Source organism: Callionymus lyra, chromosome 18 (genome assembly GCF_982586985.1).
Source record: "Callionymus lyra chromosome 18, fCalLyr1.hap1.1, whole genome shotgun sequence".
Lineage (NCBI taxonomy): Eukaryota > Metazoa > Chordata > Actinopteri > Syngnathiformes > Callionymidae > Callionymus > Callionymus lyra.
The window spans coordinates 19,436,028-19,553,487 of NC_141835.1; the positions used below are offsets into that span (position 1 = coordinate 19,436,028).

A 117,460-nucleotide genomic window follows, 5' to 3' on the forward strand; every position below is an offset into this window, starting at 1 on the left:
TTTTTTAACGTTTATTTACCACAAAAACAAGCTAAACTTTCATTGAAATCTAGCGTTGTTATTGTTAGTTGGTGTGGAAGATGCCATCCTTCACCTCCTGCATCGGACCTACTCCCACTTGGATAAAGGAAGCGGTTCAGTGAGAATCCTGTTCCTGGACTTTTCTAGTGCCTTCAACACTATCCAACCCACTCTGCTGCAGGACAAACTGACTAAGATGCATGTGGACCCTGGTCTGGTCTCCTGGATTACGGACTATCTTACTGATCGACCACAGTATGTCAGGCTGAAGGATATCAAGTCTGACACTGTGGTGTGCAGTACAGGAGCACCTCAGGGGACAGTACTGGCCCCTCTCCTCCATCTACACTTCAGACTTCTGCTACAACTCAGAGCTGAGTCTCGTCCAGAAGTATGCTGACGACACTGCCATTGTTGGATGCATCAGGGACAACAGCGAAGACGAGTATAGGAGTCTGATAAGTGACTTTGTGGACTGGAGTGAGAGGAACCACTTGCAGCTGAACACCTCAAAGACCAAGGAGCTGGTCTTGGACTTCTGGAGGTCCAGGACAAAGCCACGTCCAGTGTCCATCAGAGGCGACGAGGTGGAGATAGTGGACAACTATAAGTACCTCGGTGTGTGGATGGACAGTAAACTGGACTGGTCCTGCAATACAGACCATGTATATAAGAAGGTTCAGAGTAGACTGTACTTTCTGAGGAGGCTTCGATCATTTAACATCTGCAAGAAGCTCCTCTGCATGTTCTACCAGTCTGTGGTGGCCAGTGTCATGTTCTATGCTGTGGTGTGTTGGGGTGGAAATGTGTCCAAGAGGAGTGTCAACAGGTTGGACAGGTTGATCAGGAGGGCTGGCTCTGTGGTTGGAATGAAGCTGGACTCACTGGTGACAGTTGCTGAGAGGAGATCATTGAACAAACTACTGTCCATCATGGATGATGACAGTCATCCTCTGAACTCTGTCATCAGTGAGCAGAGAAGCAGAACGAGTGCACGAATGCTCCTACCCAGGTGCAAAACAAATAGACTCAGGGACTCATTCATCCCTTGGGCTATTAAATTGTACAATTCTGAGTTCGGGGGCAGGAGTGGAGTGAGAGTATCTGGATGTTCTGTTCTATGTTAGTCTTTGTATCTTTGTCTTTGTTGTTTTTCTTTGACCTATGTTCTTTATCTTTATCTTTATACTTAGATTGTGTCATCTTGTTCTTCCTCTTATGTTCTTTTCTTATTTTATTTTTTATGTATGATTTTTTATTGTTTATGAAAAATTGCTGGCTACTGGAAAAAACAATTTCCCAAAGGAGACCTCCTGAGGGATCAATAAAGTTTTACCTTACCTTACCTTAATTTATCACAAAAACAACCCACACTTTCATTCAAGAATAGAGGGTAAATAATATGTTTTTGTATGTACAGTAGCCTAGCGTTTTTCATGTTTATTTACCACAAAAACAAGCTAAACTTTCATTGAAAAACCATCGTTTTTAAGCCTAGCGTTATTTTCAATTTATCACAAAAAAAAACATTTTCATTCAAGAATAGAGGGTAAATAATCAGTTTTTGTATGTCAGGAGGGGGTGAAGGGAGGAGTCCCAACAGTGTCTACAGGAGCCCGATGTGTGCACCAATGCAAGTCTATGTAGGACCAAACGACCAATCGCGTGGTTGAACAAGCTTACTTTGGATCTTTCTTCGGGATATGGACCGATCGCAGTTGCTCAAACGAGACTTACTTACCAAGATGGTGGCGCTTTATACACATCCGTCTACAGTCGATGCGGCGTCTATGTATACATGTCTATGGAAACAGTGAGTGGTCGACTCATCGTACATTAACGGAATCAAATTGCTGTCAACCTACCAGTGGTTCTCCTGTCATGAGCCGCACTCTATTTGGAAAGTTTATCTAAAGTGTGCAATAAATTCCCCAAACGTCGTTAAGGAGGAAATAAACGTCCGGCTTTCGAATTATGACCATCAGTTGTATTTCCATTATCCCTGATTCTCTGAAATGAAATGTTTTAAATGTACGTTTGTTAATCTTATCATTTATTAGTTCATTTATCTTTGCAATATCTATTGATTGTTAAACGACTTAAGATTGTCACCCAATAAATGGGTTTTAAATTATTTTTTAAAAAAAAGCAGGTTTCAATATTTAAATATAATAACGAAATAATACAATTAAATAGAATTTGATTAACTCAGTGTCTCCCTAAGAATTACTCAAATATTGTGAGGCTATTGCACCAGGAAACATTGCTATACATATGTGAGGAAAAATCCAAGTGGTTTTCACGACGACCAATCTTGAGAAAATAAGCAATTAGAACTTTTTATTAAAAATAAATCAATTGAAAACCAGTATGACCTTCAGAACATACTTTAGAAAAATAAAGTAAAAAAACATTTAAAAAAATATATAGAACAAAATGGAAGAAAATCCCTTGTACATGGACGGCTTAATCATTTTAGTGCAGTTGTTTAAGGCATCAAGAGCTCTAAAAAACAATATGGGTCTGCAGACTCCATTTGAATCAGTGGTCAAGCTTCTTTGGGTCGGACGGTGAAACGGACGAATCTGTGAAGACAAAGAATTCGAGAATATTAATTGAAACCAAACTATTTCAGGGTGAATACCATTGATTGAAGGGAAAGCCAATATAAATACATACACATTTAGACAAATATTTTTGCCTGAATCAAAATCAAAATGCAACATTGTAACCAAGTTGGTATACAGTTGTCAGTCTGACCTACACAGTGATGCTTATGGTTTTTAAGTCCTGTCAAGCAGACTGGAAACACTCCCATTCTAATGAACTATTGGGTTTTTCCCCATCAACCTCAATTAGTTCTTCTCTAAACATGTGGGGAAATCCTGTCAACTAAATAAAACCTGACAATAAACCCAGAAGTGATCTTGTTCATATCTGTCGATGACTCGAGTGTTTGCTGGAGTGAGTCTGCACACTCACACTCACCTGGACCGTCCAGGTATAGGGGCGACAAGCAGCTCAGGTACAGCCATGTCCTATTCTCCTGCAACCAGCGCTGCCGATAACCAATCATATCAGGGGAACAGGCTGACTGTATCCTCCTGTCCTCTTTTGCTGGCGGGACTAAATGAGTCTCTTTTACAGACGATGGAAAAGAACTTTCTGCAGAATTGGTCAGAAGCACCAAAGCATTGCTGATTGAGGTAAAACTGTATTATTGACACAGCTGATAAGATCAGATACACAGTATTTCAACTTTTTAAATCATAAAAACCTTTTGGTTTGTAATTATCAACCAATTTTAAGTTGATTTGTAAGACAAAAGACTATGTTTTCTGATCTCGGAGCAGGACCTTGAAACCAATGCACCCTCTAAAACCAGTGCAGATTTACAAGTCATCCACGTGGCAAGTATAAGTTAACACCGTGTCAGCTTTAAAGCACATGCACACCCTCTGTGCTCACCTCCTCTGGATCCTCCCGACAAACGCCGTTGCACTCTCTCCAAGTGACGAATATAATCAGTCAAGGACTTTTCTGGATCCTGGGATGTCTCCGACTGCCCAAGGGCCACGGAGGATGTAGCGAATGACCTGCATAAACACATTCTTGATGAATGAATGCTCAATAAAAGAATATTAAAGTTGTAAACAATCTAATCATTGTATATAAAATCCTACTCTAGAGCTGAAAACAAACCTATTGTTCAGCCTGAAGGGAGATTTGCTTGGTGGAACTAGAGCTGAAACTGCATTTTTGGTGGGAGGCGACTCGGAATTGGATCTCGACTTCCGTTGCCTTAAAACATCAGCTTTAGATCCTGTAAAAGACAGAGACGAGTCAAGTCCAGTACTATGTGATATAGTGATTATTAAAGCAGGGATACGACACTAGTTATTGTTTGCTACTCCCGTCAGTGACACTGCAATAACATGTTTTTTTTCTACTGGTAAGTGTACAACACTCTCTGTCTCTCACTACTTTACAGCAGTGGGTGAGAGTTGAGTAAAATAATAGCTAGAAAGTTTGACTACATGAATCATGAATGTTCAAAATTAAACTCATAAATATAAATAAATAGTCAATATGTTTCTAGCAAGTAGGTTTTTACTCAAGTAAATTAAGATCCATCATCTCACCTGAACTATGTCCATTGACGGTAAGAGAAGAAGAGATCTTGTGAATTGTACTATGCCACTTCCTGTTCAGAAACTTCATTCTAAAAAAGAGAAAAATCATCAGAATATTTGAAAAGAAATCCGTTACTGAGCTTTTATCCATTTCACACTCGAGACACCAACCTAGAAATGGCGATGACAACTTGAACGGTTGCTCTAAATCTAGCGAGTGGTCGGTGTCTGGAGGGCAGTGGGGTGGAAGGCCGAGCTCCCATCTTTGCGATGATGCACAGGGTGGCCTGTTCACATTGCTGGAATCCTCCCAACAAGAGCAACAGATATCGTTTCTGGTAGACCAAAGCCTTCCGGAAACTCTCAGCGTGCAGGTAGCGCCCGTACAACCGCTGCAGCTGGACGAAAACAACACCGATGTTTTATTACGAATCGATTATTCCAGAAAAATACACACATCTGCAGCATCTCTAGTATACAGGACTCGTTAAGATCAGTTACAACTTCAAATGGTAGCATATATTCACAGGACCATGTCTGTATGATGCTTGTAAGGCATTGAATTTCCTGAACCACCACAGAGGCAAGTCAGTGTGACCAACCTTGATATAGTTGGCTCCGTCATTGACTGGTATGTTTTCCGTTTCCATGGAGACCTTGGAGAGCTCGATCTCGGTTCGGTGCAGCTGACGCTCCGTGAGGTAGAGTTTGTGTTTGAACGCAGACTTCTCCCGACTCAGGGATCTCACGTTCTCCGTCAGCTCAGAGTTCTCCTTCATCAGGGTGTCCAGCAGGGAGCGGGAAGATGCTGGCGACATCTGCATTATAAGAAGTAGCTTTTTAGAAAAGGTTTTGTTTCTAAAAGCTTGGCCTAAGAGGCAGGAGGTACCTTGCTGTGTTGCAGTGAACCTCCACCCTGGAGGTCATTGAAAGGTCGCGAGTTAGAAGATTTCTGTTGAGACATCCTCTGAGCAGCCATTGCTTTTTCTTCCTTCTCAAGCTCTTCCAGTGTTTGCTGCAGTTCCTGCATGCGCTGCTGGTCCTGCTGCCTCAACATCTCCAACTGTAACTAGCGGTGCGAGATATTCAAGTCATACAGATGGTCTGAACATTAAATAGAACTTTCAAGTCTTACCAGTTTGTTGTTCATCCGCTCCTGTCTTTTCTCCCCATCAATCTCCTCCTGCCTGCATCTCCTTCTCTCCTTCTCCCAGTTATCATCCCACTCCTTTTCCTTCCCTTTCATCAGTCGAATTTTCTTCTCAAGTTCTTTTACCTCCACTTTTAAGAGCCCTGATCTTTCCCTCTCCGACTCAAAGGCCTGATTGCATTTTTGCAGGTCCGCTCTCACCCGTTCATTCTCTGCGGCCAGATCCTCTGCCTGCCGACGCTCCTGCTCCATTTGGGTCTGTATCTCAACCAGACGCTTCTCTAGCAAAACGCTGCGGGACTGTTCTATCTGGAGCTCACGTCTCAGGTTGCTGCAGGCTACATTCCCCTGCTCCACCTGACCCTTCAGTGTCATGACCTCTGACCTTTGTTGCTCACAAGATTCATGTTTGGCCTGCATGGGGAAGATGGTTACAGATTAAAAAAAGGAAAAGAAGGTGAAACCTGCGAAGGGTAAGTTGAATAAACATGCGATACGAACCTCTCGCAGATGTTCCACCTCCCGCTCTCTGCGATGGTTCAAGACCCTTTCCTGCTCCAGTAGTTGCTCCAGGTGTTCAACTCTGGTTTGGGCACTCTTCAAAGCTTCCTGCTCTTCTTCTATAGTCGACCTACGACAGAAATCAAAACTTGAAATTACAATACAAAATACCCCTTTGAAAAGGACAGAAAATAAGAAAACTGCACCTCAGTGACTGTATTTTACACCTTTGCTCTTGTTGCATTTCATGGGAACATTGCAACTGTTTCTGGCTCTCGTCCAGCTCCGTCCTCACTTGAAACTGGGCACCAGCTTGCAGCAGCCCCTTGTTCCAGTCAACGTCCACTCTGGAGTCATTCTAGAGAGGTAATTTTTTTTTTTACAATTAATAAATTAATTTAAAAATACATTTTCTAAATAATAAATTTAATCCATAGCCTTTTAAATCAGTATAAAAAAAATGTCGTCATTATACCAACATATTTGATTAAGAAAATGTTTTCTTTCTACACAGTAATAGATATTCTAATTCCAATTATTCAAAAAACCAACATAATTTCTGGGGAATTTTTGAATTGGATAATCCAATAATAAATTCGGCCTTTCGTTATAGAAATAGTGAAATCCAATTATACAAAATAATAATTCAATGCTTAATTTGATTTCAATCAAAAATGTCAACATTTTAAACGTTGAATTCAACCATCAAATACTAGGATGGCACTCATATACTTCTGTATACAAGTCATACAACTATAAAAACCACAAACAAAAGTGTGTGAAGGAAAACTACTAACGTCTGTGCGTCTCTGCGCCATTCGGCAGAGCAACTCTCTCAGAGCGATCACGGTCTCTTGCAGAGCCCTCTTCTCCTGCTGCCAGGTCATCGGTGCGACATTGCTTGAATCACCGCGATGATCCAGAAAACTAGAACACGCCTCGGCATGATTCAGTGACAGCGACCCCAGATCTGACACGAAAGCTTGAGAGGAGGATGTAGCGGGACGTTGGGAGAGAGTAAGAATTCGGCAGCTCTCCCGATACACGCTTTTCAACAAAGCCTGGGGAAAAACAAATCATCAGATGGTGATAACTTGGACCTTGGAAAATGGATCCATGTGATTGATACATACCTGAAGTTCAGGTGACAAGAGGTCATCACTGTAGCTCATGCTGCCAGCAGCACTGTCTGTGTTCGTGGCAGGGTTCATGCCACGACAGCGGAGGTAGTTCACGAACTGAGCGTCGAGCCGCTCCGTCTGCTCCAGCTCTTCTCGCAACCTTGCTCCCAATTCAGAGCTCACGTCTGAAAATGAACGATGAAAATAATAAAATAAATCATTTAATCAAATTATTTGCTCAGCCTCAAAGACATTTGTAATTTTATTAAATAAGGTTGGCTCAGAATCAATGTCCATGTTAAGATAAAATAAGGAACAGAGATTATGGATGTCAACAATCATGCAAAGACTTCAAATAAGATTGATGGCATTTGATGGGACGAACTGGGATATAATCAAAATAGACTGAGCAACTAAGAATAATAATAATAATATAATAAGATAATGTTATAATATACATTTAGTTCGGCCCTAAGACTTTAACTGTTAAAAGATCTTGGGAGGTTCACTCCTCTGCTCCAACACTACTCACTGCTGCCATATCCGTCACTGGCCCATTCTGTTGCTGATAGAGAAGACGTCGAGCCAATTGGAGATGAAGGTGTCGTCAGATCTCCTATGTCAGTCACCTTTTTTTAATGGAAGAAAAAAAGGTTTCAGTTTTGTGTACAAGGAAATACTTCCATCACACTACTGCATCAAAGACTGATGACTATATTTAAGAGATTTTGAAACATTTACTTTGTCAGCATCCAGCGAGTCGAGCACAGAATAGTTGGAGATGGACACGGATCTTGGAGAGTGACTGCTCTGAGTCGTTGGGTCTGGAGTGATGGTTCTAGAATGCGGGGATGCCAACACCATTTTGGGAGAGTTGTGTACCAAGCCAGGGCACAGACTTGCACTGTTGAGCCCGGACAATCGAGAGTCGACAACTAAAGAGTGGGAATGCCCAAAAACTCCATCAGCAGAGAGGTCCATTTTCCTCAACACCTCAGGAGAGTTCAGAGACGCTTCATCACAAGACACGGCATGTCTAAAGGAGCGGTGAGAAGAATCTACGAAAACAAAAAGGCAGGAAACATTAAATCTTTAGATCTGCTGTGAACATTAAAGTAAGATTTTCCTTTGATTTTACCGTAATTGATGTAGTAATTACATTGAAACTAATTCTTAAGAGGAAATAGATAAAATAATAGTATTGATTGATGGTTTTGTGTGTTGTGGACATTATTCTTATTATATTTTATACTTTATTTGTAAAGTATGACAATATAACTCTACCAATTTCTGACGTTAAAAAACTATTTGGATTGGCAGACACAAATACATTTATTTAGAAGCAATACCTTTTTAAGCGTCATTTTTACTTATTAAATATGCATGTAATACCCCTTAAATAAAGCTTGGTTCTTTGCGCACTTTTTCTCAGTTGCTGTATGGAATTGCTATTAAAATAAAGACTGATAAAACAGCATATATGTCACTCAATTTTTTTGACTAAGAATACAATATGTTAGTACGAACCTTTTTGTGGAGATTCTGGATGCTGAGGAGATGTAAATTGTCCTTTCAACTGCTCTATTTGTTCATTCTGTTGGGCCAGCTGTCCTTGAAGACTTCCCAGCTTGAGTTTCAAATGTTGGTTCTTAGTTTGCAGATTAGCCAGTTCACAGTCTTTTCTCTAGAATAGAGATATTCATCCAGAGATAAGCAAAAAAGCATGAAAACAAGTAAATATAGGATCATATCATGCTATATCATAGCAACCATAAACTTAGATCAATCTTTTTACAGAAAAAAATATGTCAATGGGGGCGGTCAGGTCTTCAGCGGTTAGTTTCACAATTCTTTGAGGTTACAAAAATCCTTTTATAGTCTTAATGTTAGGTCTAGAAAGGCGCTATATAAATAGAGATTATTATTATTATTATTATTATTATTATTTCCTGTGTATGTACGCCCTGCAGATGCTCAATTTCCTGATGGTGGGTCCCAATGAACTGAATCTCTTAAGAATTGGTGTCAATTTAAGATCTTTTATTTTAAATTGCAGTTTGAAAACTCTCCAGAGCTGAAATTTTGGCAGAACAAAACAGGTCATAAAAGCTGTCAATAGATATAACATTAAATGAAGATTAGATCAATTGAAACAGTGGAGTTATTTCAATAAATACTCACGTGTAATTCATCTTGAAGTTTGTCAGCAAGTTCAGCTGCAGTGGCAAACTGATCTTTCACCACAGTCAGCTCTGCCTTCAGAGTCTGATGATCCGACTCGAGTCTGTTCAGTTCCTTCTCCCTCCTTCTTAAATGTTCAGCTGCTTTATCTCTGCTCTGTTCTGCATGAGCCTGAAAGAAGAACAATTATGAAAATTATGTCATAATGGTCATTTTAAACTTAGATCTTACTCCCCTGCAGAACGAGGAGCACAGTTTTGAAAACAAAAGCAACAAAAACCAGAAGCAAGTCACTTCCTCTGTGTAAGCAAGAAGTGTGATGACGTGTAACAGGAACTAACTAGAAACAGATGTGGTCCTTCACTTGCAAAAGTGAAAAAAGAAAAAGAAAAAAGTCTGAGGTTTGTGCAAGCGCTCAGTTCTTAAGGACATCTGGATTTCTTTTTTAAATTCTTCAACACATTTAGACCTCTTCATGTTACCGGAGAATGATGGAACAGCTGTGACATTTCTATTGTTGCATCAAATAAATTACAACGAGTCAACTACTACTCTGTTCAGAGGCACTATTGTAGAAAAAGTGTTTATAATGCAGTAAAATATAGAATTAATTAAGAAAGTATGCAATTGAAGAAAATACAACGCTAAACTTAATATTAAAACATATAAAAGGTATTCAAAATCTCATTGGGAAATTTGGAATACTACATTTGTATGAAGTCCAATTTAAATAAAGAAAATCAAAACGAGCTCATTACTTCACAATTGAATATGTTTTACCTGTTGAGACCAATTCTTTTGTATAGTGTGCCTTACCTTCTCATCAAATACTCCATGGTAAACATCAAAATGCAAATAGTAAGATTACTTTATTGTCGTTTATATCTGAGGCAAAAGGTTAATGCTAATGAAACTAGCAAATCAATTGTCAATACACAGACTGTAACTATTCATCACATTTCACCATTTAGAAAATCTGTCAATTTCGAAAGAGCTCAAACAAATGTATCATGGTGCCGAACAGCAAAAATGCCTTGTCCTATGAGGACACAGGATCAGCAGAATACAATTCAAATGGTATTATTATTACCAAATGCATATAAGAATAACATAAGAATAATACTGCCCTCTTACTTGTCAAACAAGGAAAGAGTTGGCGGAGGAAAAAAGATTGAAAAATATTTTATATAATAATATTTTTTGCTTTAAACCAGAAGGAAAACATTCCTACACTAGAGAAACTACTTAGTACACTTTAAATTAAAACATTAAACGGGTTGCACCAACTGGTATATTAATAAACATAAGGATGATAATTTCTTCTTGGCTAGAAGTAAGAATTTGACACTTCTTCAGTGTGCAGGGACTGAGCAATGAAAATCCACATTAAACATAATTTTCTTTAGAATATCAGATTTTAAAACAAACTGAAGTACTATATAGGAATGGACTATACCATCTTTACCGGACAAAAAATGTGCCCTTTTATTAAATGCTTTGAGTCATGAAGCTTAGCAAATAATGCTTACCAAGATGTTCTTAGGGTTTCCTTGACATGTTTCCTTTTCATTCAGCTTAACGGTCAGAGAGCTGATCTGGGCCTTAAGTGAAATAACTTCCTGTCTGAGCCTTTCAATTTTCTCGTGGAGTTGTCCTTCTCTCCTCTTCAGTACCTCTCGCTCAGCTGACAGCTCTGCCTTCAGCACCACTTGAGCTTTCATCCTCTCCTGATCTACCAGTTCCTCCATGTCAACCAGCTCTGCTCTGAGCTTCTGGACCTGACCCTCAAGAGTGAGGCAGCTTTCTTGACACGCTTTCGTTTCACGTGATTGGGTTTTAAGAGCTTCGATCTCTTGCAGTCTGACATGTTCATTTTGTTGGAGTTCTAAAAGCAGAGAGTTGAGATTGTTGTTTTCTTCTTGCAGGACAAGGGCCTTCTGTGCTTGAGCCCTGGTAATGTTTAGCTCTTCTTCAGATTTGTTTCTTCTCTGCTTCTCTACTTCTAACTGACTGGCAACATTCCCCAGCTCGGCTTCTTTAAGGGCGAGAATGTTTTGCAAGTCAACCACTTTCCCCTTCTCAGCTGTGAGGGTTTTCCCAAATTCTTCCCCCTGTGCTCTGTACTCCTCTTCTTGCGTGAGCAGCAGACGCTCCAGACCCTCTTTCTCTGCCCCTGCAGTCTCCAGCTGAGCCTGGAGAGTTTTGACGCGGGATCGAAGAGAGCGAGATGGGACAGAATTAGTCAGGCTTAGCTCGTGTTTTAGATTATAAGGCCCTGATCTGCCCGCTTGCTCTTGAGTGATGTAAAAGTGCGGCTCTGGGCTCGGAGAAGGCGAGGGATTGATGCTGTCGCCATCCTGAGAGTCGCTGACTTCATGCAGATTTGGGCCGAGCGTGGCGAGTTCGGCCTGTAATTTGCTGATGACTTCATGGAGGCGCTCCTCTTCCTCCTGCTTGTCTTGACGCACCCTTGAGATTTCAGATGTCAGGTGTTCCAGCCGAGAGCTGAGCTCTGCAAGCTCAGATTCCAAAGCCTTGACAGGAATCAAAAACATTTTTTGGTCAATATATACCAATACATTTAATTTGAAATGTTTTTAACTCCATCACCTTATTGTCTCTTGTGGTTTCCAGCTCCAGCTCCAGTCTCTGGACCTCAAGAGTGAGGTGATCGATTTCCTGGTTCTTCTCCTCCAGGAGTGCACAAGGGAATGTGTCCTCATCTGGATCTTCTAACCGTCTTTCTTCGTCTCTTTCCTCGGTGAGTATAGTGAGCGCAGAAACATTTTCCTACAACATTCATTGTGAGTCACTGGTGTGTGATGTACAGAATAAAGATCAATTAAACGAGTGGCTGTCATTCCACTTAATTATATTTGAGCCACTTGCAGGAAAAGTTAAAAATAACTTCAATGAATATACGGTTTATCTCTTATTGCAAGAAAATTTGCATTAAAAATTGTCTTGTCATGAGAGTTTGACCAATTATTCCCACATTTCCTCAACGACTTAATAATTTATAGGCAAAGCTGAAACCATTACTCCCACATAAGAGTGTACATTGTCATCATAAAAATTGGTTAGTCTGGCTAATACCCGCCATTAAGGAATGATGATGGACACAAAGAGATGAAAAGACGATCACTCACCTTGAGGACTGAGATTTCTTCCTCTAATTCATTAACACGAGCAGCGTTTCGATCGTTTAGCAACTCCAGCTGGAGTGTAAGGTGTTTTACTTCCACTACTTTGATGCTGAACTCACTTTGAAGGTTTTCCATTTGGCTTGTCAGTATTTCAACCTAAGCATGTGTAGAGAAAGATCATTATTTTCATGCAACTTTCAACAATTCACTCAATGTTTTTGTTTGTGTTAATAGTAGTTACTTTTTAAACATCCTACAGCTTAATCCTTGTTATTGTGTTAAAAAAGTGGAAAAAAGTACAGACTTTAAGTAACTCTTGCTCTGGACAACACAGACCTTCATAATCAGTCTAGAACAAGATCAGTTATAAATCTGACAGAATAAAGCTACATTTTCATCCATTCCCAATTCACTTAAAAATACTTCATAACTTTGACTCTACAAACCTGTTGCTCCTTGTTTTGTAAACTTTGCTGAGCAGAATCCAGGGCATCCCTGAGCTCTATGGTGGGGTCAAGTGTACCGTCATTGTAACAGTGTCTCGTTTCATCCAGTTTGGACTGTAACGCAGAAATCTGAAGCCTGTTGGCCAGCTGCTGCTGCTCGAGGGCTTGTTTATCCTAAGAAGAAACACAAGAGACATTTGATTCACAATCTACTGGAAAAGCACCGTTGGCTGAAACCTGAGCTCTTACTTGAATGAGCTCCTGTTCCCTCATCTTTGCTTTGTTAAGCTTCTGTTCGAGTTGACCGGCAGCTCTGCTGCTCTCTGCACTGTAAAGTAAAGCCTGCTCAAGCTCTCGGATTCGATTGGCCAGCTTGATGATCTCCTCATTTCGTTCAGTGATGTCCAACTGAGCTTGTTCGTTTGCAGTCATCAAGGCTGCATGGTCCTCCGTCTTATCTTTAATGGTAGCCTGTAGATTCTCCACCTGGCAGTAGTATTGATTAAGAGTTCATTTTTGCTTATGAAAAACTACAGGAAATCTATTGTTAGATATGTTAGATGGAAGGTCTGCAGTCAGTGGTTATTGATGTTTAAATTCAACACAGATGAGGCAAGTTTCAGAGGAAAACATGCAAATGCGAGTTAAATGGTTAATGAGAAAACTAATGTAGAATTACAGACATGACAAGAATGAAATCTACAATGATTAGGTTTGATGCACACCATGCACAAGATTAAGAGGTTACCGCTATAGTTTGAACGCATACCTGCAGAACCAAGTCTTCAAACTACAGCAATCCATTCAGCACAAGGACAAAAACATGGCAGGAGTCAGACCAAATTCAAATCAGTTTGTTTCTCAAAAATGGAACAATCATGCATGGTCATAAACGCTTAAAATGCACACATCAAACTTGCTTTAATATTATTTTGAATTTTAAAAAATGCTCGGTCAGTAAATGATCTTAATGTCTTGTGACCAAGAGCATTCTAACAATACACATTGCATATTCAACAATCCATCTCGCTGACACTCACCCTATGAACTTTGTCCACAGTGGTGGTCTGCCTGAGGTTTGCCTCCAACCTTCGGATCTCGTGTTGGAACTCGTCTCTCTCATGCTCACGTTCGACTGCCTGCTCCTGGAATCAAACAAGGCATTTTTAGAAAACAAAAGTATTTATTAAAAGTGCACAATTTTATGCGCGTAAAATTTACTTCAATGAACTGTCGGTTGTGCTTCAGTTGCTTTTCAAGCGAGTGCACACGCTGATGAAGATCCTCTGTGCGGGTCTTGTGATGCTGGTCTGCCTCCAGGCCTTTTGTCTCTTGCTCCTCCAGCTCCCTCTCCAGGGCACTAAGGCGCTGAGACAGAGAATGGTGATCCTTCTCTGCCTGTCGTTGCAGGTCCAGTCGATCCAGAGACATGCGTTCCGTCTCGGCGAGTAGAGCTTATAAACAATGAGAAACGTTAGAAATCCTCATGAACAAAACCAAGCATCACACTCCGACATAAGATTGAACCTTGATTAGAACACACATCTAGTACATTGTCACAGATTATTTTAGAATCGGTTGAAAATATCTTGAGGGAGAAGAGGGAGGAAAAAATGGTTTTGCATGTTTCAGTTTTTGTCAAAGACTTTAGAATTAGTTAACAACTAAATATGAGAACATTGGCAAATAATACGACAGAAGAAAACATTCGAGAAAGTAAATTAAAACAACAGTCTGACATTGAGATGCATTATCATTTTTTCATCTCAGACTAAAACATGGAAAATGAAGGATAATAAACCGGGTGCAAATATAACACAGTTTAATGCCATTGGGCAGTTAATAATAAATTTAAAATTATTTAGGAAGGATTTGAAACACTGGAAACAGTCTATATACGAAATAAAAAAAAGAATTTAATAAATAAAAAAGTAAGCAAAAGCAGCTATTTTATCACATAAATGAGTCACAGTCCTGCATTATCACACACGCACAAACAAAAAAAGTTAGACACACTTTGTCTGAGGAAAAAACATCATCAACCTTAACAACATCTTGTTGACACAGCACTCAAAGCCCATTCGTAGCAAGTTACTGAAAATGGCAGTGTTACAAACAGCACTGCAAACTCGTTGAACATTCGATCTCAACACACAAACCTCCATCAGGGTCTAATCTGAGCCGAGGGCCTAAGAAGAGAAGACATGTCTGACTCATGGACACAATAATCTAATATAAACAACACAGAATGAGGTCAATAAGGTCTACCTCACCTTTCTCTCGCTCCCCGAGGTCAGCTGAGAGATGCTCCTTTGTTCTTAACAGAACTGTGTGCTCCTCACTGAGCTCTTGGTGTTTCACTCGGAGGTCTTCCAACTCAGCAGAGAGGCCTTGCATCTGCCAAACCTTGACCCTCAGTTCCTCCAACTCCTCCACCAGTCTCTCCTCTTGTGCTTCCTTTTGAGACAAAGTCTCTTCCAGGATGGCTTTTACTGCCACGTAGCCGTCTAGCAAACCTTCAAGCATCAGGAAAGCGACAAAATTGTTGGTTAACGTTCAGTTAAAAGAAAATATATCACACTTAAAGGATGGCAGTAATTCTCACCCTCTGTTTTGTGAAGTTTGAGGTGAAGTCCGCTTTTCTCCTTTGCTTCTTGATCCATTTGCTCCAGCAGAATCTTGTGCTGTTCCTCCAGCTGGGCTGTATCGTCTCTTCCCCGAGAGAACTTTTCCTCCAGTGAAAGATGAAAGTCATGAGTCCGCTCGAGCTTAAGAAACCAAAGAAAAAACGTAAATCAACATGCGTCAACAAATCAACAAAGGATATAGCACTATAAAGAGTACAAGTTTGGCTGAATTACAAAGACAACTTGATAGTAGCATATAGCAAATGCTAATAAGGATAAGCCTAGTATGCATAAATAATACATTCGGATAATGAAAATATAAATGAATAAGACAAAAACAACCCTTTTGCTTTTACAATAAATTTGTGATGTAAAGTTGCCAATTGTGTTACTTTCTAAGGATGTAGTCATACAGGAATCTCACGATACAACGCGATACGATATATTCAGCTCACTGATTCAATACATACATTTAGGCTAAATTTATAGAACTGAAAGCCAAAATATGTCCAAACATCCGCCTTAAAGCAGCTGGAGCCGGCTGTATCCTCTTGGCCCCAGTCATCAATTTCATACTCTCACTGTTCTTTAGCTGCATCTTTTTAATAGCAACACAAAAATGAACAAATGCCATGAATATTGGCATGTTACATTTTTTGTTTTAAATCAAATAATTTCAATTCATACACATAAATAAACTAAAAATATCTATAAATAAATCAAACCGATTGAAAGCCAAAAATATATTATTTTTGAAAATAATAAATAAAATCAATGCTGTTGAATATCGATATAGCATTGTGAAAAACATTGATGTTATTTTGTGTGCATTTTATTTCAACAGATTAAATTCAGATGAATAGACTTTAAATACTGTACTTGTTCCATAAGTGTGTCGACTGTAAGGTGAAGTCTTCTGCAGGCGTTCATTGCCATTTCTTTTTCACTTCCAGGGAAGATGTGTGTATCCGAGACAAACGTGCTCTCCGGAAGCACATTACTGAGCTCAAAATCTTCTGTCGTCATTTCAGCTACAGATATTCCTGATGTGTAAAAGAAGTGAAAAGTGAAAAATTATGATAAACAAAATTGTTGGTCCGTCACAAATGTACCTGATTCATGAGGGTCCTCGTTTCCTGTTAAGCTTCTGTGATTAGTAGGGAGGTCAGGCGCGTTGCTTCTTTTAGTTAATTTCTTTCCGATCAGTTCTTCTACTGCAACAATGCTGCGAACCATCTCATGCACGACTACAGTCAAGTTATTGTTCGCCTGGTGGAGTTTCTTTCTGAAATGAAGAGAGACATGGAAGAGTTGAGGCAGTTCCAGTAGACATTTGAGTAATTCCATAGTCAGTAATTTCAGAATGCATTATCTGTTGTTCATTTTTTACCATTCTTAAAAATACTACAATCATCTTAGACACAGAACAAGTACAACAAGACTTATCATCTAATGTTTTATTCTTTTTTTTCTGCATCTTTCTTTCAATGCAATCAGCTAATGTTCCTAGGCAAAAAATATTTTTAAATATAATGAGAAGTTCCCATTTTATGTCAGAAGACCACTCTCTAGATTAGATACAGGAAACAAATCAGATGAGCAGCGTCACAAATTTAAAAGAATGTCTACAAGGGAGGGGGGGCTTTAAACCCAAACCATGATTGTAATACATTTCTCGGCTGTGAAGGCTCCCAATAAAGACAATATATTTTAATACAATCAATATCCCCTTAATAAAAATAAATCACATCCTGTTGCAGGATAAAATTACTTAGAAGAACATAAATATCATCTTCTTTTAGTAGAGAAAACACAATCAACAAAAACAGTTTTTTTATAATTACCTATGAGGGGTGAGATTCAATAATAAAATGAACCAAATTCGGAAATTAAAAAGTTGAATTCCGTTCACACAAATTTCATTGATGACTTGAATTCTAGGTACAATACTAATTAGTCGTTAATAATAAGATATTGCGAAAAATGTGTGATGCATTTAAACATGTGATTGTACTTGTATACACTAATATAATATAATAAATATATATATATATATATATATATATGGAACAAAGAAAACATTGCTGTGATTTTGTATAAGGGGCAATAGGTTCATCAAACTACTGGAACGATCATTATCTAGGTTTATTTCCCCCTCATTTTCCTCAGTAAACCTTCCCTTTGTGGAGCCATCACGGACATCAACATGCAACAATGCATTTACCTTTCATCTTTAGCAGCCTGCAAGTCATCGGTGAGTAGCTTCAGATGGTTTCCCCCCTCCTGACTCTCGCGCTCTCTTCTTTGGAGGACTGTGTCGAGGGTCTCCATCTCTGCACGCTTCCCTTCCAACTCTCCTTGCAGACAACCAACTTCTGCACGTAGCTGAATGGGAACCAAATACAGAATTATCTAAACCACCAGGATTTAAATGATAAGATATCATCATGCTAGTGGTAAGACGGTGTCATTCATTGAAACCAAAACTATTCAGTTAGGCTAGATAAAGCAGTAGGTTAGGAAAAATCATGACAAAATGTAATTAAATTCTGGTTTAGGCAACCTTCCCTATATTAAGACATTAGAAAGTAAGGTAAGGTAAGGTAAAACTTTATTGAAATAGTTTTTTTTTCCAATAGCCAGCAATTTTTCATAAACAATAAAAAAATAATAAATACAAATAAGATAAGAACAAGAACATAAAGAGAAAGAACAAGATGACACAATCCAAGTCTAAAGATAAAGACAAAGAACATAGATCAAAGAAAAACAACAAAGACAAAGATACAAAGACTAACATAGAACAGAACATCCAGATACTCTCACTCCACTCCTGCCCCCGAACTCAGAATTGTACAATTTAATAGCCAGAGGAATGAATGAGTCCCTGAGTCTATTTGTTTTGCACCTGGGTAGGAGCATTCGTGCACTCATTCTGCTTCTCTGCTCACTGATGACAGTGTTCAGAGGATTACTGTCACCATCCATGATGGACAGTAGTTTGTTCAATGATCTCCTCTCAGCAACTGTCACCAGTGAGTCCAGCTTCATTCCAACCACAGAGCCAGCCCTCCTGATCAACCTGTCCAACCTGTTGACACTCCTCTTGGACACATTTCCACCCCAACACACCACAGCATAGAACAGGACACTGGCCACCACAGACTGGTAGAACATGCAGAGGAGCTTCTTGCAGATGTTAAATGATCGAAGCCTCCTCAGAAAGTACAGTCTACTCTGAACCTTCTTATATACATGGTCTGTATTGCAGGACCAGTCCAGTTTACTGTCCATCCACACACCGAGGTACTTATAGTTGTCAACTATCTCCACCTCGTCGCCTCTGATGGACACTGGACGTGGCTTTGTCCTGGACCTCCCGAAGTCCAAGACCAGCTCCTTGGTCTTTGAGGTGTTCAGCTGCAAGTGGTTCCTCCTTTTAAGTCCTTTTTAGTCTCCATTTAGAGTCATCAGTTAATCATTAATGCAAACAGACATACATGATTATGTGATAAACCAGTCTTTAGTTATTAAATATCACTGTCAGGAGTCAGGACCATCGTGTCTATGCAACCTATGATAAAACATATTTTCCTCCGCGCTGCAGACATCATCTTAGCCTAAACCACTCACAGCTTATCTAGACTAATACTCCAATAATGATTTCAAATTTAAATTGGTATCGAGGTTTGTTGTGTAAATCTGTGGAAACCTATTGCATGGTTACAGCTTAAGTTAATTAATCTTTTGGTAAAATGTTGATAAAGAATGTTTAAAACCTCACACTGCAAACAAAAACATTTTTTGGCAGATAATAAAACTCACTTTAAAAATGTCTGAGCCAAAATCCTTCATCCACAGCAGAGCTGGTCTATACCCACTGAAAACAACCTCATAAAGCCTCCCTAAAATTCTATTCCTTCCCGCCCTATCGCCCGCTTATTTTTATCAAAACGTCTCATTCAGCCACCTGCCTCAACAAAACAAAGCTGTTTCCTTGACAACAATTCCCTCCCAGCCTCTCAAGATTGTGTTTGCTTGGCTCAATAGGAGTCCACTATGACGAACAGGTGCACCAGAGAACAGATCCTTCAGAAATATAACTTTTGCTTCCAGCATTACAAGGTTGTTCAAAACAATGTGAAGAGACCATGTTAGCATCAAGGATGTGACAAAAAAAGAGTTATTTTTAATGTGATTGTTATTTAGAACACAGGATAAGTCCAAAGTGATTCATTCATTCATGGTTTTAAAATTGATTTGTTACTTTTTTGCATATAAAAATCTCATCCCGGTCTCGAAAAGCGCTATATAAATAAATATTACTTACTTACTTACTTACTTAATTAATATGAATAAGTGATTTACATACAATCATACACGTATAATCCAAGAATTTCAAGGTGAAAAGCTTTAAACAGGATTATGAGTGTGCCGTGTGTACGGGAGCCGTTAATACCTGGGCGACCACAGCATCCAGCTGTTGCAGTTGTGCAGTGAGCTGGCTCATTTTGCCTGTGTAGTGGCGCTCCTTCTCCTCTTGCTCAGCCGTGAAGCTCCGCCTCAGGTCCTCAAGCTCCGCCTCCTTCTTCTCCTCAAAAGTAGTCTTTACAAAAAAGGAAAAATCACCGGCGCATGACTTAAATGTTTGTGGTCAACGGCCATCGGTCGCTTCACTACAGTGATTGCAATACGCTTCACGCGGCGACTGCTCCCGCCACCGTTGAAGTAGGCAAATGCCTGAGAAAAACAACCTTCAGCCTTAAAACCTTCTGCATCAGAGGATAAAAAGCTTAGATCCATCCCATTTAGCCACTGTTCAGATGGCGGCAAAACAAACCCACGCTCAAAACCAACGGCGCACAGATGTAGAGGAGACAGACGGACAAGGACACTTCTACACGTATGATGCAGGGATTATATGAAAACTGTTCATATAAAGCTTCAATGGGCTAAAGTCCAAGAGGAAGAACTGTCCTTAGCAATGAACCCGTACAGCTGGGGCTTAAAGGAGAAAATGTCACAACACACACACACAACCGACCTCAATAATCCTGTGACGTTACATAATATTGTATTAAAACGGGCGCAGACATTTCAGTTCACAACTGTGTATAAATTGAACCATTATAGTTACTTGTAGAGATTTTACTATCGTATATTTTTGCACAATTTTATAATATAGTCTGTAAAGAAATAATCTTCAATGTTTTTAGGGAAATTAAAACAAAAAATATGAAACACTTACCTTCAAATGATTAATCCTGTCATGCAATCGCTCTTCTGATTGGGCTTTAAGAAGCTCCACCTCTTCTAGCAAGTGCTGCCGTTGCCTTGACGACTCTTCTTCTAGCTCCCTGCGCCATGCCTCCAATTCTCGGGCAGAGACACTCCTTAGCTCCTGCAGACCGGAGACACAGGCTTGTATTAAACCCAGTTGGTCCCATTTACAGGAGAACCGATGATAGTTATATGTGCACTACATACTTGTATGTGAAGTAGAGAAAAAATAAATTTAATAAAAACTGTAGAACCAACCTGAATCCGGAGTTGATGCTCATCCATTACCTGCTGCTTCTCAGCAGTCAATGACAGTGAAAGCTCTTGCAAAGAAGCGCTGTGTTGTTGCTCAAGCTCCAAAACCTATGAAGTGAAAAAATAGATAAGTGGTCTACAAATCCTTAGATGTTATTGAAACAGACATATATACATTGGAAAACAATAAAGCATGGTTGTATGATTCATTTTAGGTGCCATCTTATTTGATTACTATTTTAAATCGACTCTTCTCTGAGACATCAAGTCATAATTACCTGCTTCTTAAGGATACCAAGAGCATTGCAGTGTTCAATATCCAATGACTCCTTTTGAGCCAATAGGTCACTCTGCAAAGACGATTAATAAATAATTTAATAGATTTTAGGACAAAAAATGATGAAGTACAATATTTAAATGAAAATCATTCCAACCTTGTGAACCTGGCTCAACTCTGCTGCCATGGCCTTAAACTTCTCCATGTGCAGCTGAGCCAGCTCCTTCCGCAACTCTTCCCTGACGGACTTCTGTTCGTCCAGGTTACGCTCGGTTAGCTTTTGATGCTCCGTTTGTTGCAACTCAAGCTCTTTACAGCGTTGCTGTTCAAGATTAATTATTTCATCACGCAGAGTCTAAGACAAGAAATTCATTAAATAAAATGTAATGGCAAGTAACACTTTAACATGGAATGGAATATAAAATCTTTGTTTGTTCAATGTTTCCCATTTTCTTCAATAATTAAATGAAGATGGTGTAAAAAGGGCAACTTTGACAAAAACATCAGAATATTCAAATTCACTTCCACATGTGATCTTACTTGAACTTCCTTTAGATACGTGGCCTCGAGTGTGTCCATATTAGCAAGCATTCTCTTCTCCAGCTCATCCTTCTCTTCCTGGTGTTTGCAACTCAGCACGGACTCAAGAACCTCCAGCTGAGCACGAGTGGTTTCTTGAAATGCAGCCTCCAGACTTTCAAGGTCCTTCTTGCGTTTAGAATTGAGTGTTGCTTCCAGGGAAACCAGCTGACTGTTGTGTTTGCATTCAAGCTCAGCAACTGTAGTCGAGAGCTGCTGCCTGTGACTGGCACCCAGTGAATCAAAGTTGGCTTTGTGTCGGTCCTCCAGCATGACTTTCTCTTCAGAGTATTTGTCAAGCAGTGCTGCCCTCAATTGTTCCACCTCAGCTTGGTGTTTGCTTCCCAGCTCAGCCAAAGAAATGTCATATTTCTGAGACAGACACTGCTCTAGCATGACTTTCTCCCGTTCAAACCTGCAGGTCAAACGACAGCAAAAACTTTATAAAGCAGCAGGAAGTTTAATAGATATGAAATATTGTGCATTTTAATTTTTTTAAGCACAGAGAAGAATGAATGCTAAATCTTTCTAGATGCGTGGTGAATGCTTCGATGGTAACAACGCATTTCTAACAACATAATATGATCGACCCGCCACAACTCTCACCTCTTTTGGCTTTGGTTCAAGCGTTCCTCTGCTTGCTCCTGTAGAAGAACTGTGAGCGCTTTAATTTCAGTTACCATGCAACGGTTTTGATGATGCAGCTCTGTTTTATACTCGGCTTGCAGTTGCGGGTTTGGTTTTTCCACTTGTGGACCTATAGAGCAAAAATCTGTGTCATGAAATACTACTTCCGAGTACTTCTACCAATGCAGTTCCAATACCATGATTATTAGTGATGCTTACCCTTTGTTTGGTCCAGATTGGCTTTTAGGTTCTTCAACCTTTCCCGCTCTTCTTGAAGTGCTTGATCCAAACATTTCTTCTGGTCATCCATCTGCTTCGTAAGGCTCCTCCTCAATTCATCCAGCTCAGCTTCATGCTTGCAAGTTAACTCTTCTCTTAACTTCCCCCTTTCTTCCTCCTTGAAGTGTTCCTGAATGGTGTAATTTATATTGATGTTCATAAGCAATAATAATAAAGTACAACCCTTTATACAAATAAGCATATTTATATTAATCAGATGTTTTACCTTTTCCATAAGCATCTGTTCTTTCTCCTGCCGTTTTCCCAGAGCGGAAAGACCATGCAGTGCGTGACTGAATTCTATTTTTGTATGTAGCTCTTCACTGAAGCTCCACATTCTTTGCTCGACCTCCACCTGGTTGATAAAACCATTATTTTCTAACCAACAATTTTAATTGTTAGGGGTATACTGGTCACCACATTGTTTCTCACCTCGACAAGCCTGGCTGCTTCCAAACGCACTTGATTAATCTCTGAAACACAAAAAAAAATTGTAATAAATGTTTAATTTACTTAAACCAGTGATACTTGGTATCATATAATTTTTATATTTAATTAAAATAATATTGCTATATGTTAATTGATTAAAAGGTTTATTTTAAAAATATCAACTTTTTGGGATTTTTTATTTACCATTAATTATTTCATTATCTTGATTCTCAGAGAATATCTAGGGTACGAGTGAAAGCAAATTAATAATTTTAGAACGCTTTTTTATTTTAGCAGTGAACAACAACACACCTAGGCATCCATTTATTTAAAATACCTTTTAAGTGATGCTCTGAAAGTTTTGCCCTGAGCTGCTCCAGTTCCAAGGCGTGCCGAGATTTAATGTCTTGCAGGTCTCCATAGTAATGATCCGTTAGGTCTGAGCGCATCTAAAGAGAAAAGTAAAGAATTGAAGAAGGAAGTGACATGTAGCAAAAGAGGAAATAAAAGGTATAATAAGTGTCAAACCTTATCAAACTCATCATTAAAGGAAAGAGTCATGGAGGTTTGCACTTTTTCTAGATCCATTTTGTGACTTGTCTCGAGCTGGAGACGCAGATCATCAAGCACTTCCTGGCAGAGAAACGGAAAAAAAAGGATTTAGAAATTTAACTCAAACTTGCTTTTAGAAGTTTTATATTTACCTGTTGATTCTCTGGTTTTAAGGCATTTTCAGAAAACAAATCACCCCTTTCATCTTCCACATGCACTTCAGATAAGGAACTGAAACACACAGGTATTATGATTTTGTAACCAGTGCAGCCTGGAATAAACATTTGCAAAAGTGATAAACCTTCCCAACGCAATCGTACCTGTGGTCTGAGGTTCTGAGTACCGACTCCTCCAATGCTCCTTCGACCAGCTTCAGCTGGAGAAGTGCAATTTCCTCTCTGTGATTTTCCTCTGCTGCTTGTAGACGCAGCTCAAAGTACCTGAAAAAGAGTTGCGTCACGATATCGATCATGTGAAGCGACAAATTACAGGCTGTGCTTTCACTATACACATGTTTTACACTCACCTCCTGAGGCCTTCTAACTCTGCCTCATTCTGCTCCTTTATTTCCTGTTTTTTTTCAGTGAAATCTTTTTTAAGGCGTTCAATATCCTCAACACGCGATGAGCGAGCCAACAGCTGCTCCTTCAGTTCTGCAGCAATTAGGAGAAACTCATGAATAAATCCAACATATAAAGATTTAATTAACACACCACATCAGCTGTATCCATTTTTGTCACTTTCAGTTTTTTTTTTTTTTTTTTAATTTCCCTTCAAAGTACTCCCATGTCACGCTCATTCATCGTCTCACCTCCCAACTCTTGACGGCTCGCTCGCATGCTCTCCAGCTGGGTCCACAATTGACCTACTTCCTGCTCTGAACTCTTTTTTAGGGAGACTCCCTCAGCTTGTAGGCGACATACCTAGTTAAAAAAAGATATACATTTACAATCGTTTTACTTTATTTTTTTTTAAATAGTTTTTTTTACATTATAAAGTGCATTATTATATCATATCTCATTGACGGGAAATTATTAATTTTACTTAAAAGTGCCACAACGATTAAATTAAAACTCACGCATTAACTAACTTTACCTCTTTCTGCAGATGTTCCTCCTTTTCTTTTAGGTGACAAACTTGCTGTTCTCTTGCCTGCAGCACAGCCAAATGACCCGAGACCAACTCTTCCAGAGTGCCTGAGTTATAACAAAATCAAATATCATATTTAAAATAAAACATTGAAGAAGCTTAAGACTAAGGTGCTTTAAATTGGAGAAAATAAGTGAAGAGGTGACTCACATGTAGCCGCATCTCTGTCGGCCCAAGCTTGTTTCAAATCTTGAATATTCTCCCCGTCCTTTTGAATTTTTTCAAGTTCTGCCAGCAGCTTCGACTGAGTCCGAGACAGAATTTCCTGAGCATCATTCAAATCTTTCGTTGTTTGACAAAGAGAAGTCTTGGAGGCTTCAAGTTCTTCTTGGGTTTTGGCTCGATGGTTCTTTTGTTCCACACTTTCTTTGGTCAGAATTTCAAGATCCAACATCTTTTGATCCTGTAGAGAATACAGACATAAAGCCGCCTCAATTTAAACAGCAATTGACCGAAATGTTCATTAAATAAAATGTAATGGCAAGTAACACTTTAACATGGAATGGAATATAAAATCTTTGTTTGTTCAATGTTTCCCATTTTCTTCAATAATTAAATGAAGATGGTGTAAAAAGGGCAACTTTGACAAAAACATCAGAATAAGATGAGAAACAAGGATGGAAATCCATCACAGGAAAAACATCCGGCTGGTCAATACAAAATGAGCAGCGTAATGAATGTATGTTTTTTGGCAAAATCTACTGGGCTTTGTTTTCAGCTTGTTTAAGGGAACTACCTTTGATATGATACATCTAAGAACAACAACAATGTTCAAGGACCTATTGTGCTTATTTACATCATTTTACAAATGATTCAGCCATTTTATGTACGCTTTCGTCACTTCCAGTGTAACAACTTAATTTATTAATAAAAAACTGTCTGCATAAATCATGTTATTTAGAGATTTTCAAAGCCAAAAACTATTAAGAAGAGGGTTAATTTCTAAGGCTATATAGTTGTAGCACTTGTTAAAAAATGTATGTTTGGAATTACGACAATTTATATATGTTTTTTTTTTTTAAAGCTACTAAACATAGAATTATTCATATACAACAATGCTAATGCATAATGACCAGATGTAACAAAGGTTTAATTAAGAACCTGTACAGCTTGTTCAAAACAAATTAAAGAATTCGTTTTCTGCCTCTGGTGACCGGAATAAATGTGTTTGAGGTAAAACGACCTCCACCACTGCCTATGTATTAATGGAAGCCAGGGAGGTCGTTTACCTTGACCCAGAGACAACACAAGGGATACATTTACAATGTTTACATTACCTGGTACATTTACGAATTGAGAAATACACAGCCGTGTCATCAGACATTTTGAAAATCGGAAAGGATCAGATAATGGCTCATTAGTATGACTTGACTGATTTTTTTCTAGTCTCTAAATTACAAATCAATTCTGGCCCCGCAAGTTGTTTTTTTTAATAAAGCCTGTCAAAAGGTCGTCTCAAAATCAAAGTGGATTCATATTTTGATATTGTGTCCTACAAAAATGCAAGAGTTTAAGATAAACTAATGAACAGATTATACTTCCAACTGACAAAGTAAAGGGTTAAAGGTATTTAATGAGTGTTTGGTGAAGAAGAACAAACACAGAAGTAATAAGGATGGATTAAACATTCAAGAATGAACAGACAATATTACATAAACATAAAAAACTTCCTCATACTAGACAGTCTGGTAAATATACATTTGGATTGGCCTGTGACCTCGAATGCAAAAAACATTGGTCCCTTGTGTGATTGAGTTTGACATCTCAGCTCAAATTTATATATTGTATAAAGCCTTCAGGGTTGGTATTTTTTGTAAATGTAAAGGAAATTAAAAAAAATGAATTTTTTATCTTCATCTATGCAAACTGGAAGTTATATATTACGATTGTGTTACACCTGGTCAAGCCTACCTGTGCCTGTTGCAGCTCAGTCTGGTGGGCGACTTCCATACTCTCCAACACGAGTGAGTGCTCAGACCTCAGTCGAATCATCTCCTCATCTTGTTTGATAACCAGCTCTGACATCGTCCTCTCATGCACGCGCTCGGTAACCTGTAAATATAGAGCAAAGAAAACAATAACCACCCGTCTTACGTGTAAGGGCTGTGCCTCTTCTAATACCTGTTTGACGAGACTCATTTGCTTCTTCTGCTCCGCCTCTAGTGTGGCTTGTTGTTGCTGCAGCTTTAACTCCAACGACTTGTTTAATTCCGACATCTAGGCATTGACATTAAAACGGATTCAGAACAGTTGTGACAATATTGACAATATCTCTCACCTCATGTCTCACCTCATGTTGCTGTTGCTCCACCAGGCATTCAACCTCCAGCTGATGCGACTTTCTCAGCTCGGCTGTAGCCTGTTCGACAGTCTGAGCTTGTTTGTCCAGCAAAGACGTGACCTCCTTCTCCATCTCCTTCTTCTGCTGGTCAAGAATTTGTTGCAAATCTGAGAGCTCTTTGTTCTTCTCCTGTTTTTCGTACTCCCATTTTTCTTTTTCTTCGGCAAACTAAAGAGGATTACAGGACGAAGGTTAATAAATAAGTAATGGTTTCATCAAAGATGGATATCAGGATATTTCTCACCTCATCATCCTTTGCTTTGAGTAAATTCTCAAACTGCTCAAGTTCATCTTCTAGCACTTGTTCCATCTTTCTTATTCGTTCTTCCATTTCTTCACCTTTTTTAACATACTCCTCTCGCTGTAGAATGGCATGAGTCTGTTCTTCTTCAAGCTTTGCAAGATTTTGTGTCAGAAAATCCATCTTAGACTCAAGCTCCTTCTTCTGCTCCTCTGCACCCTTTAAACTCTTTTGACTCCTTTCAAGTTCTTCCTGGAGTCCTTTGACCTCGGCCTGGAGTTTGAGGAGCTGATCTTGGGCAGTATCAAGATCCTTTAAAGCAGCATCGGAGTCCACAGTTCTTTGGTCAAGAAGGGCAAACGTCTTTTGATATTTTGTTGTGGTTTCCTTCAGCTGTGAATGGACGGCACCACAGCAGTCCTGGTGCCAGAGAATAAATAACATGGCGTTTTATTTTCAAGCCAAAGTTTAAATTAACTTTAATCACATGATTCAAAAAGACTTGATCCTAATTCTCCTCTCCATTTTCTTGAATCCAGCTGGACATCAGTAGCATCACAGCTTTTTCAACTCAAATGTTTTTTTTGACTTGAATCACAATGAACTGGCTTGTGTCATTTCATCCTCTACTTTATAAGCACAACACAATATGTTCCTAAAACATCACAGTCTACAGTTTTCATGTGGGAATCAAGTCTTATTTTGTTTTCCTAATTTATCACTTCTCTTCCATTGCAGGATTTTACTGAATTACATAAATAAGATCATATCCATTAAAATATTAAATAAAACCGTGACAATCTTCAAGTTTCTGCCACATTCTGCGCTGTTTTTCAACTTGTCACGTTTCCAAAACACTTTATTTAAGCAGTATTTCTGAACTGCTTTTCTTTTTTTAAAAACCATATTTGGCCTTGAGGTTGCAAAGAATCCAAATTGCAAAATTTCAGTTAAGGCCCATGACCTTGCTAATCTCAAAACTTTACTTTTATTCCACCCTTACACCAAGGTTAGTTTCCAGTGGTTGCTTAATCTATAAATGTTTTCTAAAATTGTGTTTATGACCAAATATAATACAACCATAATAATTTGACAAGATTCTTGGTCAAGTATCTCACACAAACATGAGCATTACCGTTTCATACACCATGTATTGGTGAAAAACTTGAAATGTTAGTAATATTATTTTGGCATCATCCAGGTTTAGTAGTAGTAGAAGTTAAAATGTTCATACCTTAAGTGTTTGGAGATCATTAGTCCTCTGTGTGGGCTCCGGTTCCTTGCATGCAGATGCCTTTTCCACATCCTGCTGTTGAGACAAAAAGACCAAGTCCAACAGCTCCTCTGCCATGGTTCCGTCTTGTGGTGAAGAGGGATTTTGTTTGTTTCCTTTTTCAAGTGATGCAACATGCTTGTTGTGAAGAACTTCTTCATCATCATCCTCCTCATGAGTCGCTAAACCCACAAATTGTTCAGCGCATTCTCTCTTGGACTTTTCCTCCTCTAGTAGCAAGACAACCCCCTTAAGCTCATCTTCCACTTGGACACATCTAAAAAGAAAAGAAAACGGAGGACTGATGATTAAAATTTAATGCAACACAGTGCTTATATACAGTAAAAATGCAAAGGGAAGACTACCTAGGTAACAAAAAAGGACACCAATGATGTCAAAGAACAAATGTATCTTGCAAAATAATATAATAAATGTTATTTAAGATCACTTTTTCAATACTCTCGATGACACTTCATGGGTACAAGAGAAAAACAATAAAACCACATAAGAAATAAAAATGGGGAAATAAAATTAAAAGTGAAGTGAGTTTATAGGGATAGAGACGTGTCAGACGGAACAGGTAAGTTTATAGTTTAGATTATAAATAGCGGGAGAGAGTCACAATTTAAGAGGTCAGTTGATAAGAGTTCCAGAGTTTGGGAGCAGCTGAAGGCTCTGCTCCCCAAGGTGTTGATGAATAATTTAATCCAGTGAGAGAAAAATATACCTCCTAAAAGAGAAAAAGGTATCCGTGTTGCTTTTACAACACTGGCAAAAAACATGTTTTAAATAAATTAACGTACGCTAGTGTACCTTGTATTCATTCAACATTTGTCAATAATAGTATACAACCCATTTGATAAATATCATCGTGTGCTACCCAAATTGGAATTTAGTGAAGGGACTAATAAGCATTACCGGCTTCTGGCCGAGTCCAACTCTTCAGCAATCTTGCAGACTTTCTCCGTCATTGCAGCCAAGTCCTGGTCTTTAACCGTAATCTCTTGACGGAGCTCCGCACACTGTTGATTAAGCAACTCTTTCTCCAGGTCCAACTCCTCAATTGGCTGCTCTGAAAGTGCACTTAGTTCCAGCTCGTCATTGACGGAATTGTCGACCCAATGAGAGAAACTATCCAACTTGACTGGCAAAGGGATGGACGGGGAGCTGCAGAGAAAGTCAGAGTCCTCTTTGTGGGAAGCCAAAGGCAGATGGTCCTCAAACACCTCACTGTTCAACTCAAAACTGTAACATAAAACAATATTGTTTTTAAAGATATCATTTGTGCAGAAAACAATGGACTTTTGAAGGGTTTGATCAAACCTGTAGTTGGCAGAAGAATCCAGTTGACTGCCTTGTTCTGAACCCTGTGTGGCAGATGGTGAGTGTGCCACCAGACCACATGACAAGTATCTCTCCATAAGTAGGTCCTTTGGTATTGAAACCTCCATGTTGTCCTCATCAGATCGGCTCTGATCTTTATCATCAATGTCTTCAGGTGCAAATCCTGCCTTTTCCTCATTCTGCTTATTCTTAAAGTCTTTAAGTTCCATGACCTCATCCTCTCTATTTTTAAGTTCTCTCTCCTTCTCCTCCAACAGCTGTTTGGCCAGCTCCATTTCTGATTTGTGCTTCTCGATAAGGATCTCCATCTCTTCCTGAAGAGTTTGAAGACTATTTAAATAGCTTGTTCTTTCCTCTGTAAACCGCTTGTCAGCATCATCTTCCTCCTGAAGGCTTTTTCTCAACTTCAGCACTTCTTGGTTGAGTTTCTCTTTCTCCTCCTTGTACTGCTGTATCTCAAGGCACTGAGTCTGGAGGTCTTCTAGCTGCATTTCACTTTCCTTTTGTTCCGTTTCCCAACGTTTTCTTTCTTGCTCCAGCTGTGAAAGCACTTGCTGATGACTCGCTTTTGCATTTTCTAGTTCGGCACTTAATTGTTGGTTGTAAAGTTTCTCGATCTCCAGCTTTTTCTTAAGGTCCTGCAGAAAAGCATCAGAGTTGGATTCCTCCAGATCTCCATCTTCAGATCCCGTAGAAGAGATGTTCTCATGGCATTGATCTCCGTTTGGGGGATTCAATTGCTGATGCCCAACATTTAAAACACTGTTGGCCGCCTGACTTTTGATGCGTAGAAACTCTACACTCGACTGTTTAAAAGACAACATAGATTAATAGAAGTTTGGTTAAACACATAAAATCTCTTTAAAAGGCTCTACACACTTGCTGGAGTTGTCTCTGAAGTGCTTGAATCTGGTCAGCCAGCGATTGAGCCTCCAGTTGAACCTGGTCTCGACTGGCCAGAGCCTCTTGCAAGTTGCTGCTGAGCTTGGAAATTATTTCATTTCGTTTTTCAACAGCTTCCTGCAATTGCTGTAAGAGATATACAAAAGGAGTCAGAAAAGAAAAATAGAAAAGACAAACGTATAGTCCAAGTGATCCTAAACTACTACGAATAATTGAGAGTAAAAGCTTTAGTCAATGGTGAGGGCATGAATTAAAGAGCATGTGGCTGTGAGAAAGACTGCTCTTGAAGTTCAACATAATAGATGCTCTTTAATCCCAGTATTGACCTGGACCGGAGGCAGAGATCATAGGGGGACTAGAAACCTGGCACAAGCTGTGCAAAAAGCTTTGGTTTATTGCAGAGCACATTTCAAGCAGCATGCTGAAAAGAAAGTTATGGTTTTTGCTCAATTTTTAAAAAATCAATGGGTAAACATTTTGCTGTATATAAATGCTTTATCCTGCATTTCCACATTTAGTTTTTTTTACCTCCGTTTAAATAATGTAACTCCTGCTTTACACAACGTGCAAGTTCCACATCCTGAGTTCACCGAATTAAAAATTTGTATGCATCTACAAAATCTCATTATCGGCCATGTCAAGCAAAACCCATTTGATCAGTGAATGAGACTTCTACTGGACGTACAAATAAGAAGACGCAAGAGTCCTTAACAGGTCAGCTCCCATTAGACACATTTAATTAGAGCGAGGCACATGTCAAGGCTGCCATTCATCTCCCTCTCCAGTTCATTCTTTAAATTGAACCATTAGCATTGCTACTATAGTGGCATGAATAGTTGAGAGGTAGAGAAAATAATGAAACCATTTGCGGAGGATGTCATTATATACCTTGAAAACCCAAATAGGTTTTAACGGTCAGCGACACGATGTTGAAATTATGAAAAAATAATAAGTATAACATTACCTTGCATCAGAATTGCATAGAAATGTCAAAGTAAACAAGCAGTTCCATACTAACAAAGAAATGTCGTTGCATGTCAGCTGGCTCCATGAATGTTTGATCTTTTTCTTATTACCAAATAAACACAACATTAAAAAAATATATATTGGTGAAGCAAGTTCAATTTTAGGGATTCTTTCAACATGTTTTTTACAAAACCATCCGCTCAATATGACTATGAATTTATTTAATCTGTAAACCAACGTACTTTGTCCATTTTGGTCTTTTGGCCAAATTACTGAATAACTGACAAAAGTGCTTATGCATCTTGTTCTGTAGTCAGCCGTCCATGTTTAAAGTTCAAATAAATAAATCAGTAATTGTAAATCAGTGCCGACATTTGGCCCCCTTACTAGACCATAACTAAATAAATCCCAATACAGTCGTTTAAAAATCAAAGTCATTCATCTTTAATATTTTAATAAAATCCTCCATAAATCTTACATTTATGCGCAGTTGAAATTTATGAATTATCATTCTGCCTCATTTCATGTCGATTTGTAATCCCCTGGACCTAAACATGACTTCCATCGAGAGTGGTCACAGGCAGAAGTTTAAGGTTCAAAGTTGAAGTGAGAATATATCACAGCGTGACACATAAAACCAATGACTAATGATGCAACTAAAGCCACAGTGAGTCAGTTCAAACAATACATCCATTTGATTAATTTAACTTTTTAAATATAATAAATAATCAGACCATATGTGAACTGAAAAAAAACAAAAAAAGAAAGGAACCATTTATAAAATGTTGTGTTATCACACACACCAGACAAAAACTAGACGATTTAACTGAAACCTCTCAGCAGGGTGCTTTTTAGAAATCCTGACTTGGCTGGAACAAAACAGATGCACAACCACAAGAAGCCAAAGAGCATAAGGTTTTCATAAAATATCAGGTAGGTGAGAGCTTCTCCAACATTTTACCACTGACAGTACTTACCTTTAATTGCTCTTTGCCCGTTAGAGCAACAAGCTCCTCATCTCCAAATTCTTTCACAGTAGACAGGTTTACTTTTCTTGCGGGAGGGGAATTCTTCAGTCCATGGTTCTGGTTTTTTTCGCCTGGAGGCTCCTGCTGTATGGGATTGATGGGACGGGATTTAGAATCTTCCAGCATATCATTTTATCGGTTTCATGTACATACACGAGTCACTTGAACTTTGTATGTAAAGGGGACCAAATGCTGTCATCCAGACCAGGTTACTATGACAACAAGCCTTGCAGGCAGCATGATGGTTAGTGACCCATTTTTTCTAATGTATGTTTACTTGGCAGAAGGCACAGCCGCCTTGGTAGAGCAAACAGTGACTCAATTTGACGGTTTAAGGGGGTTGGGACTTGCGAGTCCGTGTCAGCAAATACAACCAAATATGTGTAAGGAAATAAATGAAAGACAAAAGTTGTGATTTAAAAAGGAAGTGTCGCAAAACAAAAAAGCTTTAATCTCACTGCCAACATTTGTCATTCAATACATCACTGATCATTTGCAGAAAAAGTTGTTTTTACCTCTTCTTGCATGCTGGTTTCCAGGTCTCTGTCAGTGGCTGAGGATAGCGGTGCATCTACACCACGGACTTCCGTCGTGCTGTCATTCTGCGGGACATTCTTGCTCTTCCTCTTCTGCGCCTTTTTCGCCGACCCCGCACTGTCGCCTTTCGCCCGCTTCTGTCGGAAGCTAGCAAGCTGCGCAGGAAGGACAGCGAGAGGTAGACCGACACATAAGTTAGCACCACGGAGCACCACCACACCACCAGCATCTTTGAGCTCGGATGTAGGAAAGGGACAAGATTTTTTTTAACCTTTCCCTTCCAAGTTGTTGATTGTGTTCATTATTGAAAAAGTTCAATTTTGGAAGTCCATGAACTTCTAGTTCTACACCAAAAAAAAGACCCAGTGAAGAAGAAAAAAAAAATCCAACTACCAGAGTAGAAAAGATAGCAGCGTTGAAAATATAGGCAGGTCAAAGATTCCAGTTGATATGGATCCAAAAGAAGACAAAAATCATTGTTTCCGCTTTGGAAAAACCCAAATCAATTAACAAGTTGAGAAAAATGAAAAAAAAAAGAAAAAAAGCTGTCGATTTTCTTTCCAAAGGATGGAAATAATTTTTTAAAAAAAACGATCGAATAACAACTCCCTTTTGCCTTACTTTCTCTCTCCCAATCCCTCTAGTTTAAGCAGCTTAAAATCAGATTGCACCAGTCGTATTATGACAGGGACCCTCGTGGAGCGTTTCACCAACAGTGGACAAACATCTACTCCCATGCTTTAGCTGGACAACTCCTCTTCAAGCCAGTTCAATGGAAGAAAAAAAAAAGTGCTACCCTCTGAGAAACATGCATCCAGAACAGGCTGTCATCCTAAAGCTCTCGGGCGCAGCAATCGAACGGAGAGATCCTGAAACTCTGGATAAGGGATGGTATGTGTCTAGACGAAGGAAGGAGGGTGGAGACTGGGAGATGAACTCATACAGAGAAGAGGTGGAGACAAAGCTTTGTTTGTGGTGAGCAGCATCAGTCGTTCCTTTAGAAACCATGTGACTCGAGGGCACTTGTTGATTTCTATTATTGGGAACATACAAGTAAATACCACTATTCTACAGCATGCTTGATCCAACATTAAATGAATGATCAATACCACTTGTTGATTTGTTAAATATAATTTTACCCTTTCATAAATTCTGACTAAATAACATTTGTTTTTGGCGACAACTGTTTTGTAGCCGTTCTTTGTGCCATTATGACGTTCCAAGTCTCTGCTACAGCTCAATTAACACCACCCGTCGACCAGATGATCTGTGCTCGCCCAGGGCCGCTTAAACATCTGACTCAACAGCAGGCGGCTGATGCGCCTCAAGAAGAGAACTGAAAAAACTACAGACACGTGACATCAACTCATGCCTCAAGATTCGGTGAACTGTGCCATATTTAGAATCTTTCCATCGAGAGGTTGTATACGATTTGGAAGCAAAAACGGCAGACATTAAGGGCAACTGACAGAACAGTATTACCATAGCAACACCATCCATGTGAAAGGTACCAACTATATCTCTTGGGCTTACTGCACCACCTGATGGCCTACAGCAAGCATGACACGAGGGGTAAAAATCTCTAAAGCTTGAAGTCTGTGCATAGATTCAATCATTTTAGAGTAATCCAGGTTTATTTGGAATAAAAGGAAGCAAGGGAAGCAAAGGAAAGTGATCTCCACCCTCTAAATAAAACCCTTTATTCCAACCAAAAAAACGTGACTTTTTCATGTCAAGTCACTGTTTGCCATACTCACCGAATTACTCTGCTGCGTGTTGGTGGATTTCTGTCATGAGGAATATGATGCATTTAGTTCTAATATTGCCAAATAGTTAAACGGTTCAACGTTGCTATACAGATTTTATTATGGGGTGCGTTGCATTGAAGTCACGACATGGATGTTATTCGACGTTATGGGACACCTAACTTGAATATATATAATATATATATATAATATTCAATACTATCCAACCCACTCTGCTGCAGGACAAACTGACTAAGATGCATGTGGACCCTGGTCTGGTCTTCTGGATTACGGACTATCTTACTGATCGACCACAGTATGTCATGCTGAAGGATATCAAGTCTGACACTGTGGTGTGCAGTACAGGAGCACCTCAGGGGACAGTACTGGCCCCTCTCCTCTTCACCATCTACACTTCAGACTTCTGCTACAACTCAGAGCTGAGTCTCGTCCAGAAGTATGCTGACGACACTGCCATTGTTGGATGCATCAGGGACAACAGCGAAGACGAGTATAGGAGTCTGATACGTGACTTTGTGGACTGGAGTGAGAGGAACCACTTGCAACTGAACACCTCAAAGACCAAGGAGCTGGTCTTGGACTTCGGGAGGTCCAGGACAAAGCCACGTCCAGTGTCCATCAGAGGTGACGAGGTGGAGATAGTGGACAACTATAAGTACCTCGGTGTGTGGATGGACAGTAAACTGGACTGGTCCTGCAATACAGACCATGTATATAAGAAGGTTCAGAGTAGACTGTACTTTCTGACTAGGCTTCATCATTTAACATCTGCAAGAAGCTCCTCTGCATGTTCTACCAGTCTGTGGTGGCCAGTATCCTGTTCTATGCTGTGGTGTGTTGGGGTGGAAATGTGTCCAAGAGGAGTGTCAACAGGTTGGACAGGTTGATCAGGAGGGCTGGCTCTGTGGTTGGAATGAACCTGGACTCACTGGTGACAGTTGCTGAGAGGAGATCATTGAACAAACTACTGTCCATCATGGATGATGACGGTCATCCTCTGAACACTGTCATCAGTGAGCAGAGAAGCAGAATGAGTGCACGAATGCTCCTACCCAGGTGCAAAACAAATAGACTCAGGGACTCATTCATCCCTTGGGCTATCTACTCCAATCAGTATGTGTGAATGGCTGTCAAAGCGCTTTGTGACCCTGGTCTAGAAAGGCGTTGTATAAATAGAGATTCATTATTATTATTATTATTATTAAATTGTACAATTCTGAGTTCGGGGGCAGGAGCGGAGTGAGAGTATCTGGATGTTATTTTCTATGTTAGTCTTTGTATCCTTTGTCTTTGTTGGTTTTTTATTGTTTATGAAAAATTGCTGGCTATTGGAAAAAAACAATTTCCAGAAGGAGACCTCCTGAGGGATCAATAAAGTTTTACCTACCTACCTACCTAATATAGATATTTAAAGATGCATAGGAATTAATTCAAATGTTATTGTATTAAGAGAAAGTAAACAATACATACAGTAAAATCATTTTATTTCCAGGCTCACTACAAAACATTATAGAAATTTATATTAACGTCTCAAACTATTTTTACGTATTTCTAGTTCCATGAAAACGACACTACAAAACATATTTCATCTTCTTACAACCGACAAGTTAATGATGCACTTGCGAAAACAGTTTTGAATATTTTAAATATATACATATATCTGCAGTATTTGAAGTGTGCAACAGAGTAGAACTTGTTGAAAAGTCTGCTTCCTCCAGAGTTAGCATAAAACAAGCAAACAACCAGCTAATAGAACATTCAACATTTTACTTGCAGTATGCGATCGTTGGAATGTAACGATGACCACAAACGGATAAAGTTTGCACAGAAACGTCCGAAGTAACAACAAAAGAGTTAGCCAAGTGTTAGCAACCAAGCTAAAAAACAAACCTTAGCTCTGCCCGCCTCCAGCTTCCTCTGCCGTTCACGTTCATCCATCTCCGGGTTAAAGCCAAACCGTTAAATCTCTAGGACAAGCGTCCTGAATCTTTTTGAATAAATCCCGGGCTTACATAAAAACCGCCGATAACAAATCTTTCAGTTTCCTTAACATGCAACTGTCAAAGATTGTAAATGGCCGCCAAGTAGGTTAAACTCCGCCCTATTATGACGCCCTGAGGAAGGAGACCAATCAGATTGGCTAGTTTAAGTCTTAAACCAATGGGCGCTGTGTTGATGTTAGTGACCCGCCCTTTCGTACCAAAACGAAAATGAAGTTAACCAATTGAGTGTTTAGATTGACAGGGTAAGAACCAATCAAAGAAGCGGAATCAGAATCAGAAACTTGTATTGCAAGTTACGTATAATGTTTTTTTTAAAAAAAAGTTAAAACATCTATTTGATTTGTTTGTTTTACCTTAAAAAAAGGATATACAAATATATAATATATAAAATGATAAGGCTTGCCTTGTCCACTTGCTGGTCTAATAGATTCCAACTAGAACAGTAACCGGAAGTAAGTTTTGAATTTATTTTATTTTACCTTTTATTCGTTTTTCGTGATTGTTAAATATTACTTTTCGTAAGTTTTACATTTCAAGCGTTTTTACTTTCCTTTTTCTTCAAAGGTTTACATTTTAAAACTTATTTATTTATTTAATGATTATATTGCTTGCCTAATTTTTTTCGCCCTTATTGTACCGTTAATGTACTTAAATAATAATTTGGTACCAAACCCAACAAAACACATTGTATCACGCCAGCTTGTTGTACAGTACTTAAGTTTAGTTTTACTGTAGTATTTCGTTACATTCTTAACCAAATTTAAAAATATTTTGAATCCACAGTTAAAAAAAACCAATTGTATTATAAAGATGTAGTTACTCGTTTCGCGCACTTATATTAATGTGTACAGAACTTAAACGAAAAAAAAACTCGCCGCCCGAACAGGGACTTGAACCCTGGACCCTCAGATTAAAAGTCTGATGCTCTACCGACTGAGCTATCCGGGCTCTGACCGTGTGTCATTTAGATGACATTTAAGTATTTAACACGTATATGGAACGACTAATGTATGCTAGTTTTTTAAATACCAAGGAGAAATGTTAATAAGCTATCATAGAGATATCCCTGGATTTTGGGGCAAAAGGTATAGCATAATAGAAGAAAATCTATCTATCTCATCTTTCAAAGCACTCTATTCACACTGTATTTTATCGTCGCCATTGCTGTGACTCAAATCGTCAACAGCACATTACTAGTCACTACCTTAGGTTACTGATCGAACAAAAACCCTTTCCATAGTGTGAACACATCTGTTTAATGCCATTTCCAAGTCCTTACACAAAATACCTAACTAAATTTGATGGATGGATACAAAAATAGTACAGTAAATACAAAACAAGCAACAAATAAAAACGCTTCAGGTTAACTCAGGAACCCTATTCTTCCACTCTGAAATTCCAATATCAATTTGACACATAAATGCTGACAACGCCATGAAACATTAGTCGTCATGGCACTGTTGATCGATACATAACATTCCATTATATTTCACACATCCAAAACACACAAGTCCCTTCCATAATAAATAGTAAAGTGCATAATTGCTTTCTGTACACTTTCAAAAAAAACAACAACTCACACACCCTTAAATAATGTAAAAAGAAAAAAAAAACGAAAGATGATCATGCACTTGTGCTCAGTGGAGTCTCTATGTCACAAACCATCAACTCTTGCTTCAGAAATAACCTCCAGGAAGATCCTCTGGGAAAAAAACAATTGTAATTCACAAGTGTTAAAAGTATCTCATCGGTGCCACATCAAAAGATGGGCACCGTCTCCTGTAAAGCAACACATTTCCTTTTAGTTTGTGAGCAATTTGAAATGCAGTGACATGTGATCAGATATTTTATAGGTTTGATTATATTGTAGTAAACTCCTTCCTCTTCTGTCAATAGAACAGTCCAGGTGGCTGTGTTATGTAATCTGAAAACAGAGATACACACACACACACACATTTAATTCATATGATTAATACACAATAAAATACGTAACAGAGTTAAGTTTTCCACCTTGTGAATATGCGGTGGCATATCATCCTCGGAGCTTTCCTCTGGTAGTGATTCACGGTGTGGATGAGCCGTGCGATTGTCCTCTAACCAACCACCAAGTGGTGCACGATCAGAGCCTCCCACATTTCCAGCAGAGCCTAAATCCATTAAAAAAATATTAAATACGTTAATTTCCTGCTGCTTAATGTAAATCAATATTTGATTTAATTATGTAAAAGTGGATTTCTTACTGACATTTTTAAACACAAACATGCAGCTGAAATCAAAGTAATAAATGAGTCACAAATCAAAAACTAATGGACTCAAGAATACCTGATGCCGTGCTTGCGTTTGGCTGCTCTTGGCTTACTGTGGTGTTGCCAGTGGCGGAGGATGATGTAGGAATGGCACTGGGACTCGGCAATATGGGAAAGGTCTGGGATCGTGGGAGGTGCTTCCTGTGAGTGTTGGTCTCACTCCTTACCTCGTCCGGGATGCTGTCGCTGCTTTCGTCACTGTCCTGTCTGTGCCAGGTGTGACGAGAGAGCTCACTTCGCGACTGCTGTTTGTGAAGCTGCATGAAGAAAAACAAACCATGAGCTGAGTATATGTGGACATTCATGCAACTGAAGCTTTTGTTATAATGTTAAAATAAAATAGATAAACTTACAGATTTGACAGGCAGAAAACTAACAAAAATACTTTTTTATTAATCAATGCATAGAGTCTAATATTTAAAGATTCATATCTCTATACTGTCATTAAGCTACAACCTTCAAAATCAAGTAATGGCAAGATAACAAAAAAGTTACAAACAGCGACAATACTGACAAAAACATATAAAGTAATTCTTGCCATAGTTTGGTTGTAATTCCCTCATTCCACCCTCACAAGCTGGTGTTAAAACAATAAAAATTAAGCAGAGTAACATTTTAATTTTTTAATTTATCTTTAACTGAAACTTAAACAAGGACTTAAACAATCCCCTTTTTCTCTTTGTGTGTCCTTGTTTTTAGATTTCATCCAAAAAAGTGTAAGAACATTCTATTGTACCCAACATCAAAGGAAACATTTTAAAATAACCTTTTCTTTCTGACAAATTACCCGTTTTTCACACAACTAAGAATTTAGATGCTGCATATAATTATTCCTTTTTAAACACTGTCATTGCAAAACCATAATACACAAAGTATGATCACCGTTTAAGTCATGTACACGTGTGTTTACCTCATGAATGTACAGTGCATGAATGCTCATCTCGGTGGACGCATACTCCGACAAGACCAGACTAGTCAGTTGACCCTCCCATGCACTGCTCCCTGAACTCATGGTTCGTGCATCAGCCCTGTGCGAGATCGGAAAACAAGATTTAGGAAAACTTAAAAGTGGTAAAAAGGCATTCCTTAATTACGTTAAACACAAAGGAGAATCATATTAGATAACAGATATTTTTGAGTATAATTCTAAGTACCCTGAGCTGGCCATCATCCTGCTCATGGTGGACGTTTGTCCAACTGTCCTGCGGGCGTAACCCCTGCTGGCCTTCATGTTAACACTGCTGCTGGTCGGCGAAATAGACTGCAAGGCTGAAGCTCTATCGCCGACACAAGTGGACGAAGGATTGGTCAGAGAAGTGTCACAACCGAAATGAACCGAGCCCAGGGGTGCTGGTATTAGGTTTGCGATGAGACTTCTTGGCTACAAAAAAAAAAAAAGAGAAGACATTAGTTTGATGACTTGGAATTGATTATAAAAAAGCAATTGATAAGCTATTGTTGTGTCAGATTCACATTTAATCTTCCAATTTAAACTTCAAAATTTCTCTCAGTACTTTATAGGAAAACTCGGTCTCTGACCTACTGCCGTTAAGCATTTTGATGGTCATGTGACGCTAACTGAATTTACAGCAGGTCATAGAGACTGATTAAAATTAAATGAATCATTACTGAAAATCTTCTTTTTTTTTAAATCCGTTATTATTCTTCATTATCAATTTTGAGATTTCATGCATATAACTTCACGTTTATTTTGTAAATGTGCCTCAAGTCAAAAATTCTGCTTCAAAAATATGGGATAAACTAGAGAAAATAAAATAATCTTTGACCAGAGACGTTCATAGAAATAATTGTTCGTACCTCTGACTCCGAGTAGGACAGTGGGTAGATAATGTCTGACGTCCCAGTGGCCTCTCTTTGTACTCTCTCTTTCAGCTGACTGATGAAGTGCGTGGTCTCCTGAGGTGGCTGCCACTGAGGGTTTGTGATGGCAAAGTGCATCAGGGACAACTCCGTCTTTCCGTCCTCGGCCTGCTGGTAGACCGACGCTTGCGTTTTCCCCGCTGACATCCACTGAACGGAGAGATGAGACAAACACGTTAACTCATAATGTTAGTAATATCATTTGATTTAAGTTGATTTAAGTAAGTAGTCAAGTTCCAATTCTCACTCACCGCAGGGTGCCCATGTTGCCTGACGTCCATCTGAGCAAAGGAGCATGTGTCTCCAACGCCGATGACCTCCACAGTGAAGTTCCTGAAGAAGTCCACAATCTCCAGAGACTTCCTCCTCAGACAGAAGATCAATATGATGGGAGTCACCAGAGGACTTAGAAGTTCTTCCAGAATAAAAACCTGACAAAACGGGAGAACGATCAACAGAGATGAATCGTAAAAACCTTGATATTGGGAAAACTTACGGCTTTGTACTGAAACAGTTGAGAGAATTGGTCGCGGGTCTTGTATTTATGAGCGTTTCCCTGCCAGTGGTCGGGCATGTAGTGGATATGGGCGAGAATCACCCGCAACAACTGCTCCGGACAAAACACCATGTGCATATCAGGAATAAAGGACCTGAGGAAAAACAGACCCGCATGCTCTGTTAATGTTAGAAGGTTTAAAACAAGTTATCTTGTGTTTGGAATAAGACACTGTTTACAGCCCTGGCCTGGAGACCTGGAGAAGGTCTTTTACAGTCTTTTAACAACCTTCAAAAGGTCAACGTTATTCATGCAATATTTAAATTCAATTGTATACATACATTATAGGTTTGTAATTATGAGCTCACATTAAAAAGTTAACAATGTTAGATAAAACTACAAATTCACAATAGTTTAGTATTTAATTTAAAAAAGTTATGACAAAAGAGATACATTAAGCTAGATTTTCATTTTGTAGTTCATTGTTGGATCATTTATCTTTCAATACTTTCCTAAAGTTAAGGTTTTACACCCACAATTTCTTATCAAGTGTAAGAAAAATGTTATAAATATATAAGTTATTATTAAAAAAACACACAAGAGCAATTATTTCTGTGAACAGACACCTGCTTCAATTTAACTGTGAGCTAAACACAGGATATCTGATACGTGCTTTTCTCAATTCTCATGGAGGTTTGACAAAGTCAAATAGGTTAACCTTATTGAGAAAAGTCTCTGAATAGATAATTTTTACCCCTTTTGCTAAAAGTGCAATAGTTTAAAATACTGTCAAATTATGTGAGTGAATGCGATTAATTTAGTTAAGTCTTAATAAGCGTTTTTCTTCTTATTTGTTCTATTTTTTTTTCTTACTTTACTTTTTGTGTGGCAAGTTTCTGTTGGTCTTCTTGTGACAGTTGTCGGGGTGAAAACAAGGGTCAGTTACACCCTGAATAGGACATTGATTAGTCTGTTGTTTCATATTATACTTGTTTTTTATATGTGTTAATTTATAGTACTTAATATAATCCTGGTGTTTTATTTACATGTTGTTATGATGAAGACAAAAGAACACGGGAATATTCAGCGCTGCTGGTGGAAACTTAAAGTTGCAAGCAACACTGATACAGAAGAATGTAAATGACTGCATTTGTTCAAGCAGTTCAATAGAAATGTAATTATGACGCAACTTTTTTTCTTATATATCAATATTTTGATCTGACACAACCATGAATTAAAATGAAAAAAACTTCCTGTTAAAGCCATTGCTATTCTAGGTTGGATTAAAACTAGATTAAATTAATTAATTACAGATCATATTTTTCAATATAAAGTCTTTTTTAATCTCTTAAATGCAGTAGTTCAAACATTCCATATGAACTACTGACACCCACTGGTGCACGATAAAGAACAAACCTCGTAAGTAGACAAAAACATGAATTAAATGTGTATTACGATTTAATCATATCCTTTGTCAGACAAGGGATTTAGTTTAAGTTCAGTTTTCTCACCTGCAGACAGTGATACACACTCCCAGCAGCGTGATGGAGGAGAGGACATGTTCCACTGCGAGCACGTCCTCGTCGTAGATCGTCAGGGCGATGAGCACGGCCAGAACAGAACCAGCAAAGAATGCAACGTTCTTCGCCACAACAGTCAGCAGCGGAGAAAGAAAGCAGTTCATATACTTGGACGCTGGCTGAAAGACATAAAAGACAATAAATAAACTAAAAAGAAAGGCTCAACCAATTCGTAGAACCTGAAGTTATGAAACCATAACTCATGGGTTTCATTGGAAATGTAATACAAACGGAATAAAAAGGTAAACTTAAAATAAAACTATCACTTCTAGTCAAACTGATGCACAACTTTTAAGAAGAATGCCCTTATCCTATATACATTTACAGTCTACAGTGATGGCAACTAGTTGCGGCTCGGTGACTTGCAGAAGGACATGTCCTGACATGCCCAGGGCAGAAGCAGCGTCACAGTAAAGAAAGACGTCAAAAGGCAAGTTAAACTGGGCACACAGCAAAAAGTCACAACATCAAGAAATGAAGTTAAAGGCTTTTTCACTCTGTTGGACACATTTCCGCCAATAACATCCAGGAAAAAAGAATCCAAAGTGTCGATATGCCAATGATGTCCTCCCTCCCAGGAGGCTGGCAGCGAACTGAGGCTGCAGTGTGATTCTGGATAGTAGTGGGCGTGGCTTATTGTGCAGGTGGAGCAAGTACCGTTTTTTCGCACTATTAGGCGCACAGAATTATAAGGCGAACCTTCAACGAATGGCCTATTTTAGATCTGTTTTCTTAAACAGGGTGCACTGGATTATAAGGCACATAGAATAAAAGATACAGTCAAACGTTTGACTGGGATTGCGTTATGAATCCACCAGATAAAGCTGTGTTAAAGGGAATGTCAACAAAACAGTCAGATAGTCAAACTTTATTAAGCGTTCTGACAACGCCGTTCACTCCCATGGTAACGATGTTCAAATGATGTTTAAAAGGCTTCAAACAGCAGCGCCTAGACTGGTGTTGTAAGCAGACAAATGTTGAGTTCTTAGCAAAGAAGTTGAGCGCGTGTAGCCTGTATTAGGCCTGCAAAGTCCTTTTATGCGGCCTGGTTGATGGTTGGAGCAAAGTCAAAGTAGATTGTTCATGTTAAAATGTTAGTCTGTAAAGATGCCAGTAATTAAGATAAGATAAGGAACAGAGTAGATTAACAGGGCAGGAACTACTGACGTAACAATCAGCATAAACATGCCATTCATGAGAGTACAAATGCTGCACTACTGCAGGGACCCGCATTCTTTATTGCACCGCAGACTGGTTCAACATCTGCATTTTATTCACAGAACGACCTCCGGATAAAACAGTATTAATGAATAAACAACCTTACTCATTTTCTCCAGTAACTGTTTTTTTTTTTTTTTTTTAAAGTAAAATTGACGAAGACGAGCATTTTGATCAAGGATCAAGGTGACCCAGAGACAACACAAGGGATACCACAAACACATTTGTTTGCAGGCCATCGGATCACCTTGTCGCAGAGATAACAATAGGGTTAAAATATGATACTTTGAAAAAAAAAAACTTTTCAAGCAGTAATATTTAAATTAAAAAGAGATTATAAAAGTATTGTGGGTTGGGGATCAATGCATATGAACTCCAATAACAAGTCACCATTAACCAGAAGATGTGTAAAAAACTAAACTTTTAACCATAAATGAGTGAGTCTGTTCTCGTGAACTTACCTTGTATCCTTTGCTCAGACGAGACATGAGTTCATGGTCCAGCTCGTTGAAGTGTCGCAGGTAACATCGGCCATAGAGAGACCAACGCCTCGCTCCGAGGGAACCAGGCTCTCGTTTGATCACCTGCAAACAGACACAAATGGCATCCTTAATAATAACCACAAATTCACAGCGTTTCTGAGGCCATTCACCAGTACCTCTGTGTAGCTGAAGAAGGCATAGAGGATTTGCCACACGAGGATGACAGGACACAGCAGCAGATTGGCAATGCCGATCCACAGGATACGCGATGCTAATCGGTCAGCCAACTCCAGACGATTACCACCTCTTTTATATTCTGATTTCAAGCTCCACTCGTTTTCAAAAAGAGAGCCTGAAAGAAAAGGTGAGTTTAATCAAGATCAAGTTAATTTGCCAGAAAATAAAGCTTCACATTTTTCCAACTCCATAATGTGGAGGAATTGTTGTGTGCTTTTTATGCTACCATGGACGAAAATAAAGTTTGCATACCTGGTCCCCAGAAGAAGATGAGTTCGAAGTTATATTTGAGACCACGGGTATAAAACACCAAGTCACCAAGACAAGGAAGTTGAAAACGAACAGGAAGTAGTGATTTATTCACCATGGCAACCTGGGGACAGATAAGAACTTACTGGTCTGTGGTACAGATAAATAAACTAGTAGATGTTCTTAAACCAACCATATAGTTTTTGAAGCGAAGGATGCGGTGGTAGATGTCCAGTTCTGTCAGCTCTTTTTTGTGGATGCATATCTGGTGCTCCTTTTGGATCTCTACTATCCGAGCCTGGACCTCCTGCCACGTGGCATATGGAAGCTCTGACTGGAGAAAGATAAACAAAAACTGTTTATTTGTATGGTCTTATATTAGGGTTTAACTGCTGCCTTTACATCTTACATCTATAAACTGTTTTCTATGCTTTTCAGTATTCAGTGCTTTACACCAAAACAGCCATTCACACACTGATGGGAGTAGGCTGCAACGCAGTTCTCCAGCTCGGCCATCAGAAGCAATCAGGGTTAAGTGTCTTTCTCAGGGAAGGAAAGCCAAAATCTCAGTCGTAGCTGAGATTGTACCTGAAACTTCATAACCCTTGTGTCGTCTCTAAGTCTAAGTGACCCAGAGGTGCGAAAACAAATGTTTTTGTGGTATCCCTTGTGTTGTCTCTCAGTCAAAGGCGAATGACCTCCCTGGGTTCCTTCAATACATTTGCAGTGGTAGTGCTTGACCCAGAGACAACACAAGGGATACCAGAAAAAAATTGGTTTCCGGACCACCGGGTCACCTTGACCCAGGGAGCGCAAAGGGGTAAAAAAACAAAAAGGAAGTTACAAAATTGGAAAAAATCCTTAACCAATAAAACTAAAATAGATTTTCATATTTTTGGGCCTGTTAATGTAATTCTTTAAATAAACATTTATTATTTAAATTCCATGTGGCATTGAACACATTTTTTGAAATATGGATAAGAAGATATTTTGAGTTACCATTGTCATCTTCAGTGCGTTTATGTAGAAAGATCTGATCTCCCAGTAGCAGCATACGTTGTAGAGGAACTTCACCAGGCGATGAAGCCAGAACACACCGGAAATGATCAGCACGAAAATCACAAAGGAATTATCTGTAATACTGTGAAACAAATAAAGCAGGTCAATCACACAGGGGGCCGAAATCTTGTATCAGTTAAGGTGGTGAGTGAAACAAATAATGTTTATTTACCATCCTCTCTGTAAGAGGAAGTAAGAGCCTCAGCTTTAGTTCTATTGGTAGTCCTTGTATATAATTGTTAACATCCAGAATCTCTGTTGTTAATCTTATTTTAAACACAAGTGTATTTAGAGGTCAAGGTACTTCTATTGTGACGGGCCACATAGCATGTAAAATATGTCTATGACTATGAACAGTATTCATGACCCAACCCAGAGCTATTACACAACTCAGATTTATGCCTTATTGATACAATCTCACAAAACCTGTTGGAACAGCATGAGACAATAACCTGGTCCCGTCAAAACACCAGCACTGAGAAAATATCTTAAAACCTCACCGTGCGCTGCAGACGTCCACTGGCAGGAACGCATCAGGCAAAGTGACTTTAGAAGAATCTGTGTGATTGACAAACTTGTTGGCAAAGAGGATGTCATAATCCACGCAGTTGGCCAGGAATACAGTGAAGCCCACTACAAACAGCAGCTGACTGGATAGAAGATGGAGAGAATTATTAGTTAAAAAAATATCTTCATTTAGAAATTAGAATGAAATATTTTCGGTGTACATACACAAGCTCAAAGAGCTCGCACAGCAGCATGCAGGTGAATCCATTTTTCTGATGCAGATTATAAACGTACAACATGTTAAGGAAAAAATGTTGTCACATCACAAGTCAGAAATTAAAACAAAGTATTTTACAACTGAAATAAAGAAAATACTTTTTATTTTTAAAACCAGGCTTGAGCATCACAGACAATTTGATGGGAACTCATTTGCTTTTGTCTTGAGATTAACATACTATTTTCCTGTATGAAAATCTTTATTTTACTAGTTTATCCAAGCTCTGAAAACAGGTAATCTTTCGTTAACTTCCTTTCAACACTGGCTAACGTTTTAACCCTTCACTATGGAGATGAGCTCAGCATCTCAAAAGCCCTTATTCCTCTTCAGAATTAAAGTTAAAAGTGTTCACTGTTCATGCAGACACAGACTTAAATCATTAAAAGGATATTCTCTGAAAAAACAGATCCAAGTTTTCGATGTGATGCCATTGAGCTGAAAAAAACAAAACAGTACAAGTAATTATTATATATTTACCACATATTTTCCTAGTTGTGTTTGCGATGTGTGTACAAGCAACATACGTTTAGCTCCTTCCGGCACATGCATCAACAGGTCCTCTTCATCCGGGGCATCGTCACCGTAGGACGCGTCCAGACGCTGGTATTCTATGTCCACGTGCGCCATAACGACAGCAGCCTCGGTCTCAGAAGGTTTGAAGGGCCACTGTTGCAGGCTTGAGAAAAGAAGAGATAAAGTCGGTTTGTATGTTAAAGGGAACTCACACTGAGAATCACATGTCAATAAAACTGAAACATGGTGACTTAACAATAAGGGGCCAATGAACAGGGCCATATAAACATATAGAGACAGAGTAACTTCCAGAAACAAATGCCGGATTTTGTCTAAAAGTACAATACCTGGGCAGGTCCTCTTGAGACCCTGGATTATGCAAGTCCACATCCGTCAACATTATTACTTTAAAGACAAATCAAATTCCTGTAAATGTCCGTTTTAAACGACACACTCTTTAAAGATCACACAACATAGGCTTGTTTTCATCTTGAAAGCAGCCTCACAACTTTTTTATTATGAACGCAGCTCTACGACTTTGATGCTTCCATTTAAATGTCACACTGACTGCAAGTTTAAATAAATCGTGCGTAATAATTATAATAATAAAATAATAAATCCAATTCCATTACCTTCATTGCTGCTACTGCTTCTTTCCAGATGTTCCCCGCTAAAAACAAGAAGTGTTTAATGTCTTTAATGGTCCAAAGACAAATGACAGAATCATTTTAACATTTGGTTCGGATCTGTTTTAGGCGTCTTTAAAAAATGTAAACAAACAAACCTACATTGAGCGTAGCTAACAAACAGCACAGGCCTCGATTTATCGACAATAGTAGTGAATTCTCCTGTCAACAAGCAGTTCACACGATGCGTCCAGACGATAACTCACCAGGTGAAGGTCGATAATCTAGTTTATTATTTCTCAGCCTGCTACTAGAAGTCATATGTGACCAGTTTCATTTTCCCAACGCAATGGAGATTCCTCCGTCACAGGTGACGGACAGGTTGCTGGCCAATAGGTTTTGAATATCTGTTGAAAATACTGAAACGGGCCAATCAGTGTCAAGAAGAGGCGGGTTCTAGTCGGGCTTGAGCAAATTGGGGATGTCCTGAGAAACGCCCGGTAGCCTTTAGCTAGAATTAGAGTGTGTTACTGACATCATGCGGCCATCTCTGGAACTGCACTTGGAAGCACCCGAGCACTTATTTGTTTTCAAGAGAAACGGTAATAACAAATTAATAACTATAAATGAAGTTTCTTAGAAAGGAAAAATGAAGATTAAATATATTTAATATGAACAATTTAATCAATGTAATTAACAAATAGAGTTATGATTTGTTACTTAAATAAAATGTTTCATGTGAAAGTGGTTGTTATATATATTTAAAAAAAACATTTGAAAAAAAGAACAATGACAGGGTAATAAGTTAATGGATGTTGAATATAAGAATAGGAACGATTTAATTAAACAGACATCAAATGAGGGCTTAAAGGCTCTATATAAGTAAGTAAGTAATTTTTATTTGTATAGAGCTTTTCTAGACCAGTGTCACAAAGCGCTTAAACAATCAAAACAATATTCAATAAAGTTTATACTTTAAAGGGCAAGATAAGACTGATAACACAACAGGAGTTCCAGAAAATCAAGGAAAAGCCTTGAACAAATAAAAATGTCTTAAGATGTTTCTTGAAGGAGTCAGTAGATCCATCAAACACAGAGGGAGAGGAAGATTGTTCCAAAGCTTAGAAGCAACAGCCTGGAAGGATTTCTCTCCTCTGGTCCTGATCCGTGTGCGAGGAACCATCAGTAGATTCTGATCCACAGACCTCAGAGCCCGAGCTGAGGTGTAAGGCTGGATCAGATCAGTGATGTAAGGAGGACACTGACCATGAATAGATCTGAAAGTAAGAACGAGAATTTTTAAGTTCATCCTGAAAGAAACTGGAAGCCAGTGAAGAGTTTTAAGGATCGAAGAAATGTGAGTTCTTCTACTTGAGCGGGTCAGAATTCTCGCTGCAGAGTTCTGAATCAACTGCAGGCGAGACAGCTCCTTCTTGTTAAGACATGAAAATAATCTCTTGCAGTAGTCCAGGCGAGAAGACACAAACGCATGGATTACAAGCTCCAGATCATGTTCCGACAACAAGTTTAGAGATTTTTCTCAGTTGAAGGAAAATATATAGGCATTGTTAACATTATTGCAGCTTTGTTTTTAACAGAGGACGGCCATCGACCATCAATATAATTATGAATATTATTGTATACTATTCCTACCTAAATATTCTTATCGCTGCATTATTATTCTGCCAATAAAGCATTTGATTACCAGATGAAACCATTAATAACGAGAGGCCTTTGAGATGTATCTAAGAAAGCAAAAATCTGTACAAAGACTTAACACATAAAATGGGGGAAAAGCTTGTTAAAATATAAAATAAATATAAATAAAGTGACAGATATTAAGAGAGAAAAGGGATTCATATATAGTAAATGTTTGAAGAGAGGCAGAGGTAGATTCTAAACAAAATTATGGGGGGAAAGCAATACCAAATTACATTGATATAAATAAAGAATTTACAGTGGTATAAAAAAGTTTTGTCACCCCTGTACATTTTCATGATTTTCCTTTATAAATCATTGGTTGTTTGGATAAAAAAAATCCAGTGAAATATATCTTATAGGAGACAACACAGTGATATTTAAGAAGTGAAATAAAGTTTATATGATTTACAGAAAGTGTGCAAGAATTATTTAAACGAAATTAGGCACCCTTATATCTTATTGATTTTAATACCTTTAGCACTAATTATTGGAACTCAAAATTGGTTTGGTAACCTCAGTGACCCTTGACCTCCATACACAGGTGAGTCCAATCATGAGAAAGGGTATTTAAGGAGGCCAATTGTAAGTGTTTCTCCTCTTTGCATCTTCTCTGAAGAGTGGCAACATGGGAGCCTCAAAACAACTCTCAAATGACCTGAAAACAATGATTGTTCAACATCATGGTTTAGGGGAAGGATATAGAAAGCTATCTCAGAGATTTAAGCTCTCAATTTCAACTGTGAGGAACATTGTGAGGAAATGGAAGACCACAGCCACAGTTCTAGTTAAGGCCCGGACTGGCAGACCAAGGAAAATCTCAGATAAACAGAGGCGCAGGATGGTGAGAACAGTCACAGTCAGCTCACAGACCAGCTCCAAAGACCTGCAACATCAACTTGCCGCAGATGGTGTCACTGTGCATCGTTCAACTATTCAGCACACTTTACACAAGGAGATGCTTTATGGAAGAGTAATGCGGAAAAAGCCTTTTCTCTGCACACGCCACAATCTGGGTCGCTTGAGGTATGCTAAAGCACATTTGGACAAGCCAGCTTCATTTTGGAATAAGGTGCTGTGGACTGATGAAACTAAAATAGTTATTTGGGCATAACCAGGGGTGTTATGCATGGCGGAAAAAGAACACAGCATTCCAAGAAAAGAAGGAGGACAATGTACAGGAATAAGTTACAAAGTTGAAGTTGCGCCGGGGCTGGATCTTTCAACAAGACAATGATCCTAAACACTGCTCAAAATCTACTAAGGCATTCATGCAGAGGAACAAGTATAACTTTCTGGAACGGCCATCTCAGTCCCCAGACCTGAATATTATTGAAAATGTATGGTGTGATTTAAAGTGGGCGGTCCATGCTCGGAAACCATCAAACCTGACTGAACTGGAGAGGATCTGTAAAGAAGAATGGTCCAAAATACCTTTCACCAGAATTCAGACCCTAATTGGAAGCTATAGGAAGCATTTAGAGGCTCTTATTACTGAAGAAGGAGGATGCACAAAATATTGAATTATTTTTCTTTTGTGATGCCTAAATTTATGCACATGCCTAATTTTGTTTAAATAATTCTTTCAAACTTTCTTTAAATCATATAAACTTTATTTCCCTTCTCAAATATCACTGTGTTTGTCTCCTATAAGATATATTTAACTGTAATTTTTTCTCCAAACAACCAATGATTTATAAAGGGAAAATCGTGAAAATGTACAGGGGTGCCCAAACTTTTTCATACCACTGTATGTCTGACTTCCAAAATGCTACCAGACCTCCAAACATCTCATGAAGAACAACATCTACAACAACAGAGACTAAAACAATACAGAACAAAAAACATGAACTTAAAGGTTAGTTTTTGTTACTTTTTATCGTAACACAGTAATTACAGTATAATGTGTGATTTGATGTAAACCACAAACGGCATGTCATCAATACTCAATTGTTGTCAACTGACAAAATGGGATTTTAATAAATAAATAATTTTGCATCGAAAAAGGGATACCAAGACGGCAACAACTAGAAAACAGAAGAAGCAGATTTTGTTACTTAAGCTTGATAGACTTGTTTTATAGTGAAGTTTATAGTGAAGAAATCCAAACAATTTCCACTGTGTGGTGATTGTGTAGCTAAAATAGAGCTTCTTCAAATTAAACCTTATTTAATTTAAATTTATTTTTGGAGTCAGAGTCCCTAAGTGTCAAGTCATCTTCGTCCATCCCTTTCCTCTGTAAAAGTCTATGTTTGGTATTTGTTTTTACTCCACACACATATGTGCCCAAAGACTTCAGGAAGAGCAGTCGTGCTTACAGTTGGGGCGGGTGGGTTTGTGTAATCCAGTTATTAAAGTGATCTTGGTAATTTTATCCGTTGTGATGAGGATTAAGCGTCATTCAACTTAATCCCACAGAAAGTGTGTCACAACACTCACTGCTCGTAAGCATCAGAGGGAAATCGAGACATAAGCAAAGTGTTGAATATGGTCCGAATGAATCTGCCCATCAAATGACATTTTAAAAATAGTATTGATCACACCTTGTGTTTGAAGCCTTGGTGGTCTAATGTACAGTCAATGGAGCTCAATAAATTTAAGTGTTAGTTATTAGGTACTTATATATCAGGTACTGAGGTATTTTTTGATCGTGCAATTCGTTTATGTTGTCATCTTTTCCAAAGTTTTGGCTGCTCCTGAGCCTTTAGTCTTATTAAATATTTATGCTTACACTCATGATGTCAAAGGTAAGATATTGATATTTAAAGTAAACTTTGTTAATATACAATTTGGCATCCAATTATTTTGGCCACAGCAGTCTGACATGCTGCTGCTTCAAGAAAACAGATTGATAGTGATGTTAATTTCTTTAGGGTACATTTGTGATGCATTCAATTTGCTTTCCCTTCTATACATGTGTGCTTTGCTGCGGGTCATAGCCGGCCGATTAGATTACCTCTCAGTCTGTGGACGACATTGACAATTCATGGCCAGTCAGGGCCTGTGATGCTTCGATACAGCCCCTGAGTAACGCTGTTTCCAGACGGGGGGTTGGGTGTGGCAGGTGGGGGTGCAACAATAGGGGTGAGGCGGCGGGGGAATTAAGATGAAGTCATTTTAATGGAACTGCTTTATTTGACCTGACAGATTCCTGTTTGTGGGTGGTGAGAGTAAATATTGAGTCATTGCGAGAAAAACATTAGAAATTGAAATGTTTAGTCACTCAAACTATTCTTTAAGACAGTTAAGATAATATACATAAGATAATTGTTTGTTTTTTCCAGTAGCCAATACATACAGCAATTTTTTATAAAAAAAAAAAAAAAAAAAAAAATCAAAATAAAATAAGAACAAGAGAAATAAAGAGAAAGAACACAATTACACAATCTAAGTCTAAAGATAAAGATAAAGAACATAGGTCAAAGAAAAACAACAAAGACAAAGGATACAAAGACTAACATAGAACAGAACATCCAGATACTCTCACTCTACTCCTGCACATTTTGTCTTAAAAAGCTTTTTTTTTTTTTAATTCTTCAGGGTCTATCAATCAAAAATATGAAAGTAGGATAATCCATTTCTTGGTGTTTTATTTCATCCATTTGTTTGATTGAATGAGTCATACAAGTATGGTGACATGACAAATGTGTAATAGGAAAGTCAGACTCCTCATGTGATTGTTTTTAAGGATATAAACGGCAAGGATGCAGTAGTTCATATCATTATATCATATAATTGTTAAACTACATAACCCAATTCTGAATTAAAAAACATCTGACTGTGAGTCCAGGGACATTTGTTTAATCAGATTGTTAAAGAGTTTTGTACAAACAGACACATACTGATGAGTACAATAAAGGTCCAAGATCAACCTAAGAGACACTTACAGTAAATCAACACTTGTAGGAAAATCTTATTCAACCTTATAGCTACGTATCAAACAGCCTAAACCTTTTATCCACCCCAATATCATTACCCTACATTTTCTGTCTCTAAATAATTAGAGATGTTTCTTAAATACAAACACATTTGGCAGTAATGCTTTGGTAATTTCTTGTTCAACACTGTAGCAGTGAGCAAGAATGGGAGCTCCAGCTGTTTGCTCCTTCTGTCGCACACATTGTTGAATCAGTGGATCCAGATGGTAATTCCAAAAGGTCATCATCTGTCCTATCATTCCCATTTCCTGGTTACTATGTGAAAATATTTTTTTAATTGAATATTTGTTGCTGTTTTTCCCTTTGTTGTCCACCCAGAAAAAGCAGTCGTTTGCTATGTGTAAGTTGTGTGAATTTACAATACACTACTCAGGTTTCTGCCATCTAAAAACATTTATGTGCACGCTATTCTTCAACTAGACATCAATATGCCCTGTGCAGTTCTAACACTCAAGAACTTAAATCAATTTAATATATGTAGAGAAACGGCAAAAGTTTCAAACATTTTCTTATGAAGTTATCAAAACATTTGATGTGAAATTTTATTTTGTTCATGAATGTCTTATTATTGCCATGTCTGCAATCTCATGTGGTTAAGAGTTAGTTAAATAATTCATGATTCCTGGTTAGGGGGTAAGGGGGGGGGGGTAACCTACAGTGGCTGTAAGAAGCTTCTGTGCTGGTATAATGACTGTATTTCCTTATACTGTATGTGTGTTCATATGTATATGAGGGGTGGTCTTTGTCCTCCAAAACACAACCAAACGAGAGGCCCTATTGTTGGGTCTGGCGTTTGAACTGTCCCAGTGAAGATGATGGAGGGTACGGCATACTAAAGCACATGCACTCATATGTGCAAACACACACACATACACAGGCCTTTATTTGGGGGGCCCTTTCAAACCTTGAGGGCTCCAGAGGGACAGACAGACTGCAACAACACTGTAACACTGTGGGCTTCTGATGGCTGCACCTGGCTTCCCCAGCCTGCCTCACTGAATATGACACACACACACACACACACACACACACACACACACACACACACAGAGACACACACACACACACACACGTCACACACACAGACTCAACCATCTGTCTAGTTCAGATTCTATTGGTCAAATGGGTGCCTTTGGGAGCATTGCATGTTGTTTGATTTTTTGGGTACACTTGCCCCAACTGTTCCTATCCTGTCTGAGTACACCATACAGATATTATTTTTACCTCATGGGAGCTTTTTGACTAATGCTGTCATAAAGACGTCTGCGACTGGTGGATCTAGAGGTCTGTTGGAAATGTTGACATTTAAACATAGATAAAGGAATTAGTTCAACTTCAGTTGTGAGTGGGAAATAACTCACATTATTTCAACATACTCATTTATTCAGACCTTATTAACTCTTTTCTGACAGGTTTAGAGATAAATAATAAACACATTTTAAGAGAAACCCATTATTATGTTATATCGATTTTTAGTTTTCAATAAGTGAAAAATTTGATTTTCGGTCCAGTTTTTGTTTCCACCCCAAGAAAACTAGACGTACATTTTTATCTAATTATTTTATTAATCTTTGTTTTTACAGTATAAAATGGTAGTAATCTTATTAATCTAATTATATTTTACATTTCATGAATTTTACAAAAATACATTTCCTTGAGACTTGGAAAAGTGTGTATCTAAGAACAAATACATTGAGATTGTGAACATAGTGTATATGAAAGTGTAATCCTCAAAGACAGCATTAAAAGTAGATTCAACGCCATGTTTATTTTTCTTGCACGTATATTTTCGCACCTGCATCGGTAAATGTTTGTCTTTAGAACAGATTAAGAATAGATTAAATTAATTAATTTAAATGCTGATTAATTATAGCAAATATAACATGGGAAATAAATATAAATAAATAATCAATTAGATCTAATCGCAGGAAAAAGCAGTGGTGAACATGCTTTTAAATAATCAACAAAAATTCTGTGGAATAAATAGACATTTTATTTAACTTTACTGGATGCTGCACCGCTCCTTCGCGATGCCCCTGTGGATACCATCAAACGCACCGTGCTCCTGTGCGATCAATCACGCATCGAAATGTGTTCGTATATTAAAAAAAAACACGTGTCGTTCCATACAAATAAACTGATTATATTCCATCAAATATAAATAATGGTTCAAATATAAATATGGGTCAGTGGAGCAATTTCCAAAGATATTTGATCATCCAGATGTTTCTCAATTATCTGCATGCGTTTCAAATAAGCACCGCCCCTTCGGTGTACGCAGTGACCATCAACAAGCAAGCCCCTCTGCCTCTGCGAGTCCCGCAAGCGTCAAACACACACACACACACACACACACACGAGTGGCACACCGGGATCTTGAAACGGACCTGGAATTCGGGGAACACTTTAATTATACGGGTCCCGGGTGGAGACACATTTCCTCGCCGCGTGCCCAGGATCTGTTTCCCACCGAGATCTCAGATCCTGGACCTGAGCTGAGAAGATGCTCCAGATCACCCGGTGAATGGGAAACCTCGGCTCCGGATCCGCGACCAGCCCTCTTCGTCTGAGGATCTTTGCGCACCGGAGAGCGGAACCAGGATCGTCGGGGAGGAGAAGCAGGGAGGATGGATGCCTTCTTCACAGAGGTGAGACCCCCCAGGATCGGATCATGCTTTTTTTTTTCACTCGTGGATTCTCGGGAGGGTTCGGCAGGTGTTGCAGCCTCACCTCGTCGACCTGCCGCATCCGTCACAACATACAGATCCAGGCCTTCGAATCCATTCATATTGATCAGTAACGCGATGTAAGTTTCTGTCATTCACCAACACCGAGGCATCGGTCTTTGCTGGTAGACTTGTCATGTTTGATATGTGATCGAGAACAGTGGGGGACCCCCTGACTTCTGAGGGGTTTCAGTGGGTAAGGTATGGAGAGGTGGGTGGGAGTGGGCCGGTGCGCAGCTGCGGGTGTCGGCGTGAAGGAGGGTGGGTGTATGGTGAGTGGAAAGGGTTGTGACAAAAGGGGAGGTTTATCATGAAGATTGCGCTTTTCATCAAATTTATCCCCACGAGACTGCGCACCTCTTCCAGTCATTGCAATGTCAACAGTGGATTTCCTCCCTTCTTAATCCCAGCGCCTTGTATATTTACATCCAAACTGGGAAAACTTTATCTTTAAGGGCAACTAATGATTTAATTGAAGTGTCTCTTGAATAGTTATTCGTCCTCTATTGTTCTCATCAGCGTTTGTTTGCACAAAACTCTCTTTTAATTGAAATATTTACATCAGAAAATGTGTTTAAGCCCCGCCCACTGACAACCCTTATTTCCCGGAGATGAAATCTCGTTTAGCGTAACCACACCCTACTCTGCTGTGATTGGTCAAGCGTCAGGGTTTGTCACCGCACGTCATCCATCCAGGAAGTCTCCACCTCCAAGGGACTTGTTGTATAAAGTGAGTGAGGAGAGTTGGGTTTACGCTTTAGTTGTTCTTGAAGGTATCAGATCTCTTTATATACTGTATACAGAAAAGGCTGTTTAAACTTGATTGATGTCATTGTATTGTCAATGATAGTGACCTTGATGCAAAACCACTATGTATTTTTTCTCCACCCGACTATCAGTGAATGGAAAGAAAGCTCTAACATATTATAAGCATTTGACAAACACATTTAGAAGGACGATATGCAGGAATGATTTGCTGTTCATCTATAATGGCCTTTGGAAACACAAATGATTTAAGCAAAGACAAGATTTTAACTTAGTAACTCATGGATGCTATTGGTGCCAATCACATAAATAACCTAGTGTTACTGCCTGTTTAACATTTTTAAAGTGCAATTTTGAGTGTTTTCTCTTCCAAATATCCAACACTCACAATTGTCTTTGACACATTTACTATTTTTCATGCTTTTTGAAACTGTAACACATTTAAAACAGCAAAAACAAATACCATTCCCTTGATTCCCTTGTGTTGCAAAACATATGCTCAACCCCATGGAGCCTTCTTTGCTGATATCCAACCCCACAAAGCTACTTATCCCCCTTCCTCTTAAGTTAATCTGATATGGGTTTGAATGGCTGATGTCATCCGTGTGTGTATGTGTGTGTATGTGTGTGTACTTGCGATTGTTTGTGTGAGAGGTAAATCTTCAGGCAAGAGGCTGATGATAATGTTCCGAGTAATATTCTTGAATATTAGACCTAAAAACCTTGTTTAATTTAATCATAAACAACTTCAAACATTCACATTAATTATCAACACATCACTTTATTGTTTTGGTTGTGTTTGTTTAACTGCCTATTCTAATAAAAAGTTTGAAGTCAAAGGTCAGGATGACAATATTTCGTCTTGAAAACAATGGTTTAGGAATTTGCCATTAATTTCAGGAAGCTATAGTAAACAGGATTTAACCGACGCACAAAGGTTGTGAAACATCTTTAGTACAACATCCCAACAATGTTCATTTTAAATTAAAAACATGTCATTATGGTTCTAGAGTTGAAGCCATTTGTGATTGTCAGACTTTAGTCCTGCATACAAACACACAGTTCCCATCCCATGTTAATATATTGATTGCCAGCATCGATTCACAGACCACCAATGCAAACCCCCACGGTGTGGACTTGGAAAGCCTGTGCTGGACCCGAAAATGGACTCATGTTATTGAGTTATGATGTTCAGGCGTGCAGTCGGGTCAGAAGCAGCATATCTGATACTCAGAGACATGACTTCATGCAACGGAGTAATCCATCCTCCTGTGGGGGGTCATTTGTTTAACCCCCAGTTTTAGTTTCATTCCACCACTCTGTTCATCAAATTATCAAAATAGTAATGCATCCTGGTCCTGGACCTTCAACTCATCAACTGACCTATCTGAAGCCAGTGAAGGCCTGTTGACCAATCAACGTGCATCATATACAGTATAGTCAAAATAGTTGACAGAAAATGAAGAACAGGAAACAACAAATAGCTTTTAAACGGTTTATTTTTAAAATAAAATCTCTGTTAAAATATTTTAAAGTTTCTTGACGGGCCACACAACAGTCCAAAATGTAGTCCCGATTACACCTGTGTAGTAACATATCTAGTCAAAAGTTCATATTCAAATATATGCATTAGTCATTTGGAGAAATGAAGAATTTCACGATGAAAATTAAAACCCTCAACCAATTTAACTGATATGAGAAAAAAGTTTTTCATGAGGAAACTTTAAATTAAGTAAGTTTGATTGATGTTAGAGAAATTAAAGAACACAGCTAAAGTATTACTAAAGTATCATTATTCAATCATCGATGTTTATATTAGGGAGCATAATCCTGTCCAGTTAAAAGAGTTTTAAAAATACCATCACTACAATGTATCGCAATACGTACCTCCGAGCCATTCAATGAGCTGGATTTGCTTTTGTAGGAATTAAAATAAAAGCAGCAGAACTCCCACACAATCTAAAGAAGTCATGCAGTATAGCAGGAAAACCAACAACGTATGATCTCATATTGAAATATGGATTAAAACAAATGTTGGTGACTAAAGAATAGCACAATATAGTAGTATTAGGTAGTTCAGTTATCCAGAGTGAAACGTTAATTTGGCAGGATGGTTTGTTGTGTCTCTCCCTGTAAGTTGTCAATCTCCTGGAAGAGATACCTGGAGCTAGGTCAGGGAAAGAGGAGATCAAAGAAGGAGAACAAATTCACTTGATCGTTTGCATGTTATTCTGTGCTAAAAACATCTTTTAAGTAATCTGGAATATTTCTTCCATGCCTTTAGATTTTGGTTCAAAAACACATTTTCCTCAGCTCCTTGTGATGGATATAGATATAGAAAATATAATTTTTGTATTGATGCTTTTGGTTATTTGATGCAAAATAAAAGTAAGGCGTAACAGGTATATTACACTTGACTGCTACTTAGTTAAGAAATATTCCCAAAACAAGGAGCACAACCCCCAAATAGAAGGTCATTTTGGTGGAGGGCTGCAGTAAAACAACATGTCCGACAGTTGAAAACTGTGCCTCTCAACTGGTGAACCCTTTGCCACATTTCGATTGTTGCGGCTTTTACATAATAATTGCACCACATTGAACCAGAATAGCAAAATCTGTCCCTCACTGAGAATTATTGAGGGATGAGAACAAAAGAAATTGAAGAAAAAACAGCAAAGTTCTGCAAAAGAAATAATGAACTAGAAAGGGACAAAAAAAAAAGCTAGAAATATATATATAAACAAGCCCTTAAACCTTTTGATACTGTGTGGAACCAAAATACATTATGTTCCATTTTTTATGGATATCATTAATAAAATAATAATTCTCCTGATTTGTTGTAATTTCCTGAACTTGGTTATTCGGACGTACAAAACAAAAGGATGTTACTGTTGGCAAACATGGAACCAATAACTGTTAGTTAGACGGTTAAGCTTCTTGAGCTGGACTACGACAGAGTCCAGGTCAAAGGTTCAGAGTCAGATTGATTGCCGGGAGCAAATGATGATTAAAATGGCCCAGGAATGTCTGGGAAACAGTTTTGGGGAAAATGAGTTGGACAGTTGGGCGCAGCAAAGCTGGTGATTCTAAAGTACAACCTGAAGAAGGAAAGACAATTAAAAGAGAGGAAATATATCTTACATGTGAAACATAATTTAATAAAATTAAAAAACAATCTACTCCTAGCAAAATCATGTTCTTTATTATCTTGGCGATTAGACTCCTCCACTAAAATGTCAAGCTTATGTTTGCAAATCAATAGTATACAGAAAACACATATAAGAGGATATACTGTAAAGTAAAAGCTAAAACAATACACCAGAGCATTCATGGACTCTTAATGGACCTCGTTCTCTTTTTATTTCTACTTTCTGCTTCCATGCTGTATCAAAATAAAACTAAACCAAAATTAACAAACATTTTGACAGAAAGTGCTTTTTTCAAAAAGCTTTTTCATGATTTATATTGTTAAAGAACAATAAAAAAAATGGTATCTTTATATAATATCTATTGAAATATATTACATTTAATAATTATAATTTAGTTTAAAGAGCTCATATTATTTTATTTTATTATTTTCTCATTCTTGACTATATATATATATATATATATATATATATATATATATATATATATATATATATATATATATAAATAAATGGACAAAGAACAAAGAGAAAATAAGTATAATTTAAAAAAAACAAGTGCATTTGTAAAGATCATTTTGCCGCTATTATACCTTCATAGTTAATATGGAGATCACCATGAAAAAAAAAATCCATTGAGGATTTCAATTATACAATAGGAAGAGTCTATTGCGAAAATAATACATACGAGAGCAACAATGATGTGTGGCTGTATATACTCTTGTTACTTTCTTTCTATAGACCTACTGAAAAGATGATCGAGCCCTTCCTTCCTCTGTCATGGCGTATAATTGCCCATAGTGTGAATCTTTATTGATTTCTCTACAATCCGTTAAGTGCACTTGGTCGACACGTTTTGGAATGAAGCGTCTGAGGTTGACTTAACTGTGAAATATTAATCATCTTAAAGCAGGGAATGGTACTGTTCACTAATAGAATGTGAAGCACTGGGCACATAAATGTCAATGTTTTGACTTTTGTTGCGAAACACAACGTGATGTTTAAACCATCTTGTATTCATGGGTTCTCATGCAAATTATGAAGGATTTGGAATGAAGGGTGTACAGGAGGAAGCCGGTTCATTGGTGGAGAGTCGCAGGAGATGTGTGACCTACATTCTGCTGCTCCAAACACATTTGTTCTGCTCAGGAGCTGCTTTGCTTCTCTCTCCCTTCAGTCTGATGCTCCGTCTTCCTCGCGGCCACTCTCTCGTCCAACCACGATTGCCTTCTTTTCCTCCCCTCCACCCTCGCTCATGTTTTATTTTCAGTCTGGAGCTTGTGTAGGTGTGATGCAAGCTCACAACGAGACGCTGTCCTCTGTGGAGCATCAGGGTCAAATATGCCACAGATAACAAACACATTCACTTATTCTTAGAAACTATAACCACCTTAATACCTTAATGTGTTGATTTAAGTGTGTCTTAAATAGACCTTTGACGTAGTAGAAGAACTCACATTTCCCGATCCTTAAAAGTCTCCACTGACTTCCACTTTCTTTCAGGATCAATGTGACCCTGGTCTAGAAAAGCTACTTATCTTAATATATATAATTGAAGTTAATGTTGCATAAGACACTTTAATGTCTCTTTGTTTTCTCGAATATGTGACACCTCACTCAAAATATGCACCTATTTTGGGTGAGGTGTCAAACAAATCTGGTAGATTTCAACAAATATTTAGGTAATTCAGTTAATTTTATAGATGGTACAGTTTGGATATTGTAAAACCGTTCAAAACTAGCGAGGAGCCAGACCTTAACAAACATCGCGTCTATGATCATGTAGTAAATGTACTTAGAACAGCAAGATAATATTGATTTTAAATATTTTAGATCCTTCAGTCTATAATACATTTGGGGAAACAAAGCATACTTAAGAAGTGATATGATTTATGAAATGTCCGAATAAATATTAAGTGACAAAATGTATATTTTTAAAAAGAGAAGCTAACTTGGCTGTAAATTAATCATAATACAAAAATTAAAAGAAGCGATGATAATCTGGGATTGATCTAAAGAACACTAACAAAATTATATAATCTCTTCCCTGTCCGTTGTAAACAATATATCTAAAATAATAATAAAATATAAATATCTGATTTGAGTAGTTTTACTATTAGAACGTGAAACGTGACATAATTTCCCTAAACAATAACATTTTACAATTACATTATTTGAAATGTAACACAACTTTAGGAGGACTCAATTTCCCATCATGCACCTCTAAATGGGAAGCAGCACTTGTCACTGCACCCTATGCCTACACTGTTGCTATGGGGTCTTGTTGCCAGGGCAACAGAGGGGCTGTGTGACTGTAATGTAATCCAAGATGAGAGAGAATGTGATAATTAGCGGCCTGCTTAAACTGTGCTCTTGAAGAGGATTTACATCACACACACCCCCACACACGTGCATGCACACACACACAAAATCTGTTTCAATCTGTGACCTTTATAGCTGAACTTAATTGTTTTGGGGATTTTTAAGGATTTTGATCTTTTCACAAAATCTTTTGTAAACACACCCACACATGTACACAGTCACACATAATAGGAAACATCCACCAGAACATGGAAATGAGAACATCTTCATTCTTATCTAATCATTTTAGAATGAATTGTATTCCGAAAATACATTTATTTTTAAGCTTAGTTAAGCATGAAAACCTTTAGACAGTGTCCTTTGAACTTGTGTCATAAAAATCCACACAACTTTTGTCTTTTCAACTTCGTATTGTTGGTTAACTGTGTCATCACTCAAGAGACTTCCAGACTTAGCTCTCCTCGCCCACCTTTGGTCTAAATATGCCTGAAAGTCAACCCTTTCAGAGATTGAGTCATTAAAACCTTCCTCGTGCGACACCATCTGTACTTGCGTACGATCACACTTTGAAGACAGGACTTTGGATATGAAGACAGGGAAGTCTGGATTATATTTTTTCAAAAATGACGATATTGTTGGAGTTGTTATGAATTTCAAAAGATTAAAGAGACACATGAACATAACATCACTTGGTTGATATTCATAACCTTTTTTTTTATATGTTCACTGTGATATTCCAGCTGTTAATCTGTTTTACTGACAGATGTGACTCATCTAGGGCAGGTGACACACACACACACACACACACACACACACACACACACACACACACACACACACACACACACACACACACACACACACACACACAAGGTCAGACACTCGCAGAAGCATAATCTGCTGAAAGCTTCGCTATCCTGATTGTATTATCACCTTTAATGGAATATTACTGACACAGTTGTCGATCCCCATGGCAGTTCAACAGACCCAACAGCAACAGGGTCACATATTTTCAGAGGGACACAACATGCAGACTTGAGTAATATAGCAAAGACAGAAAAACTAAATAAAAATACTATTTTATTGGTATTTATATACTATATATCAGAATACTGGCGGTATATACTTGGGGTTTTAGGAAATATCTATATGGTGATATATATCATGATATTTTTCTATATCTATATTTGACCGCACAGTTTTGATTATTAAAAAAAAGAAATTCATGACATTTGTTCATTTTTGTGTTTCAATTAAACTTCCAGCAGCTAAATGGCAGCAGTCACTAAGTCCTTGGCAGCTAAACGAACATTCAAATCCCTCAAGATCCTAGAAATGACTCAAGAGGATACAGTCGACACCAGCGACTTCATCAAGAGTAATGTGGTCTTTTAAATTTGCAAAACCAGAGGAAAGTACTCGGACAATACTACAAATATATCCTTGTTCCTACGGTATCGCAATGAAGGGCAACATATCGTCTTGTTGACCCTGTATCGTACGTATTTCTTTGCAAGATTCTTGCCAATACAAAGCCCTGATACACACAGTGTACATCTGTTTTCATGTATGTATAAATTGTGTGGCCGGAGTTTACTTCCTCATCAGCGACTATCCCGAGGGAAATGCCCCAAACAAAATCTCATGTCCATGTGATCATTCAAGAAAACACAACGTCTTAATGACATTTTTAATTACTACAGGTCATTTTCCAAAGATTTTATCCTAATCAACTTGTAATATATGCCTGAACAAATGATATATTTTATAGTAAAATAAATATGAATAAAGAAATAGAAGAAGAAACGAGAGGTGATGTTAAAAGGTTGTTTTTTATTTTATTTCTGTTTTGTTGCCTCAGGCTAACATTAGCCTTTAACAACATGACATTAAGATTAGTGGTCACACATTGCCGACACCATCGCCTTCCGCTTTTAAGAGATTTGGGAAGTGGTAGACGAATATGGTTGATTGGAGTGACGTTTATTTTGACAGCAGGCCAGAGATAACTTGTTCAAATTAACTACAATTTCAAAAAAGATTTTAATTATTTGACTGCAGCTGTCTGGTCTAAAATATACTTCCTATTCACAAACTTTATTAAAGTAAATGTATGTTTATTTAGATGTGGAAATAAGTAGAGATTTCATGTTTGGCATATTGTTAATATTTGATTATTGACGGTTGTAATGGATTTTTAATATATGAATGTAGTAAAAAATCCACACTAAACCAAATCTCAGCTGTATTTACCTGCAAAATAAATGTTAAATACTGAATTATCTCGTGTTTCTTCCTAATTCGAGGTTGTCGCATCGCTTCAGTGTACTCTGTCAACGGCTATGAGGAAGAGAAGAGTCCGAGATGTGAGGTCAGGGGTCAAACTTTGAGGGTTAAGTGACAATGAGGTTAAATGGGGCATTGACAGAGAGGTGATGGACAAAAGCTGGAGGCTAAATTTTTCGGGGTTTTCTGGTTCAGATTTCACAGAGAAGAAGCGTGACGGCTCTCGAGGTGTGCTCATGGTTTGGGGCTCACAGGAGTTGTTTTTTTTTATCATGCATGACCATCCACGTCTGTCTGGACCAGAAAGTGCTGGGGGAGGGAGACACAAAGAGGGGGAGCAGTGTAAGTATGTGTGTCTGTGGGTGAAGGTTGTAAAGCTCGCAGGTCGTTTATTATAGTCTCTCTTTTTTCGCCGAGTCGCTTTAGGATGAAACAGGCATAGCTCATCGATCTCAAGAGCGATTTATTCATAGGCAAGAGAGCCGAACATCGTCAGCTGCTGGTTTCCCCGTAGGCAAAAGAGAAATGAAAGAAGAATACTACTGTACTTTAGAAAGAGGAGGTGATTTTTTTTTACGGCGAACGGAGAGTTGCTGAGAAGGCAGAGGTCACAAGGTCAAGTCATGACACCATCGACATGATTTCAGAAACAAGTCCTCTGGGATATAAAACCGCTGACTAAATGCAGATGGATGAAGAGTGATGTTCCCGGTGGACCAGAGGGAAGAAAATATAAGATTATATTATATTATAATATTATAATATAATATATTAAGAATAATATATCATATAAAAATATATATATATTATAATCTGAAACCTCAAGAAATCAATGGATTTTGTAATATTTCATATGTACCTTTAACAGTAATATTTTCTCTCACATCATCACTTTTTCCACACATATTTAAATGTTTTATAGAACTTAAAAGTGTTATGTATAATAATAATAAGTTGTATGCATCTAAAACAAAGCCTATCTTGGGAAGGAAAAGGGAACACAAAGCTTAACTTGACTGTTCACTGTGGTGTTATTTCAACAATATGATAAAATAAACCATCAAAAAAGATTAATGAGTTTAACCCTTAAAATTAAACAGTTTTAAATACAAAATCACGTAAGATAAATAAATATACAATAGTCATGATCTTTATTCTATGCTTACTATGTTTGGAAAATCCAAGACCAATATATTCAACTCTCAATATTTTTTCAAAGAAAACTATTTTTAAACTTGAGAAAAAGAATACATGATGAAAGTCCAAGTCTGGAATGGAAGCTGGTCTTCTGAAGGACTCTCTAAAAATAAGGGAAAAGATGCAGCATGCAGGGAATCCTCAGAGACAAAGCTCTCTTCTCATCGGATCAGCGTAGTCTCTCCTCTCCTGCAGTCTTTCACCCTGATGAACTTTGTTTTTTTATAGAATATTTTCATTTAAATGTAGCATTAATTCCATTTATATGAAGCTTTGGTTGCACACATTTAAAGCCTGACTATAATTGGGTTAATATAAATGTGTTTTGGTTTACTGGCTGATTCTTATTGATATTTGACAGTTGGTTTGTGTACATTTTTGTGGAACTCATTTGAGAATAAAACTTCCCTTGAACAAAATACATTCTTTTATCAGCTTTTAAAGGGTGAATGATAAATCTTCTGTGCAGTGCAATATGACTCTCATGCTTACAAAGATGCACGTTTGTCAATTACTTAATAAATGTTAACATTAATTTTCTAACCAGAGAAATAAAAACCAAAATAAGAAAAGCTATTTTTTATTAAAACATTTAAAACATCCACATTATAATCTAAAACCTCAATAAATCAATGGATTATGCAATATTTCATATGTAGCTTTAACAATAATAAACATTAAAGATGATGAATGATGTATTGGTCTTTAAAGTTTAAGCAAAGGTATTGAAATTCTACGCACAGCTGTTGCCGCCAAATCTGCCAATATATGAATTAAACCAACTTACATTTACCCATTTTTCCCTGTTTGTTCATAGAAACGCATTCATAAACACTGTGATATGTTGTAATATTTTGATTTGTCTGTTTGTTGGTTACCTCTAAAACAACATCACAGCTGAATAATTCAACTATTTACCTGTCATCTAAATGACCTATTTGTACAAATCAATTAGTCCAGTCTTGAAGTTATTAGATGCTACATTAGGCCTGCAGCATGTAGTCAGAATCGCTTTTGGTTTGGCAAAGCCTTCTGGGCTTGTTTCCAAAAACATTCTGACATTTGTCCCTGTTTGCTTTACCTCAGGCTATGTAAGTATGTGTGTGTATTTGCCTGGTAAAATTCAACCTTCAGGGTTTGACTAGTTCTCTGTCACCCTTGTATGTAAGCAAAATTAGGCAAGAGGAAAAAATGTAAACAAATAAACTTTATTAATTTAATTTAGACTCAGATATAGCTTTTGCCCGGTTAGGTGGCTTTAAGTTATTATTTTATGAAATGCAATATAGAGTATTTTACAGATTGTGCCAGCATTTAAAATATTATAATAGCTATCATTCAAGAGTAACATAATATTTATTCATTTAACCAGACAGAGACTTTCACTCCCCCTTTTTCATTAGCGCTCATTTATTCACCCATTTTTAATGGATCAATAATAATATGACATCTTGTCCTTGAATTTTATTATACTGTATAAATCATGAATCATGTGTAAATCTGCACACGTGACTGCAGGGATCGTCACCAGGACATGTTCCATCAAATAAAGGAAAACGCCCAGAACACATTTTTATTTTTTCACTGTCTTATTTTAAATAGTTCTCAAACAGTCTCTGTCTGTTCCTGCATTTTCATTCCTCATAGAAATGTGCAAAATGTAATCTTTTTTAGCTCTTAAAGAGAACGGCACAAATGGAAACACCTGTTTGAAAATATATCACTTCCATTTTGCAAAACAATGGGGTTTCAAATAAATGAATCCTTGGATCATTCTGGAGGTTATGTTCCAGAAAAAAATGGGCTTTCAGGTATTCTAAGGTTTGAAGTTAAGAAATATAATTAAATATTGAGAACTCAATGTCATTAAAACAAATTCAAAAGGGCAAGCATTTAACACAGCAGAGGAATCTTACGCATAACAATCACATCAATGGAAAATTAACATGACGGGATGCTGAATGATGGGATAGACAACTTGATACTACGTTGCCAAGAGACTCGGAGTCCAGGAAACTAGGCTCAAAAGGCTGCATGTCATTTTGTTCAGCAGAAACAGCGACCGGCCCAGAGAGTGCTGAAGGTCACAGACAAACAACGTCATCGACAGCATCATCTGAAAAAAAAGCAGAAGTGAAATCCTCATGTAACAGAGTGCAGTCTCCGACTCATCCCTGTAATCCTGTCTATGAGGATCACGAGCAGGATGGATGGCAGAGCACAGTCCTCCAGAGGCCAGACCAGGCCTCCGCCTAAAACTTCTCTTTGGATACAGTTATTAGAGCAGACTCAGGGAAAGTGTCAGAGGTCACATGACGTACTTTGACTGATTCAAATGGAGTCTCATGAGGTGTAACTACGAGACTAGGTCATGTAGGACATATCTGTCAGCTAACTTTGTAGCTTCAATTTTATTTTGAACTTGTTTTTCTTTTATTTATTTCTTGTCTGTCAAAGTAAATAAAAGGAAAATTGATTTTTTTTTACTAACTTTATTTTATGTATACATAATTTGCCACTTGTTCCTTCATGTCAAGTGATAAAAACAATTTTTTATTTCTGATAAATCATAGCATGATTCAACTTGCAGACAACGTCAAGTAAGAGACATTAGAACTTGGAAGAACCCTGCTGTCTCAACTTCTTTGGCTCACTCCTTATCTCCATGTGACCTCATTCAGAGACTTTCCTTGAATGATTTTGACTTAGTGCTTATTTAAGATCTACTTTAACGCTAGTTTATTTTACTCTTCTTTCCGCTGCTATGTACTGGATTATTTTTTCAATTTGTTTCCTGGACACATTTAGTTTAAGACGAAGGTCAAACATTTAAAATTGACATACATTTGAATTGCACATCCAGGAGGAATGGCTTTCTTACATGAATAACTATATAAATAACCATTGCTTCAGAGGGAGGGAGAAGGTGTGTTGTCCACGCTCCATATCTCCTCGTTACCCTCCATTAGCGGCCATATTGAATATCCACCTCTTCTCCGGCTTGCTCTGCTTTTGCTCCTTTTTGCCCGATCTTGTCTCCCTAAAGCGTAGACCTTTTAGCTGCATGAGTTCAGAGGTCAGTGCCCGTGTGAAAGAGGCTTTGTGTGCGTGCAGGAGATGTCGGAAGAGCAACACTTCCTTTCACCAGGTGTCAACACACAGATGTGAAGACGCTGTTGCCGCGCTCTAGTAAATGCAGATGTTCAAGCCATGTGTCACAAATCCGAGCTACGATTGAATGATGAAAAATGTGTTAATAATATAACTGATTCGCACTTTTGCATCGTCAAGTTCTTTGATAAGAAACGTGTTGTACTTTACTTTACTCAAGCTTTTCTTCTCTTACAACAGGTGATTCTGGGAAAGTTGATTTTACATGTTCAAAATCCAGTTTGCAGTAAAATACGTTCAGGAAATGTCAGTTTATTCTTAATTTAAAATCCATCTCATTTCAATTTTATCTAAGGCATTTAAAAAATGCTTTGTGTAGATAAACTTTCGCTGGTTGGAAGTGCAGAATATAAAAAACACAAACAATATCGCTGCTTTTTCTTGTCCTGGTTCCACAGCTAACTTCATACTTTGTGTGCTCGCTGACAGGGGGCCCGAGTTTGGGTCAAGGAGAAGGAACAGCTGCTTCCGGCCACTGTTAACTCCTGTGGAGATGGAACCCTGGTCGTCACGACAGACTATGGAGAGGTAAGAGGAACACGCTAACCTTCTTTCACATATACACATCAGAAAGAACTTCAGAACATTTTTTAAGGATGTGAGATGGAAAAAAATAAATGACATTTTTATGATCACGATGATATAAGACATCACGCTAAAGTTTTCTTCTTTCAATGTGCAAAGTCACCTGAAGCCAAAAGTTATATCATACTAGAGGAATTCAAAGGCCATATATAGGTCAGATGTGTTAATCTCGAGCCACTTCCCTGCTGAGCCAGTAGAAGAGCCGCATCCACGTCTGTTTACAAGGAAAAAAACGCTGTCCTACTTGCATCGTAAGTGCCAACCTAGCCTGTAACTGGGACAACTGTTAGCTAAGTGTTGCAATACAGTAATACAAGATTATGTGGCTTTCATTCAAAGTATTTACTCTACCATGGCTACTCAGTATTTAAAAAAAAATATAATTAGATTGTGCTCACTTTATAGATTTGTAGAAGGTATCAATTCGTAGACAACGTGTCAATTTTGAGTGTATTTTATAAGTTAATCATTTTTGCTTATATTGCATTACAAACAACTTGACAGTTTGTAGCTTTTTAACTGCTCAAATGCTCCAAAAGTTAAAAGCCATAATAATATGCTTTAATAGTTCCTGTAGTTTTTTAAATACTGATGTCAGAATCAGTTTTTTTATTTTTTTTCATTTGTGTTTTTCCTACTTTTTGATACAAATACTTTTGTCTTTTCTTTAGATTTTTTTTTCCTGCTATTCATAAACAATTTTGCTGCATTCAATGAATGAAAACCTGCTTACTAAGTTCGACTAAAAGTTGTAACGTGAAAATTCTTTGAATATTTATATTCATATATACCATATATATTACATCACATCTCATTAGAAACGTTTATTTCCGTGTTGTAAACACAAAATGGGGATTTGTCGTGGTGGCAGTACAGAATAAAAGAATGAAATAAGATAAGACATAGCAATAAAAAAAATAACGGGACCAAGTACAGTGGCTATACATTTATATATGAAATAGATCGGGTCGATTTAAAGTTTCCAATAGAAAAACAGTTTGGACCAGTGAAAGCTAATGGTCATAAAGCTACATCTTCCTAAATTCCTTTTCTTTTTTTCTTCTGCACGTATGTATAAAAAATGAATGTGTGACACACTTTCAGCCTCAAGAGGAGAGCGACAGTTAATATTGAAAGTTATGGGTTCACGTGTGCGAGTCATTCAGAAACGGTGACTTGGGCCCGATAGAGGAAGCCCATTTCTCAAACCAATATAACTGAAAGTTTCAATCTCATTAGCGGAGCAGGCGTGTGCGTGTCAACCTAATCTGAATCAGAGCAAGGGTGTGGACATTTTGCTCTTTGGATTTGATGTTTTTTGATGCCTGACACACAAATGCGCTCCAGTTGGCAGCATTTCCAGATCTAATAATAGACTTTGGCCCTGTTTCAGGAGCGACCATCCTCCGAATACACCCTCAAACAACCAGAAAACTCTCCTGCAAATGTATTTTCAAATCTCTACAAAGAAAATTCAAAAGCTGAAATGAAATCCTCAATTTAATAATAATTTCATGTTTTGGAGCATCTGTGTTTTTTTTCCAGCGACACAGACTAGGGATTTCCCCGGCAAAAGAGGATTGGTTATCGTCGCAGAATTTCTCTTTCCTCTGGATTACGGTCCTCCAACCCCCTCAGTTAGCATCCCCCTGCCTCGGCTGGACTCCTTCTCAGCCTGATGTAAATGTTGTGCTGGAGGTGGTGAATATTTGATGGAAAAATCAGCAGGACGGGGAACCATCGCACAGTTTCATGCTCTAGTTGTTAACCGATCACTGTAAGGTGTTATTTGACAAATTACTTTTTGACTAATTTAAATCAGAATCAGATAATGTTTTATTGCCAGCATTGTAAAAAACACATAGGTGTGGGTGAGGATAAAATGAATTAAAAGACTTGTACAATAGAGTTATTACAGAAAAATAATATAATAAATGAAATTAACTAATTAAATACTAAACTGGACACTTGGAAATCTCTAGTACTGAATAAAAAAAATAATAATAATAATAATAATTATATTTTATGAATTCATATACATTGGGTTGAACTCATTGGATTAGCTTATACTAAGTAATAAATATATAATACCAGGTGTTATAATATATATTTCACAAATGTTGCAGTTTCAGTACTGCTAAGAAGAATAGTAATGGTAAGCAGTTTTTGGTAAGCATCAAATACGGCCCGACAAGTTATTTTATTTGGCCCGACCTTTAAGGATGACAGTGTTTAATATAAGATAAGGGATTTAGCTAATTGATGTTGAAACTTATACAGGAAAAAATAAAAGATATTTGTGATGTTTTGAGCCTCCAGAAGTAAAGAACAATATTGCAATCAGACTCTTTTTAAATTTCTTCTGCCTGCGATAGATAAACTGGGTACGAGATATTATTTAAGACTTTATCAATGCCTAATTCTCTTAAGATATTAAAAACAAAAGACTTGCCTTGAAATTGATGTTGTTGAATTCTATTAATTGCTTGAATTTACAAAGTTACCATAAGCCGAGTAGTAATATTTAATGAAGAAATTGACATTGGAAAATATCAACTGATGTGGCGAAAAACATTTGTCTTCTTGAATATTTCAGAAAGAGCTGAGTGTGGATGACTGTGGTTTTGAATGGCAACGTGCTTTATTTAAGAAAAGTGAGTTCTCTTTAGTTTAGCGTCTGCTCTGCACTTGTGCTTGTCGTTCTTTAATGCTGTTTTGTCAGCTACTGACCCTGACCCACTTCCGTTCTGGGTTACAGGCTCTGTGGTTGAAATTCTACACACATTCATGTCACATCGGTACAAACCACATCCTCACAACGCTTCACATCAGTCATTGCTAGATGAGTTGCTTCCGGGTAGTTTTTCTCCCTCAGTGGGAAGAGGACTCAAAGTTACTGCTCAATGCACTTAATGGAAAAGAATTGTGAATTTCCATGAGCCTTATAAAGAGCAACAAAGAAAATAAATCTATAATGAAACAAAAAGAAAAAAAAGAAATGGTTATGTGCAGACATTCATTTTGGTCCATACAAAGAAGAAAAGGCAAAATAGGATGTTCCAGCCTTGTCTGTCTCACTTTAGCCTATCAACTCAAAATCACTTCACATCAGCTTTAGCCTGCAAAGGATTCATCTTCTCATTGAAAATATAAACACAAATGATCTTTCTTGCCCTCGCCTCTACTGACTACTTCAAGAAACATCTTAAGACATTCTTATTATGCAGGCTTTTCCCTGATTTTCTGGAACTCCTGTGCTTGTTTGATGTATCTTGGCCTTTTAAAATGTATATATTTTAACTGTGTTTTCTTTATTTATTGTTAAAGCGCTTTGTGATCCTGGTCTAGAAAGGCGCTTTACAAATAATCTTTACTTACTTACTTACTTACTTACTATGTATATTTAATGTACATTGAAGTAGATGTCCAACATGGAGTTAATTGGGGAAAATATTGCTTTTTTCAGGTACAGTACAAGGCCTAATTCAGTTTGTTTTCATTCTGTATTGACTGAATTTATGCACTGAAAACCCATTATTACATCATTAAACACTCACACAAGATTCACCCCCACACTAGCATGATGTCTTTGCATGGAAAACTGGCCAAATAATTTAAAAGAAATTCTGCCCCATGAGTCTTAATGCAGAAACAATTATAAACCAGACAGACAGAATTTCTTCTGCACTAGTTCCCCATTACTCATCCAATACAAGGATCATCTTGGGATGTTGAAATAATTTTAGGGGTAATTTGGGGGGGTTGAACTAATCTCAGATTCTTGCTATATAAGGCTTTATGTTTTTGCTGTATTGTCTGGAAAAGGATTACTGTAGAGAAGATAATATTTCAAAAGACCGTGATTTGTTATATCTAAGAAGAAACTGGGTTAATAAGAGGATTGTGCTGAAATTATCCACGGATCAAAAGACATGTGACATGTTCATACAAACAATTATTTTGTGGGAAAACTCATTATTGGTGAAGCCCAGTTTATCACAACCAATCTGTCACCCTGTTGACAAAACCATAATACTCCCAACTTAACAGCAACGTAGTATTTTTAAGGGTCCATTAGGATCCCAACAATTGAAAATATGTATTCAAATTAAATTGTAAAACTCCTATTTAAATTACATTTTGCTACTTTATTTAAAAGGTTGATCAGGACTTTAAGTAAAGGAACTGAAATACATGTATTTGTTTTTATTTTGTATTGTACTTTGAACACATGTTGACTTTCCTTGGTTTCCAGTCCAGGTCATGTCACTTGTATTATAGTAATTTGTAACCAATTCATCTTACATAAACAAGCATTCATAGCAGCACATGTTGCACATACAAGTGCATTTGCCTGCACAAATACATACAGCATATAAAGACCAGAGGCAGTGTGTGATATGACCTGAATTTCTGTAGATAAAATTGAAGTAAAATTCTCGCTTCAGCAACGAAAGGCTGTAGGGACATGTACTGGACATACACTGCATGAACTATTAATATGTTATACTTTGCTTTGGGTTCTTTTAGTTGCACATCGCTGTATACTCATAAATGTAACACGATGACGCACATTTAATACAATATTTTATGCATTATTTTGTTATTACAATGAGGGTTTGTCTCGGTAAACTAGTCGGACAGGTGTGACCTATTTTTGAAATTCCAAATTTGGTTCAGGCGAGACATCCCTTGGGCCAAATATAGCCTCTCTCATCGGATTCAATTGGACCTCAGGTAGCTACAGTCTTCATACTGTATCTTGAGCTTCAGAGGAACAGAGCAGTGCAATATATAGGTCAGTGTGCCCACCATCTCGCTCACTCCTCCCACATTCTTAGCTCTGCAGCTAAAAGTCAGATGAAGAGCTTTATCTCCCCTGACTCTTCCTCACACATGCAAAGTGGATCCAGCATAATTGAAATGTTTCTGGGTTTTTATGATCTCCGAGTGTGTATGAAACAAAATCACTGGACAATAAATGGGTTTTCTGGAACCAGTTGTAATCGTAAATGATTTAGAATGAGAAGCGTTTTAAAGGCTTGAACAATATTTTTTATCAGTTAAAATAGATGTTTTAAAATTCTTGACGAAGATGTTATTCTTTATTTTGTATTTAAAGAAGTTATCTGTGGACACAGTTGTGTCGTTCGCGTTTTGCTGTGAACGACTTGCCTGTCTTGTCCAAGGTATTCTCATAATTATTATTTTAGTTTTTAAATTGTCTTTTAAATCTCAGATTCAAATGTCTTAGTCACCGCACAAATGAGGTCTAAATTATTGAAAAATCACAGACTGTAATAGACTCTTAAAACATTGTGTCCCTAATTTGAGCTTTGGTACATTTCAATATATTCTTTATTTTTGGTAGTTTTTATTGTTATTTTTTTTGGTAAGTTTCCCATCTGACAGAATAAATAAACTGTGTAGCACCAGTTCTCATAGTACTTCACACCTTTCTATCTTCACACTTATTCATTTTTTTTGTTCGGCTTCAGCTATGAATAATTGAATGTGAGGTTCCTTATTTAGATCTTAACTGTTGCAGTGTTGCTTAGTGTCAGCAAAAAAAGGCCTATATAGAGGAAATCTGGTTACATTACTTTGAATAATAATCATCAATATCTTATCAGTCGTACATTGATTATTTAGTATTAATTCTCATAAAAATAATATTTATTATTATTACATTTGTTTGATTTATTATTGACTTATAAATATCAATATTTGCACTACATTTAAAAAATATTTAAAGTAAATATTTTGTCTGCTTAAAAGTTAATATACTTAATAAACCATTATTTCAAAGTATGCTTATTTTGCCTTTATCTTAAAAATGGCTTAACAACTTTATCTTAACCATCACAAATGAATATGATATAATACAATATTTGACTGTAAAGTGATTAATTTATTGTATGAGAAAAAATGCCTAAAAGAGGATATTGAAAAAAGTATACCTATATTATTATTTATTATTTTCAAATTGCAGAACAATTTTTCGACTTTCTGCAATATTCCAGAACACTGATAAGAGTATTTCTACCACTGCTTTAAGTCTCTTTCCTTGTCATAGCTATTTAAATAAACATATATCATCAAAAGATGAACAATTTAAGGAATAATTTGTGTGTTTGTTAGAATCCAAATTATATTTTGCTCACTTGTGCTAAGCCAAAGCTAAGCTATTCTAATGAAGTTAGTTTTTCTAGCTAGACCAATTCTTAACATATATATATAGTTATAGTCATAGTGTCGTGGTAGAAATATACATTTACGTAATAATTAACTGTCCTATTGCTTAGCTTTAAATAATAAAGCAAAAGCTAATGGCATATTGGCATATTCAGTGAATCTGTCTCACCAATATAGTTCTGCTGTTTATATTGAATTTCTCATATAACACATGTTATCGACACTATACTATACAGGTTTTTTCTCAATTCAATTCTATATCATCAGCAGCAGATTCATTTTATGAAAACGTATTTGCTTGACAAAATAACAACCAAATTATATCCACAATCACGAGTACAAAACATTACAAAATAAAAAGGAGAGTAATGTATACATTCTTCTTTAGAGCTTTCAGTCAACCTTGAAATTATTCTAATATAATATTTCAAACCTCATGAAAAAATCTTTTAACTTCATTTTTCTGTGTTGTCAACATTTGGACTTGTGCGGGTATATGTTTTTTACACTTAAAATTGATTGACTTCAATTGTAAAACAGGCAGAATATAAAATTGATTTGAAAAAAAGATTCAGACGGCGGTGAGGCGATTCAGGGAAGACAAACCGGTTCTGATAATTGGAGAAAGAAATGAGATGGCGGGCTGCAGACGAGAGGGTGTGGGATGATGTGAGGAAGGATAAGATGGGGGGTGAGAATGTGGGAGAGTGCTGGAGATAGAGGAGGAGGGGGTGGATGAAAGAGACTTGACATACAAAGAGAGAGAAAAGTAAGTGAGAGTCGAACATTTTAAATATTAAGTGAGTTACAATTCGACATCATCATCAGGTAGACAGTGGAAAAATGTGACCCAAATATCCCCCCCCCCCCAAAAAAAAAATGGTGTCAATGTTCAATTACATTTAGCATCTGTGCTGGACAGATGTGGAAGCCATGACTAAAAGGCATGTCTGAGCATCTCATCACTTTGATAGACATGTCTCCTTCTGACATCACTTGACACAGAGGAGCTAAAAGGATGTTTTATTCCTGCAAGATATAACCTTTTATCAAAAGGTCGCACACAGTAGAACCCCTTAAACTGAGTTTTAAAAAAGGCGTGCCACTGTTTCTAATGTTTACGTTCAAAAAAAATATGGAACAATTCCCTTTACCATTAACTTTTCATGATTATTTTGAGGGGCTCACTGAAATCGTTGTGTTTTAAACCTTGCGTTTGATGACACAGCTGTGGAAATGCTCTTGAAAATAAAACACAGATTAAATATTACTTTCATAAATCACAATTTACAATTCAATATTGTTTAAGATTGACACTTAAATCCATACAATCCTAAAGTACTCAACAGTCTCATTGTTAAAAAATAGAACAACTGAATTTGTCCTTAATATTTTAAGTGCAGCTTTAGTGCGATGTGACTTCATGACTGCCGGCGAAGTATGAAGTCATGGCGAGAGAGATAGTCGTCTGCACGCCACGCTTCCGTGGGGTCGATTGCAGTGAAGTGAAATTGATTTATTTAAGACCTGGATGTCTGAACGCTGGCAGCACATCTGTTGGAACACGGCGCACACAAAGACACACACTAGCTGTTGCTCAAATGAACGTGGTCTCTATTCTTAGACAATCGTACATAACCTTTTTAATAAACAAAACAACCTGGCACCTAGTTCAGTTTATATGCAAGCAGTTAAAATCCGAGGTGAATCGTCTCTATTTTTGAGTCTGACCTGAATACACACTGCTGCCTTCACCTGTCAGGTTCAGGAAGATCACATTAGCTCCCTGTACTGCCTATTCTACACACTCTTAACATGCAAATATTGACAATCGAATTTCCTTTCATTAGATGCCAGCATTCAATACTTCCTCCGCACTTGAAGGACCAATCAAACCCCACAAGATTTATGCAATGACTGAGGACAAGAGGATACAGTCAACTCCAGCAGCTTTTAAAGCTGAATTTTGGACATTATTAAAAAAAAAAAAAAACAGTCTTTCAAAAACTACTTTGTACTATTCCATAGTATCCTTTTTTTTATAAAGCACTTTAAAAGTAAAAAAGGAAAATAAAACGAGTAAGTAAGTAAGTAATAAAAATGTAAATAAAATAAACAATAGATAGAAAGAAAATAATACAATAATAACAACAGAGAAATAATACAATATAATAAGACAACTCATGACAAGAATCTACAACCAAGGGTTTAAACAAACAAACAATAAAAATAACAAGAAGAAATATGGTAGAATGTGTGCTTGGATAGAAGACAAAGGGTAAAAGTGTGTCTTTAAATAAAAGTTCAAACTTTTTTCTTCTATCTATCTTCCAGGTGCTGTACCTGCAGCAGGCTGAGGTCACGAGGGAGAAGGTGTGCGCGATGCATCAGTCCAGCATCGACGGAGTGGAGGACATGTCGGCACTGGCTGACCTGCATGAGGCGGCCATTATGCACAACCTGTACCAGCGCTACCATAAGGACAACATCTATGTAAGTGTATTCAGAGGCAGAATTTCCAAAAGATTTAGAAAGTAGGAAGTGTACTTTTCTATTAAAGGTTTTATTAAATAAAACATACACAACATAAAATCACTTCAGATTTATTTAATCAGACATATCTAAGATTAGCTTGAATGGTATTAGCAAATGGCTAACGTTTAGCTTAATGTTGCTAAAAGCTAAAATGTTAAACTTGATCTTTTTTTAACAATGAATGTGCATTTGACTTTTTTTTTCATTATCAAATAATAAAAATAATAATAACTTAATTTATTTTTGCAATTAAATGAGATATTTTTATTTTAAGGGTTAAGATAACTGAAATAAATAAATACTACACGATACAAAGTCTCTGTCTGCAGAGGCGAATTTTAATTTTAATAATTTATTTTCTAATAAACCAAAAACCTTTTATTTCCCCAAAGTAATGCGCCACAGAATGGCTGCCTTGGGGCTTGGTTTTGTTTTTCTATTGCTTATTTTGTGTGTTATCTTGTTTAATTCTTTAATTCTGAACTGACACCACAATAAATGTCCTATATTGTGTTTACAACACTGGCAATACATGATTCTGATTCTAATTCTTTATAAACACCAGTGATTTATTATGGAGAACTTATGTTCTAACATGAGATGTTTCCATATATTATATGTAGATGAATGTTAATGGATTTTTTGGGTTCTAATAATCATAAATGTGCCAACTGCTGTAGCCATAGTAGATAATATTGGGAGAATAGTGACCCGGTCAACAGAGCATTTAAAGCTAATCCCACAACCTACTGTTCACCAAATTCATGTTGATCCAAGCGAAGCATTTATTTATCTATATATTTTTAATATATTGTACAAAAAACAACAATCTTAAGCATCGAGTTTGGTATTTTTCCACAGTGATCCAGGATTTAAAGGGAAAAACCTGAAAGATTACCACCGGCGGACCTAATCTAGATGATGAAATATCTATCTGTCGATGCAGATTTGCTTTAAGCTGATCAAAAGAATGGGTTGTGATATTATTTCCTGCCCTCATTCCAACCACATAGAATAGTGTTGGTGAATTCAGAGCATTGTAACTAAGAAATGCTCTGTTGATACAAAGTATGGAAAATGTCTATGAAACAGAAAATATTTATGATACTCTATTGATGTTTTATTTTTTACTTCAACATGTAAACTGCATCCGGATTGAACGTATTTATTGGCTTAAATAAAGAGACTTATATCTTTGCAAACGTGGTAGAGAAAACACAAAGAGTAATCCCCTTTTCTTCTTTTTCAGACAAACATCGGTAGTATTCTAGCAGCAGTAAACCCTTACAAGCAGATCCCTGGACTGTACAACCCGGAGAGGGTAGAGCTTTACTCCAAGCATCACCTCGGAGAGCTCCCTCCTCACATCTTCGCTGTGGCAAATGAATGCTACCGTTGCATCTGGAAACGCCATGACAGCCAGTGTGTCCTGATCAGGTGAGACACTCAGGAATCAAGTTTCAACTTAACCACGATTCTTGTGTTTTATCAGGATGAATAGCACTTAGTGCTCTACTTAGAAGATGTAAAAGCATTAGAGCTGGTCCATGCTGTAAAATAATGTCAATAATTATAGTCCGGCTAGTGTTCAGCATGCCAGGATCCACTATAAGTCCAACATAAACAATGCGTTACTGTAAATCCACTTTTCTAAATGCACAGTCACAGAACACATCAAACATCTCATGAATTGAAACAATAAATTTACCAAACTCAACTCATTCATTGTTATGTACTGTTTATTTAATATCAAGATTGCTAAAAGCCAAGAAGTGACAAAATGGTCTTTTCAGTGCCAAGAAGTCCTTTCAGGTTTATTATAGTCTATTAGATGAGTATAAGTATGCTAGCTACTATGGGTGATGGATAATATCAATATGGCGATATATCGTAATGGCTTTTAAACTTCCTGCCGATAAATGGCAGCAGTCATTATATCCTCCGCAGCTAGAGGAATAATGAAATCCCCTTGTGATCTTGGCAATGACTGAGGACGAGAGGATAGAGTCGACTCCAGTAGCTTTTAAAACTGATGTTTGAAAATGATTTGGTTTCAAATCAAATGAAAGCAGTTACGACTTCATCAAGAGTTATGAGGTTTAAATTCTGCAATAAAAGATATATATCGTACACCAATATATCGTTGTCCCTGTATTGTAATACGTATTGTAACGCCAGTTGTTTGTTTTTTAAAGGTAACCAAATTTTTTATGTTTTGATTTACAGCAAGCTGATTTTAGATTAAAATCCGATTTAAAGCAATTCTGGGTTTAGGAGCAAACCATTGTGTTGTGTTTCTAGAGCTGTTCTTCAGTCTGCTCTGGATAATCTGCAACCTCTTGTTTGTCTCTATGTTGTGTTGGCCATTAGGATTTTTTAAATCTGTAGGAATTTTTAAATTATAAACTTGTATTGCTTTTGATTGATCAAGCGCTTTGTAACACTGGTCTAGAAAGGCGATTTACAAGTACATATTACTTACTTCTTTGCAGTAGAAAGAACAACCAAAAAGATCATCTATGATTCTTATTTGTCGGCAGGTATTATTTCTATATTATATATATATATATAAGGACAGTAGTAACATGGTATGGTAACATATTGAGAAACATTTGCAGAAAAATAAGAACGTAATGACGTTTTATTACTTTGGTTGCAGAACATTTTATTGGCATTGATTTGCCATTGAAGGTAATAAGTTTCATTTGAGAACAACTGCAGTTTATCATGATTTTATTGAAGTCACTGGAGACACTGCAGACGGATCAGATCTGCTTTGGTGGTTAAGATAGCCAGTAATTTAATTATATAATTGCTCTGTCAATTACACGTTTACCTCTGTCTGGTTTGTTCCAAGATCAATCTCAATGGCAATAAAACCATCAGATGAATGTAGGAGAAGGTCAGATTGTATGTGACTGTTCTCTGTGTGTGTTTGTGTTACAGTGGTGAATCCGGGGCAGGGAAGACCGAGAGCACCAAGCTCTTACTCCAATTCCTCTCAGTGATGAGCCAGAACTCTGCCGGGACTCCGCCCACAGAGAAGAGCACTCGAGTTGAGCAGGCCATAGTCCAGAGCAGTCCCATCATGGAGGCCTTCGGAAATGCCAAGACGGTCTACAATAATAACTCAAGTCGTTTCGGGAAGTTTATCCAGCTGCATTTCTCGGAGTGTGGCAACATCCAGGGGGGCTGCGTCATTGACTGTATCCTTTATTGAATCTAGTTCCAAGGTTGCTTCAGACCAAACCGTAAACAAATGTAATGTTGACACCTGAATGATGGTTTCGATTGACCTTGACTCTTTGCTTCTCAGATTTACTTGAAAAGGTAATATTGTGTTAGAAAGCTACAAACAGGTTAACATGTTATTGCTTAAGAAACTTGTGATGAATACAATACATTTGTTGCAGAACCGAGTGGTTCGTCAAAACCCTGGAGAACGGAATTATCACATCTTCTACGCTCTGTTGGCTGGAGCGAGCAAGGAGCATAAAAGTAAGAGTTGTTTTTGTTATGGAAGCACTCACATACAGTACATGAATTATACATATATATATATTTAAAACCAAGCCATGATTCTTAGAGGAAGACAACCAAACAAAGACAATGACCATGCAAATTTCTCTGGGGCATGTTTGATGATTTAATGTGATTTAAATATTACAATTTTCACTAACTAAGTAACTCATCGCCAGTGATGCAACCGTCGTGCCCCATTAATGGCTTCCACTGCATTTTCTTTTACTCCTCAGATAAAGGGAAATCGCTTAAGTTTAATAGGGGACGGAGGAAACTAAAATCCTCCTGTTCGGCATGTCCTATGTGTACTTAGCTTCAAAGTCTGTTTCTGTTGATTAACATTTGACTTGCATGCTTGTCCTTGGTCAGGTCTCTGCTTCCTGGAGGATCCTGCTGAATCATTCCACTACCTCACTCAGTCAGGTTGTCTGAAGGACAAGAGTCTTAACGACAAAGAACTCTATAACAGTGTGATGGTCAGTGACGCTCTCATTTAAAAGATGAAGTGTAGAACATATTTATTTCATTTTCTCACTTTGTGTCTTTAGATATAATTTAGTTTTTAAATTTGGTTTTGATTAAAAATATTATTATGATTCTATTATTTTAACCCTTGTGTTATCTCAGGGTCAAGGTGACCCTAAGGCCTGAAAACAAATATGTTTGAGGTATCCCTTGTGTTGTCTCTGGGTCAAGATGAACGACCTCCACCACTGCATATGTATGTCTGGAAGCCAGGGCTCAGATTAATGGAAATACGGCCAAAATATAAACAAATAGGAATTATAGAAGGTACAGATTAAATGATCAAAATGTTTTCTCTAACATTTTACTATTACATGTTTATATTTTTTATTTTCATATTTGTTCAAATTAACTTAGTTCATGTTAAAAATATTATCAGCAATTGCACCAAAGTACCAAGTACCCGTGTGTGATAAGCAACCGACCAATTATTTCCATTTTTAATTTAACTCGGTTGAGTTATGTAAATAAAAGAAAATACATCATCTTTTTTTTCTCCACAGGAGGCACTGAAGGTGTTACAGTTTATGGAGGAGGAGATCAGAGATATGTTCAAGCTCTTGTCTGGGGTCCTACAACTTGGCAACGTTGAGTTCATGACCGCAGGAGGCGCTCAGATCACCACCAAGCAAGGTCAGTGCGCGAGACATGGAGAGGAAAAGTGTGAGGTAGCTATGTCTGAAGTGCCTTCATCCGTCTTCTCAGTGGTCACTAATGCCAGCGAGCTGCTGGGTCTGGACGCCTTCCAGCTTTCTGAAGTGCTGACACAGCGCTCCATTATCCTTCGAGGAGAGGAAATCTGCTCTCCGCTAACCATCGAGCAGGCCAGTGAAAGCACACACAGGTTAGAAGACCTTCCAGACATACTTTTAACACTCATCTTTCACTGGTTCAGGCAGTGGATTCCAGAGACTCTGTTGCCATGGCGCTCTATTCCCAGTGTTTCTCCTGGATCATCCTCAAAATCAATCAGAAGATTAAAGGAAAAGAGAACTTCAAATCAATTGGCATCCTTGACATTTTTGGCTTTGAGAACTTTGAGGTACAGGACAGGAGCTTGCACATCATGAACATGGAGGCAACATATTGAACTTCATACTGATCTCTGCTTTCAGGTGAATCGCTTCGAGCAGTTTAACATCAACTATGCCAACGAAAAGCTGCAGGAGTATTTCAACAAGCACATCTTCTCTCTGGAGCAGCTGGAGTATAACAGGTACATCTCAAAATGTATTCTCCACACTTTCACATCTGAAGATCGTCATTTTGAATCAATCATCTTTTTTTAAATTTAGTTCATTCATCCTCTTCTGGAATATTAGGAGAAAACAGAATCGGAATATAAATAGAAATCCATTCATAACATTTTATTTCTGTTTATTTTTCATTTGTCAATCCCACTATGTTTCAAATATTCCATTTGTTGTCCCTTTCTTGGTGAAAATCTATGTAGCAATCACATCTAAAATATGACTGATTGCTCTTTGATCGATTCAATTATTTATAGAAACATGAAAGAATCTTTTGTCGTAAACACGTTCCTTGGTTTGTGTTTGCAGGGAAGGTGTCCAGTGGGACGCCATAGACTGGATGGACAATGCAGAGTGTCTTGATCTCATAGAGAAGGTAACTGTTTTATATATAATGTACATTAGTGTAGCATTTTCAGTTGTGATTAAACAAGGGAGATTAATATATTGTATATTCCTGTTTATTTCTCCTCACACCGGTGTGAGGAATCATTGCACATTAAAAAGCCTCCCAACTAAATCAAAACTCACTCGGAGCTGTGTGAAACATGATTTTTTCTTTAGAAAATAAGAAAATGGAAACTTCTAAATGTATATTTAATTTAGTAAAACTAAATATATATGCACATAATGCAACATAATTAAACTAAACATGTTCATATTTACCACAAAGATTCCTAAAACTGGCAATGAAGTTTTCTGATTATGTTTCTCATTCTGATTTTTAATTAACAAGGGCAAAACTAATATAGTTATTTTTATATTATAATAAAGAATATCTTGGAATAGCAATTAGAAAAACAATTTTCTGGATTGACAAAATCTTGATAAATCTAATTTCATTTGAAAGTCATTTTAAAAAGTGAGATAACGCCTATTCACTCTTAAAGTAAAATTTAAATGAAGGAAACAAATAATAATTAAAGTTCCAAGAGGCGTAATCATGAATTAAAAATCTTTATCTGGACAATTGTTTAAATAACAGTATATTAAAAAAAAACTATTATCTGCTGAAGTCAGTGCTGTCTTCCAACAATCAGAGAACTGAAGAAGAGTGTTTGTTTTGTTTTCAGATATCTAAACTAACTTTCTCTATTTTTAGAAACTGGGCTTGTTGGCTTTAGTGAATGAAGAAAGTCGTTTCCCCAAAGGGACAGACTTCACTCTGTTGGAGAAGTTGCACAGCAGACATTCTGTGAGTTGTTTCCCTCATACATAATTTACAAAGACTGACACTGGTGTTTAACTTTCTTCTTTGTCCTGATTCTTTGGCAACAGACAAACCCTTATTATGTAAAACCCAGACTTGCTGATCATCAGTTTGGTATCAAACATTATGCAGGGGAGGTGAGTACCTGTGCTGTCTGTGTGTATTCATGAACGCTAATAACGTAACGGTGTGTGTTGCAGGTTTTGTATGACGTTAAAGGGATCCTGGAGAAGAACAGAGACACCTTTAGAGATGATATTCTGAACATGCTCAAGGACAGCAGGTAAAAAATAAGTCATTAAATGGTCAATTTTATTGTGACTTAACAATCCGTTAAGACAACACAAGTAGAAATTGCATCGTGATTAATTACCCGCTCATGCTAAAGCAAACACTTTGTAGACAATGTTTTACTTACTTGCTGCAGCAATTGTGGACGAGTATTTAGATCAGTACCGATGTAGGAAAAGCACATTGTTAGAGTGCTGAACTGTCTGTATCTTGTGTGTGTAATAAAGCCCTGAATCCTGCTGTAGAATAATACTAGTGTGGGGTATTGTTATGAGTCAAGCCCCCTTAGATAATAGTGCTTTAGTGCTCTTGTGTTTCCCCAAACTTAACACAAAATAATTTTACATTTCAATAAATGTAAATTTGAATGAAATTACTGACAATTGGAATTATGTTTATTATTGCTTTCACTCACACTCTTCCTTCATTGTTCAATGTTCACCAGAGTGGATTTCATCTATGACTTGTTTGAAAAAGTCGGCAGCAGAAATAACGAGGAGAAAATGGGAACAGCTCGACGAAAACCAACTGTTAGCTCTCAATTCAGGGTCAGTAGATCTTCATATTGTTTTTATTTAATCTGATGCTCATAAAGACAGCTAATGAGGTACTGGGTCCTACCTTGTAATTGTTATTATATTTGTAATTATCACTTTCCTTTCTAAGGACTCTCTCCACGCACTCATGGCCACCCTGAGTGTTTCTAATCCTTTCTTCATCCGCTGTATCAAACCCAACATGGAAAAGGTAATTGTTTTTTTCTGAGGTTTTTATTACCATATGAAGGAGCGTCTAATTAATTTCAAATTAATGTTTTACCTGCAGAACCCTAGTATCTTCGACCCAGACGTAGTCCTGAACCAGCTGAGATATTCTGGGATGTTAGAGACTGTGAAGATCAGACGTGCTGGGTTTCCTGTCCGAAGAACATTTAAAGATTTCGTTATACGGTGAGTGATGATTTATAATCCTTTTGTATGTCAATATTATTTGATTATTGCCTGTTGATGTATTCTGTTGTTAAGCTTTTGACACATCAGGAAATATGACAAGAGATCACAGAAAAATGGTAGAACGTAAATCTGCAAATTTGCTCCAATAACCATTTGAATGACATTTCTATATTATGAAATACTTTGAATTATGATCTTTGTTTCACTCCTAATAACTCGAATGTCTCTCTTTCTGTCTTACGCAGCTACAAAATCATTCATAAAGAGAAAATTCCTACAGCTGGAGACGACAAGAAGAGGAGCACGGATCTTCTCACCCGTTATGACAAGACTAAGAAAGAATGGCAGTTAGGAAAGACCAAGGTGTGAAATTAAGGTTTTGAGTTTCTGCTTGATCTGATCTAAGCTCATCAATCTCATCTAAGAAAAAGCTATTGAACAATAGATGACATAAAAGGAGATATTAACTTTAATTTAACTTATTAAGCTTCATCATTGTTATTTACAATGTAGTTTTGATTTTTTTTTTATATATATACAATTGTTTACAAATATGTGTATAAAACAGTATGATGAAGTGAACAATTATAAAAGTTTTACAGGATCATTGATCAAATGTTTTCTTCAGAACTTTGCCACAAAAAAAGTTTCAGCAATATGTTGACAAGCCACTTTTAAAAATATAAAACCTTCTGATAAGAGTTACATAAGAAAGAGGTCAACGTGATCCAGCAGAAAATCTGATGACATCACCAGTTTCTTTTTTCTACTGCAGGTATTTATGAAAGAGTCTTTGGAACAGCGTTTGGAAAAGGACAGAGATGAGGTGCGGCGTCAGGCAGCCATGATAATAAGAGCGCATTTACTCACCTTCTCTGCCAAGTAAGACATCCCCTGAAGCCATTTAAATGAACGATCATTGCCTTCGGTTTAATTTACTTTTCTACTCCTCGTTTTGTCCGCAGGAAGTACTTGAAGCGTGCTCGCGCCAGTGTCATCACCTTACAGAAGCACCTGCGTCGGCACATACATCGCACAAAGTTTGTGAAGCAGCGTAAAGCAGTGCGGGTGCTGCAGAAACACAGGCGAGGTCAAGTGGCACGTACTCGTGTACGGAAACTTCGAGAAGACAAGAAGAAAAAGGAGGATGAAGAGAGGAAAAAGAAGGAGGCGGAAGAGAAGAAGAAAGCTGGAGTGGAAGGGAAAGAAGAGGAAACTAGTGATGAGGATGAAGACACAGATAAATCCACAGAGGTTAGTATTTAGATTCATTTTGGTGTAAACCATTTATTTCATACTTTTCTCTCTTCAGAACAATGCCAAGCAGATGGAGGAGATCCTGCAGTTGGAGCGAGAGATCGAGCGTCTTCAGAAGAAGAGAGAAGACGAGGTGTCTCAGCTGTGTGAATCCTCCAAGCAGGAGCTCCAGCTTCGCAGAGATGCCGAACTCAAGAGGATGAAGAAGGAAGCGTCTCGTAAAGCGACTGGGCTTATCGACCTTCTGAACTTCGGGGGAGTGGATCCCACACTGCCAGAAGAAGCTGCAAAGTCTGCACCGGAGGTCAAAGCGCCTAATGGTGCGAGCGCATCACCACGAACGTCCAAGGATGAAGAGGTTGATGAAGGGTTCCACGCTGAAGAAGAGTGTATCCCGCTGCCGGACTTCCCTCCTCCTGCTGAGACGGACACACCAATCGACCAGGCCATATTTGCCCAACTTCCTCCACCTCCACCTGCTTTTGCAGAGGGAACATTGCAGCCTGCACCTCCTCCTCCACCAGCATTGTCAACAGATGCTGCTGCAGGCCTCCCTCCACCGCCTCCTCCTCTCCCATCGGAAGATGGCACCACCATCCCACCAGCTCCTCCTCAGCCTCCCGCTCCACCAGGAACAGAGGAAAAGAAGGAGGACGAATCCAAACCAGGGAGGAAGGTCAGCATGGTGGACAGTCTGGGGGACGGAGAGGAGCCCATCTACAGCATGCCAGCCGACACAGAGTCGGACTACGACCAGGAAGAGGAAGAGGGTTCGGTCACAGCTGGAGACGACAGCTCCGTTTCCGGGAGTAACCGAGGCAGTGCAGCTGTGACGGATGAGGAACACCCGAGGAAGTCCACGTGCACCAACGCCAGCATGGAATCCTACAGAGGCAGCTCTGACTCTGTGAGGAGACACACTTACACGCATCCGCACAAGTGTGCACGCAGATATGTATGAGCAGCTCTAAAGCACACTTTTTATTTTTTAAGATCAGACTAGTGTTATTAAAGTTTGAATGTGACTCATTACTGGTCATTTAAAACTATTGGAGTTTGTTATTGTTTGAAAGTGAACAGACTTGTCTTTTTGGTTCCAGTATGCAGGCAGTGACGATGAGCATGACGGCATGATGGACACTGATGAAGAAGTGCCAGGTGGCAGAGTTACACTGCTGAATGGAAATGGTCCACCTTATTTCCATGGATACCTCTACATGAAGGGTGAGTCACATATTGTAGATACTGAAGCAAGGGGTAAAATGTATTATAAAATCACAGACAAGGGTGTTAAGAGCACTGTAAATAAATAAATATTTGCTTAGTAACACTTTTAAAGTAGTAAACTAGTTTTAAAATATTGTACTAAAGAAATAAATGTCAATAGGGCACCTTTAAAAAGGGGATTTGATTCATATTAAATATATATTTTAGGTCATTCAGGTTAAGGAGAGATCCCATGGGTTTGGGTTAGTTGATGATTCTCTTTGAATACACATAATTACAAGATAGTGTATTTTATTTTTTATTCTTTTTATTTAATATGTCTACAGGATTTTCTTTGTTGTCTTTAGTTGTTTTGGCTTTTTACATGACACCTGTGACTTTTGTGCGGCCCTGTGACATATTATATTTCAGCTTGTATTTGTTATCCGGAAACATGCTGAAAACATTTATTCACATTTTTAATTTTACAAAGTTGCACTTTTATTACTTGTAACCTCTTATCTTGTCTAATTTGTCTGAAAATCTAAGAACAATTCACACATTTCTTTTGGTAAATATTCATGTTTAAAGACTGACAAACAAGATTGAGGCCAACTCCAATGATTAGACAGATGAGAGGTACATAAATTGAGTTTTGTCAAATTATTTTTTTGTAATAAATTCATTTTACACTTAAATGGTACACATAAATATCCTCAAACATGCGGTGACTGAACTTAAAGCTTAAAATAACCTACATTGGTGTTGAAAGAATTTTTAGACAGATATTTTCACTTATTTTCACTAAATTAATTACACATATTGGTATCATGTGAGGATTGATTACAGTGTTTTTGTAAGCAAAACAACATTTACTTTAAACGTGGTGTTTTATATGACTACTCCACTTATTCATCTTTATTTATTTTGTTCAGCTGGTCTGATGATTCCCTGGAGGAGGCGCTGGTGTGTGTTGAAAGACGAAACTTTCATGTGGTTCCGGTCCAAACAAGAGTCTCTAAAGTCTGGATGGCTTTACAAGAAAGGAGGAGGACTCTCGACTCTGTCACGGAGGTTGTTGTAGTTTTTACTGATTCCAGTGTTAGCATGTTACGTTCACGAGAGGATGACAGATTTTTGTTTCATGAACCTCTGTTGGACAAGTTGTGTTTTTGTCAACAAATATAAATGTCTTTTTTTTTTAATGAACGCTAATCATTCTGGGAAACAGAAGATTAAGGAATGTATTTCTACCATATGCAGGAAGAGGATTGTCTCTGTTCTTATTAATGTTATTATTGTTATTATTTAAATCATTATTAATTATCATTATTATTGTTTTCATTATTTCATTGATCATCATTATTATTCATTCTAATACTATATTTTATGCTCATTATTATCGTCATTGTCATAAATATAACTAATATTAGTAATATTAGTATTAGTAGTAGTGGTAGTATATGTTGAGGTATGTATTTTGTCTTGTCAAAATTGTCTGCATTCATTTTCTAGCACCTGAAGGGGCCGTTCAACACAGTCCTGTCTTGTTAGATCTTCACCTTTCCTTGGGCAACATCAAAATAAGACACAATTAGAAAAGTTGCGACATAATTAAATACTTAAGATAGGAGGGTGATTAAAATAAAGGTTTTATAACACACATAACACACACAAGTAAAAACAATATACTGCTATCTTGAAGTAAACACTATCTTGTCATGCATATTTCAATATTTTAAATTAAATAAAAGAAAATATGTTAATAATCAGTTTAATACGTCTCAATTTGACTTCAATATTTGATCGTGCATTTGACTCGAGTAATTGAAACTTACGAATGTGTTGTCTCGCTGCTTACGTTGTACATCAGGAACTGGAAGATGCGTTGGTTTGTTCTGAGGGACAACAAACTGATGTACTACGACAACGACAGCGAGGAGAAGCTGAAGGGGACTATCGACATTCGTGCTGCAAAGTATGAAACTCTCGCCAGTTCCTGTATTTTGTAGAAATGTTTGGGTTTGTTTTACTGATGAACTCTCTCACAGGGAGATCGTGGACAACCATGAGAAGGAGAACGCTCTGAACATTGTGACGGATGACAGGACGTATCAAGTGTTTGCTGAGTCACCAGAGGACGCGAGGTGAGGTTACTCTGGATTTCAAGAATCAGTTTCATCACCATACATAATGATGTTCTTGTCTGTGTGCAGCGGCTGGTTTAAAGTGCTCAGTAAAGTTCGAGTGTGCACACCTGAGCAGCTGATGGACATGTCACACGAGCAGGCCAACCCCAAGAATGCCGTGGTCAGTCTCTTACAATATCACAAATTATCTTGAATGCTTGTAAGATTTCTAAAGTTATTTCTTCTTAAGGGGACACTTGACGTGGGACTGATAGACTCAGTGTGTGCATCAGATAACCCTGATCGGTAAGTCTGCTCAAGTAATTCTCAAATACCTGCATTCTTGAGAGGACATGATATATCCAAAGTGTGGAACCAGTACTGAGGCTAAGCCTGCAGGCAAACTCAGCAGTGTCATCCATCAATGGTCCCAGATCTTGGGAGACCTCTAGTGGGGAAACACAGTGACCAATGAATAATTACAATAAAGAATATTTGGCAAAACAGATGAGATATTATTGCATGGGATTCCCAGTTATTAAAGCAACCTTAAACTGTCCTCCAATTAAGTAATGAAGTTAATAATTATATACGGTTTTAGTAAACTTTTGACTATAAAGTTGTGAAGACAGGAAGTTAAATTGGCCTGAATTCCTTTCTCTTGATGCAAAATCTTATTTTATTTCAGCAAATCTATATAAATAAATCCAATGCTTTGCTAAAGATCATGAGTATTGTTTAAAGAAGGATATTGTTAAAACCAAAATAAAAATGTTAAATGTTTTTTTTGTTAAATGAATGAATCAATGAAATAATAGTTGAAAATCCAAAATGTTTTACTTGACCTCCACAGGCCAAACTCTTTTGTGATCATCACGGCAAACCGAGTGATCCACTGCAACAGCGACACACCAGAGGAGATGCATCACTGGATCAGTCTGCTACAGAAACCTAAAGGAGACGCCAGGATTGATGGGCAGGAGTTCCTAGTCAGAGGTAAGAGGTCCACATACTATATTCTTATTATTAATTATTACGTTTATTTCAGAGTCGAGGGGGGAAAAAAAATCAATGAATGTAATAATGGTGTGTTTCACTTGTGCTTGCGTCTGTAATATTGGATCTTGTTAGGATCCTGAATATCTAAAAAGTCCTGATTGATCGAGGGTGACTAATAACTCATTAAGTGAATCATTAAATGTATTAAAACACATTATCAGGACAATGTTGAGTTGTAATAGGCTTTTAGGAGAAATCTGACTCTTGGGCTGAGGCTGAATGTTGTTGGATCCAATTTCACCTCGCAGGCTGGCTGCACAAGGAGATGAAGACCAACACCAAGAGCACCTCTCTGAAGTTGAAGAAGCGCTGGTTTGTTCTGACCCATGGATCTCTTGACTACTACAAGAGTGCTGAGAAGAATTCGTCCAAGATGGGAACTCTGGTTCTGAACTCCCTTTGCTCCATCATACAGCCAGATGAACGAGTGCACAGAGAGACGGGTGAGGAGGAGGAGCGTAATCCTGACACAATCCTAGAATAAAAGTTTCTTTAAAATATATTTGCATTGATTTCTGTGTTTTTACTGACCAGTAAAAAGCTCAAATGCTTTTTTTTTTTTAACTATTGTGTATAATTATTTCATTGACTTAATTTAACGTCATTTTATTATAAAGTTAAATAATGTTTTATTTAGTTTAATATCATCCATTTTCATCCAATGTTTGTATCTTTTTATTTGATTACAAAATTGATATTTCTGATTTTTAACACATACTCATTACTCTATTACTTTTTCCCTTTTTACCTTGTCCAGCTAATGACAAAAGTGTTTCTCTGACAGGCTATTGGAACATTATTGTTTATGGTAGGAAACATTCTTATCGACTTTACACCAAAATGCTAAACGAAGCCATGAGATGGACGGCCGCCATACAAGGAGTGATCGATAGCAAAACTCCCATTGAAACTCCGACTCTGCAACTCATCAGAGACATCAAGGTAAGACACCAGTTACTTTTTAAAGGAATAATCAAATTAATCTGTTAGTTTTTTTAAATTGATGCATGTGTTTTTATCAGGACAATAGTGTAAATCCGGACATTGTGGAGCAGATGTACAGAAGAAATCCCATCCTCAGATACACACAGCATCCCCTTCACTCCCCGCTACTCCCACTGCCATACGGAGAGGTCACAAGCTGTAAGTAAAATCACTTCTTACTCTGAATCTGTCTCTTGTAATAATTTGTGTCTTGTGTTGCTTCCTGAACAGGATTATGAACAACAGATAACTAAACAAACAATGGATATTGTGATTAATGGGCTTATTATCTCACTAAAGTATAACTGAAAACAATGACACACTTCAAACGTTGGTCCTTATGGAAAATAATGTTCTACATAGTTTTCCATATTTACCTTTTTTCATTTACCATCCATTACAAAGTTGTTTGCTGACATTTAAATGATAAGAAGCTGTCGTTTCTCACTCACTCAAGTACAAATAATGACAACAGAACATAAAACTGGTGAAAAACAATAACTTTTACAACTAAACAAACCGTTTAAAATTTTGTTTTTATTTGTTTAATAAATCCTTTACTTTTTGTCGTTTTTGGCTTTCTTTCAATTGCCAGAGGTGTGTTATTATTAAGTCATATTAAAAAATTGTAGATAAACATGTTTGTCTATTATTATACTGAGACTTCCAATTAAAGTACAAACAATGTTGAAGGAAGAATGGACTTATATATTTATATACTTGTATTTAGATGCTTCAAAGGAAAATTCTAACGATTTAAATCGTTATTACACAACCGAAAATCCACATTAATGTAAAAAAAAAGAAAAAATGGAAAATGTATAAGGGAAAAAAACATATTCACATAAATGTTTTACTTTTATTTTGTGTTGTCTTGTTGTTTCATTTGTTGTGTTGTCTGTCTTTGAGCAGTGCAAAGGCAGCAGGGATATGCAAGTCTCCAGGACGAGGCGGTACGTGTTTTCAACTCCCTGCAAGAGATGGAGACGCTGGCAGACACAGTACCCATCATACAGGGCATCCTACAGACTTGCCAGGACCTTCGTCCACTCAGGGACGAGGTAATTCCAGAGTCACATTTTGGGAATATTTAATGTGATGTTTGAAGACTTGTTCAGTCTCCTAAATTAATTTTTGTTCAAATACTCGCTGAACCTGTCGAACTGATTATCTGTCTGATGAAGATACATCCAATGACTATCAACTTCATATTTTCACAAGTATTCACATCTATGACCTATTTAGTGTTGTTTTTCCCCCTTTTATTATAAAGTAAGATATGAATGGGACACAAATACTAAACTAAACATTCACATAAACATTTTAAGGCAACATAAAGCTGTTATTATTTTAAAAAACTCAACAGAACTTCTCTTTTTGGTGTATTAACCCTCATGTAATCTTATATGCAAAGGTCGTTCACCTTGATCCAGACACACAAAAGGGATACCAAATACACATTTGTTTTCGGGCCTTTGGTTCACCTTGACCATGAAATAACAAGTGTTAATAAAGAATTGAAAATTAAACAAAATAATCAAAAATGATTTCTAATCAATCTTTTAGCAACTACAACAAAGTTAAGGGAATCTAAAAGAGTGTGTACTTGTGAATATTTAAATGTAACATGTTTATTTGTTATACATTTAATTTTAGTTTTTTCTCCAACTATCACACTAAATGCTACTTCATTCCTAGGTATATTGTCAGGTGATCAAACAAACCAATCACGTGCCTCAGCCCAATAGTCCGGCTAATCGGGCTCACTGGCACCTTCTCACCTGCATGAGTTGCACCTTCCTCCCGAGCCGAGCAATCCTCAGATATCTGCGCTTCCATCTTAAGAGGTAAGTCAGCAAAGTCTTTAAAAGTGGAGTGTGAATTTACTGTGCTTTCATGTCAGGGTACGAGAGCGTTACCCCTCCACAGACATTGAACGCTACGCCACTTTTATCGGGGAGTCGCTGAAGAAGACCAAGACTCGGGAGTTTGTTCCCTCTCAGGAGGAGATCGCTGCCCTGCTGGTGAGGCAGGAAATGAGCACTACTGTTTACTGTCATGGAGGCGGATCCTGCAAGATCTCCATCAATTCTCACACAACAGCCGGAGAGGTGGGAAACTACTGAGCCTGAATCTGTGGGAATGTTGTTGACCGAACAAATGTTCTTCAGGTGGTGGAGAAGCTCATCAGAGGTTTGGCCATGGAAGAAAGCAAGAATCTCTTCTCTCTGTTCGAACACAACAGCGTTACCGACCGGGCTTTGGAGAGCAGAGTGATCGTGGCTGATGTTTTGGCCAAGTTTGAACGGTGACAATAAAGCCGCTTTGGACTGTGTCTCCTTTTGACTAAATTTAAATTGTGTTTATTATAAAGACTGGCCGGCAGCGAAGAAGAGGAGGAAGAAGGAGAGTGGAAACTGTACTTCAAACTCTACTGCTTCCTGGACGTAGAGAGTATGCCAAAGGAAGGAGTGGAGTTTGCTTTCATGTTTGAACAGGTGACACGTAAAGACAGGCATTATAATATATATCATAACAGTTTTCAAAAGGTATCAGTGAGATTGTGATATTTTCAATTCCAAATGATGCTCAATCCTTTCTATAATATCTTTGTGGTTGTCTCTGGTAAATTGTCTACATCAACAAATCTATTTTGCATAAACATTCACTGGTCAGGATGTCGCAATGCACATTAATTCATTTTGATTTTGAGACGAAGATCCAAGGGCCTTTAGTTTGACATGTGATTTAGAGATAAGATTTTTATATGCATTAAAGATGCTTGCTGTCGGCAAATCATGTGAATATGATTTTAAAAAGATAATTCAAAAAGACTACAAAAAAAGTGCTAAAAGGACACAGTTTAATGAAAGATTTGAATATGAAAATTTAAATATAGGTGAAAAGAAAATGAAGTTGTAAAACAAAAAACTTCACATGCAGAATTAGAGGTCAAATGGCCAGTTATTTATTATTTGACACTCAATACCTTCAAATTTTTTCTTTGTCAAGATTGTAACTTTATTATATTTATCTTATTGGATATCAATTTTGATGAAGCTACGTAGAACATTGTATTGAGTTGTATCAAAAATCCACCATCCATCCATTTTTTTGAAATATGTAGTACTGTGTGTCTCCCAGGCTCACGAGTCCCTGATCAGCGGACACTTCCCTGCCTCAGAGGAGACTCTGCAGCACTTGGCTGCTCTGCGACTGCAGTATCTACATGGTGACGGAGCGGGCCGGGCCGGATGGAGCCTGGGGACCGTTTATCCCACCGGACGCCTTCGCAGCCGCATCATGCACTCCACTAAGCCAGGCGTCGGAGGCGCTGCAGGTGCAGGAGGCACAGGAGCCGGAGCGGTAGATGGGAAGACTCCAGCAGGAGGACCTGGAGGGCCCTCTGTCGGAGTAGAGAAGCGAAAGACGCCCAGTTTTCTGGATGGAACCCTGAGGAGAAGCTTTAAGACGGGATCACTGAAGAAGCAGAAGGTTAGTAATAGAGGAGAATAATAGACTTAAAGAATAATTGAATGTGCATTTTGTTCATTCTTTTATTTATTTTTCTCTTTTTTTTTTAGCCAATATTATTGTCCTATTCAAAGTTTATTTATTATAGTCTCTTAGTCGCCTGCAGTTGATTCAGAACTCTGCAGCAAGAATTCTGACCCGCTCCACTAGAAGAACTCACATTTCTCCGATCCTTAAAACTCTTCACTGGCTTCCAGTTTCTTTCAGGATCAATTTTAAAATTCTGGTTCTTACTTTCAGATCTATTCATGGTCAGGCTCCTCCTTACATCAGTGATCTGATCCAGCCTTACACCCCAGCTCGGGCTCTGAGGTCTGTGGTTCAGAATCTACTGATGGTTCCTCGCACATGGTTCAGGACCAGAGGAGAAAAAATCCTTCCAGGCTGTTGCTCCTAAGCTTTGGAACGATCTTCCTCTATCTTTGCGCTTGATGGAGTCTACTGACTCCTTTAAGAAACATCTTAAGACGTTTTTATTTGTTCAGGCTTTTCCTTGATTTTCTGGAACTCCTGTTGAATTATCAGTTTTATCTTGCCCTTTAAAGTATATACTTTAGAGTATTGTTTTGATTGTTTAAGCGCTTTGTGACCCTGGTCTAGAAAAGCGCTATACAAATAAAAATTAATTACTTACTAATTTACTTAGTCTCAGAAGAACTGCTGCATTAAAGTGGCGTCAGAACTTACTAAACCCAATTTTATGCAATGTTTGATAAAGTTATGATTTTAGTTAATTCCAAAACAGTTTAATCATCTGTTCTTCTAAGAATCCACATTCCTGGAAATTTTCATTGAAATAATTTCCTTCACAAGTTGTTGTGCTAACATACAGATGACATACTTACTGTAGCGAAGCTCAAAAGAACAAAGGTCAGAAATGTGGCGGTGCTGCATTCTGCTGCATCCAGCGTGTCACATGACTGGATCTCACTGACAATGTTTCTTTGCTCAGGTGGAAGAGGAGCAGATGCTGGAGATGTGGGTGAAGGAAGAGACCTCTGCCACCCGAACCAGTGTTCTGGAGAAGTGGACTCGGCTGCAGGGGATGCCTCAGCATCAGGCCATGCTGAAATACATGAGCATCGTTAAGGAGTGGCCTGGATATGGATCCACTCTGTTTGATGTGGAGGTGACGTCATCTGCGCTTATTGAATAAGAGAAAAACAGACCACGAGTAATGATGAATATCTTTTTTTGCAGTGTAAAGAGGGAGGCTTTCCTCATGACCTGTGGCTCAGCGTGAGTGCGGACAATGCGTCGGTCTATAAACGGGGAGAACCAAAACCTCTGGAGACTTTCCAGTATGAGCACATCACTTTCTTTGGAGCCTCGCAACTCTGCACTTACAAGATCATCGTGGACGAGAGAGAGATGTTCTTTGAGACGCCACTGGTAACTTCATTTGATTTCTTCCCGATTTCATAAATCGATTATTTAAAAAACATAGACAACATACAAGATTCCATTTTTTTCTCAGAATTTAACAATTTGTCTTTGTACAGAACATAGTTTTGTTGGAAAATATATAATCATTGTATTTCAGAATCAGAAACTTCTATTGCTAGTGTTGCTTTGTTATAATAATCATTATATTTATTACTTGTTTTTTGTGACAAATTTGATTTCATATCAAACTTTATTTGTCACATGTGTAGTAGTGGTGATTTCTTTCCGAAAATTCTTTTTTTTTCTCTGTTAAAAAAGTGAGTATGTTTTGTGAGAATTTTGGGAGACAACAATTTAAGGTAAGGTAAGGTAAGGTAAAACTTTATTGATCCCTCAGGAGGTCTCCTTTGGGAAATTGTTTTTTACCAATAGCCAGCAATTTTTTCATAAACAATAAAAAATAATACATAAAAAATAAAATAAGAAGAACATAAAGAGGAAGAACAAGATGACACAATCTAAGTCTAAAGACAAAGACAAAGGACATAGGTCAAGGAAAGAAAAACAACAAAGACAAAGATACAAAGACTAACATGGAACAGAACATCCAGATACTTTCACTCCACTCCTGCCCCCGAACTCAGAATTGTACAATTTAATAGCCCGAGGGATGAATGAGTCCCTGAGTCTATTTGTTTTGCACCTGGGTAGGAGCATTCGTGCACTCGTTCTGCTTCTCTGCTCACTGATGACAGTGTTCAGAGGATGACTGTCATCATCCATGATGGACAGTAGTTTGTTCAATGATCTCCTCTCAGCAACTGTCACCAGTGAGTCCAGCTTCATTCCAACCACAGAACCAGCCCTCCTGATCAACCTGTCCAACCTGTTGACACTCCTCTTGGACACATTTCCACCCCAACACACCACAGCATAGAACAGGACACTGGCCACCACAGACTGGTAGAACATGCAGAGGAGCTTCTTGCAGATGTTAAATGATCGAAGCCTCCTCAGAAAGTACAGTCTACTCTGAACCTTCTTATATACATGGTCTGTGTTGCAGGACCAGTCCAGTTTACTGTCCATCCACACACCGAGGTACTTATAGTTGTCCACTATCTCCACCTCGTCGCCTCTGATGGACACTGGACGTGGCTTTGTCCTGGACCTCCCGAAATCCAAGACCAGCTCCTTGGTTTTTGAGGTGTTCAGCTGCAAGTGGTTCCTCTCACTCCAGTCCACAAAGTCACGTATCAGACTCCTGTACTCGTCTTCGCTGTTGTCCCTGATGCATCCAACAATGGCAGTGTCGTCAGCATACTTCTGGACGAGACTCAGCTCTGAGTTGTAGCAGAAGTCTGAAGTGTAGATGGTGAAGAGGAGAGGGGCCAGTACTGTCCCCTGAGGTGCTCCTGTACTGCACACCACAGTGTCAGACTTGATGTCCTTCAGCCTGACATACTGTGGTCGATCAGTAAGATAGTCCGTAATCCAGGAGACCAGACCAGGGTCCACATGCATCTTAGTCAGTTTGTCCTGCAGCAGAGTGGGTTGGATAGTGTTGAAGGCACTAGAAAAGTCCAGGAACAGGATTCTCACTGAACTGCTTCCTTTATCCAAGTGGGAGTAGGTCCGATGCAGGAGGTGAAGGATGGCATCTTCCACACCAACTGCTGGCTGGTAGGCAAACTGCAGGGGGTCTTGCGCGTGCTGGACTTGTGGCCTGAGATGTTTGAGGACCAGCCGCTCCAGTGTCTTCATCAGCTGCGAAGTCAGTGCCACCGGTCTGTAATCGTTCAGCACACTCGGTCGGATCTTTTTAGGGACTGGAACGATACAGGAAGTCTTCCACAGAGTTGGTACTTTCCCCAGCCGTAGACTGAGGTTGAAGACATGCTGGAGTGGCTCAGCTAGTTCAGCAGCGCAGGTCTTTAGCAGTCGAGCAGACACCTTATCAGGACCAGCAGCCTTCCCTGGACGAATCCTCCGAAGTACATCCTGTACCTGGAGTGAGGTGAAGCTGGAAAGTGGTTCTGTGGAGCTGGGGGGGGCACAAGAAGGTGGGGCAGTTCCTGAGGCGGGCAGCAGTGAGGGTGAGGTGACCTGCTCAAACCTGTTGAAAAAGTTGTTCAGTCCATTTGCCTCCTCCACCGTGTCCACTGCAGTCAGAGAGGCCTTGGTCTTGTGGCCAGTGATGGTTTTAACACCATCCCAGACCTCTCTTATTTCTTCTCGGCTCAGCTTCTCCTCCAACCTCCTCCTGTAGGTGTCCTTTGCCTCCTTCAAGCATCGCTTCACCTCCTGCTGAGCTGACCTCATGGCGTCCCTGTCTCTGCTCCTGAATGCCACTTTCTTCCTGTTAAGGACATCCTTGACCTCCTTTGTTACCCACAGTTTATTATTAGGGTAACAGCGGACAGTCTTAGTAGGGGCGACAACGTCCAAGCAGAAATTTAAATAATCTGTTAGACAGTGTGTCTGTCCCTCGATGTCCTCACCATGAGACCTCAGCAGCACATCCCAGTCTGTTGTTTCAAAGCAGTCTCTGATGGCGTCCTCCACAGCTGGTGTCCACTTTCTGATTGTCTTAGTGGTCACAGTCTGTCTCTGCACCAGAGGAATGTACTGTGACTGAAGGTGGACCAGGTTGTGATCGGACCTTCCAAGTGGAGGAAGAGGTTTGGCTCTGTAGGCGTCCTTCAAGTTGGAATAAAGAAGGTCAATTGTCCTGTTATTCCTGGTGGGACAATCCATGGCCTGATGGAAAGTAGGCAGAGTAGAGTCCAGGTTGGCATGATTAAAGTCTCCAGAGATGATGATAAACGCGTCAGGATGTTGATTCTGAAGTCGAGCTGTCATTGTGTGGATCTTCTCACAGGCAGATGCAGCCGCAGCGCTCGGAGGAATGTAGACACAGCGCGATGAATTTATAAAAATAACAAGAGAAAATACGATCACCAAAAACCAAACACATATGGATGTCAATGAATGCGAACAGATGCTAATGCTATAAAAGATCCAAACACAAAATAAAAACACAGGTGGTCACATATACACTTAAAGCAATAGTTCAAAAACAGAAATAGAACTACAAGAGCATGAATAGGTAAGTATAGTGGCCTTAATAGGGAAAAATGTAATGCAAAAGTTTGAGGGAACAGGCTCTTAGGTGGTCAAGGAATTAACTATTGTAACTATTGTTAAGCTATTAAACATAAGAGAATGAAAGACTGATTGTTCCCTATAATAATTTCTTGTTAAAATCTTAACTTGTGAAATCTTAACTTCTGAAACATGGTGACGTGTCCATGTGGTCTGAAGGTCGGTTGAGTATGACAGGAAGTGGTTGTCGGTCTTGAACTTTCCTGCAAACTTCTGTTCACACGAGCAATGCAAGACCATACTTTATTTTCACAGCGTGTAATTAAAGATTTAAGATTTGATAACCATGTGCTTAGTTCACATTAGGTTAAAACTGACATTGATGGACAGTAACAGAATTAAGCCTAAGATTTTGTCCCTGTTCATGATTGAGTTCTGTGTGCTTCTGTTGATATTGTGTTTTTCAAAACTCCCTCTGCTCTCCAGGTGGGAGAGATCACCAAGATCATGCGCGCCTACATCAACATGATGGTGAAGAAGCGCTGCAGCATCATGTCCGTCACCAGCGTGGCTAGTTCTTGGGCCAGGTGATCCCAGCCCACAGAGTCGGAGCCCTCACATTAAAGCCTATTCGTCCCGGTCTGGACGGAGGCGACCGTCTGGTCGTCCGGGACCGCGTGAGAATCTGGAACATGGAGTCATCAGAAAACAGATCGAGGAGCAAAAACCGGACAAACTTTGGGATGGTCCTTTCAAACGCCTCAACAGTAATCCTGCATGTCGATGTCGATCCATACTTCAAACTTCCTCTGATCTGATTTGGGTTTATCAAGCACAACAAAGCGACCAGTCCCACGTTATCTGAGGTGCACTTCCACATCAAAGGAAAGCTTCATAGTCTTGATTCATTTAAGCTCTTTTTCTTCGTATCACTGATTTCTGAGCCTCTCTCTCTTTCTCTTCGTGTGCTTTTGTCCTCACCTCTGTCGTGTTCCCTACACTTCTTCTTGCTTGCTTTTCTATCTCTTCATTTTTTTATCTGCAAAACGTTTTAGGGGGAGGTTGGAGGGACACCTCAATGATAGTGTTCACGATAGCGCCACTGTGTGGTCAGACGAAAGACAAACAGCCAAAGAAGTTGGCTTTAAACATCTCTTAATATCTGTGAGATGAAGGCGTTTTTTTACGGGTTTTGTTCAGTCTGTGCATGGAAATCAGACTGTTCAGGCAAACATGAGACACGTGGATTTAAGTACTGCGTCATTGTGCTGTATATTCTTCACACACGTGCACATAAACACAACTGAGAAGTGTTGTTCTGTACAGTATATCACCGTAGGTATATAAGAGTTATTATGAGATCCCAGCAGCAACAGCACTGTATAGTAAATAGAAACTAAATGGAATGTGACACATGCAACAACACAGTGTAAATGACTCGTCGGAGAAAATGGTGTTGCTCCTTCACTGGTTGTGCCATTAATCTACAGGGAAAATGGACGAAACTGTGGATATGATAAGAGCCTGGATAATCAGGTTCGCAACGTCTTCATCCGATTCATGGAACTGCTGCACTCATTGAAGCCATTACTTACCGTCTCAGTGTCTGGGTGGCTGGTTTGTTCTCAAGATGACTAACTTGAAGTCACATGCAATTTCTTTTATTTAATGTTTTTTTTTGTACTCCCTTGAGTTATCTGGAATGCTGCTGACGTGTGTATGTGTGTTTAATTGTCATTTAAGTGGAACTGTCAGAAAAAAAGGGAAGCGAGTATTATAAAAGAGAAGTACTTTACTGAGTGTATTCCGTGGAAACGAGTTGTATTTACATCATTAATCTTTAAGAATGGTATTGTGATTGTGATGGGAAGAGCATGGGAGTAACGGGGGGAGGGGAGAGGGACATTTTAAATATGTATGTGGTTTATTGAGGGGTGTGACATACAGAGACTCTTGAAAAGATGTATCTTTTAAATGATGGATCAGAAATGAGGGCATTTGTGTTTTTGGTAAGTTGTGTGTGTGTGTGAGACAATTCAAACGTGACTTCAAGGTTCTGTCAACAGGCAAGCGGTCACATCCTCCTAGTGTGAATACTCACGTTTACTCTATCAGATGTTGTAGTATAATGATATCAAACATGCGTCTGTGTCGACAGCAAGTGGGTTTTTCACTTCTGGTGAGAAAATGCTGAAGTCATGAATATTCGTAAGATCTGAAAATATGATTTTGTCGCAATTTGATGTCCTGTTGAAATTATCATTTGAATGATTTAATGGTTGATTTAAAAAAAGATTTAAGGCAAAAAACTTGTTTCACAATTTAATTATAAACAGAAGTTGTGAAGAATGTCATACCATTGTAAATCTGGCATTAAACCATCTACTTGAATTCATCATTAAGTTAATAAGAACAGGTTAAATAATTTAGAAAATTAGTTAAGAGAGATAATCTGAACTAGTTTTCTGTTGCATACTACAGTTATATAGAACATTCATAAAAAGTGAAAAACTGATTAGAAAACTAACCAAGACTAGTTAATCTCTGAACCAAACTGACCTGGAGTCTGTTCAGCGTCCACTCACAGTCATGTGATCAATGTTCACGCACCAGCTTTGCCCAACATGATCCCAAATCTGTCTCCGTCACTCCAGGGTCCTGTGATCAGCCGCAGGCGGCCAGATTTGGGCCCACGCTTGTTTCATCTCATGGTTGTTATCATTATTATATACTCTAACATTGTGCTTGTTGAAAAGAAGAGAGGAAGAGAGAGAAATGTGTGGTGTTCTTTTTTTATTTGTAACTGGATTTACAAAATTATGCTTTAATAAACCATGAAACTGAGGCCTTTGGTGTCCTTTTTTTTAAGTGTTAACCTTTGTGTTGTCTCCGGGTCAAGGTGACCCGAAAGCCCCAAAACAAATGTGTTTGTGGTATGCCTTGTGTTGTCTCTGTGTCAAGGGGAACGACCTCCACCATGGCATGTATTTAAGGAAGCCAGTGAGGTTGTTCACCTTGAAAACAAATTTAAAGGCTTAACACTCAACAAACTACTGTCCATCATGGAGCAGAGAAGCAGAATGAGTGCACGAATGCTCCTTCCCATGATGCAACACTAATAGACTCAGGGACTCATTCATTCCTCGTGCTATAAGATTGCACAATTCTGAGTTTAGGGGGCAGGATTGAGCGAAAGTATCTTGACATTCTATTCTATGTTAATCTTTGTTTCCTTTGTCTTTGAGCTATGTTCTTTATCTTTAGACTTAGATTGTGTCATCTTGTTCTTATTTTTATTTTTATGAATAATCGTCGGTATTGCTGTGTCTAATTGTAAAAAAGTGAAAGGAAATGATTTCAGAATCAGAAACTTGTAGTGCAGCGTTGTGAACAACATGGGGATTTTTTTGGTGGTGACCTAACAGAAAAAAGAAGGAAATAAGAAAACATCTTTTCGTGCTAAAATCAAACTTCACTGAAATTGCTCAGATTAATATAAATTACACTTGTCTTTTAATTCAAACTAAAGCAAGAAGTCAAGCTGTATCTCTTTAATAACTTAATTTAAAGTTCAAATAAATAAATAAAGTGAAAGTAAATAAAATAAGTAATAAAATAGTATAATTTTAAAGCTACTTCAAGAAATAAATACTGGGACTCCTGTGTTTGTCTTATAAGTCTTGGCCTTTTAAAGTATATATTTAAACTGTATTGTTTTTGTTTGTTAAAGCACTTTGTGATCCTGGTCTAGAAATGCGTTTTACAAATAACCTTTACTTTACTAACTATATTATACTACAATATTTTGCCGGTAGTTTCTCTGTTAAATCAAAGACAAAAAGGAAATTCCCTTCTATTCGTCTGACTGTGTGAATAAAGGCGTATCTTCAACATCATAGTGAGCTAAAGTTTAAAACCCTCCCACTCTGAAGCTGGTGCGTCAACAGCGTCAGGATCTGCTCCTCAGTCTTCGGCTCTCACTGCACTTCTCAGCTCTTTGCAGCCAAGTTTCTGTCTCGAACCTTAAGCCATCACCGTGAAGTCGATATTTACACCCGGCTTCACACCTAAAGGAGGAATATTCTTGCTGGAAAAATGGCGGATTTACGGAGTTTCGTCCCTCTTCTGCTTCTTCTTTTTGTCTTCGGCTTGACGACGGTTCTGGCTCAGACTTCCGCAGGTGAGGGAGGAAATAATAAGGATAAAATATTTATGACGTTATCTTCCTGTTTTTTTTAAATTATGTTTGTTTACATTGATTTGTATCCAATCAAATCTTTTTTGGAAGATTAAAATCTCAATATAGTTTTTTTAAATAAAGGTTACATTTCAAAGTTCAAACTCCATCATAGGTGATGAAAGTCTTCTGTGGTTTGTGTTTACTTGTAAATATCTCAGGGGGTTTTCAACCATTCTAACCACACAGGCCTCAATGAATCTGTTTACCCGGAAAATGTCTTTATTTTGAGTAAAAGCCTCTTAAATTCTCCCCTGTTTTCCTTCTTCCTCTTTCAGTGTGTGAGTCAAGAAACGGCACAAGTTGCGAAGAATGTCTGAGAAACGTGACAGTAAGTGAAGTAGATTTAAAACTATGTAATGGAAATAAAAGAGTCTCCCAGGAGGCTCTTCAGCTCCTCCTCCATACCTGCCCGACAGGTTTGGGGATCGGCCCTTTGCCTCACCTGTCCTCCATAGCTTTTTTTGTTTGTGCTGCCCTGAAAGCATTCACCTGAGCCGTTTTTGTTTTCTTCAGTGTCTGTGGTGCATCAAGACCAAGTCCTGCTTAACCTATCCGGTCAGGACCATCCTGCCTCCTCACAAGCTCTGCCCGCTCAACGACGCTCGCTGGGGTCTTTGCTGGAGTAAGAACTCCTGCTCATGCATGATCACGAATCAATTACATTTTAACGTTAGATTGTTATGTATTTCTCCGATATAAACAACTCACTTTTGTGTTAAAGTCCTTTTAGGTGATTATTGTCTGAGGACTCATCTGGTTGTTGAGGATTAAATGTTTTAAATCTGGCACAATTTAACTATTTCCTTCTATAAATGTCGCACAATGATTCCTGCATGATTTCTGTAGTCGTGCTGTGTTAGTTCCTGTGTGTCATCATCTAGAACATTTGTTTCGTCTCTTTTCAAGTGAACTTCCAGACCTTGATCATCACACTGGCGGTTGTCGGTGGCGTGATTATCATCGCTCTTCTCGTCTGCCTCTTCTGTTGCTGCAAGTGTGAAAACTTTGGGTACGTATGACACTTTTTAAAACTTAATCAACATCTATTTTAGGGAATCAATGCCTAGTACTTCAATCAATCAGTTTTATCTTGTCCTTTAAAGTATATACTTTATTGAATATTGTTTTTATTGTTTAAGCGCTTTGTGACCCTGGTCTAGAAAAGCGCTATACAAATACAAATTACTAACTTACTTACTTACTTAATTACCCTTAAGCTTGTTTTACAGTAAATGCTGTGTCTGAGCAAATTGAAATATTTGGAATCATTTAATGTTATACAAAATGAAGATTTATTTTTTAATTAAAAAAATTTGAATGTACAATTTTGACATTTTTATGTGCATATTCTGCACATAAAAAATAATAAACCAACACACTTAAACATTTTTCTCATGTTTTGTAAATAAATGGACATGTGGCTGTACATCTCTAAAGGGGCTCCTCTTAATCGCAGTTACAGTATTCGGACACTGGGGGCAGAAACGATCTCTTTAATCTTGTATATTAGAATCAGACTCAGACACTTTTATTGCTTTATGATATATCAATTATTTTACAATACAAATACAAATATAGTCATGAAAGGACGTAACAGCAGCAATTAAGGAGTTAACAGGAAGACGATAATTGTTTTGGGGCGCCAACTGTCGCTGTTGTACAGCTTGTTCTACAACAAAGACACAATCTGATCACAAATAACCTTTATTTACTTACGAACTTTACTCTCTCTTGTTATTGACAGGTCCAGCAGATTTGATGCTAAGATGCAGAGACAAGCCAACAAGACTAAAACAAAACAAGAAGAGAGGTGAGTTCTTGCCTCTGGCATGAGAAGAAAACCACAACTTTAGCAGAACCTGTTGACCCTGATCAAACGGACGACACCAGACACAATGATGATACTGAGCATGTTTTAGCATTGAAGACTCTTCTAAAAGTTCAGATCAGGACAAATAAAATGTTATGTTATGTCTTGAGTAATATCTCAAATTAGCACTATCCAGTACCAGGCACATTATTAACTGCCACCCATAAACCTCCAAGTTGTGTGCTTAGTGACTGGTTTGGACATCAAATGTTTGAAAGTCCTAATGAGAGGCAACAACAAAAAAAATAACTAGCAGAAGATTTAAATGATTTGAGTCATCTCTACAAGTTGTGAGTCAGAACTGTTTGTTCTACTAATCGTGTGTGTTTGCAAGCGGACGTCGATCTTGTTGAGAATGGCTGCTACTCTACATTTTTGTAGTCATCAGACAGCACGCACGTCAAACTGTTATCAGCCCAAACTGGTTTCTTGTCAGCCCGACTTGTGTTGATGAGCCAGAAGGATTTCCAGTCACTGTTTTGGTCTCACACCAGAATTTCCTCTTTACAGGAGAGCAGAGATGAAACAGCGCCACGACGAGATTAGGACTAAATATGGTGAGATCATTGTTTCATATTCGTGTTTCTGTTAATTTTGCTCTCCAGTTCAGTCTTGAGTACATTCTTGACTCATTTTTTAATTCTAATTTCTGCTTTGCCTTAAATTCAGAAACCAATGTTCTGTTTCACAAAACAGAACTTCATAATAAATTTACATTTTTGTAATGTTACTTTTGAAGTTATCAGAAAAATAAACGTGACACAGGGATTTGGATCCGATATTGCTGTTACACTATTCCGACACAGAAACATTATTTAATGTTTTTTAATGTGTGGTTATGAAGAAACGATTTTTGCGATTTTTGCTATTTTCTTTCACATTTTTTTAAGTGATTGTTTTGTTTTAACAGTCATGAATAGTGTAATGGACGCAATATCATAACAACCAAACTGCGATACAATAGTGGGTTAAATGAGAAGTACTAAGAGACTTATTAGTTCACTTGTTTTGCAAACAAATGTACCGGAGATTTTACCACATTGTAGTAGCATTTTACTGACAATAGGGGGTGCCAGAAACGATCTTTTTAAACTAGCAGATTTTCTCTCTGGAGATAATCTATTGACACCATGGGCTTTATGAAAAAGCTACAAATGCATTGAGTGTCTTCATTCTTACATTCTCTTTCTTCTTTAGGTCTAAAGGGACAGAATCCGTACTCCAAGTTTGCATAAAAGGACTCATCTGTCATTTTAACTACTTAACGCAGAGAACACAGTGACCGGATAATGTAAACGATTATAAATAGCAAGAAAAATGGTAAAAATTGTTGTTCAAGCTGATGTACAGGTATGTTGTCTAGTAATAAGAAATACACTTGACAACACTGGGTGACTATTTTAATTGTCTTATCAATCAGTTTTGTAGTTGTATGCATTAGAAAACGTTTTGCTTTCCTGTATACGTGTATATATCAGCAACGTCGCTCCACCAATCATTTAAACATTCTCTTGAAGAATACAGGAGTGATTATAAGACAGGTCACTGAACAGTCTACTTGTTCTCAATGTTTCTCATGTTTTAGCACAACAACGCTTCAGATGGTTATGAAATCAATGTTTTGCAATATTTGTAGTCCAATGATATGCTGTTGTTTATGCTTATATTTAATAAATTTCATATTTGTTTAAGATTCAGGTGTTGAATTTCTTACCTATGCATGGGATATTGTGTACATGTAATTTCATTTGAAATTGAATACATTTCTATTCGATTTTTTTAATGGGACAAGTAGTGTTGAGTGTCTATTTAAGTGGTCCGCATGGTTGTGAGAGTAACACATCAAGTCCAGATGAAAATAGTTTCATTGATTAATAGTGAGATCAGGTGTTTCTTTAAAACAGTAATGGTCTTCACTCCCCCTTCAGCCAGGTGTATGCACGCCTGCTTTGTTTATACAAATACAGAGTTCCTTTGAGGTGGAGACTTTTGGGATAGACGACGCGCGCTCACAAACTTTGATGATTGACCAATTATAGCAGAGTGGTTGTAGTTATGGTAAAAAAAAAAAGATTTAATCTCCAGAAAAACACATGAAAAATTGTTTTCAGTGGGTGGGGCTTGAGCACATTTTCTAATGTAAATATTTAAATGAAAAGAGAGTTTAGTTCAAGGACACGTACTGATGAGTACAATAGAGGTCCAAGATCTATTTAAGAGACACTTGTATCAAAACATTAATTTCCCTTTAAATATTAATTGAAAGCTTTTAAAGGACTTGTCAGTGTTTGTGTGTTGTACTTTGACAAGTGGTAAGTTTAAATGTTGATCAAGTAGAGAAAGTGCTGCTAATATCAATTAACTTTAGTACCATGTTAGCCACCAAAGTGAAGCTTACTCTGGGCTATCTTTGTTAGCAATTAGCTATTTATTTATTTGTATGCTATACAACATAATTCTTTTGTTTGACCTGTTCATTCTGTAAAACTTAAAGTAACACATTCGTTGTGGAAAAAACCAACAAACTAGAAGAAAATTGAATTAAAATTGTATTTAAAGTGTCATATCATAAAGTTATCTCAAGACACTTTACAGTTTAAGTAAGACTATAGTGGAGAAAAGGAAAAACAGATCCCAGCAACTCTAAGTAAAGCACAGTGCGGCGTTGGCGAGGAAAAACCTCCTTTTAGAAGGCAGAAACCCTGTGCAGAACCAGACTCATTGTTGACCGCCTTCTACTGTGACCGGATGGGAGGAAGGATGGGGGTGGTAGGGAAGATGGACGGAGAGAAGAGAGAGAGAGGATACAGTGAGACTAAGAGGAGAGTATAGATGAGTCATGAAGGTGCTGGAGAGAACTCTGGATCCGATGACGTGGTGGAGATCCTGGATCAGCAGCAGCTCTGGAGGTGGAGCCCTGGAGCTCTGGGAGAAAATTGAAAAGTGTGTGTTTAAACTGCACAGGTGATGAATGTAATGCAGACAAGGAAGGATACACACAGCTCGGTGTCTAAAACTCCTCCAGCATTCTAAGCCTATAGCAGCTAAGATAAACAAAAAGATTCAGGCAGAGCCCAGGTCAATCCTAATTATAGGCTTTATCAAAAAGTATGGGTTTTAAGTTCGTTTTTAAACCAAGAGAGGGTGTGTGCCCTTTATACTGAAGCCGGTAGTTGGTTCCACAGCACAGGGGCTTGAAAACTGAAGGCCCTGGCTCCAAATCTAGATTTAGAGATTTGTGGTATAACTAATAGATCAGAGTTTAGGGATCGTAGGGTCCTTGAGGGTTGATAAGTATGGATTAGATCTTGAATGTATGTTGGTGCTATGCCATGTAAAGCTTTATAGGTTAAGAGAAGGATTTTAAATTGTATTCTAAATTCTACTGGAAGCCAATGTAAAGTGGACAGCACAGGGGAAATGTGTTCACGCCTCTTAGTCTTAGTCAGGACATGAGCTGCAGAGTTCTGAACGAGCTGAAGAGAGACTTCTTAGAACACCCTGACAGAAGAGAGTTACAATAGTCTAGCCTGGAGATAACCAAAGCATGGATGAGTTTCTCAACAGCATCCAAAGGAAGGAAGTGCCTGATTTTTGAAATGTTACGAAGGTGGAAGTAGGTGGTCCGTGAGATTTGTTTTATGTGTGAGTTAAATAACAAGTCCTTGTCAAAGCAGACACCCAGATTATTTACAGTGGTGCCAGCAGCAGGGGCAAGTCCATTTTGGAAAGCTAGTTCATTAGTTAACGATTGTCTGAGATGTTGTGGGCCAACTAGTAGAACCTCAGTTTTGTCCGAGTTCAGTAAGTTTTTGGTCATCCAGGACTTGATATCTGTAATACAGGACTGTAGTTGTTTTAGCTGATTTCTTTCATCTGGCTTCGTTGACAAGTAGAGTTGGGTGTCATCAGCATAACAGTGAACGTTTATAGATTGTCTTCTGATCAAGTCCCCTAGTGGGAGCATATAGATTGTGAATAGTATTGGACCAAGAACAGAACCTTTCGGGACACCATAGCTGACCTTAGTGTGTGTCAATGAGAGGTGGTTGACATATTCATAGTTCTTTCTATCCGACAGGTAGGATTTAAACCAGTTAAGAGAAGTTCCACGTATGCCTATATGTTTTTTAATCTCTGTAGAAGAATTTGGTGGTCAACAGTGTCAAATGCAGCAGTGAGATCTAGAAGAACAAAACAGAGAAGAGAAGAAGACGCAACAAACTCAAGGGTGTATTGAACTGATATATAGTTCTCCAGGTCCATTTGACATGTTCCATTTTCTATTATTAATATATTACATTTAATTGTTTCCCAGGTAAGAGGGCTTACCTCTTACCTGCTTACAGAAGAATATTTTATGTTATCAATTGTACAATTTTCATTTATCAACTCTTAAATTAAAACACATTTGTGGTGTCATTAAGAGATTTGTATTGCAGGTGCACTGTTGTTTGTGTGCAACATTATAGACCCCTTGTTCTTTACAGGAACATCCAAATAGATAAGCAAACCAAAAAAGAACATAGAGTGCTAGCTTTGATACCAGTGTGCTCCCATCTTTGAGGTTTTATAAAAAGGGCAATTATTATCAAAGTCCAACTCTCTCACACGTTTCAAATGTTCCAAGTCTTCCTCTTCGAGATGCAGTAAGTTCCTCATCATCCCCCTTCGGAAATCTCGGCTAATGAGTAGTTACAAGAGTGGAGTCCATTATGACGTAATAATAGCTTCACTTCTCTTGCAGCCACCTGTAATCATGTCTCTTGGAGATGGAGAAGTATGTACTTTTTTGAGTATTGTTTTGATTGTTTAAGCGCTTTGTGACCCTGGTCTCGAAAAGCGCTATATAAATAAAAATTACTTACTTACCAATCACAGCAGGTTGGGCGTAGTTGGGATAAACAAGATTCCATCTCCAGAAAAACGAAGGATGTTCAGTAAGTAAGTAAGTAAGTAATATTTATTTATATAGCGCTTTTCGAGACCAGGGTCACAAAGCGCTTTAACAATCAAAACAATACTCAAAACAGTACATACTTCAAAGATCAAGACAACACCAAGAACAACACAGGAGTTCGAGAAATTCAAGGAAAAGCCTGAACAAATAGAAACGTCTTAAGATGTTTCTTAAAGGAGTCAGTAGACTCCATCAAGCGCAAAGAGAGAGGAAGATCGTTCCAAAGCTTAGGAGCAACAGCCTGAAAAGATTTCTCTCCTCTGGTCCTGAGCCGTGTGCGTGGAACCATAAGTAGATTCTGATCCACAGACCTCAGAGCCCGAGCTGGGGTGTAAGGCTGGATCAGATCAGTGATGTAAGGAGGAGCCTGACCATGAATAGCTCTGAAAGTAAGAACCAGAATTTTAAAGTTGATCCTGAAAGAAACTGGAAGCCAGTGAAGAGTTTTAAGGATCGGAGAAATGTGAGTTCTCCTACTTGAGCGGGTCAGCATTCTCGCTGCAGAGTTCTGACTCAACTGCAGGCGAGACAGCTCCTTCTTGTTAAGACATGAAAACAAACTGTTACAATAGTCCAGACGAGAAGAAATAAACGCATGGATTACAAGCTCCAGATCATGTTGTGACAACATTTTCCTAAGTTTAGAGATTTTTCTCAGTTGAAGGAAACAGTTTCTGGTCAGTTTTCTGCAGTGTTGAACAAGAGACATGTCTTTATCAAATACAACACCCAGGTTTCTCAGGCTCAGTTTGACAGACTGACTGGGCTTAAGAGGATTTTCTAATGTAAATATTTTAATGAAAGAAGAGTTTTGTACAAACAGACACATACTGATGAGTTCAATAGAGGTCCAAGATCAATTTAGAGACTTAAATCAATACATTAGTTCTCCCAAAAAAATACTTTGTGACTGATTTTTAAGCCCCGCTGTCATGAAAGGATTTCATGTGTTTAGCAAATAATAATGCATATTGAATACGTTATTTATTCAAGCCCAAGTTGCAAAAGCACAGTATAAAGTCGTTCATTTGAACTGATCTCAGTAGCTTTATGGGTCTTTGTTACCTTAAGGAGCCTAGACTCTCGTGATCGAGGATTCTGCTGCCGCGCGCGCTCCCGCGTCCGCGCCCTCGCGCTTTTCCTGAGCACGTGACCGACTGTTGACCAATGGCTTATTTGTTAGAGCGGTCCAAGGCGCGCCCCCGTCACTGGAAGAGAAGAGCGGAGAGAAGGCGGCAGGAGGACAAATAAAGAGCAATTAACCATTTCCCCCCGAAAATCGACGCATCAAGCCCCGCCAACATGTCAGAGGAGAAGCCAAAGGTAGACGATCACTTTTTTTAAATTGGTTGTTTCACACAAGTCGCTCGTTGGAATTGTTAGTCGCTTCTGTAGATGTGCAATCTAAAATGGCCTGGTTTGCACGTTTCTGAATCGGCGCATCGTTTGTTTCGCAAATGAATGATCTGCCGCACATTTTTAACGTGCATTCATGCCGGATATTCACCCACCAGTCTTGACTGTTTACTCCCCAATATGATCCGAGCTGATGGAGGGAAAAATCTTGTACAAAATTGCAATTTTTATGGATGGAATCATTTGCGGATTTTCTTTCTTTGTCGAAGCGGGACCACGCTCTCCGCGACTGCCGCATCCAGACTTGCGCTAATAGCATACCTCGCTGTAATGACGCAATTGTTTTTAAAACTATTAACTATATACGTTATGTTTTTTGTTGTTTTTAATGTTCGTACACGGATGTGCAAAATCACCCCCCCCCCCCCGTTAGCGTTGGCTAACCGGTAACCAACCACTGGCGTTAGTTAGCCTGAAGCTAACTATGCTAACGTTAGCATGAGCGAGAAAACGTGTTGGTAACCTGCGTATTTATATCCATCCGTTATGTATTCACAACGAGGGGAACACCGGGATAATGTGTACGTCGTGTTTCACGACAGCACGTGGATATTAAAGCGTATCTTTTAAAACACCGGCTGCTTGTTATGGTTTAGTGTAGCGTCGCTGCTAACTGTTTTTTCAACCGTTTGGAGAAGGAATACAATGCAGGTTGGATTCCAACATGAACTTTTTTTTTTGCATTCCTGATCTTTTGTATTTTTTTTTAACCCTCACAGGAAGGTGTCAAGACCGAGAACGACCACATCAACCTCAAGGTTGCAGGACAAGATGGATCCGTGGTCCAGTTTAAAATCAAAAGACACACACCACTCAGCAAGTTAATGAAGGCATACTGTGAACGACAGGTGAAACATCCACAGTGTCTGAAGATCTCTGGTGTCTGAAGCATCTCGATCAATTCCTCATGCTTGTGTCTTCTTCCAGGGTCTCTCAATAAGGCAGATCAGGTTCCGGTTTGATGGTCAACCTATCAATGAGACGGACACACCTGCACAGGTAAGATTCTATCTCCGTCTGTACTAGATGTTGGTTTCCCTTTCGATAGTATTTTTGAGTTGATTCTACACATCTCCATGTTTCCCCAGCTGGAGATGGAAGATGAAGACACCATAGATGTTTTCCAGCAGCAGACGGGCGGTCACTGCTAGACCTCGCCATCCTCATTGACTGCCACAGACAACATCCTCAAGACTTCTCCTCCTTCATCGCTCCTCGGTTTATTATAGTTATTATAATTATTTCTTCAATTTAAGCCACCTGTTTTTTTGTTTTTTCCGATGGGGTGGCGGGCGTCTCCCCTTTATCGTGACTGGACTTTTTGTGCACCGTTCTGGTAGCCAATCCGGACATTTCCTCAAGCCCTTACAGGCTGTGGTTGGACCAACAATGTGTCACAATCTGCAGTGAAAATTGAATCTCAACTAGTTTTGTGTAATCATGTTCGTCTGGGGTGATGGGAGTCGGTGAAAAGGAAAGTGGAATCTATACAGTTTAAATGCAATCCCTTCAATTCCTTTTTGTCTGAACTTCCACTCACCCTCGTGTATTTTTAAAAAACCCTGCTTTTTAGGTGCTTTTCGTAAAAAATGTTCAGAAATGTTTTTGTATATCCATTCTTTTAAATTGGGGCTAATAGAGTTTTCTGTATAGAACTATCAGATGGATGTTGGATAAATGCTCTTGGTCTGGTCCATTAACAACCAAACTTCTGTTTCATAATCTGTGTACTTTGATCACTACAGAACGGGTCAAAACAGATGTATTTGCGTGTGATGTTGTTAATCATTCTCTTCCTGGCAACAACCGTTTCTCTAGGGAGTATTTATTCACCTTCAGTGTCAGCTTTTCAGTGTCACATTGTTGCACTGAGGGGAAAGTGGAAAGAATTTTGCAAAGTATCTCAGCAGATAGTCAGATCCTGTTGTGTCTTGACTTTTTTTTTTTTTTTCTGAATTGGTAACTAAGCGTCCTGGCAGGGCGGATTTCGTCTGAAGGATGATTCGATTTCAGTCTTGTTTTAAGTCATCTCATAACATGACGAAGTGCTAAAGGGGGTTTCTTAAGTGCTTCAGTGTCTTGTACACTTGATGCTTGCAGGTAACATTTTTGGGACTGGGGAGCCACCGGGGACGTTTGGGAGATGCATGTGCTGTACCTTGACAGCCCCGTTCTTCATATGTGCGGATGAGAATTGAGATATTTTTCACGCAGCATTTGGAGGAGAGATGCTGTTTTAAGTACATTGGCTAATTATGTACCTGTAAAATGATTTACCCTCTTCACCAGTTTTCACTGTCTATTTAAAACAATGCTACAATTCAGCTTTTGTTTTTGTTCTCTTCTCAACTTTTACCATTTTCCCAAATATTCCATTTGTAAGTCTGTATTCACTGTACATAAACATGCAGAGTCGACGCCAATCTTCTGTTTTGTTTCCACTTCTGCTCCAATGAACAAAAATAAATGATTACATGTTCAATATCTCGGGGCAGATTCATCTCCATCCTAAACCCGTTGTGGATTAAGAGCACAGTCCAGGATGAAATGGCACCTTCACTCGGCGTTAACACAGAGAAGCCGCTCAATGTTGCCGACCTTGATCAGCTAACGTATGAAGAACGGGCCCCGGTCTTATGTTATTTGTTTCTCTACTGATTTGTACATTATTTGTGGTCTTTTACTACTGTATACAACAAATATAGTTTGGTACTCAGATTTGTGTCATTTCTTTGTCAAAGTACTTTATTTTTAAATGGCAAAAGAAGGGACCGTTGACTGAAATGCAAATTGTTAGTAAAATAAAGATTAAACCTTATCTAAATCTGTGGTTGGTGAGTAGAACCCATTTTAATTGTTAGAAATATACATACGTTAAACACTAAATTGTGGCATATACAGCTTAAGTGAGACACTTTACTCTGTACTATAGTTGTTGGAGTGGTGGAAATGTCTGTCAAGGCTGTTGCCTGTATTTTTGGTAGATTATCAACTCTTTATTTTGTTTATTGGCTATTATTTGGGGTGTTGGAGTTAGGCTATTTCCCTTCATTTTTTCTATTTTGTGAAGCCATAACACGACCTTTAAAATCTCTTTCTAGTCTGGACAACTTGATCATGCTATCATATTTAATACCAGCAGGGAGCGCTCTTCGACTAAAGGTTTACTCGTGCGTCTACATCGAACTACGTTAATCCTAACCAAGGAGCTGTTTTTATGTGAAAAATAAACAATTGAAATCGATTTAGATGAAGCCGATTCTGTACGCATGGATAGTAAATATTTGTTTTTTTTTGTTGTATTTAAACGACTTGGTCATTTACATTTAAAATAGTAGTACATTTTCAAATTTAATATACAGAAATCTATAAACTTTCATCACAACATATACTTGACCTTTAGATCAATCAAA

The 117,460-nt window shown here is 38.1% G+C and overlaps 5 protein-coding genes and 1 non-coding gene across 11 annotated transcripts; 3 read left to right on the top strand and 3 right to left on the bottom strand.

Annotated features, from left to right (window-relative positions):
- Nucleotides 1-2,346: 2,346 nt before the first annotated feature.
- pcnt (pericentrin) lies at nucleotides 2,347-37,185 on the bottom strand. Of its 5 annotated transcripts, none has more exons than XM_087780042.1 (59): nucleotides 37,043-37,185; nucleotides 35,144-35,173; nucleotides 33,365-33,541; nucleotides 32,799-32,933; nucleotides 30,832-30,981; nucleotides 29,932-30,758; nucleotides 29,527-29,853; nucleotides 28,570-28,885; nucleotides 27,339-27,755; nucleotides 27,044-27,262; nucleotides 26,875-26,970; nucleotides 26,665-26,805; nucleotides 24,904-25,156; nucleotides 24,700-24,800; nucleotides 24,416-24,527; nucleotides 24,131-24,257; nucleotides 23,925-24,044; nucleotides 23,757-23,835; nucleotides 23,581-23,685; nucleotides 23,390-23,501; nucleotides 23,056-23,096; nucleotides 22,850-22,978; nucleotides 22,564-22,753; nucleotides 22,324-22,474; nucleotides 21,679-22,132; nucleotides 21,296-21,493; nucleotides 21,140-21,211; nucleotides 20,865-20,969; nucleotides 20,575-20,727; nucleotides 19,786-19,932; nucleotides 17,551-17,711; nucleotides 16,439-16,611; nucleotides 16,206-16,369; nucleotides 15,305-15,467; nucleotides 14,973-15,215; nucleotides 13,921-14,153; nucleotides 13,740-13,844; nucleotides 13,469-13,489; nucleotides 12,949-13,185; nucleotides 12,700-12,873; nucleotides 12,257-12,409; nucleotides 11,718-11,897; nucleotides 10,637-11,641; nucleotides 9,108-9,278; nucleotides 8,454-8,610; nucleotides 7,668-7,984; nucleotides 7,459-7,555; nucleotides 6,939-7,111; nucleotides 6,603-6,866; nucleotides 6,012-6,163; nucleotides 5,806-5,935; nucleotides 5,290-5,718; nucleotides 5,044-5,223; nucleotides 4,757-4,972; nucleotides 4,326-4,552; nucleotides 4,164-4,243; nucleotides 3,724-3,844; nucleotides 3,490-3,617; nucleotides 2,347-2,606 (listed from the first exon to the last, which is right to left on the bottom strand). In XM_087780042.1, the coding sequence occupies exons 1-59, from the start codon at nucleotides 37,088-37,090 to the stop codon at nucleotides 2,563-2,565; spliced, it is 11,430 nt and encodes a 3,809-aa protein (XP_087636168.1). In that variant the 5' UTR covers nucleotides 37,091-37,185; the 3' UTR covers nucleotides 2,347-2,562. The 5 variants fall into 5 exon arrangements, with proteins under 5 accessions (XP_087636168.1, XP_087636167.1, XP_087636171.1 ...); XM_087780041.1 differs by having other exon boundaries at nucleotides 27,032-27,262; XM_087780045.1 differs by lacking the exon at nucleotides 35,144-35,173.
- Nucleotides 37,186-38,030: 845 nt separating this feature from the next.
- Nucleotides 38,031-38,103, bottom strand: trnak-uuu (transfer RNA lysine (anticodon UUU)). Its single transcript has one exon. It is a non-coding gene; the product is annotated as a tRNA-Lys (tRNA).
- A 289-nt stretch (nucleotides 38,104-38,392) lies between these two features.
- atg9a (ATG9 autophagy related 9 homolog A (S. cerevisiae)) lies at nucleotides 38,393-48,975 on the bottom strand. 2 transcript variants are annotated; one of them, XM_087779848.1, is made up of 20 exons: nucleotides 48,853-48,975; nucleotides 48,593-48,630; nucleotides 47,972-48,123; nucleotides 47,839-47,882; nucleotides 47,396-47,460; nucleotides 47,164-47,313; nucleotides 46,604-46,745; nucleotides 45,798-45,938; nucleotides 45,608-45,728; nucleotides 45,295-45,470; nucleotides 45,098-45,220; nucleotides 43,350-43,537; nucleotides 41,839-41,992; nucleotides 41,594-41,773; nucleotides 41,280-41,492; nucleotides 40,616-40,842; nucleotides 40,372-40,489; nucleotides 39,478-39,718; nucleotides 39,166-39,302; nucleotides 38,393-39,079 (listed from the first exon to the last, which is right to left on the bottom strand). In XM_087779848.1, exons 3-20 carry the CDS (start codon nucleotides 48,072-48,074, stop codon nucleotides 39,071-39,073), a joined length of 2,532 nt encoding a protein of 843 aa, XP_087635974.1. In that variant the 5' UTR covers nucleotides 48,075-48,123; nucleotides 48,593-48,630; nucleotides 48,853-48,975; the 3' UTR covers nucleotides 38,393-39,070. The 2 variants fall into 2 exon arrangements, with proteins under 2 accessions (XP_087635974.1, XP_087635975.1); XM_087779849.1 differs by having other exon boundaries at nucleotides 48,749-48,853.
- Nucleotides 48,976-56,629: 7,654 nt separating this feature from the next.
- On the top strand, nucleotides 56,630-104,406 carry myo10l1 (myosin X, like 1). The gene is made up of 41 exons (XM_087779361.1): nucleotides 56,630-56,870; nucleotides 70,265-70,363; nucleotides 78,950-79,108; nucleotides 80,400-80,587; nucleotides 82,097-82,354; nucleotides 82,548-82,648; nucleotides 83,042-83,148; nucleotides 83,701-83,830; nucleotides 83,903-84,025; nucleotides 84,097-84,239; nucleotides 84,313-84,413; nucleotides 84,757-84,823; nucleotides 85,550-85,642; nucleotides 85,726-85,794; nucleotides 85,858-85,940; nucleotides 86,394-86,496; nucleotides 86,615-86,695; nucleotides 86,774-86,898; nucleotides 87,147-87,264; nucleotides 87,677-87,783; nucleotides 87,867-88,155; nucleotides 88,214-89,065; nucleotides 89,259-89,382; nucleotides 90,300-90,438; nucleotides 91,238-91,342; nucleotides 91,416-91,511; nucleotides 91,581-91,674; nucleotides 91,744-91,799; nucleotides 92,347-92,489; nucleotides 92,801-92,995; nucleotides 93,337-93,494; nucleotides 93,575-93,695; nucleotides 94,449-94,597; nucleotides 95,235-95,383; nucleotides 95,440-95,647; nucleotides 95,708-95,844; nucleotides 95,911-96,034; nucleotides 96,681-97,031; nucleotides 98,023-98,199; nucleotides 98,271-98,462; nucleotides 102,048-104,406. Exons 1-41 carry the CDS (start codon nucleotides 56,850-56,852, stop codon nucleotides 102,150-102,152), a joined length of 6,240 nt encoding a protein of 2,079 aa, XP_087635487.1. The 5' UTR covers nucleotides 56,630-56,849; the 3' UTR covers nucleotides 102,153-104,406.
- Nucleotides 104,407-105,492: 1,086 nt separating this feature from the next.
- Nucleotides 105,493-109,364, top strand: pttg1ipa (PTTG1 interacting protein a). The gene is made up of 7 exons (XM_087780330.1): nucleotides 105,493-105,741; nucleotides 106,077-106,129; nucleotides 106,315-106,423; nucleotides 106,708-106,810; nucleotides 107,546-107,611; nucleotides 108,182-108,228; nucleotides 108,869-109,364. Exons 1-7 carry the CDS (start codon nucleotides 105,657-105,659, stop codon nucleotides 108,904-108,906), a joined length of 501 nt encoding a protein of 166 aa, XP_087636456.1. The 5' UTR covers nucleotides 105,493-105,656; the 3' UTR covers nucleotides 108,907-109,364.
- Nucleotides 109,365-113,803: 4,439 nt separating this feature from the next.
- Nucleotides 113,804-116,765, top strand: sumo3a (small ubiquitin like modifier 3a). The gene is made up of 4 exons (XM_087780009.1): nucleotides 113,804-113,954; nucleotides 114,767-114,895; nucleotides 114,975-115,046; nucleotides 115,136-116,765. Exons 1-4 carry the CDS (start codon nucleotides 113,934-113,936, stop codon nucleotides 115,196-115,198), a joined length of 285 nt encoding a protein of 94 aa, XP_087636135.1. The 5' UTR covers nucleotides 113,804-113,933; the 3' UTR covers nucleotides 115,199-116,765.
- Nucleotides 116,766-117,460: the final 695 nt, after the last annotated feature.

What these genes read in the sequence shown, in the direction of transcription:
- pcnt (XM_087780041.1), bottom strand. Translation starts at nt 37,090, where the DNA reads ATGGATGAACGTGAACGGCAGAGGAAGCTGGAGGCGGGCAGAGCTAAG. An exon ending in TTGAAGACTTGGTTCTGCAG is followed by an intron (nt 13,186 to 13,468) that starts GTATGCGTTCAA and finishes TACTACTGCCAG; the next exon opens with GTGGAGAATCTACAGGCTAC. An exon ending in CCCTTCAGGCTGAACAATAG is followed by an intron (nt 3,618 to 3,723) that starts GTTTGTTTTCAG and finishes GTGTTTATGCAG; the next exon opens with GTCATTCGCTACATCCTCCG.
- sumo3a (XM_087780009.1), top strand. Translation starts at nt 113,934, where the DNA reads ATGTCAGAGGAGAAGCCAAAG. An exon ending in AGGCATACTGTGAACGACAG is followed by an intron (nt 114,896 to 114,974) that starts GTGAAACATCCA and finishes GTCTTCTTCCAG; the next exon opens with GGTCTCTCAATAAGGCAGAT. An exon ending in AGACGGACACACCTGCACAG is followed by an intron (nt 115,047 to 115,135) that starts GTAAGATTCTAT and finishes ATGTTTCCCCAG; the next exon opens with CTGGAGATGGAAGATGAAGA.
- myo10l1 (XM_087779361.1), top strand. Translation starts at nt 56,850, where the DNA reads ATGGATGCCTTCTTCACAGAG. An exon ending in CAGGGGGGCTGCGTCATTGA is followed by an intron (nt 82,355 to 82,547) that starts CTGTATCCTTTA and finishes TGTGATGAATAC; the next exon opens with AATACATTTGTTGCAGAACC. An exon ending in GAGTCACCAGAGGACGCGAG is followed by an intron (nt 91,512 to 91,580) that starts GTGAGGTTACTC and finishes GTCTGTGTGCAG; the next exon opens with CGGCTGGTTTAAAGTGCTCA.
- atg9a (XM_087779848.1), bottom strand. Translation starts at nt 48,074, where the DNA reads ATGGCGCACGTGGACATAGAATACCAGCGTCTGGACGCGTCCTACGGT. An exon ending in TGTGCCGGAAGGAGCTAAAC is followed by an intron (nt 47,883 to 47,971) that starts GTATGTTGCTTG and finishes TGTTTTTTTCAG; the next exon opens with CTCAATGGCATCACATCGAA. An exon ending in TGCGAGCTCTTTGAGCTTGT is followed by an intron (nt 47,314 to 47,395) that starts GTATGTACACCG and finishes TCTTCTATCCAG; the next exon opens with TCAGCTGCTGTTTGTAGTGG.
- pttg1ipa (XM_087780330.1), top strand. Translation starts at nt 105,657, where the DNA reads ATGGCGGATTTACGGAGTTTCGTCCCTCTTCTGCTTCTTCTTTTTGTC. An exon ending in AATGTCTGAGAAACGTGACA is followed by an intron (nt 106,130 to 106,314) that starts GTAAGTGAAGTA and finishes TGTTTTCTTCAG; the next exon opens with TGTCTGTGGTGCATCAAGAC. An exon ending in TCGCTGGGGTCTTTGCTGGA is followed by an intron (nt 106,424 to 106,707) that starts GTAAGAACTCCT and finishes TCTCTTTTCAAG; the next exon opens with TGAACTTCCAGACCTTGATC.